We start from the raw sequence: 144,179 nt of genomic DNA on the forward strand, positions 1-144,179 counted from the left end.
TTATTGACATTAGTCGCTACAAAAATTATGACAAATTACCACCTGTGACTTCGTATATATTACGTTTTGTGGATATTCTTAAACGCCGAGTTACTTCACGTCAAACCGCTGTTTCCGCTGACGAAGTAAACAAGGCAGAGACCACGTGGCTTCGAGATGTGCAACGTTATGTATACACAGACTTACTATCCCCGCTGCAAAACACTGAAAATAAACACGGTTCACGTTGTAAACAGTTCAAGTTGTTTCTTGGTGAAGATAAACTTATCCGAGTAGGTGGACGACTACATAATTCGCGATTGGAATACACAACCAAATATTCAATTCTATTTCCAAGTAATACTGCCTTGATTGTCACAGCGGTCCACAATCAACAGCAACGAAGATACATGTCTCCGTGTAAGCGGAGCCGCCTACAGCAAACCACAGTCACTTGGGGGCTGAAAATCAATAAATACTAATTTAAAAAATAAATCATCCGCTATACGTATATAAATAAACAAATTGTGACACATGGCACCTAGTAAATCGACACCCTGTCGGTTTCAAATTTCGATTTCTTACCTTAAAATGTGAAACAAAAATTTTAGAGGGGATCAGGTGTTACGTTAATAACCATTGTTCATAATCTTGGATTTATTCAAAACTGCACAAATCCCGCGTTTTCTGATGATATCCGACGATTTCATGAAGGAAAATGGCCAGCAGCCAGAATCTAGGGGGATTCGCACAGAGTTCTGGGTAAATCAAGGAAATACTTGCTGTTACGGCACGCCTGATTGGTTGAAAATGAGTATGCGCACGAGAACATGTATTGTGCTAGTGTATAGACCCCTTTCAAATACCTTAATGGAGTTTATATACCTACTGACCTACTGAAACAGGAAGTGTTTGAGGGCACTCGACTTATGCAAGGAGTCTATGGATTACCTGTAACGTATGAGTAGTCTTATGGAATGCGTATTGTTAATGTTTGTACCCGAGGTGCACGTACGTGTGAAAACGTTTGCTAAATTTTACTTCCGTACATTCTTTAGTATTGGACCAATCAGGTAGCCTCTTACTTGGTCCTTCACTAGCTGCTCGAAGACGTTCAACTAGTCAATAATGTATGTGATTGACTCAAAATTTACATAAATAGTGATGCCGCTGTAGTGATCGATGTATGGTACTGTGGGTATAATGTCAATACTATACGGCAAGACGAAAAGCTAGTGTGTGTTTTGTTGATACTGTTTTTATCACCACCCGATAGTTGATAAATAGCCTAAAACAACTCTTTTTATCCAGGTGAATTTAGTATGTTATTAATTTTAATATTGTATACAGCAGTAATTGAGTGTACCTTATCCACTTCTGTAATGTTGTTTGATACCAGGGTTGTGAGAATGCTTTTTTTGCAGAGCACTAGTCACAGGATAGTGGGAATGTCTTGTATTACACTCATCTCAGTGTAGTAAGGATGTGTTTTGCTGTGCAATAATCCAAGAGTAGTGAGAATGTGTTTTGCTAAGAACGAATCCTAGGTTAGTGACAATGTCTTGTTTTACATTGGTTCCAGGGTAGTGACAATCTAAGAATATGTTCTCTATGATACTCGTACCATGATAGTGATAATGCGTTTCGCAATAAACTAAACCCAGGGTAGTGAGAAAATGTTCTCCAGTAATGAGAGTGTATTGTATTACACTAGTAAGTACTTGGAAAGTATGAGCAATCTTGTTCAATTAGTGTTATATATGTTTGTATCCATGGTGACGTACATGGGCGTTTGCTTCTTGCTTGGTCACACATTAGCTGTCCGACGACTTGAAACTAGTCAAGAAGGTTTGTGATTGTTAAAGTTCTCACACTTTACATAAATGGTGGGTATAATGTCAATACTATTTAGCAAGAAGAAAGGCTGGTGTGTGTCCATCGTCGAGTACCGCACTTGATACACAGACAACATAGAATGAAGACACCATACAGTAACATATTGTCTGCTCTTATTTGGTTTATTTTTCCGTCTGGTCGGATTTTTATAGCATTGTCGATATTTGGTTAAATAGTCTGAAACAACTCATTTTATCAATATGATTACCATGTTAATATTTTTAAAATTAGTAGCGTTGTTATATATGTTTTATACTTCATTGCAAAATGTTGTGTTGACTAAACACGGGCAAATGCACTTCTTTGATAGTTCCGCTTTAATTAAACGTGTTCATTTACATCAAGTGAGCATGATATATACGTACATATCCGCAGGTAATGCGTGTTGTTGTCAAAAATCACTCCTCGAACGTAAGGCACTAGCTCCATGATAGAGAGAATGATCTACAGAGCACTCGTCTTACGGTCGTGAGAATAAGTTCTGTAATACATTAGTCCCAGGGTAGTGAGAAGGTTTTATGTAAGACATTGCTGCCAGGTAGTACAGTCTGTAGTTCACACAGTAGGCACATCACTAGACATCTGAATCTTAGACCTTTGAATGTACGAATACAATATAAAGTTTGTGTTTTCTAAGGCGTTGAATGTTGCTGAATTGTTTGTCTAGTCTGGTTGGTTGGCGACTTGTTGGCGATAATTGGTCGTTTGTAACCAAAGATAAAATAACGACGTTGCTTGCTGTTCTTGTATTAAAAAGGCAACATTGTCACGCGTTAACATTGTCACAGCAGATTGCAAGCATTCGAATGCTGGTTATGAAAAATTTAAACAATCGACATCAGTGTGTGAGAGCTTCTTTAGCTATTAAATGATTGATGGGAATCACAATGTAACTACACAAATATGCTGATACATCGGGTATGCTATATGTACATATGTGTGACTATGTGCCATGAAGAATCTGGATTGTTCTTGATTATAAACCTTCATCAAATCGAGAAAACCGAGTAGAATAGATTTTGACTAAAAAGGAAATTTACCGGAAGAACCTTTACAAACAGAGAAAATATGATGGCTTTTTTTTGGACACAATATATTGTTTTTGAATTTGAAGCTTTATATTTATAATTTCAATAAGGGACGCTAGCATTGCATTTTTTTCCATTCCGAACACACCCAGCCTGAAAAAGGGTTTGCCTATATGTTGGCAGATACTACTTTCCCTAGCGTTTGCCCCCCCCCCCCCACTCTCTGAGTGTACCACCCCTCTGAGCCAATCAATAGTGATATGACAGGGGCATTATATACTACCTAATGGTTTTTTGTTTTATCGGACTTTGAGTACCAACAAGTCCGAATTATTACGTTCGCATTGTAACAAGTACTGTTATTCTTATTTATCACGGTTTACAAGACTGTACATTCAATTGATTCATCACATTTTGGTATACACTTTTATTAATGTTTTAATTTCTACCCTGGATACTGTTTATAAGTTTATTAATATCTGGCATTACCATGTTGGCAAAATTGCATATTTCACAACTCAGTGTACTAATCACATGTTCGACACACTGTTCTGATTATTTTTGATGGTTATACAACTGTGAGTTGGCGGCATTATTTGACATACGAGTTTTAACTTATTTGTATCTAAATGGTAGCTTAAAAAGAATAATTGAGTAAAACTGTGAGCCGAGTATTAAACATCTAGTGTTCTCATTGATATTCTGTTTTTAAAAGCTTTGGAGGGTCACCTAATTTCTGAATTATGAAATGGGAAAAGTGTTTTGGTTTTATTGGAGAGGACAAATCTCTAACAAATTAAAATGATTTTGATACATGAATCATGATATACAAAACACATTTTCATATTTTCTAACAATAAGATTTATTTTGGTATAACATACACCGAAAACACTTAGACTACATATCAAAAGTCACTAGATGTGCATGTTTTATTTAGTTATTAAGCAAGCTATTAATTGTTAGTCTTGATGTGTGATCACAATGTATAACCTCTCTGTCTGTGGGTAGAATCTTGTAAAGTGCAACGAGACCGAGGGCAAAGTGATGTTTACAAGATTATTTCCATCATTTTCTTCATTATCAGTGACCAACAAAATCTCCAGTTGAAAAATACATATATTGAATATGATAAAACAACTGGAAGGCTACAAGCAAAATGTTGGTGTGTAATGTGTTTTACAATATATATTATTATACACCTGTCACCAAAACGCCATAAGATACAGCGTGCCGCAATTGTTCGGTATTGCACTGGGTATTTTCATCCTACCATATTAGGAATTGCGACTATGGAACGATTACGCGAGTAAGCGTCCTTCAATAATAATAACAAACATGGCTACCCCGTAGTTTGGATTCTGGCGTACCCATGATGTAACCTGGGAGAAAAGGTGTAAAATAATAAGGTTATTACATTACCCTCGTAATAACCTCCTATAATTCAACAGTGATTGTAATTAAATATTTATCTGAAAAGTTGATAGTTCAAGTTTACCAAGAAATTAGACGTCACATAACGACACTCGCGTAATTAAATATTCAAACCCTGTGTTCCAATAACATTACTGTAGTAGACGTGGCAATATACAATGAACATCATCATTGCAAACTCAGCATACACGGTATTCGCGTAGCGAAAGTTCATTTGGAAAATTAGTAACTAAACAATTGGTAACGGCCTCAATGTTCCCACCATTTCCACGCAGCTATTTTGCCAACACAGTCATGAAATTCTTACCATGATCGATGTAATAGCTTTACCAGGAGTCAGTCTCATCGACCCATCGAATATTTGGTTAACTGGCTTGCCTTTTTAACATGCCAGGAACATACATACAAGTTCGACCCAATCTAATGCGCACTACTCGTTCACCCTTCAACCAGCCACTACTTATCAAACTGTTCTATTTGCCTAACAACTCAATACATACAACATGGATTGCAAATATAGCAAAATCATTACATAGATTCAGTTTTATCTTGACAGTAATGGTAGGACAAATAATACAACGGAAATCTACTTCGTATTGACTTGTAATCACTCCATAAGATATCTCACGAACTATATACATCCCAATACCCTTATCGTGTTAACAAATTAAGAATGCAACTTTAAAGCGTTATAGTCGCCGAACTTGACTTGGGACGGGGTGTCATTCCTTACAAAAAATGTTTGGGTGTGTCGTCCTTCTTTAAACAAGGCTGGTCATCATATTTTTACACCAATAATAATGTATTTAGCATCCCCAAGGTTGAAGTAACTGATCGTTTCCTTGGTTGAATGATGACAACTAAAGAAATGATGACTTAAAAGTCACAACTCCTTTGATTCGTTATTTACGTTACATTGCTAGTATTATTATTTTCAGTGAGTGAGTGTACTTCTCAAGTCATAGTTATAAGCATGGGTGGTAAGCATAGTATTATGCAATTATGTGAGCCGGAAATAACCCACAATGACATCAACAAGATCCGGAATAAGCTGCATAAAAGTCTAAATAGTAAAGACAGACGGCGTATTGATCATTGCCACTTGCTGTTAAATGAAAACCGAAACGTGGTTAGTATATCATTTGTCAAAATATTCTTGCTAACAAAAGTTTATGCGATGTCTTTAAATAGTATATATGGGTTAGGCAAAAATTAACAGTAGCTCAGTTGTAGTATACAAGCATGTGAGAGATTTGAATTGTAATATGCAAATATATTATAGATGCAAGAACCAATTTGAATTGTAATATGCTATAGATACTAGAACAGATTTTGATTGTGATATGCAAATATGTTATAGATGCTAGAACCAATTTGAATTGTAATCTAAAAATATGTTATAGATGCTTAAACAAATCTGAATTGTAATATGCAAATATGTTGTAAATCAAGAACCAATTTGAATTGTAATATGCAAACATGATATAGATACTAGAACAAACTTTAATTGTGATATGCGAATATGTTATAAATGTTTGAACGAATTTGAATTGTAATATACAAATATGTTATAGATGCTGGGACCAATATGAATTGTGCCATTCTAATATGTTATAGATGCTCAAAAAATCTGAATTGTAATATGTAAATATATTATAGATATTAGAACCAATTTGAATTGTAATATGCAAATATGTTATTGATGCAAATACAAATCTGCAATTATAATATGCTAATGTGTTAGAGATGCTAGAACCAATATGAATTGTGATATGCAAATATGTTATAGATGCAAGAACCAATTTGGATTATGATATGCAAATATGTTATAGATGCAAGAACCAAATTGAATTGTAATATGCTCATATGTATAGACAATAGAACAGATTTGAATTGTGATGTTATATATGTCAGAACACATTTTAAATGTATAATAACTATAATTTTATTTTGAAAGTCGAAGTGCATTATCGGGTATTTTTCTGCCAATCCCAAATTATACTTTCACCATATTGTATGCGTGTTTTAGGATTGGAGCAACGCAAGTATCACCATAGTCGGAGGAAAGAAAGATATAACGTTTATTGCAGGTTTATTGTATTCCCATATAACTTGTATTATATTTGTCGCATACGACTTGTTTACCACTTCCGTGTGTCTGAGAATGTTCTAGAACCGTTCTGTGTCTGGGTGGAATTTTTAGAAACTGGTTGAATAGGTAATGGAACATTCTAGAAATTTGTAGTAAGTTCCAGACTCATTATGTATGCTGATGTAATGGTCTATTTATAGACAGTGTGGGTATATATAGGGGGGTTGTTCAGCACTGAGATCAGATCGGAGATCTCGTTGAATTGTATTGGAGTTTAAGTATCTAGTTATTGGAGTAGTGGAGTTTTACCGCGTTATTGTACTTGATGTTTGCAGAGTATAATAATACCAGTACCAGTTGAAACCTTATCTGTTGGCTCCATGTTCGTATTTTATCATTGCCGCCAGGGAAGTCTTTTTGTTACTGTTGCCATTTTGGTATTTGAACCATCACACCTGTACTATACCAATTACGGTAATATTACGTTGCGTGTGACAATATTTTTATATCACAATCCCATGGACTGGATCCAGAGTGGGTGCCAATCCAAATTAATTAATTCATTCATTCATTCATAGCTAACATGGTGTTTTACAGGTACAGAACCTACTCCGGAAGCTTCCATTCCTGATCCTTCTCCTACTCTCAAACCTACTCCAAAACCGTCCGCCCCCACGCCTCCTCAACCTGACGAGCTCTGTGACCACATTAAATACATCGACAATCCTCCAATAAGCATGACTCACGTCAATAAACTCATGAAAGAACTCGAAAAAAATAACGAACTAACAGATGATGAGAGAAGATGCTTGCAACACACCATAACTATGCTACAGCGTGAGGTCCGAAACGTAGGAGCATACGTAAGTGGAAATATTGAAACGTGATAGACTATGTCTATCTCCCGTTAAACTACTCAATGTCACTTTTTTATTTTTAACAATTCAACATACTATGTTATAAACATGATTGCTTGCAGCATATCATAACTATGCTAAGGCGTGATGTCAAAGTAGTAGGGGCATACTTAAGTGAAATTATTAAAACTTTCTAACTCAATGTCACTTGTTTCACCGATGTATCGTGTTACAATTATGAAAAAGAAATTGCTCGTGCTCGTAGAGAAACGACGTATAAAATATAGTGAAAATAACGATAAAATTGTCTAATTTAGGACATTTTTTATCTTAAAATTTAGCTTGGTAACATATTGTGAATACAAGTACATATAGTATCTTACAAGGTACAAGTGTTAAAATTGACATTATTTTTAATGATTTTTTGACAACATGTATGAGTAAAAGAAATTCTTATATACGTTGAAAATAAAGCATATTATAAATGCGGATGATCGAATTAAATGTTTGCTCCATCATTATTTCAATCTTCTATCAACCCTTGTCAATGAAACTGGGTACATAGATGCTCTGGAACAATGCATATTCTGGTTTGTTTGAGGTTTAAATCTGTGTATATTAATCACATAATCTGAATAGTGATTAGTTTTTTTTCAGCTTTTCCACCGAAATATCTTGAATTGTCTATTGTACATTAATACAACTTGATGACAAGGATAATTTAAAAGACCTGATTAGTTTTAGTTTGAAATTGAAATTCATGCATAACAATTACCTATTTAGCAAATGTTAAATTTTTTCCATTGTTATTTCAAGAACCAATTTGCAAATATCAATGAAATTTGGCACAATACACCATAGCTAATTATGTTTAATTTAAATCATGCTTACCAATTAACCTAATCTGCATAATGATCATATTTATAGCTTTTCCATTGACATTTCGAGAAGCAATCATTGAAATGCATAAACATAAGTGCCGTGTTTGCAATCTTGGTAAATTGTCTAATGCTTTTCAAATGATCTATAGATGTGATTAAATTAGGTTTCAAACTACCATTTTTAGTTGCTTCACAGATCTCAAATACCGCTAGTCATATTTCAATGAAGCTTCTTAATCCATAAAATTGTTAGGAACTTCAATACTGTGGATCACACTGTTTTTACATTGTGCCACTCAAACAGCCTTATATTAGTCTCAAGTCTTCTTAAATTGTAAATATTGTTAGGAACTTCAATACTGTGGATCACATTGTTTTTACATTGTGCCACTCAAACAGCCTTATATTAGTCTCAAGTCTTCTTAAATTGTAAATATTGTTACGAACTTCAATACTGTGGATCACATTGTTTTTACATTGTGCCACTCAAACAGCCTCAAGTCTTTTTAATTGTAAATATTCTTCATTTTTGCTTATATGTCTTCAATTCTCTCATTACACGGAATGTCTTTCTAAGCTTTTATTTATTCTTATTTATGTTTGCTGGTTTAGGTATTCCGCGACGCCAGAATCACGATATCAACAGATAATGGCCGAGTAATTGTCTTGACAGCTGGAGAGGAAACTAATAAGTATGAAGTGTGCATAGGTGGTAATGGCAATCCTACTGATTCATGTACTGAAGAAGGCTGGACCAAGTATTGCCGGGATGCTTATAACAGTGCCACGTCTGCTGCCAGTAGTGTTCTCTCAGCAGTTCCAGGTTTAAAATCAATTAAATGGAGGTAATATAATCACCAAAGCTATATTACTCCGAAAACTTCTCAAAAATATCGGCGGTATTTCACGTGCAGATTAGACTGACTACCTTGTACATCACACAGTTTACACATAGACACTTGTATTGATATGCAGATTTGCACAAGTACCTTGTACATTACAGTTTATACAAATACACTTTGTATTCATATGCAGATTAGAATGAGTACCTACTACATCACACAGATTATACATAGACACTTGTATTCATATGCAGATTATGAGACTACCTTATACATCACACAGATTACACATGGACACTTGTATTCACATGCAGATTAGAAAGACTACCTTGTACATCACACAGTTTATACATTTACACTATGTATTTATATGCAGATTAGAATGGCTACATTGTACATCACAGTTTATACAAATACACTTTGTATTCATATGCAGATTAAAACGACTACCTCGTGCATCACACAGTGTTACACAAGACACTTTGTATTCATATGAAGATCAGAGAGACTACATTGAACATCACACAGTTTATACATAGACACTTGTATTCATATGCAGATTATGAGACTACCTTCTACATCATACAGATTACACAGACAATTGTATTCATATGCAGATTAGCGAGACTACCTTGTACATCACACAGATTACACATAGACACTTGTATTCATATGCAGATTATGAGACTACCTTGTACATCACTCAGTTTATACATAGACACTTGTATTCATATACAGATCAGAACGACTACCTTGTACATCACACAGTTTATACAAATACATATTGTATTCACATGCAGATTAGAACGACTACCTTGTACATCTTACAGTTGATACATAGAAACTTTTTATTCCTATGCAGATTAGAGAGACTACCTTGTGCATCACATAGTTATACACCAGACACTTTGTATTCATATGAAGATTAGAGAGACTACCTTGAACATTACACAGTTTATACATAGAAACTTTGTATTCATATGCAGATTAGAACGACTACCTTGCACATCATACAGTTTATACATAGACACTTTGTATTCATATGCAGATTAGAACGACTACCTTGCACATCACACAGTTTATACATAGACACTTTGTATTCATATGCAGATTAGAGAGACCACCTTGTACATCACACAGTTTATACAATTACACTTTGTATTCATATGCAGATTAGAATGGCTACCTTGTACATCAGTTTATACATAGACACTTTGTATTCATATGCAGATCCTGACAAGACCGCGCGGTTGGAAATCAAGCAATAAGCTTTGGGTGTAAAAGCGAAAAGCTGGGCGAAATGAGTACCGTAATTACGTAAACTTTGTAGTATTGATATGCAAATCAGATCTTTCATTAAGTGTCAATTAGGATTACTTTCATGCGAGTGTTGTGCTTGTGTTGGTGGTGTTTATAAACAATCACACGTGGCAATGTTTGGAAATAGAAAAAACGTCGAAATAAGCGTTATAAAATGGAGTTTTTGTTTAGAATAAAAGCACAGTCATAGATACTGTCATAACCATCAATAATTTAAAATAAAAAAAAATATTGAAAAAAAACACATTAAACATATGCTAACCCCTTAAAACGAGTACCTTGTACATCATACAGTTTATACATAGACACTTTGTATTCCTATGCAGATTAGAACAAGTACCTTGTACTTCACAGTTTATACAAATGCACTTTGTATTCATATGCAGATTAGAACGAGTACATTGTACATCATACAGTTTATACATAGACACTTTGTATTCCTTTGCAGATTAAAACAACTACCTTGTACATAATTCAGTTTATACATAGACGCTTGTATCCACATGTAGATTAGAACGAGTACATTGTACATCACAGGTTATACAAATGCACTTTGTATTCATATGCAGATTACAACGACTACCTTCTACATCATACAGTTTATACATAGACACTTTGTATTCCTATGCAGATTTGAACGAGTACCTTGTACATCATACTGTGTATACATAGACGCCTGTATTCATATGCAGATTAGAACGACTAACTTCTACATCACACAGTTTATACATAGACTTTTTTCTCAACAGAGGTGAAGGATGCGCTGTAATATGTAGTTTTTTTTCAGTTTGACATTGTACAATTTTGTTTAGATGTGTCAAAAACACCCATTTCCCATAGAAATATACAATTCTTTGTGTGTTTTATCGAATAACATATTTCCTCAAAATAATTAGCATGAATTTCGTAACATAAAATTGTAACTATTTTACTTCAAGTTGTAATTTTGCCATAATCTATTCGAAATTGACGAGTATTGTATATTAATATATTTCCTTTGAAAAATCTAAATATCGCACATACTTTGTGGTTAGACAGGCTATTCATTCATATGATCATTGATATTATTCCGTACATTCCGTTCTGAAACGGGATATATCTTGGCCATTGCATCGACATGAACAATTTAAATAACGATCTACACGGAAAGATATACTGATAGCTGGATAAGTTTAGGTTCACATCCATTTGTTATCATATTCACTTTTGATTTGTGGTATATATTATGTAACGGCGTCCATGTATGAAAATCCATTTTATACATTGTTCGTCACCGTCTTGACATGTGAATTCAATGTTTGTCAAATAATTAGTTCTTGATTAGCTATTCACATATCACTGGCAACTTGCGCAGTTGCCATAATGATTTGCAACATTTTATGTGAAATTATTCTTTTAACAGCATGATTAATGTAATCTACAGTATCATTAAATAACTTGTACTCGTATTGTAATAATAGAATAAATCATACCTATGTGCAGTACAGAATGAATACGCTTTATTAAGCTAATAGTCATTTTTCACCCAACAGGGTTTATTCTAAGGAAGATATTACTAGTTACATTAATCCATATCACAAACCATAAACGGCATACAAATATAACACCGATCAGGCTACACGGTCATCAAAATTACAATTATGCGTGAAGCATACACGTTATAAATATGAGCAGTATATTAAGAACTAGGATTAGAAGTTAATACAACCGGGTAGACCTCATGAGCAGATTGACAGCCGTTATAGCAACCGATTACTAAGCAACTTTCCCTCTACATATGCTATCAAATAGAATGACGGATGAGTCACTTGCACTTGCTGGTTGCAGTTCCGATCAACTTTTGTGTCTGACTTGGTGATGAAACAGTCAGAACGTACTTACTTAGATGAACTAATCTAATTTGCAACGGGGGAACCAGCCCGATAAATGCAAGACTAACCCCATGACCGACCGAGCCAAAAAACAGTCATTGTATCCCCATACTCAGGACTTGCCATCCTCGCGTTTTGGGTCATTAGAGATACCTAATTACAAATTATACACTTTCTCTCTTGGATTATGTGGTGCACTACTGGAGTAAAGGAACTATACGTGGCTTCGCTTCTACAAGAAATCACACTGTTGCTTGGAAAGAATATAAGAATGTTTCCTTTACTCCAGTGACCTTGGGGTATTATTCCGTCCACAAACACGGCAAACACGATTAAATCAGCATTATACTGCAGATGCCATGCACTTATAGCAGGTAAAGTATACATAGGCTGGGTACTCAAACCCTCATTAAACCAGTAGAGTATAGTGTAACACAAATACAAATTCTAGTTGGCGGTAAAAATATATGTAGAATCACAGTCAGCTGGCAATCACGCATCGTTCAAATCGGACAGTTTCGCGAAAGCCGGTCATTCATAACCGGCCCACGAACCTGTGCGTGATCGTGTTAGGAAAACTGTATTTCACTGCAGTTAAATTAGTCAATTTGATTGGGCGCGCCAAGGAGCTGGCGCCACCAATCAGCGTTGCTGTATCAAAAATATGAGGGTCTGGGAGCTTATCAAAGATGGCGGCGTGTAGGCTTTGCGCTGATTCACCAGGAGTCAAGAACGGATGGTCTATATTCGTTGACACGTTTCCAAAATTTCTTATTCCAACGTTGACAATTGTTTGTGGGCAAGTGAATGAAAACTATGGAATGTCTAAATATTGTGACCTTAAATGCGGGGGGGGGGCTTTATGGGGCTACATCGTATTCAGGATCGGGGAGCTTGTCTTTAATACCGGTCTAATAGTCTTTGTCTTTGGTAGCGTGCTTATCTTATAAGTCTCCTCCCTCTCAGCTCGTCCGCTGTCACAGGGTGGGAATCGTTTGGTGAATGTATATCACCACAACTGAGACTGTGCAGAGAAAGAAATATACCAGTAACGATTATAACAAATTAACACAACACAATATATACGGTTTCCTGTACTTTAATAAACAAATAACAGGGATGCTGGTCACTGGAACCAGCAAGGAGGGGAATACACTGTAAAATAAAATAAATTAGAGACTTGATCGATGCTGCAGGGAACACTCCACTCTCCATTGGACAGCAATGTGCAATGCTGCGTTCCTTCGTATCTGGCACACTGTCGAAGCAGCTGCACTACAATTTAAACTCGTGCTCTGTGTCCAGGGAGTATCGGCAACTGCACTGCTATCTGCTGCTACTGGTAGCACTGGTACAACGGGAGTAGTTCAGGCAGTGAGCTTCAGTGGTTCCTGTTGATCAGCAGGGATTACTGCACAGCACGTCTGCATATGTACCCCTGTATAGGGTACAGCTCACTGGAGTCAGGAATCAGCATCACAAAATGTTACAGGATCAAGTCAAGTCACCTTCCTGACTAAAGATTTTCCCTTATGTCTCAACTTAAATACCCTAGCTAATTTATGGCCATGCAAATAATAAAATGTATTATAACGAAATGATTGGTTATCTCGAAATAGCCGACAAATCAGTGTACAGAGGATGCCAATTTTGGTAGTGGAATAAACCACTCTTAATCCAAGCTCTACCAATTTAAAGTAGGAGACTCGGGTCAATGATGTCATATCTATTTTCATTGCCAACAACACTGGGTTCAGCACATTCCAAGGTATTTCACAATCACCATGTCACTGTCTGAGCCATACCATTATGCCACAGGGAGAGACAGGATGTATGTATCTCAAATTCTGCTGACAACACAATCCAGTGACTGTATCAGCAGTCTTAAAAATAAACATGTGCAATGGGTTGTTGCAAAGTATCCAAACATGTGCGCTTTTCATTCACACAGCCAGGGCTCTGTACTTTTAACTTACAATTTATGTCACAATATGTATGCAAACCGTGTGATAGTAAATTGACAAATTAATCGAGACTGATATTAAGGTAGCGAGAAGGGAAATTTTCACTTTTTTCTTGATTTTTCAAAAAATTATAAAACGGTTACTTCAGACCTTGATACATCATCCCAGGTTTACAAAAGATCGAAATTGCAAAATAACGTTGCTTAAATTAGTGTTTTAAAACGCTAGAAGAAAAGACTACAACTGCCGTTTCATGCATATTTGCATAATGTTTATCTTTGGAAGGGTTTAAATGATAACATCGTATCTGTATACTCTGTTGTTGACGATTTTGATATAACGGGTGATAAGCTTTCCATCGCAAACAATGCGTGTTTATCTAACGTCCATTGCCAGCATTATTGTCAGTCGAGACTTCGTCGGAGAAACATGGTCATACAGTCCGGGCATACAGTACTCATTTCGCCCAACCTTCCGCTTTTACATCGACCGCTTATCACTTAATTTCCGACCATGCGGTCTTGTCCGACCGGAAACCGACCGCATTTTAAGCGCGTTTTTTTCGCTAGCTCGCTCATTGAAACACCGACCGCTTACCCAAACACGGATCACTGGCACATGAGTGGTCGAAATGGTGGTTTTGATAGTAAAGTGTGAACATACAACTTGTATTAACTACATGTATTATTAAATTCTGAACGACACCTCAAATCTAATAGTTGTATGATACTTGTATCGTGAAAGCAACTGAACTGTGACCTCTTGTTACATGTTTTGGGTGCTTGTTCTAGATGTACTATTTTTTTATTATTTTAATGACAGTTACGTGAAAAAAACATAGGTAACTCATTTTGACAAGGTAGAGAAACGAGGAAATGTTAATGATTAATTCCAAAAATAACGATACCGAATCCACGTCGGTCCATGTCTGGTAAAATTTTTCATTCAATTTTCAAAAATAAGTCACGATCATTGAATGAGTTCAGTCTATATCGTACCGTAAAAGTGTTCCCACAACAAATATTTTCGACTAAAAACGGCCACATGCCCTGAAACAATCGAACAGAGCTTGACATGCATGAATAATTTTTTGGGCTTAAAAAAACGTGTCAAATTTAGTTATAGTCATAAATATTTGGTGGCCAGTCGATGAACATTTCGTAACTCAGGATTCACACGGAAGTCCTTCAGGGCAAATCATCGACCCTACTCTGGTTTACTTTATTTCCCAACTTGCAGAGAAAACTTATTCGCCGTGGACTCTAATGTATCTAAGCCTAGTATTTTCTTTTTGGACTGAAGTCAAATTCCATCCGTTTGTCAAAATATACCGATGTTTTTCAGCGAATTTTGAAGCCGGTCACAACACAAAAACACTATGTGAATCGACGCCGGAAATTGGATGGTACGACGACCTTTCAATTAGCGTCAAATATGCTTTGTTACAACATCATTGATTGGTTGAAAGTCACATGATCGGAGCACAACCTGGGTCACAGAACCATATGTGTCCGTATTATCAACAGGACCTCGAAAAAGAACCACACCCGCATTTTCAATATTTTTTTAGAGCGGAAGTTGTCAACAAATGTCAAAAAACTCGTGAATTTCGTGGATTCGAATAAAATAAAGCAAGCGCTTGATCAGAATGATTATTAATATTTTCCCCGATGCTCTTCGAATTTTTAGTTTGTTTGTTTTTTATTTCAAGGTAAGAAATGGCTAGTTGAAGTTGCATCGACTTCAAGGCGGTTGTTTCACCGCGAACAACTCCAGCTCTGTTGTAGTTTTGCGATGTAATTAAAATATATATTATAATAATAATAGTACTTGTTAAATTATTTGGGGTCTCAGCCCACAAATTACGGACATGATCCCCATGAATTACGGTAAATGGTCCCGTTTCGGCTGATTGTGTTGATCGACGCCCTTCCTAAACTCAGTATGGAGAAACCAACTGGGATCGACATTCCAAACAAATTATTGGGACACGGTAAACAGACATTTCAAACAATCGAAATTATCAACGAAAAACGAGATTTTTCTAGATATTTACAGACATACTGTCATGAAAAACATATGTAAAATTAACAAATACACAAAGAGGTGTAATATAAGGTTTTATTTTAGGCTTAGAAATATTTCCTTTCACTCAGCCCTTGCATGGAACTGCCATTTAGCTTCATGGTCCTTCAGCTTGTCTTTGCCTCGGGGAAAAACAACAATAATTATACAAAACACATTGCGAAGACTCAACAATCAGGAAAGAAAACCCAGACAACATGTCGTACTTGTGTTGAAATACATTTTGTATTTCCCGTCAGAATATTGTTCAAAATAAAATATTCAGTCCAAGCCAAATCGAGGTCAAAGGGTCAGATTACGTGCATATAATTATAGATAGTTAAAACAAAAAGTATTTGAACTTTTGTCAGCTGTTGAACATTCATAAAAACCAGAAAGACAATTATAAGACAATGTGAACCTCGGAAATTTTTCTATTAATCCTAATTTCAAATGCGCGCGAGCGAGCGGGCGGTGATATTTCGGGGTTTGCGCGGTCAAAAATAAATCGGAAATTGTTCCGTCGAATTCAACAAGCGGTCGCAAAAGCGAGTGAAAAGGGTGATTGGAAAGCGGAAGCGGGTGAGAGGTTGTGCGAAATAAGTACTGTAACTTTGCGCAACTTTCTTTTAAATCGTTTTATTTTCCAAGTCAATTATCCATTTTACTAATACCATTTTTTATAACGCAATGGCGAAGAAAAGAAAGCGTTGATAGACGAGGCAAAGAAAAATCTGCCACTCAGTGTCGCAGTCTGAAATAGCAATTTTTTTCAAACATCGGCCATTTTGTTTCACCATGAAAACCGTTTTATTAGATCTCTTATCAGAGACACTTGAAGGATTAGCCTGTTTGTAAACTGTCAGCGTGTACAGTGGGACAGTAATGTTTGTCAGAGGATTATCCCTCGTTGTGCGTTTGCATAACAATGGAAACCCGAACGTTCCTGGAGTACGGACTCAAATGCCAGCAGTTTTCTTCATTTTCCACGCTCAAGCATGAAATTATTCATTATCCGACACTCTTTATGAGTTCTATGATATCAGAGGTTAATATTTTTGGCCATTTTTAGTGTATATTTATAATAATGCAGCAAATCTACAGTGTTTCATTAACCAAAACTGTTTTTCGCGTTTTTCTCGAGTTGAGGTTTTGACTGAGTACGACTCATTGGGACCGCCGCCAAATGAAGTGCGTTCGGACTAGGACATTCAAACTCGCAGTTATCGTTCAAAAGATAATGATGATGCGAAATATGTCTGGGTTTTTAAAGAAAATGCTTTGTCACAGAATAATAGTCTGTTAAAGGTGCCAAGTATGAAATAATTTGGGGACAAAAAACAAACCTGCATAGAAATCGGAATAATAGGTCTTTTGATTATCGGGAACACATTTCAATGGACTTGATTACGGACAATGCATGACGTAAATTTCACCAGGAAATTCCGCAGTGTGCTCTCGCAATCGCGGACTTAGTCATTTTTACAAGGTTCGCCATTTTTGATGTCAGGTGATAATTATGTAAACAATGACTGTCCAGTTTGTGCGAACTTGTACCTCTATACTTAGTCATTTGAAATATAAAAGCTGAATTACTAAACTGAACGAGACAAAAGACAGAGAATGTTTTAATCGAAAACGTCCCAAAAGCTTCTCGCTACCTTAACATATCAACTTGCCCGATCCAGACTTCGTTACAACAAACACAGCATTCCCCGCAGATATATCACTAAGCATTTTTTTTTTTATTTTTGACGTTCATTTGTATATTCTATCAGGGGGAAATTCTTCTCCACAGGGTTCTCCACACTTGTCAGGAGGGAAACTCGTCTCGTCTCTCTATCTCGTCCCCTTGAGGTACGGGATCGGGAAAGTCGCTTATACTTTACAGTCAAATAAGGCACACACAACGAAATACGTTTCAGCTCTCGTCTTAGTCGGTCTTTCGAGCACTCTACCAGACACAGCGCCCTGGGGAAAAGAGTCCCCAAGACTCTCACAAGGCTGAACCAAGACTCGCCCAAGACTGGACTGCCTCAAGGCTCGCCCCTGGACTGGACTCTCGACTGCCCAGGACTGCACTCTCTCTCTACTGCGTCTATCGTGCTGTGTTCGTCAAGACCAACTCAAACTCTCTTTATTCATTTTCACAACTCTAACCAATTACAAAGCAGTAAAAGACTCTAGGGCGTAACCTTCAATCATAAAGCCAATCACACTAAGTACTGAATACGTCATATCTTTTGATTAATCGTTCACTACATTAATAACTACGGATATAAACTGTCAAAATCGATAGTCAGAATAGCGACGGATATCTGGTAATTAGTTCCAAATCACTGAGCCAAGTTCCGTCCAAAACTTCAAATAGGCCTACACGATGACAGACATAACACAGCAATTCGCTAATAATCAGCTAATTAAGTCGATTAACAGATACGCGAAAACAAATTCATGACAATTCCACCATTTTAATTTTACTTAAATAATGTGTCGTTTCTAGGGTGAGTTCTGATTGGGTGATGCATATGAGCCGAAGTGACTCTTATAATCGTTTGAGGGCGTGTGACACACAGTAAATCGTGGTGAAATCTGCCAAGGGTTAATGTTGAGGTTTTGATCGAATAAATGGTCCTTGGCTGGCAAAGATGGCAATCACGTGATAGTAAAACAAATGCATTCAATTTTACTGGTATTTACTATAGAGGGCAGCCGTATTCACGAACGTATAACGCAAGTCTTGCGTACAGAATGATTAGTTTTTCGACCGGATATACCGGCCAAACGTGTAGCATCTATCATCAATTTCCCGAGGCTATTCTTTCCGAGCGGCTGTGGATAATACCAAACGACAGACTTCATCAAATGTGGTGGAGGTGGAGTGAGATCAAAGTCGCAGTCGGCCTTGCAGGCAGTAGATGGACGGTGTTTTATGGACTCATAATATTGTGATACTGGGTCTCGCCGGCTGTTTCCTGGAGTTGAAAACATCTTCGGAGAAAATTATCGTGCGTTTGCTGTTGTCCTATATTCATACTTTCTCGCGAAATGAGCAACCTCGATATCGCCATATTGTAGTTGCCGGTGATCCTGCCGACTTCTCATGCCGTAATGTTTGCCAAAAAAAAATACATTTTGAAATTAGCACTCTGGGGGTTATGGATTTCTCCTCCTCAGCCGAGATTTTTTCTGATATGTGCTCTTTTATACCCTTTCCTTTACCTTTGAGATGGACTTGTTTTGCTCATATAGCTTAATTACACTTGTGGAAAACTCGATTATTTAGACTTCTGGACTACTTCTTATCGCGAAGATCGCCAGTAATTTCGCCCTTCATTGATTAAAGGCTTGTTGCTTTGACGCCTGTTGGCATTAATGTACTGGAATAATTTGTTCTCTAATTTCTCAAGTCATTGATTCCATGAATGTTGGACCCGCTTCAATTTGCCTACAAAGCAAACAGGTCGGTAGAGGACACAGCATCCCATACTGTATACAATGTACTAAAACATCTTAATTCGTAAGGTTCACCTTATGCTAGGCTTTTAATACGATTTTACCTAAGAAATTATTTTTCAAAAGGTTGCCATGGAGATTTGCGATTGACTTTCTTGCACAGCAACCCCAGGTTGTGAAAATCGGCACGAAGTCTTCAGGCTCGATGACGTTGAACACTGGGGGCGCTCCAGCGCTGTGTATTGAGCCCCTTCCTTTATTACTTGATGATGTCAGATTGCACATCTGGCAGTGGAAACAATTTAATTGTGAAACTTGCGGATGACACGACCGTCGCTAGGTTAACTTGAGGCGCAGATGAACGCGACTACTGACGCCAGGTCGACGAGCTTATTGTGTGGTGTGCTGAGAATAACCTCCAGCTGAATGTGACCAAAACGAAGTAGATAGTCGTCGATTTCCGCTTGAAAAAGACCTCATCTCTTCATTGGCAATTGGCGGCTCGGAGATGGAGCATGTTGACTGCTTCAAGTTCCTCGGCGTCCATGTATACAGCAACTTGACTTGGTCGGCGCATGTCTAGCACTGCATCACGAAGACCCAGCGTCGGCTGTTCTTCCTTCATAGATTGAAAAGTTTTCATTTGCAGACAGTTACGAAGACGGGAGGCTCCTGGACAGTGTGGTGGTGGACGCGTCGCGTATTATTTGGATCAAACTTCCTCCTCTATGCGATGTGTACTGGAAATGCCAGGCCAAGTGAGCTGAACGAATCATCAGTGACACGTCTCATCCTGCGCATCATTTGTTTGAACTTCTACCATTCATCAGGTGCTATTGATCTCTGGCATACACATCGTCCCGGTCAGCCAATGGTTTCTAACCCATAGCCCTCTGATCTCTGGCATCCACATCGTCCCGGTCAGCCAATGGCTCCTAACCCATAGCCCTCTGATCTCTGGCATCCACATCGTCCCGGTCAGCCAATGGTTTCTAACCCATAGCCCTCTGATCTCTGGCATCCACATCGTCCCGGTCAGCCAATGGCTCCTAACCCATAGCCCTCTGATCTCTGGCATCCACATCGTCCCGGTCAGCCAATGGTTTCTAACCCATAGCCCTCTGATCTCTGGCATCCACATCGTCCCGGTCTGCCAATGGCTCTTAACCCATAGCCCTCTGACGCATGATGTTGAATTTGTGTAAGGCCTTGTTTCCATTCATCTCGTGCTATTGATCTCTGGCATCCACATTGTCCCGGTCTGCCAATGGCTCCTAACCCATAGCCCTCTGACGCATGATGTCGAATTTGTGTAAGGCCTTGTTTGTTTGTTAGTAGACTTTGTTTTATCTAGTCAATGATTGTATTTTAGATTGTAATTTAATGTGCAAGGCCAATCCAATTTCTATGTATATTTTTAATATATTAAATAAATAACTAAATAGCCAATAAACTATGATGATGATGATGAAATGATTACCTGCGCCCAGGCACAAACACCCATATTCGGGCAGTTATATATAAAATTAGTGGCAATTATTTTATTATCACGTGTTTTTGTGTGTACAACTACTACAATCATGAATAGTCATTTTGATAATTGTTTCAACAAATAAATACTTTCATACAGGGCACAGTTCAGTCGAGTGTAAAGTGTTTATATAGTGATATGAACAATTTGTGAAAAACGTAACATCATTTCCACAAGAGACAAAGTCAAAAGGTCGATGCCGGGAAAAAAAACGTATTCTTTTATTCTGCGCATGCGTCAGATGGCCATAACATTTACCCACCAGCCTTTGCGTTTTTAGCTCGCGTTGTTATTGTCGCTTGGAACTCAATTTCTGCGCGTGTGCAGGAGACGACCCCTTCACTTTAATGAATATCAATTGTAAAAGTACTGTATTTTTTGTACATACAAGCAAAAAGAATTTCACAATGTCGAAAACGATAGGTCTTTATCGTAGTATTTTCAAATCAAGAACATTAGTTTTAACTAACTTTTGAATAGATCGATATAAAATATTGTTTAATTCAATTGTTGACCCGCACACACTGATAGAACTATAAACCCATTATGGATTATGTTTAATATGATAAAATCATGGTTTTGCGCCATACCTGAAAAGGAGGGGAAATATATGCCGATGTACAATATGATAGACTTGAGAGGTGTGAGAGGCTGTCGGAAAAATAAGATTATTGTTATCCCAATCCACCTGTATCTGACCACTCAGCAAAGCATCCGTTGCGTTGTGTCATCTACTTCATCCCTCACTGGATAGTAGGTTGAGTAATATTCACTGTAGGTTGATCATTAACATTGTTTCCTCTGGGATTCAGTTTCTATTGTAGAATTCACTTCTAGCGGATAAAGTTTGTGAATAGGGCGGTTTGTAATTCCTAAAGTAGTCTGTAAATTTGCCGATCTGGCGAGTCCTTTGTTTCCGAATTTTAACTCGGTGATTTGCGCGATTTTCCATTTATTGCGTTTGTTTACGTCGTCGGACATCATCACTATGTCACCGATTCTGATAACGTTAGTTTTGGTCCCGGTAATTGTCCATTGATGACGTTCACGTGAAGCTGTCAAATATTCGGTGGACCATTGTTACCAAAAGTTAAACATAATTCAAGCCAGATGTCGATAGCGAACTTTCCAGGTATTGTGATCGTAGTTTGGATCGCTTAGCTCATCGTCGTCGATCGATAGATACAGTAGAGCGGTTAGTGTTCTTCCGTGTAGTAAATGTGCTGGAGTTAGCGCGATAGGATCGCATTCAGTCGATGATACATAAGTGATCGGCCTATCATTATGTTTAGCTTCTATTTCCGTGAGTAACTTTCGAAGTTCATCGTACTGTAGAATTACCGAGTGATTTCTTGATCGCGGTTTTAGTCATGCCGATTAGTCTTTCCCAAAACCCGCCGAACCAAGGCGCTCGCTTGTCCGATAGCAATTTAGACAGGAGCGATCTTCGAGCGGCAAATCTGCGAAAAGACATCATGAATGACTTTGTCCGGCACTAATTCCATGTGTACAGCTCTCGTGATTGCACACGTATAACGACTGGCATATACCTTGGTAATCGTATTAAATATTCGTACGTAGAGTGCGCCAGTAAAATCTAAACCAGTTACTTGGAGAGGCGGTACGATATTCACACGATAGTCCGGAAGTGGTGATGTTAGCGGCTTTTGAAATGGTTTCCCGTTGACCTTTTCGCACGTAACACACATGGAAAGGAGAGAATTCACAGCACGTCTTGCGGTATATGTTGTCTTAGCGAAGTGATGACCGCTTGTGAACCTGTGTGTTGTAATCGAGAATGTTCGGTACGCAAGATGAGATCCGTTGTGTAGTGATTCTTGGGTAGCAAGGCCGTAAATTTAGTAGTATATTCCAGGGGTGCGTTATGCAGCCTCCAACCGCAGCGTAGAATTCCCTCATCATCGAGGAAAAGTTTTAATTGTCTGACTAACGGTCCGTATTTCTTGGTGTGACCGCAGAGAGTGTCGACTGTGTCACCAAATTTGATTCGTTGTATAGCAATAATCCAATTGTTCAGAGATTGCGAGTTTTCTCATGCGATAATCGGCCCGATGTTGAGTGTAGCGTCGGCTATTTTGCCGATTTTCACTTTGAGTAATGTTGCGAATCTTTTCGTGCGGTAACACGGAGTAGTTTGTTAAGACAGTTGTATCGTTCTGGTTCAATAGAGTAATTAATTCCCATCAGAATTTCAGAGTCTTGTTGACAAGTCAACAAATTGTTCATTTCGTGGTCAAGACTTCCAGAAACCGTAGAAGTCAGATCGTTGCTATTAGCGACGGGAGATTTTCTCCGAACTAGTGACGTATCAATTCCTTGAAAACGTGATAAATTATCAACAATCACGTGTTGTGGTGGCAGCGTGTAGGACGGTGTAAGGTGTTTTCAAGGATGTCATACTCGTTTTCCTCCATATCTGAATTGCCGTCTTCGTCGCATGTCGACCAATTGTAGCGAGACTAATCAATTTAGACCTTTGCACCATAGTGTGGATTTGACAAGTTCATCTTAGGTTATACATCGTGTGAGTAAATCCGCCGGGTTATACGTAGTAGGGCAATATTTGCACGTCTGTTTAAATGCGTTAATTTCATTGACTCGGTTTCGATTGAAAACAGGTTGCTTTCATCGGGGCAACTTTGGTTTTTGACATCACTATGGAGACTTTACGCAATGATCCCGGGACCCGCCGTAGGCGGCAGTATTTTTATGGGAGGTCAATTTTAGATCACCAGGTCATTACTAAACGCGTAATTAGGACTGAGTCGAGAATCAATTTTGGGTCCCAGAAATCAATCAAAGACGCTTATTTGAATATAATTTGCGCTGCGCTGTCAAGACAAAGTTCAGGTTAATAAAATAAGATTGACGACGTCTTCCCAGGAGAAAAAAGTGAATTATTTGTTGAAAAAAGCGGAGAAAAATTGATACGCAAAAATTATGACGTCGAATCTACACATGCAATGCAGCGTTATGGAAATTGTCTACAGTACACGCATCTTTCGATGACGTAGATTAGTTTGCCAGCGAGCGACAGCGTGACATTGTACTAAAGGTAAGAGCTTTTCCCCTTTCCAACAAATTTTAATATATTCTTATCAATTGCTTTACCTCTAAAACACCATGCTATGATCATTCAGTGTTTTGAACTAAACGACTCAGCGTTTAGCAACGCCGATTTTCAGGATTGTTTGGCACATGATGTCATGAATCAGGGAATCTAATGGCCAAAAATAAATCGCCAAATATTGCATCGTACATAAATGATAACAGCGATTTACTAGGACTATGGCCTGTGAACTCATATTATTTGTGTGATGTGCACATGCAGGGTGCGACTAGTAACAATTACCTAACCAATCGGTTCTTCACGGCCACAGTTGTCAGGATGCATCTCAATAAAATAGAATCTAAAACCAGAATAAGGCCGATATGTGTAAATACTTGGTCTATGCAGTCAGCAATAATGAAATTGCTAGAATGGCATTGGCAAAATGATGACCTCAAATGTAGCCATGTCTAATGGCATGGATACGATTTATAGTCTTTGCCCATTAATGTTATGCTGAGCAGAAAGTCATGCAAGAAATAGCATTTCATTCACCACGTTGGCATGGCTGGCTGTATTCATTCTTACTTTTTCATGACCATTGTTTGGCCCACTACAATTTTCTTGCGATTTGGGCGGATTTTTGACTCATGCAAGAAACAGCAAGAGCTGCAATGTGTACATCAGAGTGCTTTTATCATGCTTGTGTTGTTGCTATTGTAGGTAAATGGCCATAGCGGGAATGTACTGTCATTTATTAGGCAGAAACTGATAGGGGCCAATTCCTTGTGCTCATGTTTACATAAAAATGTACATCAGTGAAAGTTTTGCTGTCGCCAGCTGTCATTCTTGAAATGGAACCACGATCAACAGTTCGTGCCACTTACTTCAACCTTGAACAATGACATGTGTTTTAATTTGTTATTAAGGCCAAATTTCATTTTTATGGAAATGAGTTACCTTTTTTCTAAAATGAACAAAAGTTGATATTAATATCATCATGTATTTTTTTTAAATGATTGTATTTAATATAGACTGAACATGTTGCAAAAAAATAAATCTAAAATAATAAAATCCCTGCCTAATTACCCAAAATTTTTATCCTAATACTGGAAACACCAAATTTGTTTTTCATTGGCCTCATAATGGTTTGAGATCTTTTTTAACATGGTCCACATGAATATTGAGGGATGAACTGGTATTCTGTACAAACAGAATCATGCATTTACATTCTATGTTTCTGGTTTGATGTTGACTCATTTACAACCCTGTCATTGGTAATACCAGGACTTTTCTCCCTATAGCATGTGTGTGGGCTGTCTTATGCAAACCAACAATGTCGTTTTTGTACATGGTCAATTCACTACGGTTATATGTCATTGCCATTGCCATGCGATAAATTCATTACTTCTACGGGTTATATCAGTCTAATGGGATTGATATCATCAATGACATTCCTCAAGACTCTTTATAAAAAATACAATTTTTAAAATTGCATTCAATATCCTACTTATCAGATCATTGTCCGCTAACATTTTCAATTAGTTTACAAAACAAAATTGAAAATGATGGCATAAATTCCGGCGTGGGTGAAACAGAAGAGCCAAACTTAACGCGTAAAAATGTAACGCGTATTTTGACCTCTACGTGGCCAACCAATGGCTGGACACGGATACGTTTGCGGTTGTTGCCAAAGAGCCCCGCGACCATCGCCTGGCGATGCTCTTCCGTTTCACCCCTCCGGAATGTTCTACTTTCACAGCCTAATCGCGGGTTTTTCGAAAAACGTCGAAAATGTTCCTATTTTGGGCGGATTATTGATAGAGAATAATGTCTTTATTACAAAAATGCTGAAAAACCGTGAGTTTTTGCCTTAGTTATTTTTTTATCGGCGAAAAACTGCGAACTCGGCAAATTTGGTTGCACAACTTCCCTCTATCATATACACCCAGCGACACCGATGCCAGCTGACTGTGGTTTTGTAATAGCAGTTTTCAAATGACCAAGTGTTCAAGTGACTTCTAAAGACTGAATGTTTTTTGCAAACTTCGTATATGGGTTATAAACCGACGTTGGCCTCACGTTTATGTCACACTATGGAAACAACCAAAGACATGTTGCTTGTTTTTGAGCGGAGCGGATCGCCAACCAGTCTACCGGCTTGTTTACATATGAGTTATGATACAGATGACGCTGTGAAAGGGTTGAATGATATTATATATAATGCTGCTGATATGTCCCTTAAAACTTGCTCAAATAGGTTAGTCATAAGCAAAGACCAAAGAAAACACAAATGAAAAATGGTTTGATAAACATTGTTATATAATGAAAAAAGAATTTCAGGGAATGAGTAAGTTGTTAGTTAAACACCCAAGGGACCCATATGTTACAGTTAGGTTTTTTTCAGCTAAAAAGGAGTATAAACAATTAATTAAATTTAAAAGAAGATCATATAAGGAAGCACTTCTAAATGAGTTGAACCAGAGTGAAAAGAGAGATACTGCAAAATTTTGGAAGACAATAACAGAATTAAAGACCAGTAGTTCATTACCAACTAACAGTGGTATTAGTAATAATATTAGTGTAGATGCATGGATCAAACATTTCTCAAATCTGAAGTGTGAAAATGACTCATTGGATGCAGATATAAGGAATCTGGAAAATATGGACATTAATGTAGAGTTAAATAAAGAAATTACATCAGATGAAATTACAAAGGCAATTAAACAGCTGAAAAAGAAAAAATCACCAGGCAAAGATAAAATATTAAATGAAATGATTATTTATGGACAAACAGTATTGAATACACCTATCAAGAAACTATTCAATATCATTTTAAATACAGGTAAATTTTCAGATAGTTGGCGAAGTAGCATAATCAAACCAATCTACAAGTCAGGTAATAAGAATAATCCAAGTAATTATAGAGGAATAGCACTGTCAAGTTGTTTGTCAAAACTATTTACATCTGTGATTAATAGTAGACTTCTTATGTTGAACAAATAACATTATAAATCCATGTCAGACTGGTTTCAGGCCAGGTTATAGAACAACAGATAACATGTTCTTTCTTAAAACAATAATTGATAAATATATAAATAATAAGAGCAATACCAATCAAACAAACCAAAATTTTAGAAAAGCTTTCGATAGCATATGGCGTAAAGGGCTCTATTACAAATTATTAAAAAATAAAATTAATGGAAAAATATATAATGTAATTAAAAACATGTATAATGATGTTAAGTATAGCATAAAATTAAACAATGGATTAACAAATAATTTCAAATCACTCAGAGGGGTGAGACAGGGATGTATCATCAGCCCAATGATTTTTAACTTATTCTTAAATGATTTGCCAAGTGAGTTAGATGAGTCATGTAAACCTGTTAAGTTAGATGATTTATCAATTGGTTGTTTAATATATGCAGATGACTTTGTGTTCTTATCTGAAACAGATTCAGGTTTACAAAACTGTTTCAATAAATTATCTCAATACAAGTGGAAAATTATTGAACCATAAGTTTATCTTTCATTAAAAAATGAAGAATTAGATATAGTTAGAAATTATAAATATTTAGGCATAGAATTTAAACGTAGTGGAAATTTTGATTTAGCAAAAGAAAAAATATATAAAAAAGCATTGAAAACTTGTTTCTATATTAAGAAATTAATTACTACATCAACTAATATAAATATACAAACTTGGGGAAACATGTTTGACCATGTAATTCGACCCATTCTGACTTATGGATGTGAGATTTGGGGTTCAGAAAAATACACAGATAGAAGTTACCCAGAAATGCTCAACCTTAAAATGTCTAAAATGTTACTACAAGTTAATCAGACGTCAACAAACTTAGCAGTGCGTGGTGAACTGGGCAGGCAACCAATATCAGTCTTTATAAATAAAATGATGATTAGATATTGGCATAATATTTTCAATACCAAGAAACACATCCCAATAAATGATGCAATCACATGCAATATTAATAATCAGCTAAAATGGGCAAAATCAGTGCAGGAAATAATAGGAAGTGAAATTAATGGATTTTGGAGTAGAGGTAAGAAATATATACAACAAATAAGTAGCCAAATAGAAAAGAATTATATTGAATTATGGAAAAAATAAATAACCTCAAAAAAATCAACATCAGGTGAAAATAACAAATTAAGAACTTATTGTAAATTCAAAAATGAATTAAAAATGGAACAGTATTTAACACAAATTAAGGACCCCCACTATAGAAAAAGTATCTGTAAATTCGGGATAAGTGACCATGGTCTAATGATAGAGAAAGGTAGGCATGTTAGACCAAAAATAAAGTTTGAAGAAAAGGTATGCAAAAAGTGTGATACGGATGCAGTGGAGGATGAATTCCATTTCCTGATAGATTGTCCAAGTCATAAAAATGTAAGATGTAAGCTGTTTGGAAAAATTGCTTATATACATCTATACTTTAATTTAATGAAACCAGATGACAAGTTCATATACATTATGAGCAATGTAGATAAGGAACTTGCGAACTATATTAGAGAATGTGGTGCATTTTAAATATGTATATATTTCATAATTTTATATCTGTATTTATTTAAACTACATATTTATTTCTTCCTTTTTTAATTTTATTTAATTTTTATTTTTTTATTTTAATTATTAGTCTAGCACTTGACTGTATGTTCTCTTCAAACAGAATGATGTCAATAAAGTATTATTATTAAAGTATTATTATTATGAAGTACAATTACATTCCATATAGTCTCTTTGCAACTACTTTATTTCCTCTTCATTCTTAATGGACAGTTGGATTAACATACAATAGCCTAAAAGTAAGGGGGTATATTGTAAATATTGTGAACATCTAACTACTGGTTTTGTACAGTTTATTGTTGCAGCACATATACTTATTGAAAACAATAAGATATAGAATTTTTGGCAATATGACTACCTACAAATTGGTTGTCGGTGGTGATACCTATCATTTGGATTTTCCGTCAACACTTATGCGCTTTTGCACCATGAGTCCTTTCATGCACATCATACCAGATTTAACCATTAATTAATTTACCTCACATATAATGTAAATGTGCACGGTAGTGCTTTCAGCATCCTCTCACCAGTTATTTACAATAAGCCTCAAGATTTAATTATGGAAAGTCCAATAATTTCCAAAGCAGTATCTATTTCAACAATGTTCTTCCTGTTGAACATTCCTCTACTCAACACCTTACTCAAATCATTCATTACAATTATATAATCCTTACCACTTACTAGTTTTTTATTTTCTTCCAGGCGAGATACTTCAACCATCACCTGTATCTTCTATTGGTTAAACTTTTTACTTTATTCCTACTCGAATGTCTTTTGTAAACTTGTTGTTTATTGTTGGTTAAGATAAAAAATAAGAACTGTATTATTTCCTTGTTCATTACAGACGACTATTTTATTCACACTATTTTGACAGGACTGTCTTCCAACTATTCATGCTAGTGATGTCTAATTGGCCAAATTACAATCGAGTGGTGGGTGGGTCACAGTCAAGTAACACAATTGGAACTGTATTGGATTCGCTTAAAATGTGCTACTGTAATGGTTTGTTTTCACAAAAATATTTTATTTGTTCGTTTTAGATTTTTTTCTGATAATTTCTTGTATTGATATCAGAAATGAGGAAATTAAGAACAAGACTACCCTACAGTAGCACGTTTTAAGCGAATCCAATTATCCCGAAATAGTTCCAATTGTGTTAAGTACAAATAAGCCATTCACTGCCAAAGAACAAATAGATTCATTCTTTCCGATCAAGTACTTTAACCTCCCCCTCTTAATTCCAATGACATAACCAAAAGACTTAAGACATCACCTACTTCCTATAACACACAACACCATATTCACATAATTGTTCATGTATACATTGTCACATCAAAATCAATTCCATAAATATACCAATGGCTCAAGCAAATCATTTGCCCATATAGCCTTTTTTGTAATCCATCTAATACTATTATTTGAACACTCGGGAATACACAATCCCAAAGTAGCGTTTATATTGCGCTGGATTATCTTTCTTTAAGTAGACGACAGCGCCGTAAGCTTTCTTGGATGCGTTGGCAAATGTGTGTATTTCGTTTCCTTCATTCGAGTTATTTACTGTTGGAGGTTTGAAGTATTGACGACTGACAGTAAGGGATCGTCCCAATGCAATGTTGATTTCCATATACATGTACCGGAGATAACAATCCCAGTGGGTAGTAGAGTGTAGCAGCTAGACTGACTACTTTGCGTTTAGTAGTAAGCGTTTCAATGGATTTCGTTTCGACGAATCTGAACGACAGTGTGTCAGTGTTCGAGCCCCATTTAATTCCGAGAGTATTTACTTTCGTAATTTCCTTGAGTTTTTTTTGGCGAGTTGGCGAACAGCATCGTTGTTCATGACCACGATCTCAAATTAAAACCGCTCGTTTCCATCAAACGAGTTGAATCGTTATATTGTATGGCTTCGTTTCCAGACTGATATACTGTTATTACAACGTCGATGTAAATATTGTTCTTTAAGGCGTTGGCAGTCGGAAGTTGAGCATTTTCTTCCATCTGAGCTTTGATAACGGGCATTAAGTATGAAAGGACTGTAGACTGCGCCGAATAACACGTAACGTAAATTGATATGTTAATAAAGTCACTTTCAATGTCTGTTGTGTCTGACAGCCAGGGGAATCTTGTATATTTCCGTTCGTGTGGCTGGAATATAATCTGTAAAAACGACTTTTCTATGTCGCTGTTTAAGCAGGGGAGTTGCTACCTGCGCACTTGTCAGATGGCCATAGCGTGTCATTGTTTACAAATAAGTGTCTACCCATGAGCCTTTGCATTTTTAGTTGGCTCTGAAACGCAATAGATCCTTGAGTAGTGGGGGTTCCGTAAGTAAGCAATCATTGAGGCTCGGAGAGTGGTAATCGCGTTTACAGCTGCAATCGTATACCACGCATATAAATGTGAGTCACGTTTTACTAATCTGTGTGGCAAATAGTGTCCAATGTTCGTGTTGTCGTTTGTAACACGTTCATTAAATCCTCGTTTATCTTGGTCGGCGAGGTAGTCGTTATAATTGGCGAGGGTGTGCGAGGGAAGATGACGTTATATATTTCGCGTGTGATTGTTCAAAACTTGATAATTTGTTTTCAAGGTAGCTTCGAAACAAAATGAACGTCTTCCCGGCAAAGACTGTTATCACGGTATTTTCATATGCTTTTTCCTTTGAAAGAGCAGTATCTGTGTGAGTTGAATCATCACGAATGCCAATATTATTACATCTCGTTATACTAGCATTGATTTACTGGGCGAAATCTTCCGTTATGAATGAGCGATTGAATCCTTCGTCAAATAGCGAGGTTGCATAATAAACGTAATTATTATCCGTAGTTGGAACTGGTATTTTCGCAGTTTTTAGTAGAACTGGTCCTTTTAGTTTGTAGCTAGTTCCCACGGAAAAGTTCATGCGTGTGATGTGTTCACCTTTGGGACGCGTAGAAGGTTCCGTGTGTGAGATACGCGTAGCTTGATTTGAACCCCTGGCCCTCGTTTCCGTCCGATGATTTTGACTGTTGGTGCTAGTACGATGGATTGATAAGTGATGCTTTTCACGGCATGTTATACACATGTACTTTGAAGTACAATGTTCAGCTCTGTGTTCACCCAAACAATTGTCAAACTTGTCTCTTCCTACTATTTCAAGTCGACCGTTTACGTTTACGTCGACGGTACTGTCATGAATTAGTTTTTGCGTATCTGTTGACTGACTTAATTAGCTGATTATTAGCGAATTGCTGTGTTATGTCTGTCATCGTTTAGGCCTATTTGAAGTTTTGGACGGAACTTGGCTAGTGATTTGGAACTAATTACCAGATAACCGCCGCTATTCAGACTACTCATTCTGACAGTTTATATTCATAGTTATTAATGTAGTAAACGATTAATCAAAAGATATGACGTATACAGTACTTAGTGTGATTGGCTTTATGATTGAAGGTTACGCCTTAGTGTCTTTTTACTGCTTTGTAATTGGTTAGAGTTTTGAAAATGAATAAAGAGAGTTTGAGTTGGTCTTGGCAAGTACTCCACGATAGACGCAGTCCTGGGCAGTCGAGTCCAGTCCTGGAGAGCCTTGGGGCGAGTGTTGACGCAGTCTAAAAGAGTCTTGGGACAGCCTTGCGATAGTCTTGGGGATTTTTCCCCAGGGCGCTATGTCTTATAGAGTGCTTGATTGACCGACTAAGACAAGAGTTGAAACGTATTCCGTTGTGTGTGTTTTATTTGACTGTAAAGTATAAGTGACTTTCCCGATCCCGCACCTCAAGGGGACGAGATATAGAGACGAGACGAGTTTCCCCCTGACAAGTGTGGAGAACCCAGAGAGAGAATTTTCCCCCTGATAGTACATTCGATCGGGAGAGTGGACCTTGACAAAAAACAGGGTTTGGGTGTATGGCATTAAGACCGGTTTCTCTGCTCTTGAGTGTTCGATCGTGTTCGGAAAAATGTCGGTTGGTGCGGCTCAGAATTATGATCAGTGTTACCAACTTGACATACCTTGATTTCACTAATTGCTGCTAAATCCCAGGTGACGTTTCCCTTTTACGCGTGCGAGAGTCCGTTAAATGACAGTAGCTAGTTTCTGGAGTATCATTGGCATTAGTAGAGCTCCATAGCTATTTTTATCGTTTCCTAGCGCGTTTAATCATCTGACGTGCGATTCCAATGAATAGTAGAATTTCCGTACACTTAAGACGTCGTTTGTCGGAGCGGAGATTTCCCATAGGCTCTTCATATGAGGGTTGATGATGGTTTGGTAGTTTGGTATCGTTCTTGTAGTAGAGCGAGTGCTGCATCGTAGTTAGCATCAGTAAGGTCGAGACCGGCGATTGTTCGTGCGGCTTCATCAGTGAGTGTTGTTCGCAAATAAGTGAATTTCTGGACGTTTAAAAGTCCGGGATTGCTGTAAACAGTTGCTTTGTAGTTATCATAGAAACTCGTCCACTGTAGCACATCTCCGCCGAATTTCGAACCATTTCTCGGGTGGAGACTGGGTGAGATTGAACATTTTGAATCTGTTCGGTTGACGATGTAGTTTCTTGACTTCGGACTGACTCAAACTTTGTGTCACTGATGAAAATTTGTATTTGTGATTTTCGTTTGGACACGTTACTTTCGTATTCCTCCAACTCGTTGAAGGTTTCTTGATCATCATCGTCCGTCTTGTTCAGTAGTTGATTTTCGATATCTAATGTATCTTGTTTTGATGAACGCAAATTTAGCTTTTATATCGTTGAATGCCTTGACCTTGTTGGAAGATTCGCTGTACTCTTCCATTTGAGTTTCTGCGCGAAATCTTCTGTTTAGCTTTGAGTTTAGAAAACAAAGTCCTAACAAATCCTTGTCTCGGTACCAATAATGTGGGAGTGGGTTTTGATCAGATGTTTCAATACTCAAAGACGATGTCAAATAAACACCAATATTTATTGATTTCATATACTAATAAGACAAACTGGTTTTAACAGTAAGATTTGTTGTGTTGTACACAGAACGTTGGGAGCAGACTATCTGCTTACAATTCAAATCTCTCCGTATATATGGGGAAAGTCACGTGACCACGCGACCAATCAGTACGCAATAATACCATGTCAAAGGTCATATAATATGTAAATAATAATAATAACTTTATTACACTAATGAGTTGAATACAGAAGTAAGCAGTATTACACAATGTTGATAAAAAATAAAAAATATTATGAGACAATTATCACAATAAAGTTTAGTTGTAGCATTTACACACACAATTACCAACAAGAAGCAGGAAACACAATGATCGCTTAACTTGAGATTACACGCGACTGAGACAACACACGCCATCTGTCTGGTGTTCATACGTGTTATTTGTAATTTCCCGAGATCAGTAATGTTTGACGAGTACACTTTGATCGTAGACATATATTCCCTAATTTCGACGTTGGCTTGTTCTATAAAGTGTGTTTCGTGTAGTAAGCTGCACAATGGCGTAGATTCAGTTGACATCAGATCGATGCCCTCTACATTGAGATCATTTTATTAGCATTGACATCGCCTACAGATGGCGCTCTTGTTAAATGTTTTTGTGCCACTCGTTTCTGAATTGTTGTCGCGGTTCAGACAAGTGTTATTAAGTATTGTACTGTATGAGAACCTGGTAATAATTATTGTGTTGTTGAAATGTTTTAGTGAACATGGCACCCACTCATGACAAAATAAACAAGTTTGACGTAACGTGAAAATATATTTTTTAAATATAAATATATCAATAAATATTATGTATGCAATATGATCTACGCATTTTACACGAAACAAAAAAAATATCGGGGTGAATTTTATGAATTTCTCTGCTCCATTTATATTTTGAATTTGCAACACTGATATCTTCAATTAGAAACATTTTTTAGCAGCCTTCCTTTATGCGCCATTTGTGGCTCGAGTAAACCATTGACTTGCATGGAAACCTAATAGTATCCCAACGTCTATTTGTATGGTAAATCTTTGGAATATGTTTCAGTTATCAAATATCTTGGTTACGTTGTGTCATCGTCAGGCAGTGATTGTCAAGATATGCAAAGACAGCTAAGGTCAATATATGTAAGGGCGAATATGATTTTGCGTAATTTTGGTCTCTGTTCAGAGTATGTGGAATGTACACTTTTTAGAGCGTTTTTAAACAGTAATTATTGTTTTAATATTTGGTGTAATTATAGTGGTCGGCAGCTAAACAAAATGAAAGTTGCCTATAATAATGCTATACGATTAGTTTTTAAACTTAGATGTACCTCAACTGCTAGTTCTATTTGTGTCAATAGAATTATTTTAAATTTTTCATCTCTACAGAGAAAAGCATTGTACAATTTTAATATGCGGCTTTTTCAAAGTAAGAATGGTATAATTTCCGATTACATTAACTGCGATTCATATTATAAATCAATCTTTTGGCGCCATTACAGACGCCTTTTGTATGTTTAAATGTTTTATTTTAGTATGTTTTTATTTTTGTGTGTACTTTATGGGCTGTGTACCTGAAATAAAGGAATAATAACATACACGTCCGTGACATGAACCCATGATAATTGCCACTGATTTCGCCATCGATATTCAAGACAGTACTTTCTGCCACAAACAAGAAGTTGTGAGAAACACACAACAATTTGTAATTTGTATCACCCGAGAGCATCTCCAGACAAAGTCCATACAAAAATGTGAGCATAAAAAGAAAATTACAAAAAAATACGCACAATTTGGCTTGATGGAAATATAGAAAAATATCACTCACAAGGAGTGCAATACAAATAGGGGCAACGCTATGCGAGGTCAATTTCTAACTGACCTAACTCCACAGCAAAATCTAAAATATAAAATGGTTCATAAAATTGATATAATATGAATATGAATAAATACACATAACTAGCTGTACAACCATTATAATAGAAGCGTTACAATCCAATGTTGTTCAAATATAGTTTATATATTGCCACACTCCCTCCTTCTATCTCGCCATACTTGTGTATCTTGCGTATATTATTCAAAGAACACAAAACGGATATCTGACAAAAAAAATGACAAGTTCATTTCATTGCATAGTAAAACCTGTAGTAGAATAATATATATACTTTATGGAATTCACGAGGTGATGTCGAGTGATTTGAAAAGAGGAGTACATCATGTTCTTCATGTGCTACCCGTCATTTATCATTCTGAATAACAATCTGTTATTGTTTCTGTATAAACCGTGAGGTGTAGATCAGACACGAGACATAGATATTATCTAAGATGATTATACGAAATGTAATAACTCGATAACACTGATTATATATACTAAAATGTATACTGTTATAGCTAGTGTCAAGATGTTCTATGGAATAAAGACGCTAAAATGTATATGATCCGCTCTTGTGTGGATTCTGGCTACCAGATGACCAAACACATAACAGAAATTCAATACTTTTACAGTGTATAAATCAGTGATACAAAAGATTGATGTATAGACCAGTAGATACACGGATGCAAAAGACACAATCAATAAATTATTATTCATAGATATACACAATATAACCATACGTGAAATTATTTAAAGGCCCAGGTATACTATAAATAACCTTCTAAATAATAAGATTATTTCCTTGCAAGTCACGCTGTAGTTAACAATTCCATGTTTTTATTTTCGTAATAATGTAACTTGAATAAATAAAAAATGTAAATCTGTAGACATGGACAAGGTGTAAAATGTAATCAGCTATTTTATTAGTCCGTACTTTGTACAAAGATATTATTGTTTGTAAGCTTATAATGCCTTTTCCAAATTAAATATTGTAATTCGTACTCAATTTCCAATTTTGATTCTTAAACTCAAATTATCAAAAATAAATATTCTAAAAATGTAAAATGTAATTAGGAATTCTCTTCATCTGTAAAGTCTAAAAACCTATTTTCTACTGTAAATGAAATTTTTATTTTCCCTGCAAAAAGGTATAAAATGCTGATTTTGTTTCCTGTAACCTGTACCAGCTATCCCCCTTGCCCAACCCCCATGCTCCTGTAAAGAAGTGATTTCTCGATTTCACAGGTCGATTATGTCGTGCTAAAGTGAATGTATGTGAATATGAATATCACATAAGTGATTGTATTCAGTATTTATGACGATAAATAGTGTAAGAGTTGATATTTTTGCGGATAAATGTCAAAAACACGATTCGGAAAACGGAGCGCCCTACTAAGCTTGAATTATCTGCTGCCAACCAATATCACGTGACATTGCGCCGCTGAAACATATGCGTCATCTTATCTCCACAAACACTTACACAGTTATCATTATCACATAGCGGATTCAACGAAGACAGTAAAAATCGTGTCCATAAATGTTATAAGTCGCCATAAAAAGTACGAGCCTGAAATTCTCTTAGGAATATTTATTTTACCTAAAATTACGACTTTCTTTGTATAACCGCTCTCATGTACATTAGGAAATCTACACTATTAGGCATATAGCAATTTTTGCGTTACAGGTGGTTGTGGTCTGTCTTCTGGTTTTTGCCGCACGCAGTGATGCATGGTCTCAAATTTATTATCTTTACTAGTTTCTTATTGGATGAACGAAGGCAGCGACTGGGTGTGTACACATGAAGTAGATCAAGAATGTAGTTTGGAGCAAGCCCATTCAGAGCTTTGAATGTCAACAGCATAAGTTTGTAGTCAATCCTATAACGAACAGGTAGCCAATGTAACTTCTGTAGAACTGGAGATATGTGATCATATTTTCTAGTGCGGGTGATGATTCTTGCAGCAGTGTTTTGAGCATGTTGAAGAAGATTGATGCTATTCTCCGGCAGTCTAAATAATAATGAATTCCCATAATCAAGCTTAGCAGATAGAGCAGCAGGAATTAATGTCTGTCAGGTGTCATTACTGAGATATTTCCTAATGCGACCGATGCGACGAAGATGGTTGTAGATGGATCTGCAAGTAATCTTGATGTGAGTGTTGAACATATGAGTATTGTCAAAAGTAACTCCCATGTTACGAGCAGATGTGACTGGTGCAAGTGAACTGGTACAAATGCTGATTTTGTCAATTGGATTAGGCAATTTTGTAAACTTAGAGCGAATGAGCAGTACTTCTGTATTAGACTCGTTGAGTTGGAGCTTGTTTTGCGTCATCCAGTGTTTAATATCAAGCGCACAAGCCTCAATTGAGGCTACAGCCGAGATGGAGTCCTTGCGAGTGAAAGCGAGATAGAGCTGGTTGTCATCAGAATACTGGTGAAAGTCTAAGTTGTGTTGACGAATGAGTTTACCAAAGGGAGAAATATAGATGGTAAACAGAATAGGGCCAAGTACAGAGCCTTGTGGTACCCCAAAGTGAAGCTGAGATGGCTCACTATTGACACTTGAAACTGAAACTGATTGACATCGATGTTGAAGATATGATTCAAACCATTGGAGAGCCATATCAGTAACACCAAGTCAGTTAAGCAGAATATTATGATCGATGGTGTCAATTGCAGCTGATAGATCCAGGAGACAGAGTAATGCATAGTTAACAGAGTCGATGAAAGAACAAATGTCTTTATGGTTTTTCAGAAGAGCTGTTTCAGTGCTGTGGCAATATTCGTGAACTGATTGGTTTGCCAGGTTTACGTTCACTATTTGACTATCTTATTAGAGAGAAAAACTAGGATTTTGGAGCGATTTCGCGTGATTTTTAGTCAAGCTTGTCGTGCGTACGCCAGTGCGCCCAGCTACGCCATTTGAGACATTCGATCTGCGATTGCGTAGTTCGTCAACCTAAATAATCTGGGAGTCGTAGGCTTTGCTGTGTGACGGCATCGTTTTGTTTATTTCATATAAATATATCATGATCTGAATGTCATCACACTTTTACATACAAAACAGTGAATTAAAAAAGTAACACATGTCTGAAGATTTCTATACCCTCACATTCTGCAATTTGTTGATCGAAGGTATCTATCTTATAGCTCAACTTAACCTTGTGTCTTATTAATGTCATCTCATTTCGAAAAAGAAAGCACATTCTGAATGCCTCTGTTCCTCGACTTACTTTACTAATCTCAATTCTATTATCCTCCTGTCTAGTTGTCAGATATTTTAACACAACAAATCTCCCAATTTTCATCTGGTCTGCATTCTCCGTGCATTGACCATATGGCGTGTGCATGTGTTCTTCAAACTCGCTTGAATTGGTAAAACACTTCTCGCATTGCTTGCACTGAAATGACTTCAACATTGTATGTGAAAGCATGTGCTGTTTTATATCACCAGACTGAGTATAACACTTATTGCATGTCTCGCTCTGAAATGGCTTTAAACCTGTATGTGTTATCTTGTGTCGTGTTAGATGACCAGACTGAGTGAAACACTTCTTGCATTGCTCACACTGAAATGGCTTCAACCCTGAATGTGTACGCATGTGTTGTTTTAGAATACTAGATTGAGTAAAACACTTCTCGCATTGCTTGCACCGAAATGATCTCAAACCTGTGTGTGTTATCATGTGCCGGTTTAGATCAGAAGACGTAGTAAAACACTTCTCGCATTGCTTGCACTTAAATGGCTTCAACCATGTATGTGTAACCATGTGCCGTTTTAGATTACCAGAGTGAGTAAAACATTTCGCGCATTGCTTGCATTGAAATGGCTTCAACCCTGAATGAGTACGCATATGTTTTTTTAGATTACCAGCTCCGGTAAACCACTTCTCGCATTGCTTGCACTGAAATGGCTTCAACCCTGTATGTGTAAACATGTGCTGTTTTAGATTACGAGAGTGAGTAAAAGACTTCTCGCATTGCTTGCATTGAACTGGTCGCAAACTTGTGTGTGTTATATTGTGATGTGTTAGATGACCAGACTGAGTAAAGCACTTCTTGCATAGCTCACTGAAATGGCTTCAATCCTGTATGTGTACGCATGTGTTGTTTTAGATTACTAGATTGAGTAAAACACTTCTTGCATTGCTTGCACTTATGTGGCTTCAACCCTGTATGTGTAACCATGTGCCGTTTTAGATTACTAGATTGAGTAAAACATTTCTCGCATTGCTTGCACTGAAACTCTTTTTTCTTGAACTGCACATTTTCAGGGTCTATTTTGACTTCATCTCTTCTGTTATTTGATTTTGAATGCATTATTGTCACTTTTTTCATCAAATTTATCAACAGTTGAGGAAGCAGTCTCACTTCTCTGCAAATCTTGAAAAAATGTGAAGTAAATGTAATGAGGCGATCTTCAACACATAGACATCATCTTCCGATTATACCTACAAAACAACAAATCAAATCAGACTCATGTGTATATAATGAAGATATAATGCAATATATCACAGTATATTTACAGTATAAGCAGCCCAGTTAGCTAAAATGCTGAATATCTTACAATAGTATACCATCTTTTTGTGTGTGTCTATAGAACACAGCTGTAACATATTGAATGTATCAACGTATTTTAAATTTCTGGATGAAAAGAACGGCAAAAATCTGGTTAGTATGTTCGAAGATTCTAGTATACTACTGAATGAATATAATGTATCAAAGTAAATGTATGATGTGACATAATTATAGTTTACTGTGTATCTCTACAGAGCCTAACCTACATATAAATGCAAATATATTTTTCAGAGTAAATATATGGTGTGATATCATAGTAGCCTTTAAAGCAAAATTGTATTTGTCTCTACATAGCCTAGCATAATAGCAGCATATAGATACAATGTAATGTATCAAAGTAAATGTATTGTATGATACAAGATTTAGCTAGAATCAAGGTTTCTATGTATCTCTACAGAACCGAAGTTGATACTTACAAGTAGATCCAATGTCGCTCGAATAAATAAAAAAAAAAGTGTGATATAAATTTCTGCATGTAGATGCTTCTTCACAATTGAGTAAATTATACCACACTGACCAAAGGGGATACCACACTGCATAATGAAATCTTCATTCAGTACATAATACACACTGCAAATAAACAAAATATATATCTATGTAAAAATCATAAAAAATATCTTGCTATAAATCAATATATTAGGTATGTAAAATAATAAATGCATGTGTTTGGCTGTGTCATTTGACAACGCATTTGTGATTTGTTATCGACCCCACTTAACTAGTCACGATATACCTGACAGACATGCCGACACTATTATACTTAGCTGAGTTCATAGCTTATTGTTTGTTGCTAAAAAATACAGTGATGTTGTATTATGTATTGATTTGTGTATATAAGGACCAACTCCACTTTCTGTAGATATACAGCATCAATGGCAGAAAATTTGCCTTTCGAAAGGTGTAAAAATACGGGGCAGCCAAAAATCAAGGAAAGCTTAGAAAGAACTCGCATATGCTGAAGGTATTCGAGGCATGAAGAACAAGTGTGGAATACATTTCGTTAAATAGTATGCTCGAATGTCAATGCAAAACTAATGTATTATTGAAATAATTGTATTTTTGAAAAGAAATGGGTAATTATTATGCATAGCATGCAACTCCGAACTAATTAGGTCCGTGTCTTATTCCAGGCCACATATGTATCAAAATTCAATATAATGTAAAGATTAATTCTGTAAAAACCCATACAAACAACAGACACACTGCACACTGCTGAAACTGTAAATACTCCTATTGTTCTCTTTACACATGAGAGTCAAAAACATGTTCTGCTATTATAATTAAAATAGTGAAAATAATAACGTAATACTGTTGATGCAATAGAGAAGACATCCCCGGTCTATGCGACTTCTCAGGACTGTTGGCGCCGAATGATGAGCGGAAGTAGGCCAACCTAAAGGACTGTAGGTCTCATGCCACTAATTAACCAATTTAAATGCCTAGCAAGAACCAATGAAATTTTTTAAATGTTTTTTTTCTCAGGTGCTCCCTGTTTGAGGGCGTAATCACCTGGGTCAGAGGTGAGACCAACATGTGGTCTTTTGTTTACTACTTAGCGGCTGTGTACCTGTGGGTTTATTCTGTGTGTATTTGGATGTTCTAATCTTGGTGTTTTTCCAGTGATTTCTCTTGGTGCAATCCAAATACAGTAGGTGTGTCTTGTTTACCTGAGATTTGCAAGAGTTTGAGCTGGCCAACATGTTAGTTGTTTTCATATGGTTGATTACTGGCATGTTGATTTCCCATTTTTGAGCCATATTTTCAACTTTCCTCGTCATTTTCATATAGCAATCTCGTCATATGTAATATGTTAACATTGTCGTCTATGGAAATTCAATTAGTGGCATGAGCCCTGTACTCACGGCTAGCTCGCGCCTGAGTTCATACGTATTATTTGTAATTTCACGGGATCTGTAACTTCACAAACATGAATGTCTTACGAATTCACTTCAATTGTAGATATATATAACTTACCTCGCTCCGATATTTTCTTGAATTTTGACGTAAGCTCGTCCTGTAAAATCTGCTTCATGCAGTCAATCTCACAACGGCGGTGATCCCGTTGACCTCAAATCAAAGTTCACTACAATGACATCGACTATAGATGGCGCTTGTTAACACAGGTCATCGCGGGTTGATTCTGCATGGGAGTCACCATTCAGACAGGTAAGGTATTGTAATATAGGTATTGTACCCTACTTTCACCTCCACTTGTGTATCGAAAAATCATGGTGATTCATTGTGATGTTGGAATATTATTTGAGTGAAAATAGCAGCATCGCAGGATAAAATAAACGAACGAATTTGACGTAAGGTGGAAACAATTGCAAATATAATCTACGAATGTATGAAACATATTATATGCATTTTACACTAAGCAATAAATACCGAGAGGAATTTTATGGATTACTCTATTTCGTTTATATTATGACTTTGTGTAATATTAAATTGTTCTTCTTGATTTCTTTTCCAAAAAAATTGTTTTTCAACTAAAAGTGAATTCTTTTAATAAGAAATAAAAACAAACAAAAATAAGTCATGACCCTGTTTTTTCCGCGTGTATATAACATTCTCAGCGTGCAAGACACAAAAGTTTAACACGTGCCACCATTATTTGTAATCTTTAATGCCTAACAATACGTCCTTCCGAGAGAAACTGATGCGCTCATCTAGAACAGTTGATAACCAGCATTCTAGTGAGACCCAGAATCTGTGTGTGGAAATGCTATCATAAAAGTAATGGACTGTTGTGTCCCGGGCTGAACAAAAGTTGCATTGATCCCCACTTTAAAAGCATTACATTACATGGAAAAATTCTATGTAAAATTTTATATTGCAAGCACTGTAGTCGAACATCCGTGACACACTCGAACGCAATCGTGTAATAACTTTCCCAGTCTGTATCTACTCGTACCGTACATTTAAAATTTTACTCCATCTCTGTTTCGGAGGTGCCATTTGTTGTAAGAACTGCAGATAAAAGAATTTTGATTTTTTTATAATAATCTCAGGTGTACGTTTCTGTACAACATCATTATCAGCAAAGATTTCCATGAACGAGGAATTGACATTCTCAAAGAGTAAAATTTCATATAATCTGCAAATCTTAATCGGTATTTTTGAATAAAAACATTTGGTCCTAAAAATACACACTCATCATCTAGTAGATCACCAATCGTTTTAATTCGCGCTGTATACTAATGCTGTTAGAACAATGGGCTATTATTGGCTAGGACAATGAATTAGTTAAACTTAGTTAATGGCCGAGTGACGTTTATATCACTGTAATAACTGAAAACTTGGATATAAAATAAAGGCATATCTTTTTTTTAAAATATGATTTATCGTATTTTGCCAACATAAAATCTTTGAACGATATATTCTCAAATAAGCTCGTAGGAAAAAGACACCAGCTGCCTTTACAATACAGCAGTCGGTTGACTCAACTAGCTTTAATCGCCCTTATTTGATATTCAAAATTAGGCATATTAAGCCCACCCTTCTCAATGGATGTGCATACTTTTTTTCTGCTTATTAGTCCCAGTTCGGACGTAGTCCGAAAACGGAGACTTATGTTTTGCCCTGTGTGCGTCCGTGCGTCCGTGCATCCGTGCGTCCGTGATCACCTGTATCTCGAACATGCATGGACCGATTAAGTTCAAACTTCACTCATACATCACACATTATATAGGACATATGCAAATGCATTTTTTTTATGATCCGATTAACTATAGCCGAATAGCGGCCATTTTAAGGCCGAAAATGCATCAAAATCGCACATTTTCACCATTCCGGACCCGGATCTCAGTTATGCATGGACGGATTTTGTTCAAATTTGGTACATACATTAAACATAATAGGACCTTGATGCACGGATTTTTTGGATCGGGTTTGAAATGGCCGACTAGCGGCCATTTTGTTTTAAAGAATTCAGTTCTGGATCCGTATCTGAGACATGCCTGGATTGATCGAGTTCAAACTTCACACACACAAGGTACATCATGTCACAAATATGTATGTGCATTTGTTTCATGATCTCATTAACGATAGCCAAATGGCGGTCGCTTTAAGGTCGAAAATGCATTGAAATCGCACATTTTCACCATTCCGGACCCGGATCTCAGTTATGCATGGACGGATTTTGTTCAAATTTGGTACATACATTAAACATAATAGGACCTTGATGCACGTCATTTTTTTTTGTCGGATCAAGTTCGAAATGGCCGACTGGTGGCCATTTTGTTTTAAAGAATTCCGTTCTGAATCTGTATCCGAGACATGTCTGGATTGATCAAGTTCAAACTTCACACACACACATGGTACATCATGTCACAAATAGATGCATTTGTGCATTTGTTTCATGATCCGCTTAACAATAGCTGAATGATGGCCATTTTAAGGCCGAAAATGCATCAAAATCACGTATTTTTACAATTCCGGAACCGGATCTCAATCATGCATGGATGGATTTTGTTTAGATTTAGTACAATTTGCATTTCGGATCAGACCACTGAAAGTGGTCTGAGATTTCGGTCATGATCTGCTTTGAATGTATATGTCACTCAAATATGAACGGAACGGGGACGTGTCATTGACAATGACTTATTTTATCCCGCTTGCCAGACCAAAGAAAATTATAAATTACTCGGTTTACTTCATTAATAACAGAAATTGGCACAGGCACAACAGAAGCAACATACAATAGCTGTGGAATGGCAAGTTTCTTAATAATAGTTACCTTGCCAACAAGCGATAAACAACGTTGAGACCAGATATTTATAACTGATTTTAACTTTTCGACTTTAGGATTAAAATTCAACATACAGGAAGAATTATCATCTGGTTTAAACCAAATACCTAGAGCATAAATAGATTCATTAGTCCATTATAGTCGAAAAGGTTTCTTCTCTAAATACCTGTGATAACCAAACCACGTAGCTATTGTTTTCCCTCTGTTTAAACGTATACCAGCTCCAAAATAAAATAAAGTTAATACATTCAATATATTCTGAACACTAACTAAATCATGAAGAAAGAATGTTGTATCATCTGCTAGTTGTGAAATCTTTAAAACATTATTAAATAAATTAATACCCTGAATATCATTACACTTCCTAACATAGATAGCTAACAGCTCGACAGAAACAATGAATAAAAGGGCAGAAACCAGACAGCCCTGCCTGACTCCCCTTTGCAAGGGGAAAAATTGAGATGCATGGCCATTGTTCGTAACACAACTGGAGATACCTGTATATAAAATTTTAATACACTTACGGAGCCTATCGCCAAAAATAAAAGCCTGAAGTGATGAACGAATCCCCATCTAATGGAATCGAATGCTTTCTCGAAATCGATAAAAAGCATTATGCCACAGACTTTTTTAAGATTTCCTGAATGAAAAATATCATTAATGAGACGAATATTTTGGCCAATATATCCCCGGATATATCCAGTTTGACCTGGGTCAATAATTCTATCTAAAACCGTGTGAAGTCTATTTGCAATCATAGTCTGTATTAGTTGCCAATTTTTTTTAAATACCTTAAATATTTATCTTTTTTTTGAAGTAAGTGTAATAATTCCTCTATTTTGTTCAATCGATAATTCCCCAGTGCGGAGTGAGTGGAGAAAACTATTATAAACCAGGTCTTTAATGTATTCCCAAAAATGTCTATAAAATTCAGTAGTTAGCCCACCAGTGCCTGGAGATTTGCCAACAGGCAGGGTGTCAAGGGCTTGGGTACACTCTTCCATTGAAATATGTTTATCACAAGATAATTTCTGAGTATCAGTCAATTGAGGAATGCCAGACTGGTTAATAAATCTATCTTCCGAATTGTGAGTAAAATCAGTATCATTGAGGTGCACCTCCTGTTCAGAATAAAGATTTTGGTAAAATTTGCGCTGCTCATCTAGAATAAATTTGGGGTCAGTAATAATAGTATCTGAATTGTCAAAAAGTTTAGTTATTGATTTTAATTTTGCATTCCTTTTCTCAAGCGAAATACAATACTGTTCCATTTTCCTCCCTCCGCCCACTGTGCTCTGGATCTAATCATGGCAACATTTGTATAATGCCGATTTATATCATCCAATTCGCGACGAACAACATCGTGCCTCTCCCTTGCATTCAAATCATATAAAACGGACGGTATTGTTTCCAAATGCTCTAACTCATTATATAACATTCTTTCCTTTTCTCGATATTTACGAGATCTATCAATCGAAAAATAAATACAGAACTGTCTGATGTCACACTTAACAAGATCCCATAATAGACATCTGTTTTCTACATTAACATATTTGTGTTTACTATCATTAATGACACGGATCACAAACTCATGGAAATTATCATTCTGAAGTAGACTGGAGTTAAATTTCCAAAAAACTTTACCTCTAGGATTTTCAATATTATAATGTAAACAGAAAGAAATGAGACTGTGATCTGTTTTAATTGATGGTTTGATACCACAACTAACTACATTATAAATTAGGTTAGGTTAATGAGCCAGTAATCAAGTCTGGATTGAATGAGGGGAGTAGATGTGCGCCACGTATAGCGCCTATTATCAAGATTCAAGATACGCCAAATGTCACATAAATCAAATTCATGCATAACATTCTGAAGTGATTTGGAGGAAGGTGATGTTGTTTCAGGAACCGCCCCTCCAGCTTTGTCGATCTCATGAGATAAATACGTATTGAAATCACCGCCAATAATAACCTGGTTATCGGTATTATCGAGCAGTTTCCTTAATTCTAAGAAAAAGTTAGCTTGTTCAGTTTGTTTATCCTTCGTCGGGCATACACGTTAATGTATAGCGGATTCCATGCATAGTTATGTCAATACAGATGTATCTACCGTGTTTGTCAGATGAATTGTTGCGCAAAATAAAGTCAAAACCATGTGGGAACAAAACGCAAACACCACGTGCTGTAGACAAACCATGTGAAAAAATAATCTCACCTTCCCATTCAGCTTTCCAGACCTGTGACTTTTCAATAGTAGAGTGTGTTTCCTGCAGGAACACAACCCAATCTCCAGTAAAAATGTCTCTTCTCTTGTTCCTGTCGTTTAAATCCCTAACATTTAATGAATATAATGCAAGGCTATCCTGCTTCATTAGCATAACAAAGTAAAGAATTTATCCAGTACCTCACAGCAAAACTACAACGCAACATAAAATTGAAAGCAAAACAAGACCAGACGTACGACATTTACATACTATTCGTACTTACAAAGAAACAGGAAACACAAAACAAAAAATAATGAACTTAGAGTTAAATTAAACTACAGTATCCGACGTCTGGAATATGTCTTATTCGTTGAGTTAAGCCCTGAATAAAGCACCCGAACATCATATCTGACTGGCGAGCTTTCTTTTGATTTTTTCACGTACGAGATGCCAAGAAAAGTCTAAGCTTGCTACCATTTGTTTTCTTTGACACATTTTCTAGCATGATAAAATGTAGTTGAGTTCCGTTTTGTCAAACTTTCGTTGATGTAGACATTTCTTTTAGGTGCGATACCATACGATATTACGCAATTTACTCTGAGTTTTGTATACTTGTAGACAGGTTTAGTACGAGAGAAATTTTGAAATTATCACCGGTTCGCCCATGGATTACCTATCTATCACATGGCATACATCAAAATTCTAAACAATACTTTCGAGTGTATTGCTCCAGTTTGTTGTTCATGTCTTGCAATTCCTCGATATTTTCTTTTAACTGCACAAATTCTCCTCCCATTGCTGTAATTTGATCGTCATGTGATGTAACAATTTCATCCAGAGAATGAATATTTTTTGTAAACTGTTGATTTCTTCTTTTATTTCAGCTTTTGTTTTGTCAAGCTTTTCTATTAACTTTGCATTGTGTGTCTATTGTCATGTCGGCCGCCATGTTTCTGTTATCCACTCCACGTGTTCTTTTCAGTTCAGGACTCACCTTTGTTGTTTCACTACCACTCCTATGACTTCGATATCTTTTTCTTCAAATGTACCTCCTCACACATTTTCCAGTGCTCACCAATCCTTATAGAATATATATAGGAAGTGCAAAACTTAATTAGATGATTACTAGCGAATGGCTGTGTTATGTCTGTCATCATTTCGGCCCATTTGAGGTTCTGGACGGAACTCGACTCAGTGATTTGGAACTAATTACGAGATAACCGTCGCTATTCGGACTACTATTTCTGACAGTTAGTATTCGCAGTTATTAATGTAGTAAACGATTAATCAAAAGATATGACGTGTTAAGTACTTAGTGTGATTGGCTGTATGATTGAAGGTTACGCCCTACAGTCTTTTTACTGCTTTGTAATTGGTTAAGGTTTTGAAAATGAATATAGTTGTTTTAGTTGGTCTTGGCGAGTACACCTCGACAGACGCAGTCCAGACCTGGAGAGTCTTGGGGCGAGTCTTGACGCAGTCTAGAGGCAGTCTTGGGTCAGCCTTGCGATAGTCTTGGGGACTTTTCCCCAGGGCACGTGTGGAGAACCCCTCAGAGAAGAATTTTCCCCTGATAACGTACCAGAACGATTGTGTTACAAAAAGATGTAGAATTTGATATGTCTTAATCTACAATTGATGGAATACAGCTACAAAAGGTAGTATTGTATTGCCAACTCATGACCATGATTTGTAGTACTCTGAAGTTGAGAAGCATCACATACAACCCACGAACACTGAGCCCATACAAGAACGATATCGCAGAACCAACCTAAATATGATTTTAACAGGAATGTAAGATAGTAAAGTTATCCATGAGTACGTAGTCCGTAGACAGCCTTGATAGTATTGGTTCGCATGAAGGATGGAATGGTCTACCTCTGTATAGATTACAGATACACAAACGAACGCACTATTCGTGGTTCATGTGCACTTCCTTGCATAGATGAAAGTTTAGGGAGGAGCCAGATTATTTTCATCCCTCGACTTAAAATCTCATTATAGGCAGAAATTATAGGAATGGCATAAGAGGATATGGAAAAGACAGCTTTTCCAGAGATGCATGGAAAACTTCTTGCATGATTGAAATTTGAATATATGCCTTGTATATTTATTTTTGGCATAACATTTGATAAATATCTGTATTGACTAGCAACTGTATTGAATGTCTCCACGAAAAACGGTTGAAAGTTAAACCAAGCAAGTGTCAGTTTCCTCGACACAATATTTAAAACATGCTGCATGGAATTTAGAACAGCCCGAGGAAAACTAGAGATGCCTGAATAGAAAGAAAAATTGCGCTTGACATTACATCGCAATTTTATAGAGATTTCCATATTAGCGCAAGCATTTTCTGCAATCTTTGTGGTAAAACAACTTTATGCCAAGACGACCTTCAACTGCGCAAACAATTATAAATGTTTTTCCGTAAGTAGAGTCCAAGTTCAACAGACAACATGGCGGCAACTAATGGTAAGCTAATAAACAATGAAGAGCAACGAACTGATACAACACAGCTTGACAGCATTGTGAAAACACTAGCAATGATTACAGCAAAGGTAGACAAGTTAACTACACTAGAAACCAATATTATTGATCTTCAAACTTGTGTGAACTATGTGAGTAATTTCTTTGACGATTTCAAGGAACAAATGACGGCACTGAGGGAAGAGAACAATATTGACAAAAACCAAAGATGAACCGCTGACAAAACTTTGTTTTCAAGGTAGCTATCCTGCAGGTATGCATATTTCACCACTGGATATTGACATTTAACACAAACTTCCACACAGATCAACTCGTCATAATCAAGAACCAGCACCAATTATAATCAAATTCACCAGGCGTGCAATTAAAATGAATTATATGCTTCAAGAAAACAATTAAGAAACAAAACTACCAAAGATATGGCATTACCCGGAAATAACACTTTTTTCATTAATGAAACCCTCACGCCGGCAAATAAACACCTATTTTTTAACTGCACCATTCAAATCATTGGTATTCTAAATATTCATAAGCTCTGTATATTGCAAGCCTGTCTGTTAGTTGTTTACTAAACGAAGAAGCAGAACCCATAGTATTGACAAATATCTAGCTAGACACACTGTCCCATAATTACTCTACAAGGCATGCTAAAGACGACAATTATTATACTTCCAAGGTCAATCTCACATTAAATCAACATACTCTGAAATACGCTTCTACTAAACATTTGAACTCACTTCCCGATCACATAAAAAGTATACAAAATAGACAGTCCTTTAAATGCCACTTAAAAATGTGAATGTCAATATTATGTTTATTTTGTATGTTTTGCTTTAATTTTATCAGGGCATTCACTCACTCAAAAAAAGTACCAACCAGTTTGTTTCTTTGGATATTATAGAAAATATGTAGAGGGTTAGGCCATCATTGCTAGACCTTTAGATGCCCTAATCATGGTATCTCCAATAAAGACCTCTCGTTAAAAAAGAACGTAACGCCACCAGTATTCACATGGGAAAGCGGCATTTGATAACCTAATTGACATGCCCTAGTATTGGCTTATGCAGATTATAGCCAACAATTTGAATTAGAAACAGATTCAAGTTTTACAAGGTTGGGGGAGTTCTGTACAAAGAAGAAAGTAATGAGACATAAATGATTATTTATACAAGTCGGAGACTGACAGCTAATGAGCGAAACTGTCCTGCTCATTCACTTGACAAATATAGGCGGTAAGAACTGAATTCCGTGATTACTTCTATGGCAACAAATTCACTGTTGTAACAGATAATACTTCACTGACTTATGTAGATCGGACTGCACATCTAGATGCTCTAGGACATTGGTGGATGGCAGAGCAGAAGGGAATGTTTTGTCCATGGGCCACTCCTAGATCGACCTTTTCATGGCCACAAATTAGCAGATCAGATGTGAAAGCCATGTGTTGTACACACTACGCTGTATGTATGTAGTATTCAGGCCATTGCAGATAGTTTAGTGAATCCAACAATTATTCTTTTGAAGCTATTCCTACCGACAGTTTGCTTACGGTGAGCTGTATGCCTACAAAGAGCGAAGCCAAGAACTGAAAGCAGGTGTATGCAAATAAGGAAACATTAGGGTCAGAATTGTTGTCAAGAGATGAGTAAATAAACCGAAATTTCCAGACAATTAGCATACATATTGTGGAAAGAAAATATCCACACAGCGGGGATTTTTATCGCTAGGTCAATGATTTGTCTATCGAGTGGATGTTAGACGTTCTCAGACATATCGAGTAAACTTTATATACATGTTATATTGCTTTTGTTATGTGTCATTCATTCTAGACGGAATATGGTTTAATTGTATTGAACCAATGTGCGTCCTGTGATGACGTAAAACTCGCACAGTGAATCCAATGGTTGAATTACCCCCTGTAGAGATATTAGTTTAGCTTGCACATTTGAATTAGTAAGCAGATAGTTCCTACAGTGTCAAGAGTATGTTGGACAATCTTGCAAAAATCCAGATTCAGCTGAAATGTAGTTTCCCTGTTCAGCTAGTTTATGAGACGAAAAACAAAATATTGTGTGTTTTCGGGCATCCGAAACAAAATGCAGCTGTATTTCAAGAATTCCTTAGCAGTGAGATTGGGTGAATCTAAACCTGAACTGTCAGTGAACCTGTGGTGACACCAGTTCTCATTTATCACAAAAACAGCTGAAAAGTGGCATAATATGGCGGCTGATGATATCCAGTATAGTAATTCTATACTGTTAATTGTGATCTGTTAGTTGAACTGTGGTGAATGTGTGACCCACTGTACAAAGAACAGTACAACTATTTTGAATTACGACGATTTGTTACAACTATTGTTACGCCCTTGACTGTTTCCCGTCCCAAGTGTTATGGCGTACCAAGCTATCAGAGGTCGGTAACAAGTAATGGTTACAACATTACAAATATTCAGTCAAAGTCTCATACTGTGTTCCATATTCTCTTGTTACCTGACGTCAGCACTTTCGCTCGTAGACGTTCTATATGTACAAATAACGAGAAATACCAGAACTCAAGTAGGGGGTCTAAACGGACTAAGTGAATAGGCATATTATTATAGACGTATACTACACCCACCATATCATGCATGAACATAGCCATCAATATTTATTGAGGAATTTATTAGCACATTTAAAATCATTAGTTGAGGTCAAGTTTTATTTTTTTCTTTGATATATTTCAGGGATATCCTACTTCAACATATTTATATGAATACGCTAATTCGTATACGTTTGTTTTTACTGACGTAGATTATATTAAAGATTGTGGAGTTGACGTTTCTTTGTGTACCGTCTGGTACGTCAGTTCTCGGTGACGATATATTCATTTTATTTTTATTTATTATTTATTTCGGGACAAATAACAAATCCCATAAGAACACACAAAGTAGAATATTACAAACACACCCGCTTTAGATCAATTCCTGTACAATAGACTCATCTCAGAAACAACATGGTCGGGCGCATAACGGCGCATTTTCAAATGTGGGAATAGAAATCAAATCTCGTTAAATGCGTTGTTGCATGTTACCCTTAATTTATCAATAGATTTATCATCGAATATTCTTAAATTTCATATGTAAGATATTTGCTCTGATATAAAACATTTTGAAGCAGCTGAAATACAACCAATGTAAGTATAAAAAGTACATGTATCTGTCCCGTGTCGAGGAATATATTTAATAACCATATTTAAACTATACAGTGTGTGTAGTCAGTCATTTTTCAAGAGGTTGTTAAAGGGAAAATATCGTCAGAGCGTTTGGACCGACTGTAGTAATGTTCACTGTGAGGTTAAAACTTTTAAAGTTTTCAAGTCATTACCAAGTAAGTTACCAATTTGGCATACACTTACTACATGCACATTGCCTATGCTGATTAGTTTGTTATGCAAATCCATCTGTGTTTATATTAAATGTATTATTTTTTTGTATTTTTAACAAAATGATTTTTTATTTCTTTAGATATCTTGGCACCCATTTGTTTTAGTTGTGGTGAAATTTTCTGCATATCTGTGGTCAGATTTTAATGACATTGAAAACACAAGTACTCTGGAATTATGCACATCCTTGATATTTTTTGTGTACAGAATCCCGTGAATATTAATTTGACAACTTTGTAGAGTAGAACAGACTGGGGAATTAGTTCATTCCAGACTTTGGTGGAACATGTTAAAAATAGCACAGTGTAAACTGCAATTTCTTTCTGGCTGGAATAATATGTGTTCGTACTCAAAATACTCTGTACACAAATGTCTGTTTTAATTAAATTTAACAGCAAATGGGAGCACATACCTCTGCTTACTTTTGACTAAATGTTGTTGTTTTTTGTGTGTGTGTGTTTTTTTCGCAGGTGCAGAGCCAGAATTTGTTCTCAGAAAGCAAAGTCACCGGAACTGCATGTATTACAAAACAATACTATCGCTGCGCGTTTTACAATTGTATAAAGTTTCGCAGGCCTTGTTTATTTACTTTGAGAAGTGCTGTCAACCAAACCATGAATATTCTCTGTACATAGAAGTTCAATTTCACACGATTTGTTAATACTAATATGTGGTAATAAAAACTTATAATATTTTTCTAGATTCTTGCACTTTTAATGTATCATTGTCATATGAGAAGTACTCTTGTCCTTATTAGAGATATTGAAACTAATCCTCGGACACAAACTACATGTAGATCTGTATGTAAAGAACCGGTAAGTAGGGTTATTGTTACAGGTACTGTACACCAAGGATGATTGCAGTTTCGCAGTTCCTCATCTGGTGCTAGTACTTGTATGACAAGCAGTAGCATTACCCTGGTACTGTCAAAAATGTCATAGTTTTTTTTTACTGCAACAGTTCGGTGATTGATAGTGTCCTTGTATTAGAATACAGATGTACAAGAAAGTGTGTCCAAACAGACACAACACAGACTCTTTTCAGATCTGATTTGCATACTTACTTGTCGTTTTACTGTTCTGTTTATATCTGGTTTTCTTGCTGAGAATAATGCTGACCGGGATGGAGTGTGCTATAAACTTGAAAATATCATAGAAATCACGTTTGCCAATGTGTGTCCGTGCCAACAAGTGATTATATTATATGTTGCAACTTTTAAATGACAACAAGCGAAGGCAGTGTCATTCCTGACTTGTTTGATTGAATATATTTTGAATGAACACATCGCGTTATTTATATGTTGTTCAAGTTATTTATTTAGCTCGTCTGAGACAATTATTATTTGTTTACCTCATCCCCTAAAATTGTTTCACATCAATTCTGAACAATTAATAAATAAACTTTAGTACAGCTCATAATGGATAAATTCACTCTGACACAAACCAATATCAGTTTTACATTGTTTTCTGAGGGGAGGGCTATGACATGTCATGTTTTATTTGAACATTGAGATTTTTCCACCAGCTTGAGGCACATGATTTGATAAATGCAGTCTTATAGAATACTCGACTGTCCGTCTAAAGACGAGAGTTAAAACGTATTTCTATTTTTGTCTATTTGACTGTAAAGTTTAAGTGACTTTTCCGATCCTGTACCTCAAGCAAACGTGACATAGAGTCACGACGTTAATTCCCCTATGACCTGTATATATAAGTTGCTCAGCATAATATCACCCACAGTGACGTCAGTGTATATACTCTGCCCATCACAGTACTTCCCCTGCACACATAGTGACGACAGTGAATAGCTGTGTATAGCTCAGTCTAATACCGCCAAGTTGACGCCAGTGTATATACGCTGTTTAGTGCAATATGTTTTTCCATACATAAAGCGACGTCCGTATATAAGCTGCTCAGCACACACCTCCCCCTCCCCATACACAGGGAAGTCAATGCATATACGTTGATCAGCATATCCCACCACACAATGAAGTCAGTATACTAGTATATATTTGCTGAGTATCAAGTGTCTTACAGTGACGTCAGTGAATATACGATGCTCAACGCAATACCCCCCTCCATGAGACAGGAATGTATGTATATATATATATATATATATATATATATATATATATATATATATATATATATATATATATATATATATACGTTGCTCAGTGTAATATCCACATAGTGTGTCAGTGTACATACGTCGTACATCATGACACCCCCTGTCACAGCCACACCTGGTGACGTTGCTCAAACTGCCATTCATTTCTTAAGAGACAAAATGTTATCCCAATCGGAGAGCTACTAACAACGTTTTCCTGTACATGATTCTAGTTATTCACTTTACATATGGGATGTTTCTGTGGAACGGTCCATTCACAACTATTCAATCACGATTAAAAGGTGCTTTATTCTATTTATAATAAAACAAGGGCTCTCGTATCCTCGTCTGGATTTTGATGAAGAAAACAGGAAAAAGATAAAGAAAACAAAACACTTATGAACACTTGAAATATATGAAAATATGCCAAAGCGATTTAAATTGTGGCAGCTTACATTTAAGTAGTCATCATTCGTGTACCTCATTTGAGACCATATGTTGTATATTTTAAATGATATCAATTATGAATAATACAAACATTGTTGGTGTGGAGAGAGATATATCAAATGGAATCAATGAAAAACAACAGACTCTGATTTCTTTCAGTCCAGATTGTTCAAAGTAACACTCCTCGTAAATGTTCTATCGTTATCGATTGTATGATGAAGTGGGGGATATATAAACACATGATTACAATTTAATGTTGAATGGAAACGTACAATATGCTTCATATATACCTTATATCGTATTTATAACAATTTATGGCATGTACAGAGTGCCAATAGAGTAGTGCTATCCAGTATCAGTTCAGCAACATTGCATAAATAACATATTTACTTCAAAGACCAGTTTGACGTGCCCACAGTTACAACATTATCTCGCTGTCTTTGTGACTAACGCATATTAAAGGATGTCTAAAGGTACATGGCTGCTAATTAATATTCATCACTAATTGAAGTACATTAAGATGTGTCAATCAGTATTACTATTCCAAAACACAGATTGGGTGGCATACCTGTATTTGCAGCCCAGTTAAATGGCAATGCATAGTGTTTAGCTGAACGTTATACTTTGGGTAATTTATGAAACACAATATTATTTTGACTGAATTCACAGATTGCTACCACCGAATCAAAAATCCAGATCACATTTTCAAAATGTTATAACCCGAAAACATCAACCAAAGTGATATCCAGATATTTCAAAATAAACTGTATTTCATATGCACACCAATATTTTTTTATAAACATTATATATATATATATCCATATTTTTACATTTTATTTGTTTTTCATCATTGATTAAAAAGAAAGCTGAAAGATATTACGAACTGTGTAGTGTGTTCAACAATTATGTAAGAACAATAACTTTAATACGATTTTACTTGATAAAAATACTGTATTTTTCTGCATAGAAACGAACGAACGTGGTATTCAAGATGATTCGGTTTTACTGATAAAATTTTATAACCAGCAACTGGTGGACATCTGGAAAAACATATAGGCATGTATGGCGACCAGTTTTCCCTGACAGAGTAATCGTTCTTGTCGGGGTGGTTAAGTTGGACCTTCCGCTTTTTTTTCCATTACGAGTAATGCGCCTTCCAGTAATATTACCTTCCAGATTCAGTCGAAATGGATATTATGTCGTATGCTGTTGTTACATATACCTACATAGGGACTGTGTATATTCAATTTCGAAAAATTGTACTTGGTGCAAATTTACCATATTTCATTTTATGTGTCGTTATTAATTGTCGCTTATTTACATTAAACGAGACCATATTGCATTACCCTTACTTAGATGTCTAATCATAATGCGTGATTTAGTATTTAACAAAACATACACATTATCAACATATGTACTTTACGGAAGTGTACATACCATCACTCACTACCCATTGAAGACACCACATACACAATACTCAGTGTTTTGTGTGACCGTAGTACAAGTCATATATCATATTCACAATTGTGTGGGTCATACAATGGACATATCGCATTCATTGTTCCCAAGGATCTATATTAACAGCATTTTATGTTGATACGACAAACTTGCCATTCGTGAGTCGGAAGTGTTGTTACTGAGGCTGAACCATTACTAAGGTATGTTAGATTTGGATTGACTACTGCTTTTACCCTCTTCCTTCGGACGTTGGGTTACCCGATTCATTCGGACGTTGGGTTACCCGATTCCTTCGGACGTTGGGTTACCCGATTCCTTCGGGAAAACTCTTCAGTCATCTCCAAGTAATACGTTTCAATATTAAGAATGCTTTCAGATATTTCTCCCACGGCGTTTAATCTGTTTCCTTTATTTCACAAATTATTTAAAGTTATATCCAATATGGACTGTATGTCTGTAAAGATTTTATTCAAGTTGACTTAAAATGAGTAGTAGATATGTAAGCTACATTTAACATTAGTATTTACCAGGATAAATTATATTTTAATTGAACAAAATATTTCGTTCACGTGTTTATATTCACGTGACTAGCTTTATTGGTATTTTCCATAACTTGATATTAGAGCTTTAAACAAATTATCATTGTTGATGTTAGAAGTTATATTTTAAACCATAACAAATACAATCTTTCAGTTTTTAAAAACGGTCACCATTTAACTAAAACACTCGAATCAATAAAGTTGACATTTGTATATCTGATTCAATGAAGTCGAAAATGCGAGGATTGGTCGCACTACTTTGTTGTCTTTGCCTGCTCACTACGTCGTTCTGTGTACGACATCCTGCAAGAACACTACCGAAAGTCGCAAACCAAGATCACAACCGATATGTTGTACGATTGAAGGTAAATACACATAATTGTCACTTTAACCAATGTTTACACCTCGTATCGTACTTGTTTCAAAACAGAAGGGTCGTCAACTGCGTACGCGCGGGAATTGAGTCCCAGACGACGATAACAACACACGCTAAAAACACAAAAGCTCATGCGCAGGTGACGATTCCTCCTCGCTTTAATTTATCCGATAACCATTGCGTTATAACTACGTAAACATTATCAAAAAGCATAAAGGACGGTGGTTGTCGCGCAGCGTGTGTTTGGATTTTATGTAAACAAATAATGTGTTTTACACGCGTTGTGTACCTCGCCATGAGTCCCATATCGAACAGGACGCGGCGCGCCGACCACCGCCCTTTAAATGATGTTTATTATGACAATCAAATATATTTTATTCGAGACTTAACATTATTCTAGTGTGACTGCAAGCAATAGTAGTACAACGTCTCATTCTTCCTCTTAATTCAGTATTTTAGATCAGCTTGAAAACCACCATCTTCGCGAATCGAACGTATTTTATTGCTGTATTTCTGTTGACTACGTTTCCCACTGTGCACGAATACAGTCGTATTTGATTTGTTGGTTTCAGGAGGGGAAGGACGTACGTCATGTCCATGATACGCTAGCTAGTGAAGCCGAATTGAAAGGACACACATTTAGACGAACCATGGAATCAAGGAAACGGAACACTATGGTGGTAGAAATGGATTTGACGGCTCTTGATATGGTGAGTACAACCAAAGTCTTGGGCAGAGCTACGTCATATAACTGTTTAAGTTGGTTGGACGCGCATCACTGTGCAGTGTGTTTCTATGGGTGCACTACGAGCTGCCGTGGAAGGCCGGTCGCACACAATCAACTACGAGACAATCATGAACAACAAAATTTATATAATCTTTTTACATCGTTCAGAAGCGTGTCAGCAACGAGCTCAAAATACAGTTTTTTGACCGTTGCTGCTGTGGAACGCCAGTCGAAGAGCCTGTCTAAACAAATAAAGTCGAAGAAAAAACAGCACAAACTCAACTTTGAGGTAACCCTGCGCAACCAAATTTAGATATGTTGAGAGTCTCAACAACTATCCCCAAGTACAGTTTTCTAAGAGGTTTCGGCTTTAGTTTTCACTAGAGATTGTTGCCAAGCGATAAAATGCCCGGATGTCAGCCGGAGAATAACTTGAAATACGTACTTGAGTGCAATACTAGTAACACACCAATATACTGAACCTATTTAACACATACCAATATATTCTAGTCTAACATATTCTAAAATAGACCAATCTAATACATACCAATATAGTCTAACCTAACATGTTCTAAAATAGACCAATATTACACATACCATAACAATTAAACCAAATGACGAACACTTTCAATCTCCTTCTTGTTTCCATGGTGAATATACACTGTCATTCATTATCAAATCCTTGTTCAAAAGATATATTGTGAGATTTTGTTTTCAGTTAGTAGATGTTGACCTCTTTTTTAACCTTTCGTAGGTCAAAACACACGACGATGTGGAGGTGGTTGTTAAGGATATCCGTCTGGATCCTCCTCAAGGGAACCCAGATGTTGTAATGACGCCAACAGATGACGTGCCATGGCATCTGGACCGAATAAACCAACGCGCATTACCACTGGATGGAGCTTTTTCCTTCGGAAATAAATGTAAGTTTTAAAATGGTTTATCATTTATGTTCATGACTTAAGTAGATTCCGATGTTGTACCGAAAATCTGTATATCCAAAATGTTGTCAAAAATAATATTTCGCACGATCAGAAAATGTATTTTTGTACCGAAAATCTGTATATCCAAAATTTTGTCAAAAATAATATTTCGCACGATCAGAAAATGTATTTTTGTAAGGTTCCTCCAATCACAATAGAATACATTATTGTAAATATGAATTCATTATCATGTAATCATTTGTTTCTTTAGGTTGCCGTGGTCGCGATGTAAACATATATGTGATAGACAGTGGAATTCGGGATACGCATGTAGATTTCCAAAGAAATGGCGTTAGCAGAGTGGTACATCTCGAGGATATCATTGGAGGAGCGGTAAGAGAGAATTTACACCGGGTGTTATTTCAACTGCTGGACAGGCTTTTCAATCTCATAAATGTATATTAATAGTTTAGAAATATCACCATGTGACGCTACATTTTCAAAACGATTTGAGTTTGTTAGGTTTCACAATACAAATGAAAACGTACTTTTAACGATGTCATTAGATGTGCAATTTTGAGAACCAAATTCGAGTATGATTTATTGTACACTAACTGGCTTTTCACTTTTGAAGCACACTGTATTCATTCGATGAGTAATACAAACTTTTAATAGGCATGAGCGATGATTGCTAGTGTGCGTAATTATACGTAGACTTTCATGGTTTCCTCGAACGGTGATTTGGCATGAGCTTCAACTTTTTAGTTCATGTGAAATCATAATCCAATGTATTCACCAACATACAGTACCGACAAACAGAATTAAAAATGGAATATTCTCACCCTTGTTGCATCTTTAAATGAAAGATACATATATTGTAAACAACCCACAACCCTGTAATAGTTAACTAACGGTCTAAACACGTTGCATTACGTTACGCTGCCATGGTTACGGCAAGCTATATACTTTCTAAGTTCCCAATGATCTGTATATTCGAGACATTGCTCTGTTTTATACACTAGTTTGGTACGTGTCGCTCAGGGGGCGTGAAATAATTTACTTGAATGGGATTTTCAATACATTGCTTGTGTTTGCAGGGATTTGGAACCGACTGCTTGGGCCACGGCACTGCGGTAGCGTCTGTTGCCGCGGGCGGCAGTTACGGCGTTTCAAATCAAGCTTCTCTGTTTGATGTAAGGATATTCAACTGTGTAGATGGCACATACCTAAGTCACCTGGAATATGGTAAATATAATATAAATTGACAAATTACAATTCATCAATGACATGTCACATGAACAATCATAGTGATGACGTTTAGTGCCAAGATATTCGCTTAAGCAATGTCGTCATCAGTTCCTGCGCACCATGTTTATCGCATCGATGGAAAAATATATTTAGTGTCTTACAAGGTACCGTTTGATTGCCTAAAAGTGTTAAACAAGTGACAATATTTTAGTGAATTTTTAACGAGTAAATGTCTTTTCGGTGTGATCTATGGTAACTACTACTCAAATGTTATTTTATGCATATTATTTTACCGAATAATTGAGGACATATTTTGACATAAATATTGCTACTGCTATATGCGCTAAAATGTGCGCACATATATATACATGTAGTAGCATTCTAACTTAAACATTTTTGCGTATGAAAAACACATCCCAGGCCCTTGGCATGTTTGAAGATTAAATCATTCACAATTTCTAGGATAGTTAGCGTTTTAATTCAAGGTAGTCTAGTCGGCTATTTAAATGGTGATCTTTCCTGCCATAAAGTTTGCACTGAGATGGTACGGTAACGTATCGACCTCCGCTACGCATCACACCATAGAACACCGTTCTGCTTTCGTGCATACTTTTTAGTATCCTTGTTATATCCTCATTCACTTTATTTGGGGAGTATATGACTCATTGTCTGGAGTGGTGTGTTTCATTTCAGCAATAACAGCCATATTGGATTCAGGTAGTCCTCCAGGTATTATTGTTATGTCTGTCACAGCTTTTGCGCCAGCATACGACGATGAATATGTACCCTGGATAACCAGTTTCAACGCTTTAGCTACCCAAGCTGTTAATGCCGGCCATATTTTAGTAACAGGTGCAGGCAACGATGCGGACTTTGCAGAATATTATCTTCCAGCGTCAAGTGGGTTTGTAAGTTTCGTGATTGTTATTTATTTACTATTAACATAGATGTATAAAATGGTGGTATATACTAGTCATTCTCCTTCCCAGAGTTCTTTGCAACCACACACCACCATTTTGTGGTGAAACGCTATAACAATTCACGCGTAGTTCCACGATGAGCCACAAAGCCAATCAAATTTTCAAATTCATAAATGTTTCATGTTCATAATCCGTGGCTTTTCTGAAAGCAATGAACTCTGTTTGTCAAGCTTACCGTTCTGTCAACTGCAAGGCATATATGTATATAAACAATTGAAAGCACACGTAGTATTGACGCCTGGTTCGCCCACTGCCACTCGGTCTGTGCTATTGAAAATAACAAGTGAGGTTCTTACTTTGAAAACAACCATAATCTATTATGTTGGTTGGTAGCTTTGAAAGTAGTACCACTGTGATGCATCGGCAAATCAACAACGAACATAACAAAGATCGTGTGGTGGCAGAGATATATTCATATGAAATAGATGAAGATAGTATGCAAATGTGTTATAGGCGAGTTATTATGATATGATCATATACTTCCACAACATACATACATTTCTGCCAATACTAATGCTAATGGGTATGCTGAATTGTTCAAGTTAAGCTCATGTTTTAGAAACCACGCCCTCTATTGCAAAACCACGCTAAAATTGTAATTTACGAGCAACATACTTTTTTGTTTCGTTTAACTTTCTCTTACCCCCTAACTCGATATGTGAAAAGCGTACAGTACTTGTGTTTTGTGTGCTTGATTACGACGATAATTTCGCTCATTTTCGTTTACGCAGTCAAACTTTTCTTATCGTTGACTGCGCTTTGTGACGCTGTTGGGACTACGTTCGATCGTACGAAATGAGTTCGCTTCTCGTAAAATGTTCAACACATACAGTGAAGAACATTGAACTGGAAACGTTAAAAATGCTTTTTAAACGAACATTTTCATAAATCAAAATAGATGTTAGAATTCAAATTGACCAATCAAGAAGTGGTATTGTGACATCACCGTTAGTACTAATTAATATTTAATGAGTTAGAACAAAGTAAGTGACCGGTCAAAGGTGTTATGTCACATAAGGCATGCGCGCCCATGATGATCGAGATTTATAATTTGTAATTAATTATTAACTAAGAGGCACAGTTTTATGCTTCTCACTGTATTACCCGTACATGGTTATGAAAGTTGAGCAGGTGAACATTGATGTACCTTACTAACAATGTCAAAGTGAGCATTGATGACACGTGACAATTTCCAAGCATGTAGTATTGATTTAAGTATAACAATTTCTTTACTTGTATTACAGTATTTACTTGTATTACACTATTTACTTGTATTACAGTATTTACAGTAATAACTGATCAAGAGCACATGGCATAAATTACAATTGTAACAAAGAAAGAAGCATTATAAATTATATGCTTTTCTAAACAATGACTTTTTCGAATGAATTATCGGCTCATTTGGTCACATGACTTGGCATTTGACTATTATAATACAACTGAAGATTTCACATTTCGTTAATATTATTTGGGCCTGGCTGTTGAGGGTATACGAACTAAACTATTTTATCCGATCCTTCTCTGGACGCTAGATTAACCAAAAGTCGATGCAATATGGTCACATTTTCTTGTTCTCAAAAAGCTGCTGCGATATATACAATCAATATTGCGGCTAATTATGGGAAACGTAAATCGTAATATTTCATCAGATGCGTAATTGGCACTTTTCCTCACCACAATTTTGACAAATATGACAACAATATTTAGAAAATGTAACCTCAATTTAAAGACACACGCTGTGATATATTTTAGGTTATTACTGTCGGTGCATCTTCGAAGAAGGACAAAATATGTGGATTTTCTAATATTGGGTACGCTGTGGACTTGTACGCTCCGGGGTATGCTCTACCGTCTGCGTCTCATACCGGTGACACCGAGGTGGTTTTAAGGTCGGGAACCTCCTTCTCAGCACCTTTGGTAGCAGGTATGTTATTATCAATATCAGTGTATTATGTTCAAAGTGACACTTGCGGGATGTCATTGTGTTGTATTACGTAGATTAGATATAATAAATACATTATTGTTTGTACAAGACATCATCATTTCCATCTCATTCCACCATTTCATCCTCGTCTCATAAATTTAAACATCGTTTTAATATTTCAGCCTCGTTCCATAAATTCAAATCTCGTTCCATAAAATTCCAACTCCGTTTCATAGATTTAAACCTCGTTTCATAATTTCAACCTCGTTTCATAAATTTCAAAACCTCGTTCTTTAAATTTCAAAACTACGTTCCTTAAATTTCAACCTCTTACCATAATTTCAAAACCTCGTTTTTTAAACTTCAACCTCGTTTCATAAATTTCAGCCTCCTTCTCATATTGCAGCCTCTTTCCATGAAATACAAAACCTCGTTCCATAAATTTCCAAACCCGTTTCTTAGAATTCAACCTCGTTCCACAATATCTTAAATAATGTAATTATTTGTATTGCAGGCCTGTGTGCTTCTTTGCTGGGTGTTAATGACACATTAAACCATTCCGCTATGCTGGATAAAATTTTAGAAGATGCCACTGATGGCGCACTGATCAACGTAGAAGCATGGACTGAATCGGTTAATCTACTTGCCTATGGCACCCCTCTACTGCATAACTGTTAATATGCATAAACATGAATTAATATGCAAAAACATAAATTAATATGCATAAACGTAAGATAGTATGACAGCCTATAGTTAGATATAGTTGCTTGTACATTTTTAAATATTATGTTTACGATTCCACAAAGTGCGTACAATGTAAACTCGTTCTTGGTGTACAAATGCCATGGTTTGTGGAGCACATTGATGTATGGCTATTGTACTTAATATACTGTTACATTGTACTTGAAATGGTATTGTAGCACAATATACTGAATTGACTCGCTCAACAATTGGAATCAACTTCGGCAATAAAAAAAAAGCTTAGCATGCACATTTTCTGTCTTTTCTTTTCATAATTTCGTATATTCAGTAGTCACCAATAATATAACAATATAATAATTGGAGGTCACAAAGCCCGAACACTATTTACTAGAGTTGATGACAGTTCAGAATCGCAGCGGTGCGTGTTAGTGGGATGTTCATTAGTGAGTCGCATCTTATCATGGTAAGACCTATGATGGTTTTCACAGCTTAGTTCGTCGTTTCGCGAAATGGGTACGTATACTGAGAGCACATTACATTTTTTTGTAGATCACTTTTTATTTTACAAGATTTACTCAGAAAATTAGTAAATCTTCAACGTGCACGAGTTTATCAGATTTTACAATATCATATATATGTCAGGGGTAAATTCTTTTCCTCTGGGTTCTCCACACTTGCCAGGGGGAAAACTCGTCTCGTCTCTCTATCTCGTCCCCTTGAGGTACGGGATCGGGAAAGTCACTTACGCCTTACAGCGCCCTGGGGAAAAAATCCCCAAGACTATCTCAAGGCTGTGCCAAGACTCGCCCAAGACTGGACTGCCTCAAGGCTCGCCCCTGGACTGGACTCTCGACTGCGTCTGTCGTGGAGTATTCGCCAAGACCAACTCAAACTCTCTTTATTCATTTTCAAAACTCTAACCAATTACAAAACAGTAAAAGACTCTAGGGCGTAACCTTCAATCATAAAGCCAATCACACTAAGTACTGAATACGTCATATCTTTTGATTAATCGTTCACTACATTAATAACTATGAATATAAACTGTCAAAATGAGTAGTCTGAATAGCGGCGCTTATCTGGTAATTAGTTCCAAATCACTGAGCCAAGTTCCGTCCAAAACTTCAAATAGGCCTAAACGATGACAGACATAACACAGCAATTCGCTAATAATCAGCTAATTAAGTCGGTTAACAGATACGCAAAAACAAATTCATGACATATACATAGAATCAAAAGACATTATTGGAAGTTGCTTTCTTTCTGATATAGTGAACGGGGATAGAACGAAAGTGCCCTTGTGATACCAATACTCGTATATTTGGACCACACTTACTCAAAGACATATTCACTAACAAGATTCGCTTTATAAAATAGAGGGCGCACTTGTGATCCTAATACTCGCGTCATAGTTGTCCACACTTACTCATAAATTAAAAAACCCAGAATTTATTTATTTTGCAATAAATTGTACTCCAAGGCAATTTAAGGATATTGATCTAAAAAAAGTTGGGGGTCACCAGTTTTTTTTTCGAGAAATTGATGGTTGTATTTCAGTGGAAAATCGCCATTTTGACACTATTATAACACTTTTACCACAGGTTTCTATGGCAGAGATATTATGCAATATCTCAAAATGTAGCCTTGTTAAAGATGGAGTACTTTTGTTGTTCTGAATTATTTAAAAAATCCTGGTTTTAAAAAGTGTCAAAAAATGAAATTTTTCTTTAACATTGTGTTTTATGGAATTGTTCTAAAAATAGCAATTTTCAAGAAATATTAGGACACGTTTCTCAAAAAGCATAACAAATTAATGCTATTTCATTGTACCATGAGCCATTAGCTTCATGATTGTACATAATAAACTAATGAACATTGTCATGCGAGTTATGATCAATTTTGTCAAAAATTATGACCAGGCTTCTACCTTAAAAAAACAGATTCGTTTTGCAACATAGAGGGCGCACTTGTGATCTCGTAGAAGGAGAGAGGACACACTTGTGATCTCGTAGAGGGCACATAGAGCTCGCGCAGAGCCTATAGAAATACATGGTACACTGGTGCGCGTAATACACTTCTCTAGCGGATTTATTGAATCAAATGGTTTATAACATAGCATATATAGCTTAGAATCGTCGACATAAAGTATAACATAAATGTATGAAGAGTAAATATGTCGCCACAAGAGGGCGGTGTACAGTGTAAACAGGATGGGTTCTTTAGCGCACCGATACACAAATTAGATGGCGACAATGTTGACGAGAAAAGAGTCAAAGGAGATATTGAATGATTGATAGGAAATAAACCATTGTATAAATGTGCCAGGTAATTGCAAAACGCAGTCGGTGACAGTGAGTTAGAACGGACTTATCCAAAGAATCGAATGCAGCATGCAGTGGCCAACACAACGTCCTTTTTAAATTGAGTGCGTTTGAATATTGTTAAGAACCTTCATTATTGTAGTTTCTGTGCTGTGATTGGCCCGTTATGCCGACTGCAACTCAGCGAATAATTCGTGTGTTTATAAATAATCACATACATACATAATTTTAAATGTGATTTGAACGGTACCAGAAGTGAAAGGTGCGAGAAACGTATATCGTTTTTATGAAGCTAAATTGATAAGTCAACCAAGGAACAAGGGCCATCGATAGAGGTACCTGACATAAGTTTACACAAACTCGTCGAAGGCGAGTCAAAAAAAGAAATCAATTTATTTCACATCGTTACGACTCTGTCCTAGAAATATAATGCGAAGGTATCGGATAGCTGAAGATGCATGGATCGGCTTGAGCGCTGAATTTACGTTTTTGCATCTAGTTGATGCACCGACAATAAATAGTCCTTTCAAGTCTGACTTTCCAATATGATTGCGATGATTGCGCGGACCTATTACCCTATAGCATCGACATCATTGACGCTTATCTCAGCCCATCTGCTTTCCAGTCACGTGATTTATTACAAGTATTTGCAATGGTGCTATTTTACTTGCAATTGATATAAAATAACACAATAGTTTCCACCACACTATAATTGTACAACTTCTCAGTAACGCACTAATAATAAATTATGTCAACGTCAATAACAAATTATAGTTAGTTATCATAATCGTGTTACCATGGCGATTTATTCAGGCTCAGATGGATGACCGAGCAATTTGAAAAATACTGAAATGAAGTGTTGATACATATTGTCATGGAGATTAATCAGCTAATTGCGAAACAATTGAAATGGTCATGTGACCCCGAAAAAACACATTAGAACGGAGAGTTAACAGCAAAGTCATATTAAAGTGAACGTACGAGGGCTCAAGTGATGCAACATTCATCCAGCAGTCTCTTAGTTGGAAGCACGGTTATTTTAGTAACCGTGGCAGAAGAGAAACAATTTGAAACGTACAGCAACCCACATCCGGGAGCTGAGGCAAACGCGACACAGTGTAACTGAACTCGTCGCTGACGTTGACCATATCGTTAGAAGAACAAAGGTAGGGAAACATGGTGTCTACAATTTAAATTGAGAACTAGCTGCCGTATGCTAACGATCTAGATGAACGTATTGTAATATGTACATTGCATGGTTCCGTTGTGCACGTAATGTCTCATTAGTAGCATTCTGTTTAACACATGTAACATAGCAACATGGACCATCAGCAAATACTTTTTAAGGATAAACCCAACAGATTATCTAGAAATTGCTATACATTTTATTTGGAACAAGTACATTTTAGACACCGAACTTGAGTCTTGAGACATTGAAAATAACTTCAAAGCGTGGCACTCGGTACGAACTCCCCATAATCGAACGCATATTGTTACGTAACTAGTATGCATAATTGGGATATATGTTGTCATTAACTATATACTAACATTTACACAAGGGTGGATTTTAGGGTAAATATTTGTAAGTATACTGGCTTAGACATTGACAGTGTATACAGACACCACGCTATATATGTCATATATTATGTCCCTTATTACTTGATATCCTACATTATAGCTATATCAATGTACAATTTTGAAACAAATACTACTACATGGTAATACTCGAACAAGAACAAGACTTTACGTATGGCATGCAAACATATGTGTGATTGTATGGCTACTGCACTATCACACGGCAATATAGTAACAGTCGTCTCAGATACCGAATACTGAGATAATTTTATACGGTGACCGAAGCACTGTATGTGCTGTTAGTTTCTCACACATAACATGTCTTTTTTTATAGCAAGCTACAAACCAGCACGAATATAAGGTGTTTCAGAATGTGACTTTTACTTGTATTGCTCTATCCCTAGTGTCAATAACCAATTAAGCGTCATAAACGTACTTGGCAAATTTTAGTGCAACATTTCGCCTGTTTTTATGTATTGTTTGGGTAATTTTAGACAAAATTTACATAATTTATCAAAATAAAACAGAAAATATTCTGTTTAAATCTGTGACAAAACTATACTTTGACGCCCGGGCTAATCGAATCGTTTGATTATTACATGTAAATGTCACTAGTGTCACGAATCACAAAATATCAATTTTATTATTGCATATGGTTATTGTAGTCTGAAAATCAACGCAGTATAGTATGTTATATAATTATTATTCATCAGAAATGCAGCCCATTCATTGTATACCACATGTTATAACAAGAGACGTGATTATCTTACAATAACGTATTGCATATGAATCGTACCAGCAATATTGCATCTAAACATGGCTAACCTGTATATCAGATACCAAAGTTTTGAAAAGTGTAATGTAGGAAAATAGTGGGTTATTATCGCTCCGGATGTTGTATGTAAAGGTGACTGACCGTTTTAGATTGGATTATTTCTCAATTCACGAATATGCCAAGGTTGCGAGATTTTAAGGTGACACAGCAGAAAATAGAGTACCGAGTACAGTTCCATGGCAAACCACAGTCTCCATTTATCGGAGTAATTGCTATTTTCATTTCACCGGACTTCACCCACTACTAAAAATCGTGTTCCATTAATAACCTAAATATTAACAAGAATTCTGAATATTGGTTTACAATAAAGCTCAATGTAATTATACAAGAAATAGAATTTGACTGAATTAGGCTTTCTTTACATTTCAATAGCCATATAGCACGTACACTGTGGGAGTTTGTGGTGGTATTCTATGATTATGTCGCCTTCATCATTTCGACAATTTATACGATAAAATATTAACAATTTATTTCATATTAAACGCCGGGAATTCATAACTGAGAAATATGATTTGTCTAAATTTTAGATTCTAGAATTAGATTCAGAATTCGATTTAAATAACTGTCCCAGTCCAATCCAAATCAGTGTAAATATTTGTTTTCTTGTATTTGGGATATCCTTTGGGATATCATTTCATTAAATTGTTATCATTTTAATTACGGTTTTTAAGAATATATAAATGTTTATTTTAAATCAAATGATTTTAGTGTTTATGTTTATGTTTATCGAACCAAGTAAATTTCAGTACGTAGAATGTACACAAGTTATGCCGTTTTTGTCAGAATATATGCAAATGTGATAATAAACGAAACCAGACACAGATGATTCACAATATATTGTAAATTACGTATTTTTAGCTGGAATTAATTTTCAATGTAAAATATAAGAAAATGGTATTTTCGCTGGATTTTGTTTACTGATTCACTGAGCGAGTATATACGTGTAATCTCCCTGTCATCCATTGCATTTATTGTCGTAATCAGGTAATGCATTATGCGTGGTGTAATATGCAAATTTCAATCAATAATTCAATTGTTTATCGTTCATTAAAAATAATGCTTTCTCTTGGTGGCAACAATCTTACTCACTTTATTCTAATGCTGAACAAGCTATACAGGCACGTTCTAATAATTTATATATGCGTGATGATGGTCATAATGCACACATTGTCAATTCTCTTCCTGGTGCAAGCTATGATCGTAAAACACAAGCTAATCACATCACCAGAGAGTCAACTAAACTGTTTCCGTTATTATATACAACATGGAATAAACCAATCAGATATCATTACTACATAACATGTTTTAATTTCTAAAGTTACAAGTCTTACTCTATGTTCAGAAATGAATAGAAATTGAAATCTTGGAAAATATAAATCGAGTAAAAGCTGACAATTGTTGACATTCAATAGTTCTGATTAACAATTGCAAGTTAAAGTAATATGTATGCAAAAGAGTAATTTGCGCTCTCCTCATATGTGTATACATTGTCAATTGCGCCTTTCAGACGCATTCCCAATGCCATTATTGTGACGTCACCTTGTCGCATGGAAACGAATCTTCAAGTACTAGCGGCCAGTTAAATCATTGACTTTGAATGAGCAGTAGGTGATTAGTTTGTATTACTATTTGTTAATGGATACATTGAATGGTTCTAACAATATCGCTATGACTGTGTGTGTGTTACCGACTATATACCAATATCTGCCGACACAGGGATATGACATTTATATCAAGTTTCGATGAATATATGTGAACCCCTTGCTATGGATTCAGAAGAGGGCATGTTTTGAAAGCATAGTATTAGTTCTGATGACGTAACCTGATGTGACGATCTAGCAAGATGCGCTAAATTGGTTTATGAATTTATTTTCACCCAAACTGGGCGTAATCTATTCTATCCATGTTTATACATTTGTTTTTTTATTTACGAAAATTAAATTTATCACAAATGTTTTTAAGTGTATTGAAGGAAAGGTATGATGGAATATGTGAAATACGTGAAAGGCCATTACAATCCTTCTTCCAATCTGTTCATATATTTTGTAAACGAAGAGAGTAAACTGAACGTCACTTGCAAAAGAGTTATTTTAGGAATTACCGATAATTGAATATTTGTAATCAGAAATTTATGAATTTACCAATCAAGTACAAATTAGTCTGTTGTTTTTAATAACAGTGAACCGTGTATTTCTGCTTGTGTGACGTAATTCAATTTAATGTCACTTAAGTCTAGGGCAGCCTAGGATTCTTTATTTTAAACAAATATCTCGATAATTGCCTGCAAACGTAACTAATCTACGACCATAATAGAACTGTGCAGTTTGTGTGAGATAAATCATACTTCGATTACCTTCATTGAGCATGGTTATTGCGTTTTTGCAATAAATCCCCGACAAACACAGAAGATATTAATTGCATCATATTGCGTGTAAAAGCCTCATTAGCTTCTAGCGGAAAACCTATTAGATGTAAACACAACTTAAGCTGTATATGAAAGTACCCGACTTAAAGCATTCATTTCACTACACTAGTCTTCCTACGACAACGGTAGGATATCTTGGTTACTAACTTGCATTCACGTTGTATCTAACACACTATGCATAACTGGCTACTAAGACTACATGTTGCTTGGATGTATGACTACATCGATAACTATGGAGCTTGAAGCGATGTATATATACTAGTCTGGCTTCACATAATGAATAATACAATTTTTTAGACCACATATTAACCCCTAAATATCATTAGAACGACGATGTTATTTGTTGTGAAATGGACACTCGGAATAAGTAAGCATCCCAGTGCATTACAGTTCTGCACCGTTGATATACTGCTTATTTCCATACTATCCATTGGGATAATTATATAGATATACTCAATCGTACATCGCAATGTTATTTTGGTGACTATACTGTCCCTGATATATGTTTGTTTGTTTTTCATTTCAAAAATAAGTGATCTTTGAGACAAACAAAAACAAGATACCAAGACCTTAACAATTTTAATAGAACACCAAATATACATATATGTTTAACACATAATATTAAATAAATAGAATGTTGTTAACGCGGTAAAACACATACAGACTGTTGCAATTGAGATATGACCTTGAAATTGTATAAAACACATAGAAGACGTGATCTGCCATGAGCGGAAACGTTATGTCATATGCTTAACATACAGACGGAAAGACGTCACCCACAATGGGCCATTCCGATAAATCGCGCTCTCTAGTGACGGACCGCTTTGATGACGTCACAATAACGTATATTGGCGAACGCAATGTCGTTCTAATCAACAGTAGTATTTTGTTGGTCAGTCGTTCGTTAACCAAAATCTCTCAAAAACACAGTCTTCATTGATTGACTGTTATAAAGAAAATGGTATTAACGATTTGAACCTCCTTCGTGTTATCATTTATGTAATCGAATCGTTACGTAGCTACAAGGCGTGACGTATTCCCCTAGAACGAGTTTAATATTTATAATCACCAAAAGTCAAAAGTGATTTCCTTAGAATCAACCTCTCATACAACGCATTATGTGTCTGTGTATTTGCTGTTCCATAAGTAAATGTGTCAGCAGAGTATACCCGTTTTAAAACTTTTAACTTTGTTTATAATCGAATCAACGGTTTCATGCAGAAAACCAAAATACCAGAATACTGATATTTTTTTTTGAAAAATATATAAACGTTTCGCCTTACAAAAAACACGATTTATAAAATTTAACAGCATGAGACGTTTATGAAATATCTAATCTGTGAGGCATAAGAACGTATCACGTGACATGGTCAAATCAGCTCAATGTCAATGCCGCCAAATGGAATGTAATGTGTTCCACAAGTGACAACCGTTATACACTACACAAATATGAGTATTAACGTTATTTTACACAATACATCAAGTAATGATATATATACGCGATTAGATTATACATGGAGTAGTAGGTATTTGTAGGGTATTTGCATTCAAGCGTAAACACACTTTGTAAACTGATTACTTTTATCCACAATCCTGTAGCTAAGGAAGCCTAATTCGAACATAAATCACAACGTAAATCACGTTAACTCAAGTTGGTTTATGTTTAGATCACTGTGTTATTAAGATGTTATTAATTCACATATCTGTACACTATTAAAATGATTTTTCGGATATTTCCCTCGCAAGTATATTGTGCGTTAATGTGTTGCTAGGTAACAGCATATTAATAACGATTAGTAAAGATTCAAACCCAATGTCAATGGACTTTTAGTGACAGCAAAGTATATCAACATCCATAGGGTGAAAATCAACGGCATATGTGTTTTATTGTTGTCATGGTAATTACTAATTATTAACTACCGTATATGAGTGTGTATTGTATCGCTATATTGTGTTTATAATGTGCATGTCGATTTCCGTTGCATTGATATTCTAATTAAACTCACTTTAGACGACAAGGTAAAACTTGAAAGCAGGGATATTTACACATAGCACCAACGAATCAAGTACACACAATTACAAAAATGACAATAACATCACAATGTCGAAAAGCCCCAAAATGAAGCAGATTAGCAATGTAGGAGAGTGTGATACGGCTGAATGCTCACTTCTAAATGTACCAATCCGCCAGTTAGAAATATAAGCATATCATACGTTGTTTTCAAAATAGAGTCGTGAACCGCGTCTTGATTTAAATTGTAATTGTGATGTGAAACCTATAACCTATTTGCGATAACCCCCCCCCCTCCGAAAAAACAACAGATTTCATGTTATTCATTTACAATATGCCGGAGTACAATATTTGGACGACAGAGTACCATAATTTGACGATGCACACTCACACGTATAATTTACCATCTAATCACGGAACTATTGCATGTGATGCCGCTTCTGATGTTTAACGAGTTCAAATCATAAAGACGGACTTTGACATGTCCACAATAATCGCATTTCAAATGTGTTTTCATCTATTAAAAACTGTTTTGAAGAATTTATCTTGTTATAATGTGTGAATTTATCGCTGTCATTCGAGTTTAATTCTCGGTGGTTAGGGTGTTTGAAAGTTTGGCAAATTCTTTCCTGAAAAAAAACGATACTAATCTTATTATACATTTAACCTATAAAAGATACGATGTGTTACCCTTCGCCACATGTGAATTTATCAGTAGGCTACAATGTACAACCTTGCAAGGTGGTAGTTTAGTGTCATATAACAAGACAAGTCACAGTACGAATATGAGATAGACACCGCAATGTGTGTACGATGTTGTACAGGTTTATATACTGCACAGCAACTTATGGTCACGTATTTACTGTTTTATTTGTTGTTCATAAGACGTCTAATATACGTGTATGGATGAGTGTACTTCTCATTCTGTCAAATGTATGTACAAATTATTTTCATAGGGAGTCGGTTCTATCAGGGTGGGCATGGTCGCAAGAAAATCACAAATTGTCTTTCATACGAGAATGATTTTGAGCATATGCAATACCACGATCCAGTGTTCTTAGTATGTCCTTGTGTAGTGCGTCGGTATATTCAGTTTTGACATATCTCTGAATTACCGGGCCTATATGACGTACGGTTGCAGACCTGACAGCTCGCACTGATGTGAGAGCCGTAATACATCTCGCGAGACAACACTTACAATACACACCCCAGGCATATCGTGGCACCAGCAATATTACGCTGTATACTGCACTGTCTACAAATCATTACTATATTACGCAATTGTTCTTCTTTTCATTATCTGTAAGGTTTATCCGATATGACTCATCCGGGTCGATAACTTTTGTCAACAAAGGTCGTTCGGGGGCATTTTAAATAATAGCGAAAAGAGTGATTACTGTTCTTTTTGCCACAAAATTTGTGTCTATTGCATCCAGTACGAAATTTTATTTTGAACAGAAATATAATATTCGTCTGAATTTTCTAAATAATTCGTGACAACCACAAATACCCATCTTATACCTCGATAGAATTGTTTCACTATATGTACCCGAACGAAATTTTGCTGATGACACAATTTTTTTACTAGTACTATAGCAATCAAATAGTATATGACTCACAAATTATAATATTTATGGATGTTTTTGTGTGCGACTTTTTTGCATGGAGTTTCTGAGGAAAGACATTGAATACAAATCATATTAGAAAATTCAGATACATATCACGTGATTTTATACGATCTATTTGTAATGGGTATGTAATTGACATACATGTTTAATCACATTCAATAGATCGCAGCGTATGCTAAGTACGACACCCTTTGGAATACATGATTTGAAAACCGAGTGGGAGGCTTTCATTATTCAAAATCAATTAATTATTTTCATATTATCTGGACACTCAGATTTCTATCAGTTAATACTGATGTTGTGAAAGTGACATTATGCAATATATATTTCTGGTTTGATAAATCAACATTATAAACTGTGTTATTAATCATTCTTTTACAAAAAATGAATTTTATGAAGAGAGGAAATCACAAATTAGCTTGATACAAAGTGGGTTTTCAATGCATGAATTAGTGGAACAGAAAAGTGATATAAACTTCTCATGTAATGGATTTGTGAAATAATTCCTTGGTATGTACAACGTACGTAAGAGTTCATATTTAGAACATACATACATCAACACAAAATATATTAAAAACTGAAATATACATGATGTCAGCAATTTCAAATAAGACACATCACGTAGATGCATGTATGTTGTAGCCATGGTTACACTGTATCATTTTCGTATTGTACCTGTAACGTAATTTACCGTAATATAGAGATTACGTATTTAAATACAATACGTTGCAATAACACAAATACAATATTACAATGCTAACAAGCAATAACAGCCAAAAAATAATAAAACTAGCAAATTACATTTATAACTGTTTCAGTGTCAAATAAACTCATTTCAAAAAAACGACCAGCTGCCTCTAATTAAACTATCTTATTTCTATTTTTCTTTTTTTGCTACTTCCTCAGTTCTTCATCTTTATTGTGATTTTCTTTTTTCTGAGTCAATATCCAAATAAGGATACGATTATGCAATAAAGGTGATTATTACATGTATGAATCGAGATAACATTGATTATTGCTCACTCATATAAAATAAACAACGGAACTAAAATTATTGTCCATCGTACAATAAAAATACTTCTTTACCTATTTATAGCACGACATTGAACAGCGACTTTCACAGACTGACTTACAAATAATTAACATATTTTATAATTTCTGAACTGTATCAGTTACTTATATTCTCGTTACAAGAATACAATTATTTCCTATATATGATGATCAAGTATTGCCATCTATAAGTGCACTAGCTCTACCGTTGAGGGCTACATAAGCAGTAACGGTAAACCTACGCAGGAAGTTAAAATAAATAGCCACGGGATAATCCACATGGAATCGATACGTCTCAGCTTGGTGTGAATTCGTGTAATCTAGTTATACATAATTTGGTAAGTTGTTAAGCTTATTTAATATCTAACAATTGTAGCTTAGCGTATTCATCATATTGTGAAATCACTGTTTATAAATGTTCACAGCCGTTAGAAAGTCGTCAACAATGTACGCTGATCATCGAACTGTTGTTTGCAGACTGTGTTCGCTTCCAAGCTTGGCTCTTCGAAATGAACCAAACACACTATGTAGTCATTATGTGTAAGAGAGAGGTCCTGTTAAATCAGTCCTACTGTTTGACAACGACATCCCATATATTGCCTTCTGACTACACATATTTCAAATCATACATTATGAATGTTTAAGAGTAAGTTAATTATTTAAATTCCGAAATTGATTACATAAGTTATAGAATCTATCATTGGTAAATGCTATGGGGTAAAGATGCATGGTATCGGTAGTAAACATTCTACCGTCACCATGACAACACAAACGTATTGAATTTCTAAGATGCTAGCACATAGCAATAAAAACACATCTCAGCATGACTGATACACAAATGAAGAATTATCTTCAGAAGAAAAGAATCTATTTTATCAAACGCATTTCATTGATAATTGTCGTATACAAGCAATATATAGCGTATGAAATTGCAATGTAAGATGCAATGATTTAAGACAATAAAATTATTCACAGATGTGGTTATTTTATTATATGAATTATTTCCATAATTGCCTTTCAGCTATTACATAACCATATTATTAAAAGAAATTTGAAAAAGTTTGAAAACATTTATGCTTGCAACGTTTATTTATATGTATGCATATTTGAAGTTTAAATATATTGACTAGTATATAGCACACCAAATTACATATTAAGTGACCCTGATTCCCTATAGTTATACGCCTAGTGTATCGTTTCGGTAATGTCAACAAGATATTCAATATCACGTGCATTTATTATATCAACTATTGACCAATGTAATTGTACCATACATATTTATTTTAAATTCCACCTAATTTCAAAGATAGTTTTTATGTTACTAGTAATTTGAATTGTAGATAATATATACGTGTATCTTATTCATAGTGGATTATGCGATAACACAAGGCTGTTCAATATCATAAAAATCGGCTCGTGCAATAAGGTGTAACCATGGCTAAGTCGTGTGGTGATGTGCGGTTTGAGCTGAATTCCAATATTTTTGTTAATAATTATATGCTTTATAAGGAAGACCTTATTAAATTATAATTTGTCACTATTAAATATTAGTCTATGGAACATTAGGATTCATATAAATATATGACGTCCGTTGTAGATATGAATACTATTTAAATGACCAGTACAAACAACCAAAAACAATTATAAATATAAATTCAGTTTTAATATTCTTAATAAGTCAATTATGATACCTCTTGATTCTAGTGTTAACAAGGACGGTACAAGTTAATCGGCCTTGTTATGCGTACCTTATCTCTTTGTGCGAACACTGGTATACACTTTAACGCCGTGAGTGACTTTGTTGAACACAGGAGATACCGTGCAAGATGGTTATCTGCCACAGACATGCATCGCCATATTCAATTTCCAATAAGTCAAAGAATTTTTCACCTAAAACCGGTCTCAGTGATCACGATATAGTTGAATAAATACTAAACTTTGCAACAATGCGATAAACTCCAACACCTGAGAAGTCTGTTTGCGTTGACATTTCATGCTTTTCACAGTGGTAAGTCAATAAACTACTGAGCTCGCTGGTGATCAATTCTATCTCAGTATTTCTCGAAATCATTCCACAACTCAGTCGTGATGAAGTAATATGAATATTTCCATGACCGTATTTATATAATTTCCCATTGACCAACGAAGCATTGTTAATATCTAGCAATATCGGTAACTAAACTATATCCTGACTTGAAATATGTATATTCTACAACAAGTACGTCTTTTGTGTTTACAGTCACCAACGCGTTTTTATTTTCTTAACGTTATAATTTCATTGACACGTGTCTGTTGTGTTTGTCTTTTTATGTTCTATTAGAGTGACAGATGTTAGTTATAATGAACTAATAAAGTGAACATCTTCAATGTGTGCATTCCACCACGTTCCTATTCCCCGATGTATTGCTATATTCTGTAGAACCATCACTATTCACGTTTTCTATTAGTATAAACCCTATCAATATGCGGAGATGCGGATAATGTTTTTGTCAACACATGCATACGACTCATACACGGAATATACTATCGTTGGTCTCTGAGAGAATTGCTCAGCGTGTCAATTCATATGGACACACCAGCCTTATTAACTGCCTATATTGTGATTTACGGGTCTAACGAATAGTTTGCATTTACCCGTCATGCTCAGTCACCGAGTTGTTGATTGGATGCGCGTACACAGATTATTTCATGATATCTTCGCGGTGAAACTTCAGCTTCCGAGCATCCAGTGCATCTTGTGGTAATGCTGGTTTCATGTTACTGTTTTATTCTGCAGACGGCGATATGAACAACGTAATTATTATACTCTTAATTGGTAAGTATTGCCGCAGTATTTCATCTATATAACAATAATGAATATAATTAATAACGAAATCAACATCTTTGAGATGAACTGTATTGTTAATATGCGTTAAATACGCGTATGTTATTAACATGATAAAAGATATAAGGTGTCATATAGTTCTAATATTCAACAAATGGAGAACATTTATGACCGTGACGCTTGGGTTATCATGCGTGTATCAATATACAATATTTCTCATTCGAGGAGCAGGTTTCAATGTACCACTCACTTTAATAGTAAAAAACGTTTAGCGACATTGCTAATGCAGACTACTTTGAACTTCCCGGTTCCGCTACGCTCAAATCGGATACAAAATGCAGGAAATATGTATTCTAATGCAAGATTTAGTTTACTACGGGCGACAATATTCAAACTAAACGGCTGAAAATAAGAATTGTTAAGAGCACATAATAACGTTGAGGTTTGATCAGTGGTAATATATGTTTTATATATTTATACTAGACTGGAATGGTCAATTTTGTATAATAGTGTTTCATAAAAGATTTATACATTTACTGTATCCTTTGTAACAGCTTAACAATACGTAAAATAATAAACGATGTCCGTAAGCATGTATATTGTGACTTCATAAAACACAGTAGATTTACTGTTGCATGAATGCTGTATATTCATTAAAACCAATTTTGTTAACGGTGTACGGAATTTACATAATATACCGACGGTGTTTACACGTAGCCGTAAATGAAACGGTATTGGTTTAATAAGTGGCTTATTTCACTTAGTTACAATTGGTTGTATGGGAGGGGTGAAATATGAATACTTTTTCACGTTATGTTTCGTGAAATATAGATCTGTCAACGGTTAACGTATAACCCATGCAGCATAGAATGGTGTACAATACAGCGTAAAATGTAACACACACAGTTACAGTTATATGCTAACATTTAAAAAAGTTGACTATACCAATACCTTAACTGGTACTTGCAATCACGGTGAGCGTTTTTCGTTGACGGTTGGCAATCAATTGGTAATTCGATTGCGTGTGTGTGTGTGTATTTTGATATTACCCAATATGAGTTTCCGTCATTACGTTTTCCCATAATGTACGGTTTGTGATTTCACAGTTTTCTGGGAAATATGTTTGCAATATTCATTTGAAATTGTAAACATGATGACGACCCTAACAATAAACCTATGCCTTTATGAAATCATATAAGGGCGAATCATAGTGATTTTTCTGTTTCCCATTTCAGTGACTGCATGCAGTGCTACGACTGAACGTGAACAAAGTGTATTTAGAATTGTAAGTAACGCTTCATTCATAGCATACTTAGCACACAGCACATCTATGTAAGCACCTATCTTTATATATATGTTTCCTTCCTGTTCAATGCGATATTTTATAATAAATGCATGTTTTGATGTAATACGTTGACAGCAATTTCAAGTCATACTTACTGTTACGGCGTGCAATTCCGTATAATCAGATTCAAGGTTGGTTTTTCAAGGCGTGCCAAATAAAGTGTGTAAATATCAAAAATACATATGGCAATATTCGCATATACAGTATCCATGGTGACACATCTCCATTATATATATCAACATTAAAACACAGCATGGACACTGAAAGAAGTCGTGTTTTACTATAGTAGTAACAAAACACAGACAGACAAATCTTTAAATTCAATTAGTCCGCTTAGAAGGCTGTAGATACCTGTGGTATTGGAACAAACACTCGCCATTATGTCTCAATTCAATTTAAAGTAATATACTAAGATCTAGAGTGATTTACTTTTATACTGAGCGTGATATTTTTGTGTGTGGTTACTTTAATCCAATCTAGCAGTATGTGCACTGTAATAAGCTGGATTAGCCTTAGTACATTAGTCAACCACTATCGTATACTGATACGGTTGCCCCTGTTTTAAAACTTAGGAGCTTTTTACTTTCATGTTGCCATTCAATAAAGGGAATTCTCGCATAAGTAGATTTGCAGACAATTTATGACATCACTCACAATGTATGTTAGTAACATACATAGTGCATATGCATTATATGAATATTGCCAAACACGGAATACGTTTGTGTTTAAAACATGTCCAGTCATATCAATGATTTAATTCAGTTTAACAGTAAACATGTACTAATTATATGGTCGTGATTAGCACATAGCAATTTATTGTATGGTCGCTATTACAAATTGTTTTTAACATGGCTTGGGCCTTCTCGCAATTATCAACGTTTTTAACATGGCTTGGGCCTTCTCGCAATTATCAACGTTTTTAACATGGCTTGGGCCTTCTCGCAATTATCAACGTTTTTAACATGGCTTGGGCCTTCTCGCAATTATCAACGTTTTTAACATGGCTTGGGCCTTCTCGCAATTATCAACGTTTTTAACATGGCTTGGGCCTTCTCGCAATTATCAACGTTTTTAACATGGCTTGGGCCTTCTCGCAATTATCAACGTTTTTAACATGGCTTGGGCCTTCTCGCAATTATCAACGTTTTTAACATGGCTTGGGCCTTCTCGCAATTATCAACGTTTTTAACATGGCTTGGGCCTTCTCGCAATTATCAACGTTTTTAACATGGCTTGGGCCTTCTCGCAATTATCAACGTTTTTAACATGGCTTGGGCCTTCTCGCAATTATCAACGTTTTTAACATGGCTTGGGCCTTCTCGCAATTATCAACGTTTTATGTGTGTGTTATGATCATACTTACATACAATATGCATTTCAGAAACGAGGTACGCGAGGAACGGGACGAAAGAAAGTGTTTCCACCAACGCAACCGCCATTTGATCCAGTTGCAGAGGTAGAAAACAAAGTCCAAGTGAGTGTTAGCTCATTGATCATCAAAAACATTTTATGTATATACAAACTTGATGTATCCTGATTAACCAACTTTGGAATAAAAAATGGAATCGCCACTTTGTCAATAACTTTATTCTATATGTTAATATTAATTGTGACGTCATATAATACAACATGAAGTCATATGTACAATATATATATGCATACTAACAATCTGACAGAATAGTTCATGTGTTACAAACGTTTTTTGTTTGTTTTATAATAGAATCTGTTTGAAGTCATCTCAAAATTAATGGAACCTCAATCGCTAAAGGTACGTTTTGTTACGTTGTATTGCAAGGTGCTGTGTTGTGTTGTATGAAATCTAGTTGTCGATTTCGCAAGGAAGGCAGGTCAACGTCACGTGTCTATGATAATGCATTGGATCGCATATATTGTACAAACTACGGTATTCAGAGTTAATTCTACTACTAGTATATTAAGTTGGAAATACAAATTGCACATGACTTGAATACGTCTAAATAAATATTTTTCAAAATCTTAATAGTTTTGTATGACTTATACCGGTGTGTTGGCGAGACAGTATTGCGACATTTTTATTATGAACCACGTTGTGTCCATCTCTAATTTTGAATTTGTTATGATTCAATGACATTCCCAGACTGAGGAAGACAAGCTCATTGTGGCTAGGGCCGTGGAAGAACATATCACTACACTGTTTGTAGATAACACTGGTGATGCTCATATCCAATCACATTACGGCTATTCAAGTGAGTATATGTGCACGCTGTGTATATACAATTTTTGAATTGTGTACTATACTAACAGCGATTGCCACAGTTTATATGTTACGGTGTATGACGTAAACTTGACGAGATAGTGGAAAACACGTTGACGATTTTAGGTGCACGTGGCATGTAAGTGGATTATGTTAGATAAATGATATTTACTTTTATGCATTTTCATAAAATATACATTTTTAATAAACTTATACTTCTCATGTACACATACTAGACAGGACATCAACACGATTGAAATACACATACTAGGCAGGACATCAACACGATTGAAATACACATACTAGGCAGGACATCAACACGATTGAAATACAATGAATAATAACATCTGCAGTATTCAATCATGTTTACCTCTATTGTTTACGTCAGAAAGATGTACCATATGAGAATATTTTCATAGTGATATCACTTTTATATACACCTGAACAGAAACTCCATATTCCTCAAACGATGTAATATCTTCTACAATTGTAAAGTGTGATCTCGTTCTGTTTGCGTCTAGAAATTTAAACCTTGCTGTTTATAATAGACGATAAAAGAAGTATTTCCTAACATCTTTACATGCAGCGAATATTACCTGTGTTAATTTCAGATAAACATAACCGAAGATATGATGTGGTCAGCTTAAATCTTCAATCCTTAGCCTGATTTTTTTTACTATTTGTTGTTGTTGTTGTTGTTTTTGTTTTTTTTACAAAATCTAAATACTAGTACATTGAGTTTCAGCTGTGGATATAACAGTCATTCAGGTGTTCAACCAAAGTCAGTTATACGCAGAGTTTGGTGACTATTACCCGGTATCTCCAGCTGCAGCGACCACTGCCGTGCCAGGCGAGCTAACTACTGCTACGACACTGGAAGATACCATGACAACGGATGCGCCTCTTCTCAATACTATCGCCGTACCAGAGAGCGTCATTGAAAGCATAATCGGTAAGAGTGAGTTTGACTTATCTTAGACAGTGTGAATTTCAATGATTTGAAACACTGTCTCAACAGATTAGTTCAATCAAGGAAATATAGTTTTAAAATAATAAGCAACAATCGGGGTTTTAAAGTTAATTCAATTTTATAAGCGAACGATTGACAGTATAGTGGCTAAGGCGAAATTTGTTTAATAATTGCTGGAGCTGATTGCCACTGACTTCACCAGAGATGTACCGTCAAATTATCAGCACGCGTGGACTCAAATTACTCTTAATACTTAGGTGTAGTACGCCGTGTTTAGTCATGGTGACACTGAGTACCTCTGAGATATGCCCTATGAATGGGAATTGATTTACTAGATTAAGTGTTAATTTACGACGTGTGACACAGTGTGTTTGTAACCCAAAATACGGATTAATTTTAATCGCTCTCAATATCGAATTGCTTTTATCGTTGACAGGGTCAAAGGTGATATTTTCAGTGATTTATTATGTCAAAGAAGCTTTTTTAGAGAACACGACCGACGTATGGTAAGTGTGTTTTATTATTGAAATTTATTTGATGTAATTATGTAAATTTAGCAGACTGGTAAATCAGGTTTTGTCGACAATAAAGAATACTATGAATTCCACTTCTAGAGCATTACTCAATAATCACACAATTTTGATGTTGTCGTTTTTACAATAATATGTTCAACAATGGCCGAAAGATTATGAGCAGACTTTGCAGATATTAGACAATTGAAAACATAATCAGTGGTGTTATAACGTAAGCACGTTTCTCTTTGAGTAGTATGCTAGTAAGGTCTAACACATGATTTAATAATTTAATGTTGTACGCGTCGTCGCTATGTGACCAATGAACGATTTTAGATATCGGTTCATTTATTGCTGCCGGCGGCGGTCGAGAGACGACATGGATCTGAACTTTAGAAATCGTTGGCAAAATTCTCAGGCAATATTTTTTATTGGACAAATAAACACAAAATCTAAATTATGTTTTGGTTTAATATATTGAGCGAAAACATGCACGTTTAAACACAGGGCCACGCGTGTAAGTCACGTTAAATTAACAACTCGTATTGTCGTTAAACTGAAGTGCGGAAAAAGATGCATCCACGAACCAAAGTCAATTTATAGTTCGGACAAAATATTCACATCTTTTGTCTAAATAGACTATTGTCGGTTTCCTTGAAATGTGCTCATTATAGTCGTACTGACAAAATAATTACACACTTCCTGTCTATTGTGGCCAACATGGTCGTGAACAGGGAAACAGATTGAGTCTCTTGTGCCTTTCATTTATTTCAAAGAAAACGAAAAAAAATGAAGTTCAAAATTGAAGAACAAATAACCATATCATCCGTTCACACACTTTAACCAAACCTCATTAAAGATGTGGTATTATTAGTATGACAGGTGAGAGAGTTCAGCTGCTGTAACACTTCAAAATGTCCAAAACAGTTTCAGAATAGAAATGAAAAAAACGATATGACAACTTTTTAGACATCTCATCCAGGATTGTGTAAGCGACAAGTTGATTGTTTCAATTGATGTACTTTTAATAGATACTAGTGACACGCCACCCGTGACTACGGTTGTTACATTATATCCGTTAAATTATCTAAAAATAGAATGAATAGTGCATTTCCATACCATGCTACATTGGTCACATATACGGATGTACGTTGTGCCACATAAAAGAATCAGTAACTGTCAAGTGGTGCATACTAACGATACACTTGCTATAACCATAAGTGTTGTAATCGCGTGGAAATTGAATCCAGTCTAGGAGATTATCTGTCATATCCTAGCCACGACCTGATTCAGCATAAATGTGACAAGTTTATGGCGTGGAATTCCTTGGTCAAACTGACTGGCAAACTAAGATAACCTAAGCCCATGAAGTGATGGAATGATTGGATTACATTAGATCACTTTCGACTTGTGTCTTTCTGAGATTTACACCAACACTTCTCTGCATTTGATCTGTACATCGATTAAATCCCTGACAACTAATCTGTCTTTCTTGATGTTCATTAAAACTGTGTAAATTTGCCGTAGTGGTAATCGTTTCACGGATGTGACAAACATTAACAAAAAGAAACTGGAAAATTGAAGGCGACAGCTCAACCTGGCTTTTTTCGATTTGCCGTATGGTACAAAATGCGTTGAATGTTTGTTGATTCTGTCTTGGAAACATATTTATAGGTATGCCTATGGATATTTACAGTTTAGTGGACCGCAGCCGTATCAGTGTTTAGTAAAAGATTCCTATATCTATAATCAAACGTGGTGATGTGTTTTATCGTATTTCGTTTAATATCACTGTGCAAGTGTATGATTAGACACGCGTGGCTGCATTCACGACTCATACAGCAACTAATTTAATTGAATCGATCAATGGGGCGAACATGTTTTAAAAGCTACCAGGTTAAATTATATGCCAAACTCTGGAGAGAAAAAATTGTGTTATAAATGTACATTTGGTTGATTGCAACCAAGGAAGTAACGCAGATATATCGTAGCAGTGGTTGCGGCATAGGTGGGCAGAGGGGGCGTCGCCGCTTTAAAATCAAGCTGCTCCCCTTTGTGCCAGCAAAATTTGCCCCTCTAAATGCAGAAAATAGCGTTTCAGAAGGTATAGATTTCACACATTTTAATGGTGAGCATGCTTCTCGGACCCCCCTAGAAAGGTCGCGCCTTGGGCGCGTCGGATGGTGAACAGATCTCGCCCTCCATGCAAAATTTTGTGCCGCCGCCTCTACGTAGGATCGTTGTCTCGCAATATGACTTCCGAACTAGAAATAACAACATTTAATCATACATACGTTATTCCACAAAAACGCTTCTGTCAGATAGTCTCAACTTCACTGTCACGTGGTAATACTGATTATAAAAAAAATGAAAAATTGACTATATTTGAAATGTTCATCAAAATTAAATTAAAACGAGCACAGTGACATATTCTAATGGATTATAAGAACACGAATAAGGAGTAGTGAGTCGGTATGGGCAGTAATAATGCAATGTGTAAATTCACGCGTACACATAAATTCACTCAAATACTCTAGTTGCCTGGTAATCACAGTGAAAGTTGGGCCGATGCAAAACATCTTGATATATGTATTACTCGTGCTATTGTTTATGAGGTACTTACTACCAGTAGTTGCTATCTCGAAATGAAAGTTGTTTTCATAGTCGTCTCTGAAAATAAAAAAATATATATACTCTAAATATCGAATAATGCAATGGAGCTTGTTCGATTTTGACATAACCACATTTACTATATCCCTATACGGCTAGCAACGAAATTATGGCTATAGGAGACGCGTCAGTTCATGGGACACGAATGATAACTTCCATACCTATATCCATTCGTACACGTGCTGATTTCATTACACCTTAACAATGTCAATATTTCGAAATCATAATGTCTGTGTAACTAGCATTAGTACGTGACGTCATAGGGTACATTTTACAAGCACCAATACGCGACATCATACGCATGCAGTAAAATAACTTGTTAAATAATTCTCGTCGTACAAGCCGTTAAGCAGAGAATGCTACCGAATATATTCACCTGTTTTCTTATATATAAAAATTATCTGGAACTATTACATAGTTACGAATACATAGAGGGTAAGGTTTAGTTGCACATCAATTAAGATCGTTACATTGACGCAGAATCGTCTAAAAATTAAATACACGCAGAGTTTCCCGAAAATTCGATGATTTTGGCGTTGTCATTTTGCGTCAAATTTAAAACGCCACTGTGATACACCTCATATATAAACACTGAGAAATGCATTTTTGCGCAAATATTCATCAGGTAGCAGGAATTGAAAAATCATCACGTTTCTATGCTAAGTCCTCCTTAATTAGCTGCGGTTGTAGTCACCTTTTTGAATAGACTAGATAGATACGAGAATAATTACGTATGTATGCCATTGTACAGCATACATATGCGACACAAATTGATGATGTACATGAAAACACGTGTCATTCATGAAGGGTCATGGTAAGTGTCATCCAATTACAATCTGGCTTCATGAAGTCACTATCTCTATATGAAGTAGGGGAAACTACTAAAAAAGCTACGTGTCAAATTTGAAAGCTTTTTTTTGCGGGGTTCTTAATCGTATTCCAACAGAAGAGCCCAATTAATATAGACGTCTATTCGCTACTTAATTACCATAGTGTAGAAATACAATTGATATATGGAAGAGAACGAAACATCAGATAAAAACAAATGCAAAAATTGGCGAATCAGTGTTAGTGAGATGTTCTAAAGCTTAGAGAACGAAATGTTTCGCTGTATAAGTATAAACTGTTTTCTCTTCAATTTGCTAAGAATTATTCTGGATATATTTCACTGTTATGTGTGTTTTTGCACTATATATTGACGAGTTAAAAAAAACTTTAAGAATATTTCTATTTCATTTGATAAGTATGCTGGTCAAACTGCACATTGATGTATACGTTAATATATAATATAGACACAAATGTGACAATATGCATAAATAAATTTGCGCATAAATATTTTTTGTACCAAAATTGGTGCCATACAATCGTCTCATGTGTGTACGTAAGTGAATGAAACGATGAACTATGAATTACAGTTTTGTACAATTTTTTTTTTAAATTCTAAATGGCTTCATTAAAATCGCTTGTATTTCCTGTTGTACGTGTACATTGCTACATCTCACAGAATTGATATTTCAATCGCATTCAGTTCTCGCTGGAGCAACTAATCAAAACTCACAACATAGTTTCTTGACGATCTCTCGTACGGCGCGCTCTAACTGGATGACAATATTGTCAGAATGCATGAACGCAATTCACAGCACAACTTCGTCTGTTGACCAGATGTAGTTAGATACGGTGTATAAACAGCAAGCATATCCACTCCATATTGGGTTGTATTAATGATACGAGACGTCCCACAGTCACAGTTGCCATGTAAACAAATTCGAACATCCCCTTTTTTAATTTGCAATTTATCATTTATTCTATATATGCAAATTTTATGGTTTGTTCATGCTACTCTATGTTAGATTACCGTGTAATTCAAACCATGTTATGCAATACACGTCTAGCTTTATATAAAGACAAGGATTCTGAAAAAATTGTAAAGATCTTTAGCACGATGTTATAGTAGAAAGCGAATACTTGAACTGCTGGATACCAATTTACAGTGAAACTCATTTCATCTGCTAAGTATATCAAATGTCTTAAGTATTGGGATCCAGTCAATTTGATACGGTAATAGCGTGAATCAGTTTTACGTGCACAAAGCAATGTCGCCTGGAATAATTACGAATTGAGTCGACGTCTCATATCAGTAATGTCGTAAATCTTCTGATTATATGTCACTCATAGTGGAGTACATGTTACACATAGTACTACATAAGTTATTTGGATCATAGTTTGTTTATTTCATAACAACTTACAAATCCATTATGTTGCTGTGTGTTTTACTATACCCCCAATTATAAGGATTACAGTATTGTAGGAATTTAATAATAATATATATTAAATACAAATCAAAATCCTTCTTCAGGTGCGTGAACTGGGTCACCCTATCACAACATTTTGAAACAATAATAATTATTTGTTTTCATCCCTAGAGTTTGGTTATTTCAAAATAATTTATACACCCTTTGAATGTATTTTCCCGACCTCAATTCAGTTCAAATATTTTCACATTTTGGCGGCAAATTGTCACTTAATGTCATCACCATGCTGTACCATATAGATAATATATTGCTTTTAGTTGTTAGTCAAAAGGCCTGTCAAATTGTATCAACATTTCATATGGGAAGAAGAAGACTACACAAAATCATTTCGGCGGCACAGGGCAGAACTGGCGCCCGCAGAATTAATAACAGTTTCTATCGTTTGTAAGTGGTACATACAATAGCAAATGACGATGTACTCCATTACACGTTTGCTGTTTTATTCATCTCACTGAATGCTTTCTTTAATGAATAGTTGTGTGAGTGGCGATCATATTTTCAATAAGTTGTCACAAAATACAACTTAAATTTTGTACGGACACGCTAAAATAATATATATTGAGTTATGATATAAACGTATTCCAGTTTCAAAAAATCTCCAAATTATGAATAATTATTTACATTGATGATTATATGCGATATTCGTTGTTGAAATACTGACGTTATATTATCAAATGCAAAACCCTTACACAATGGATATTTGTTCAGTATCATGACGTACTGAATGATTTGCGTAGGATTAGAGTGAGTTATAAAGTATAAACACCTGCAGTGTATTGAGTGACTGACAACACTGCAATCTGAGGTTTATTTATGGTCAACAATAATCTACACTCGTACTATAATAATGGTGAGGGGAAGCGTTGTTTTATTAGCTCTGTTATTAACCTTACTCATGGGTCTACTTAACCTGAGTGCCTATACCCTTGGGTGTAAATATGATTGCAGTATTCTCAGAATTTATTATTTTTACTGCATAATTTGTCTGACTAGTTTTATCAAGTGTTTTTCAGAAGCAATGTGAAGTCGCAAAAACACATACATGAACCTATCCAATATACATATACGTTGGTTTGCTCATATAGTTGTCGCGAAAACTAATTTGAAGTTTCATCGCGTAGCAATTGCCGACACAGTGAAGTGTAATGGAATGTAAATTCTCATTACTTCGCGTGAATGTCATGTCAATTGAGCTTTTCACAAATACTAACCCCAATTATACATAATATCGAGCAATTCAAGTTTGTTGGTAAAAAGATGACACCAATTGGGCTAAGACGATGGGTGGTTACTAAACGCACATATATTTTCTACTGGGAGCAGATGTACAACACTTATTTTATACGTTTAATACATTGATATTGAGCTCATTCAATTCTAAAATTGTAAAATAGAATATTGTAAATATGTAAGTTTCAGACTTACAACGCACTCAGATGATTCACATTGCTCCATGATAAAATAAGACTTTAAAAGTTAAACGGTGTGCCACATGTCGATCTTCAAGTAGGGGGGATACAATGTTTTTTAGTTATCAAGCAGCCAGCACATTTTAAGGCATACATGTGTGACGTTTCTCACGCAGAATATTTGTTTTAAAATAATACAAATACGATGTGGACATGACTGAAGGGTGTTAGCCCCAAAACAATTCCAATCATACATTTGGAATTCTCTCAGCTTACACGTATTACACAGGTAGTTGTTCGTCATTGGCACCTTTGCAAAAATCACTAGTAGGCAAGAGTGTTAAACTGACTAATATACATTTTATTTCACTTAATTGTCGTGAAATCCAAGCCGATATAGCGAAACATTGTCCGATTATAACAGGCGTTTTGAATCAGCTGGCATGTCAATAATTCAGGTCGCATGAAATCGCATGACTTGGACATACAACTCATGTATTGACATTTGGTGTCCCCGGGGCTTGGCCGCAGTCCAGATACATATTATATATTAAATGCTAATATCCGTCAGAGTGAAGACCGAATCACATCACCTTCATTGCCCCGATCATTTAATACAAAACAATAAACTATACATAGTACGTTTTCAATTACTCACACATGCTCAAAAGATATCTACATATTGATGTTCTGAATAAGTTACCCAAAACTTTAAAGATACAGAAAGATTGTTATTATTTGATACTTCATATTGATAACTGCATTGGGCAATGATTTATTATAACCTGAAAACATCTGAGTATTTGTTCGATGAAACAATGACATTCTCTAATACGCATGCGCACTGGTTGTTTTGGTACGTACAATAACAATAACTACACGTGCGTATTAATAGTTTTGAATTTTTATTAAACTAATGTTTTTGCGTATCATGTGAACGCGAGAGTTTTTGCTTCAGGATAAACCATATCCCGATTTAATTTACAGTATCGAACAATATTAAAAACAAATATTTCTTTTTCCTGCATATTGCATGTTTAAATCAGTAATATTACCGTTACGACTTCAAGTAAAATGTTTCACCGTATACATTAACAACATGTCATTGTATATTTCACAGTCATGTAGACGAGAAACCACAGAATGAGCATACGACATTGGTGATGAATTCCGGAGTACTGTCATGTCAGCTTTGGATTGACGGTGTGCATAGATCAATTCCTGTGGAATTCCTACTCCAACATCAACAGGTTGGTTGTGCTGAACTTTCATTTAGTATACGGTAACCTGTTCATATTGTATTGTATACTATAGATTGTGAATTCAAGTTAATCGCCTGGTTATTTATACTCTGCAAACTAAGGTGAAATGCGTTATATTTACATATTCATCGTACCGTACTATATTATTGCCAGACACGCGATGTCATACCATGAAGTCTATAATACCGTATTTGTGGTTAGGCAATCTTGTTGTAAACTCTACACCAAAACACAGTGTGTTCCCATGGATTACCAAGTCTGTGTCAATTTATTCAAAACAGTTAATATTAAAATAGTCATATTTATTTAAAACGTCACGTGTAAGACATTTACAATGTGTGTAATATACATTGTTTACACAAAATTATAACACACACTGAATGGCAACCACAGCGAATAAAATGGCTTGACTCAATATTTGTTAACGATGTATATAAGAGATAAAACAATCTGAATATACAAGATTCCTGTTAGCCAGAGCTATATGTATCATTTCTAAACATATCAAAGAAAACAATAATTTGTAATGATGTTGCTAGTGTATGTGAAACGGTTAGTACAACCACTGGGTTTATCATTAGTGTCCGTTCTCATATATATCACGTGATAACTCTAATTTACAATTGTCTTTACACATTTGTCAGTTGGCATACTTTTGACCCATTGTCTATTTTATGGAGCTATCTGAATTCAAATTGTATTATCTGTTAATATTTTAGGCGACATAACTAATTAATAAAGACCTAAATATCCCCCGCTTTTAATTGTTTTAGTATCCTTTTAAAACTCATCCATTGCATAGTGTATTTACAGTATACTACAATATTCACTCATTGCATAGTGTATTTATAATATACTACTGAAAACCATTTATATGTGTATTTGTATTACAGTCTCTAATTCCAAGATCTGATGAGATGTTCAGTACGGAAAGTACAAGAACAACGGTGATTGAGACAACGCTGACAAAGCAGCAGCCTCTGTGTAGTTTCTATGACTACGACGCAAGGTAAGTCTACTGAAATGACGTGGATTATTCATTACATGTGCTACACATGTATCAAGTATTACATGTTGAACTGTACATGTAAATGGACACTGTGTATGAATGCATTTTCTAGCAAATGGTTTTCAACATTTTTAGACAAATTGGTAGCAAGTAAAAGATACAGTGTAGAACATGTTCAGAAAAGTTTGATTTTACTGCTAGTGTAAACTGGGATATCGCATTTCTAGTTTCATGACTTTCATTGTACCAAGGATACTTGTACACGTGTATTAGAGCGTTGCAATCTGACAGAATATCGGGTTCTGAAACTACTCTGTTTATTAATGTGAAACATAATATCGTCATCTCATTTACAGTAATTCTCGTTAAATGTCGACACAAGTGGAAATCAGCGCAATACCACTGCATGCATCGCTATTGGTTTCACACGCATGTACCGATACTAATATCACTTGAGTGGTTATAACGAAGATTTATTAATTTGTATTGGCTAAACGTTACTAATTTGGCTAATTGTCATGTTTTTTTGTTTTAAAATTAAATTCCACAATCGATCGGTAGTAATAACCGAGTAGCTCCCGAAAATGTCAGCGTACAGTTACACCTCGCTTATCAATGTTACTCGTGGCAAATGATCAACGTTATTCGTATTATACAGCATATATTGTCTGTTCATCTTATTACAGAGTGTGGGAACAATTTGGTTGTAGCGTTGATTACGATGCGTCAAACAATGACCACACCAAGTGTCAATGTAATCACACCACTAATTTTGCCGTCCTTATGCAGATCAAAGAATTCACGGTAAGTGTAACTATAGCCTTATGTGTAATAATTAATTTATTCAATATTCCAAAAATTTGTTACAAAATCCTATGAAATGTTTGAAAGGCAGTGTGACGAAATCAGTGGACATTTTCATTACTTAATATCTAACTTGTGTTATCTAACACTATATGTCTTGTTTGCGAAGGCCATTTGTGTTTGACTCGTATCTATGAGTGATCACTCAGAAAGGCAGACCACATGACAATTTTAACATTGAAAATACTATTGCAAGTTAAGGAGTACTAAATAAAACAATTCCCTTAGTTGAGTAACAATATAGAACCATAAATTCTGAAACAGAATGGTTGCTAAGATACTCAAACTGCTTCAATAAAATATATGCACAATGTCAGGCTCATCTAAATTCACACAAACAGCCGTAGTTATATTTGATGTGCTTGCCTAATGGTCACATAATTAAAAATACGTCTTTCACGTTGTCACTTTCGGTCTATGTTAAAGAGTCAAATACGATAGGCAAATTAACGAAATGTAAAATCAATGCGTTTTGACATGTGTCAGTATTCATTCGTGATGCCATAATAGGTCTTGAAATGGAATTATATGTTGTAATTTAATATTATTTGATGATTATTGCGATTCGGCATGATTAACAAGGGCGCCAGAGACCGTAAATGTGTGCTGTTCACATTATAATACATGTATATCCCCGAATTATAAGATGTTACCTGATTGGCTACTCAACTCGACCATCTAACAGTTAGACCAATCAGAGAGCAGTTTATCTGTCAACATTTTTTGTCGATGTATCAAATTCTGCTTTGATTCAACTACTGGTTTGTAGCTTGTATGCGAAGCGTCTAGGTCCAAATATTACCGTCACTAAAGCTTAATAGAGGGTATGTCAGCTTGGCATGTCCGTTAATTCATGCTAGAGATTACTGTGCATTCTATGCACGACAACAGCTCCTAAAACACGTCTCCTCACCAAATTGAATTAAAGAAGTAACGAGTCGATACAGGTAGTCTTATATCACGGACATGACAGGAAGACTGTGGGGCCATTAATCCAAAATACCAACACGTGCAACATACGGTGATAGGTGATCACGCAGTCCTCGCCAATAATATTTTACGGAGACTTTCGACGTTTAAATCTGGCGAGATTTCACGAGATATGATTCAATCAGAGTTTCCCCTAGGTGATCCAGTGTTGGCAACAATTGCGTTAACAACGGGTTTAGCAACAAACACAACCGAGCATGAAAATAAAAATGAATTCTTCCAGGTATCACTAGAGAGATGCTCGCACTGCACAGACATCCATGCATTGCTATCAATTCTTCCAGGTATCACTAGAGAGATGCTCGCACTGCACAGACATCCATGCATTGCTATCAATTCTTCCAGGTATCACTAGAGAGATGCTCGCACTGCACAGACATCCATGCATTGCTATGAATTCTTCCAGGTATCACTAGAGAGATGCTCGCACTGCACAGACATCCATGCATTGCTATGAATTCTTCCAGGTATCACTAGAGAGATGCTCGCACTGCACAGACATCCATGCATTGCTATCAATTCTTCCAGGTATCACTAGAGAGATGCTCGCACTGCACAGACATCCATGCATTGCTATCAATTCTTCCAGGTATCACTAGAGAGATGCTCGCACTGCACAGACATCCATGCATTGCTATCAATTCTTCCAGGTATCACTAGAGAGATGCTCGCACTGCACAGACATCCATGCATTGTTATCAATTCTTCCAGGTATCACTAGAGAGATGCTCGCACTGCACAGACATCCATGCATTGCTATCAATTCTTCCAGGTATCACTAGAGAGATGCTCGCACTGCACAGACATCCATGCATTGCTATCAATTATTTACACTATATGTACTGGTAGTATACATTTAGTAATGATAAACAGAGATTACAGTTTAATACTTCCACGCTTGATGTCCTGTAACGGACGCGCATGGTCACGCCAATGACAACATATATGACTGCACATGTATCAAGCCGCCATTATAATTCTTAGCCCGATTATTGTGTATGCGTGCGTCGGTGGTGGTGGTGGGGGAGGGGCTGTGTGGTCAACTGTTTTAGCAGTAGTCATCGACGCACACCAGTCGCAAATGCGGAAAATCCATGAATAGATGTCGTCATCAATCAGGAAGACCCTTCAAGAAGTTTTCAAAAGAACAGCGAATTGAAGAAAACAGGCTGAACACAAGTTCACAGAGACATTTTGGGATGAGCTAAAATTCAGAGAGAAATAGTGACAACGACTTGAGTGTTCGGGGTTGCTTTGGTTGCCATGATAACGAATAACAATGGAGAATGAATGGTAACCATCTACGGAAATTAAACTATGTGGTAACTGTCACAGACGAAACAGTGGTATTGAACAATTCATTAGCCTGCTTGCCAGAACACTTTATATGATTCTTTGGTTTGCGAATAATGATTTCTGATTTGTGAAATAATAGATCGATTCATTTGTGAGAGTTATGTACACAAATTTTACATGTAAAATTTCCATCACGTCGAAACTGCAATAGTCAACAATTATCGGCGTGGTGAGGTGGTCAGTGGGAAATGAAAGTGCCGTCGTCGCCGCAAAGCACGTGCTCGTACTTTGTATATACAAACAATGTATTTAAGGCAGTTCGCAATGAATTCAAATGTGTCACTACTGAGCATGTCACTGCACATTTGTGCAATGCATTATGGGAATATCCCATTGTATGTGATGGGAATATAATATCACACTGAAAACTCACTGAGAATGTCATTTTTAAAATATGTGGGATTTATATCAACTATATGACATTTTAATCCCATGGTACCGAGAAAAAATTGAGATACGAAGAAATAATCTCATAATAAAAGTCAGCAAAATTGCAAATTCTGACCCATGTCCATAACATTTCGGGAATTTTGTTTCATGAAAAATTGACACTGACCCAAATGTGTATTTTTTCATATCATAATAATAAAAGTGAAAAGATTATGGCATTTTTTCCTATCGGCTCAAACATTACGTAGAACCATACCGAACAACGTGCAGCTTTCCATGTGAACAGTCTTCGTTGAAATATGCGGTTTCATTTCGGATTAACTCGATTACGCTAATATGTTTTATTTTATTTTGTTATAAGTTATAATGAAAATATGTCTTTCAAACAATGCAAAACTGTAAATTATATGTGCAAACACGGAGGAATATAGTTGATGGTTACGTTATTCATTGCAAGGTGCTAACCCCGAGTGTGTTGCACTCCATAATGCGCAGTTCCACCTTAACAATTCTGTTTTAAAGAATTCTTGACAGACTGATTATTCATTATGCATTCACCCGAAACCATTCACGTTCGTGAGATGCATACGGTAATCTCCTAATATTATTGGTACATTCGTAGACAAATAAATACAGGTACAAGCACTGTCCGCCGCGATTCAATATTCGCCAGCACGCCTGTCTAACGATACATTGTAATTTGGCTGTGTGAGCAAAGCATGGCAGAGTTTATTCACTACAAACATCATAGCAAATATGAGTTGTAATCCAAATGCCATTGTACACATCGGGATTTTACTGGCATTCATAAATTCTGTATTAACTTACATACTTTCCTCATTAGTGATTTTTGAAAACTTCATATTGTAGATAAATTAGGCTATTCAGGGTATGCATGGAAACAGTGTTGCCATTATACAAAGCTATGCACTCATTGTAGCTCAACAATCAGAACTCATTGCTAAATATAGTATACACCGCTGTTCGCACAACAGTGAACGACCATTGCCGTGGATTGACATTTATGAAAACTCATTAACGTTAAATTACTGTTTCACCTATTGTATCACCTTGTATGACAGCGACTTTGAACTTTAGTAGGGACCTTTATGATATCGACGAAACTAATTATTGGTATTAGAATCTAGTAATCTTAGTTTTTCAACGTCTTTATAAAATGTATAAATAAAACTTTTCTCTGTCAACGTCACCCGGTCGTTTATGGTGATATGTCATATATGGTCTGTATTAATCCGCGTAATGACGTCAGCTATGTGCATATATTCTTAGTTACCGATACATGATTGTTTTCATTTGATTCTTATTACAATTTAATTCATGCTTTCTGATAGCTCATACACTATTACACGTGCTATGGTATTGCAATAATACTTGTATATGAGCTAATGGCAACTTTCTAATTAACTTGAATGAAACAAAAAAACAGAGATTTCTGAGTTAAGCAAACAGCGTTGCGGGGGATTGAGGGTAAAACAATATAATATTTATTTGATTATTACTAAGTGAAATTAAAGGGCGTGTGTTCGAATTTCATGAAAATTAACAATGTATTTCACACGCGTTGTGTAAGTTTCTATGAGTCCCATATCGAACAGAACGCGGCACGACGAGCACCACCCTTTAAAGGGGAACCTGCCAAACCTAGGAATTATGGGACACTATTCTTTATGTTGTTTACAATTTTAATCTATATTTTGTTATCATTGTAATTTTATTCCAGAAAGCAAATTTTTTGTAAGATTAGATTTAAATGAAGATGTCCCTTTAACGAAATTAGTAAAACAGTGATTACAGGCCAGTGTTACAAGTAATACAAACTGAGATACGTATTCCATTTTATTTCAAGTACAGATTGTTCGAATTATTTAAAAGGCGAAATAAACTACGACGCACAGTTCTCATGGAAACCGAGAACTTCTGCATGATATATTTGGTAATCGTTTCCTACATAACTAATCAAAAGTATTAGAACATCTCGCTAAAATCATGATTAATTTTGTGTTTTCCTGAAAAGTACTATGATTCCATGTCACGGTAATAAATACCATACACATATAACCACGTGACATAAGCCTGCCAAGTCACTAAACACATCAGCAACTAGCCGAACAACAATTTATGTTTATGGAAACAAAACGACACACAATTAATAACACTTCTTCGCGTTACGTTTCCCTACGTTAAATTATGTATTTCCTGTTATTGAACACAGATATCAGAAACACATGTAAAGGCATTGGAGATCATCACTATGGTTGGATGTAGTATATCGTTATTTGCATTGGTTGGAACTGCAATTATGTTTATATGGCTAGAGTGAGTTCATCTAACATATTTATACACTGTATTGTACATAGTCTGTATCTCACTGTATGCAATTGATTATTTCACTTATGTATACATTGACTTGCGGAATAGGTCATTTCCATGCACTTCGCGATCACGCGTTATGCGTGAGATCGAACGTAACAAAAAGAAAAACAAAGGTCATAGCGTCGTAGCGGCGTCAACATCGCGTGGGATTCGACAAACGCGAAAGTATTTTTACGATATTTCCATGCTTAATAATGTGCTGTCCACATTTGATGATGGTAAATTTTGATGAAGTAAAGGTATTTCAGCGCAATATTCTTCTCTGAAAGTTCGGCATTATCATTGAGCTATACTAGTATATAAAAGTTCAAGTGCATAATCAAATCATTACGTTTTTGCGGCAACGTTTGCCCGCGCGCCTTTCATATGCGAAATCTCGTAGTGAACGCAAAATCACCTACTAATAACAGCAGCCAATCCTGTTCAATTCATAAACATTATCGGCCGATTTGATTCGATATGCTGCTGGCAAATACTATCACGTGACACACAAAATTAGTTTTAAAGGACGATTGTCCCACAGCGGAGACTTTAATTAATGCATTCGATGTAATCATTAAATTACCGGGCACCAGGTTAACACACCCTTCTTGTCATGCTACTATTTGGTATACGGTTAGATTGATGTGCTGTCGGTACGTGTAATACAACTTTTGAATAGGGGTTACAATTTAGGTCGGCGAAGTGTTTTGGTGCGCTTTATTAAAAAAGTAATTACTACAACATTGCGAATTGCATTCACTTTGTTACTAGTAATGGTGAATGATAACCAGCCAGTATTAAAATGGTAGCAGATTCATGTTATTTTCAAAAATGAATCGATTTTTACAGATGTTTATTTTTTTCATTTGCAGTACTCTGAAATATGACCACAATATCATTCACTTTAATTTAATTATCGCGCTTATTATAGCACAGACAGTGTTTTTATCTGGAGTATCAGCCACCAGTAACAAAGTAAGTTAACCATTTACTTAGTATTCATGCAAAATATCTGACGTCACGTGAATATATCGCAGTTTTTAAGTGACGTCATGTGATATGAGTATATCCCAGGTGTGATACGTGACGTAAATATATCGTGATGTTGACGTGATATCTTGTGCACATAACGCTGGTGTTTACAAATATCGCTGGTGCTCGACTCGAATTCGTAGATTCATGTGTAATTTTCTCTCACATTTTCGTAAGCCGTGAAGTATTTATAAATATTGTGACATTAAGATGTTCTGTGACTAAACTGTCTTCATAGAAACGGTTCGCGGAATCCACTCTACTGCCACGGTCGTCACAGAATAACATCTCATTTCTTGTTTACCACTGAATGTCAATGAGTGTGAAATATTGTACGTTATTAATTGACGGATAGATAACCTCGCACCGCAAGAATGATTTTGATAGTGAAGAAAAATCGGTTTCTAGAACATTTGACATATTCTGACACACAGTTTGATGAATTTTTCCATTATTGTATTTGAACTTGTGCAGCTGTAGCTGCGATAGTATTTAATTACAAGCATGTCAAAACGTGAGAAACTAAAGTGGATTACTGCGATATACAATAAACTAAGCCATACTGACCATCTCTTAGTGCAAGGCTGATTGGAATAGGGTAAAAGAACCATGTACTTATACAAGATTGGTGTAATTGATTTATGAACCTCTTAGTTACAAGTGACCGGCGTCGTTTATCAAGAGACACACGTTATCCCCGTACGTCAAAGTATATCCCATTCCCGTAAATTAATCAAGTTCGTGTTCTAACTTAATTAATTGTTCACTGTTTGAAACACGTATATTGCTTTGAGCAACCCCGCTCTTCTAATAATCAGAGTGTCTATATTTCTGTGCACACTTCTCTGAGTAAACAGATCCGTTCATATTCGACAATGTTCAACTTCAAACAATCAAATTGCAGAGTAGTAGAAAGTCATCCAGTATATGCAGGCGTTATGTTATCGCCAACAATGAATCGCAAGTATTAATATTAAACAAGTAACGTTCGATTTACCTGTTAAGTATAGTTTTATTCTTAGAAAGCGGATTCATAAAATATTAGGTAAAATGGAAAATTAGATCTCAGAGTAACAAACGACGTCAGATAATCGAAGTTAGCGATAATTGTTCAATTTAGTTCGTGATTCTGTGTGAAATCTCGTGATATACCATATATACCATATGGTTAATACTAATTGATTAATACCAAAGCCATTTACTTTTACGTATTGAACAAATTTTGTTATAAACAAACATATCCCTGGTTTGATACCCATGGAATTTATTACAGGCTTAGATATAACCTACCGCGACTCATGTTATGCCTGGAATAATTTAACGTGACATAAATTATCGCTTTATTGTTGAATTACTGTTAAGCTGGAATGAATGTCATTGAATGAATGAATGAATGAATGTCATTTTTCATTGAATGGATGAATGAATGAATGAATGAATGGATGGATGAATGAATGAATAAATGAATGAATGAATAAATGAATGAATTAATGAATGAATGAATGAATGAATGAATGAATGAATGAATGAATGAATGAATGAATGAAATAACACTAATCATTCATATATAAAACCTAATTCACATAAAAACCACGGATCATATCAACCCCTATATTTATGCACTATGTAATTTCCAAACAGCGAGTGTTCACTTGGTGCTAATAAAACTCTAATGGAAATGCAATTTTGCGACTACTGCACACAGGGGAGTGAAGAGTCGTTACACAATGCGTATTCACCATATAGCATATTAAGACCTACTGAGACAGACGAAGTATGTACGTAACACCGCTGAAATACGGTTATACTTTCCCCTGTGCTGAACCGTAAAAGATTGGCACTGCCTAATTTAATAAGCTAGTTACCTCATATGTATTGCATCTCGCGAGACATATCCATGTCTAGGCGAGCACGTAGGGTTTGAGGCGAGGCATAATATGCTACGTCAGTACGAGGTGATAGTATATAAAGTATAATTTACTTCACACGTATCTAAGTTTCTCTCACCCAAATAAAAAAAACTTTTGACAAGTGATGCCGTCAATCTATTTGTTTGAATGAAAGGTTAATGGATTTTTCAATTATCTTAATTATTGACTCGCTCAAGTTTGTGACAGCTTGATCCCGGAAGTGACATGACGTGATTGAGTATGCGAGCGTAAACTAAGTAGCTGCTAAGTTATAAGGGTGGATTTATCTTACCCGCCTCAGAAGATGCAATCTGGATACCTCATAATGAAACAAAAATCAACAAAACAATTGTAGTTAATATCCGGGTCAGTAGCAGTTTACGCTGATTAATAAGGTATGTTACTAATTATCATATTGCAGGTAGCATGCATGGTAGTGGCTATTTTACTGCACACATCGTTCTTAGCAGTGTTTATGTGGATGCTAATGGAGGGGGTACATCTATACAGCAAAGTGGTTATTGTATTTGGAACAGAAAGTAGCAAAGTCAAGTTTTATCTTCTGTTTGGTTGGGGCATTCCAGCAGTGATTGTGGCTATATCAGTCGCTATAAATCCAGAAGGATATGGAACACGCACAGGGTGAGTACGGTCTAAGTATTCTGATGTGAACAGTATTTCTCATTCTATAACACCAAATCACTTCCATGACGTAAAAATCACGTAGTGGGCGTAATGAAAGTCGTTCAATTATACGACTCTGTTCTCATAAAAAGATATTTGTATCGACAGATGCCTAGAAATCAAAACATTATTGAGCTCTCAATCGTCTATGCTTACATCCGTTTAATTCATAGCTTTGTCACTAGAGGGCGTGACCTACAAAAAATATACAGTCTTGACTGCATATATAAATTCATCATCTGACGTCATCCGTCAGTTAATTCAGAACAACTGTTCTACATACGCATGTGCCATGTTTATCGTAATTCTAAGAAAGTTTGAGAAAAATGTGGCATGAAAAGTGTCAATGATGACATCTGACCATGTTTCTGATTACAGGTGCTGGCTAGATATGGGCAGTGGCCTTATATGGGCATTCGTGGGACCTGCATTAGCAGTGTTGATGGTACGTAATGATGTACCCGTATGGCGATTACAATTAGTTTAGTGAGCTAATCAGTTCATTATTTGGAGTGTGTTCTACACAAATGCACACAAATACATTGCCTTACTTTCGCCCAAACTCGAACAATTGAACATCCGTTTCTGTCACATCACATGCACGCATCTACTGCAAAAGTCAGCAATCTTATATTTTGTTAGTGCATTATGTCGCGATGACCACCCTGGATGTATACAAGCTGCAGAGTACACATAATCATATTACATTTACATAACATATGTATTTTATGTAATTAATAATATATCACTGCAATTCATTCAGATCAATATCATTATCTTAATGGTTGTCATGCGCATCGTGATCGTCTCTGCGAAGACAGCCTCAGAAAAGAAAGAACATACATATATCAGGTAATAATCTCTACTGATTTCCAAACCGTATGGTAGTTATTATATTGACTAGAGAATTGTTATAAATGTTCGGGACACAGTTGTTTGTCATGATTGTGCATGTATTTTACTCACAACGCAGTTTTAACATATCAACCCAATATTTACTTATCAGGACTGCCGTGAGAAGTGCTTTGTTTTTGCTTCCCATTCTGGGCATCACATGGGTATTTGGTCTGTTTGCTGTGAATGAACACGCTATAGTATTCCAATATCTCTTTGCTGTATTCAACTCTCTTCAGGGACTCTTTGTGTTTCTCTTCCAAGGAATGTTCAATTCAGAGGTACGCATGCGTAAACCGTTTAATTCAGTATCACGTGATATTTTTTTGTCCGAATCGTCACCAAATCCGCCATCTTAGTTCTTAGTTTATCTGTGTTATAATCGCGAAAATTGGTCGTGAAATGATAAATGTAAGACCTGATTTTCAGTAAAATTGTCAAATGTGTTCATACTCGATGCACATTTGTGCTATGAGACGATTGCCAAGCACGTTCAGCATCGCATGATATCACGTTAATTTTTCTCAGTTGTGACACTTTTCCTGTAAGATTTTTGACTTTCCATGATTTTTTTTCGATTTTTTCTCTTGGACCAAAAACAGCTTATTTAACAAGGTTATATTTCTATCATTAATGTATTTCCAGATAAGGCATTCTTTTAAAAGAAAGATGGAGAAACGTGCACTACAAAAAGGAGAAATCATCACTACATCAGGCGCCGTGGTAAGCGAGAATTCGTTGTGTGTTCGTTATAATTGATATATGTCAGCTTCAGATCGTCAGTAATGGTTTGTGTTATGATGCATAATATAATGTATTCTCTCGTTGACAGAATACTCGGACGTATGAGAGATCATCGTCTGGTTATACTGCAAGAACTCGAACTACTTCGGCAGCTTCAAGCTCCGGCGATTCCACCCCGTACAAGAGATGTACTCCAAGTGCCATATCTAGTACGTATACCACTGTTACTTTTTATACTAATAATCACCCGATCAATCATCCGAAAAATCTTTGTCACGTGTCAACGGAGTATCTTTGAAATCATTACAGTGCGATTGGCACGTGACGTATGGGTTTCATATCGATGTAACTCGAGGTATATTGTTAATGAAGTGGAAATCAAACACGACTTGTGTGATATTAACCTCCATAAATACATTCCATGCATCTATAGCGATCGACCCTCAAATAATTGCATTCTCGATTTGACCTGTAGATGGCGATGTTGTGATTGAAGAAGAGACAGACCTCTACCATATAAGTGTTCCTGTCTCCAAAGACACTAACACGATATCCAAGCAAGTCGCTAAGAGTGAATCAACATCAACTGTAAGATTTATTCGTGCTATGTTTGAGTTAAACTCATTTGTTCACTAGTGTGGGTCGTAGCTTACATTTTCTATTATTATTGTTTAAATTAAAAATAAACATTATTAATTTTGTTCACAGGTGGGGCTACCAGGGGCAACCGACGAAGGCCAGGTACTCTATGATATTTGAGCGATATCAGTAACTGTAACGTGCTGTACGTATTCTGTGCTGTTTTGTATTGTGTTCTTCCTCACTAAACATAGCTAAAATTATAATATATGAAGTATTCATTTATATTTTCTCACTGATTTTTTAAATAATTCTCAATAAATAAAATCACCTAATCACCTAAAATATATAATGTTAGAATGGCACCTAAAATATTGCACAGTTTACTTGACGTCACCTAACTGACTGCATAGTTTGTGTGACGTCACCTAATTGACTGCATAGTTTGTGTGACGCCACCTAAATGACTGCATAGTTTGTGTGACGTCACCTAAATGACTGCATAGTTTGTGTGACGTCACCTAAATGACTGCATAGTTTGTGTGACGTCACCTAAATGACTGCATAGTTTGTGTGACGCCACCTAAATGACTGCATAATTTGTGTGACGCCACCTAAATGACTGCATAGTTTGTGTGACGTCACCTAAATGACTGCATAGTTTGTGTGACGTCACCTAAATGACTGCATAGTTTGTGTGACGTCACCTAAATGACTGCATAGTTTGTGTGACGCCACCTAAATGACTGCATAGTTTGCGTGACGTCACCTAAATGACTGCATAGTTTATGTGACGTCACCTAAATGACTGCATACAGTTTGCGTGACGTTACCTAAATGACTGCATAGTTTGTGTGACGTCACCTAAATGACTGCATAGTTTGTGTGATGCCACCTAAATGACTGCATACAGTTTGCGTGACGTTACCTAAATGACTGCATACAGTTTGCATGACGCCACCTAAATGACTGCATACAGTTTGTGTGACGTCACTTAAATGAATGCATACTGTTTGCGTGACGTCACCTAAATGACTGCATACATTTTGCGTGATCTCACCTAAATGACTGCATACAGTTTGCGTGAGGCCATCTAAATGACTGCATAGTTTGCATGACGTCACCTAAATGACTGCATACAGTTTGCGTGACGTCACCTAAATGACTGCATACTTTGCGTGATGCCATCTAAATGACTGCATAGTTTGCGTGAAGTCACCTAAATGACTGCATAGTTTGCATGACGTCACCTAAATGACTGCATACAGTTTGCGTGATGTCACCTAAATGACTGCATACTTTGTGTGATGCCATCTAAATGACTGCATAGTTTGCGTAAAGTCACCTAAATGACTGCATAGTTTGCATGACATCACCTAAATGACTGCATACAGTTTGCGTGACGCCATCTAAATTACTGCATAGTTTGCATGACGTCACCTAAATGACTGCATACAGTTTGCGTGACGTCACCTAAATGACTGCATATAGTTTGTGTGATGTCACCTAAATGACTGCATACAGTTTGCGTGACGTTACCTAAATGACTATATAGTTTGTGTGACGTCACCTAAATGACTGCATACAGTTTGCATGACGTCACCTAAATGACTGCATACAGTTTGCGTGACGTCACCTAAATGACTGCATACAGTTTGCGTGATGTCACCTAAATGACTGCATAGTTTGTGTGACGCCACCTAAATGACTGCATAGTTTGCATGATGTCATCTAAATGACTGCATACAGTTTGCATGACATCACCTAAATGACTGCATACAGTTTGCGTGACGCCATCTAAATGACTGCATAGTTTGTGTGACATCACCTAAATGACTGCATACAGTTTGCGTGATGTCACCTAAATGACTGCATACAGTTTGCATGACGTTACCTAAATGACTGTATAGTTTGTGTGACGTCACCTAAATGACTGCATACAGTTTGCGTGACGTCACCTAAATGACTGCATACAGTTTGCGTGACGTCACCTAAATGACTGCATACAGTTTGCGTGATGTCACCTAAATGACTGCATACAGTTTGCGTGACGCCATCTAAATGACTGCATAGTTTGTGTGACGTCACCTAAATGACTGCATACAGTTTGCGTGATGTTACCTAAATGACTGCATACAGTTTGGGTGACGTCATCTAAATGACTGCATACAGCTTGCGTGATGTCACCTAAATGACTGCATACAGTTTGCGTGACGTCACTTAAATGACTGCATAGTTTGCGTGACGCCACCTAAATGACTGCATAGTGTTTGTGTGACGTCACCTAAATGACTGCATAGTTTGCGTGATGTCACCTAAATGACTGCATACAGTTTGTGTGACGTCACTTAAATGAATGCATACAGTTTATGTGACGTCACCTAAATGACTGCATACAGTTTGCGTGACGTCACCTAAATGGCTGCATAGTTTGTGTGACGCCACCTAAATGACATACATACAGTTTGCATGACGTCACTTAAATGACTGCATAGTTTGCGTGACGCCACCTAAATGACTGCATACTGTTTGTGTGACGTCACCTAAATGACTGCATAGTTTGTGTGACGTCACCTAAATGACTGCATACAGTTTGTGTGACGTCACTTAAATGAATGCATACTGTTTGCGTGATGTCACTTAAATGACTGCATACAGTTTGTGTGACATCACCTAAATGACTGCATAGTTTGCATGACGCCACCTAAATGACTGCATACAGTTTGCGTGACGTCACTTAAATGACTGCATAGTTTGCGTGATGCCAACTAAATGACTGCGTACAGTTTGTGTGACGTCACTTAAATGAATGCATACTGTTTACGTGACGTCACATAAATGAATGCATACTGTTTGCGTGACGCCACCTAAATGACTGCATACAGTTTACGTGATGTCACTTTAATGACTGCATACTGTTTGCGTGACGTCACATAAATGACAACATACAGTTTGTGTGACGTCACCTAAATGACTGCATACAGTTTGCGTGACACCACCTAAATGACTGCATAGTTTGCATGACGCCACCTAAATGAATGCATACTGTTTGCGTGACGTCACATAAATGACAACATACAGTTTGTGTGACGTCACCTAAATGACTGCATACAGTTTGCGTGACACCACCTAAATGACTGCATAGTTTGCATGACGCCACCTAAATGACTGCATACAGTTTGCGTGACGTCACTTAAACGACTGCCCAAAGTTTGTAGAACTATTTTTTCGAATTATACTGAAATTTATAAATATTATTTATTTCAGCGCCAAACGCGGTACCCTAGCAGCAACTGGTAGTGGGTGACTTCAAGATAAATACACTGGCGACATTACTTATAATGTTACATCAGTGTTTACATGCGTAGTTCATTGAACTCATATGAAAGTGATACACTAAATTATTGTATGCATACACGTAACGGTGGAATCTCAATAACAAATAATCTGTCTTGGGGGAAAGTAGAAATTAATATTCAAATGAAAGAAAATATAAAACATTTGTAACCACAGTATAAAATGGTTTCCCCTAAGCAATTTTACTGGATTTAGAATGGACTACCCACTAGCACTATCTACTTAGCTTAGACCACCCATTAGCACTAACTAATTAGATTTGACCCTCACTAGCACTAACTACTCAGATTGTACCACTTACTAGCACCAACTACTCAAATTTGACCATTCACTAACACCAACTACTTAGATTGGGCTCCTCACTAGCACTAACTACGTAGTTTTATACTTTAATGAGTTTTGCCATAAATACAAAAATTTAGAGTGATGTTGATGTTTGGATGAAAATTTATGATTGATTGTTACAAATGTTGCCAGTCGGTTGCTGATATAGCACTAAACATTGTTTTAAACAAATAACGATATCCCAACGCAAATTCATGTATAAATATGTGAATTACATTAGTCACGTACTAATTCTATACCTCACCTTGTGACGTCATATGTTGTACCTTAACAAACAGTAAGAGCGTTTTAACCGAAAATCAACGAATCAATAACAGTATCAATGGTACAGTTTTTTTCTGATATAACATTAGTATTTTTAGAAAATCTTATCAAATAAGATACCTGAATCTCATTATTCGTTCTTAAAATGCCTATTTTACTTTATCCTTCCAAATTTCCTAGTGTATATTACAAGACGAGACGGGACGATACTCCGTCCGTCCATTTATATATGTACAGTTGACTATTTGTATACATATACATGATCTCAATGACAATATGGCCTGGAATGATTGTTCATTTAGTATTTTATTATAACTATTTATTAAAATGTCAATCACACAGAGGGCGCTAATAAGTAAAATCGTACAGCTATATTGATTGTAAAATGTGTAATTACTTTATTAAATTCGATAGATATTTTATTAATCGGTTTCTTATTTAGTCATTATATTATAACATCCCCGTAATGACGTGTAAATATGTAAATTAAATGTATATGATTAGCTAAACGCGATAGGGGCAGTATTATTGCCATTTTTAGGTTTGTTTATCTACCGCAATTATAGAAATTTGAAAACATTAAGTGTGGCACAGTCAGGAGCTTCAATAGACCATTTTCCGTTCACTTCGAGATCCCGCGTTATGCGTCACGGTGAAATCGAACAGGACAAACAAAGGTCATAGTGTCGTAGTGGCGACAAACATCACGTGGGATTCAATGAATACGAAAGTATTTTGGGGAATATTTCCATGCTTAATAATGTGCTGTACACATTTGATGATGGTCAATTTTGATGAAGTAAGGGTATTCAAACGGAATATTTCCTTGTCAAAGATCGGCCTTTCGATGTGAGCTACGAAATCTCTCACGCAACTCACGAGATCTCGCAGTTGAACGGAAAATCACCTATTTTCTACAATGTATATAAATATCAACAACACATGAAATATATGATAGACGTCATTCGAGTTTAGCAGAAATCTCAGCATATTGTCCATTTCATATAAGCAAGTGTTTTGTTTGAAATACACTAAATAAAGAACCTGGTCATATTCCGTCCATTCAGTCATAGTCAGAAATTATGTACGTATTAAAAAAACAGTTTAATATACATATAATATATTCTGTATATAATGTAATGTAAATATTTGATTGAAAATTGTTTTAAAACTACAATGTATTTTATGCACGCATGTATTTGGCAACGACTGTGTAGAGATATTACCAACAATGGCGGTCGCTATGGTTGCTACTTAGGATAATTTGTCATTCCGCACAAGTTGTGTGTCCGTGAATCGAACTTACTCACTATCGTATGCATTTCAATTTTATACGTGTTCTACTGCTCACTTCACTGTTAAAATCACAATAGATAGTTAAATGTATATTTCACATTCATTGAACTTCACCTTGAATTTACCACTATAGCATTTCCGTTCTCTTCAAGTTTAATGAATTTACATTGTATATCTGAGTGTAATAGTTTAGTGACAATGTATTTTTTCTCAACTAATAACGAAATGTATCACTATGTACGTGGTATAGATGAATTTATTATACTTCTCATTATCTCTGAATATCATATGTGGTTTACAGTTTGTGTTCTTGCGTGCGTGTGAAGGGGTCAGTATCTTACAAAAACGGTAACCACAGGCGGTTACTGATTTCTTTCTTGAATACGTAATTTGCTCTGGTAATCTGGCAGAGTAACGCTGTCAGTCACAATACATGGTTACATTAAGTCACGATTGTATTCTCAATACATTATAATCGTGACGTCACTACGTTGTAAACTAAAATCGAGTAAAACCAAAATATCGTAAAATAAAGTATGAACGAAGGCAGTACGGTTAACGACTGCGACCCCGTACTACCTGAGTAAATACCTCGCGGTGTTCTCGGGATAAACTTATTATTTTGCATTTTCCTGTGTGTAGTAACAATTCTTAGAGGTTACAAAGGGCAAACGAGGGTATTTAGTAGTAGATATAAAACCTGTCTGGGTAATTTAGCATATTTGGCGGAGATAACAACCGAGCGTAAGCAACTAGAGTGTGTGTAAACATGACGCACGTTTTGCAAATAAGGAAGACTAATTTGCATAAACATTCACACACAGTCACATATAACAAAGTGACTACTAGTATATATTTTACGTGAACATTCTATTTTGTAAAATGTTATTTATTGTTAAATACTTGGAGATTCGGCAATGTTTTTTAAAGCCAAACTATACTATTCATTATGTACGTACAGCTTTGCAAATTATACAGACCGTTTGAATAAAAATACAAACATTTTAGCACTTTTCAAGGTAATGTCAGTGGTTTTTAATATGTTCCATTTATGGGTCTCATATAAACAAACATGGCGATTTTTACTGTAGCGCACACCAACGAGAACAAACTGAGATGTTACAAAGCTTTAATTAAGTATTTTGTTTTGGTGTTTTGGAGATATTGAAGGAGTCGTCGGCGGTAATTAGTGCAAATGGTGTCCACGGCAAAACTCGTACCCGTGATTTCATAAAAAAAGCGCATTGGATTGTTTATCAACTTGAACACAAATGTCGCACATGCGCGGCGCGATGACTACCGCCCTTCAAGTGACCCTGTCTTCAGAACTGTACATGTGCTTATTTAGGTGGTTCTTACAACGCATATAATTAGTAATATACAAGGCCTATGGTGGTATATAGTGTCTTCTCATCACAGTGTTCTACCACAGACTGTGGTTCTACTAAGAACAACCTACTAGTAATTTAGCTTGCTTGTACATGCGCAGTAGTATTTTTATCAGCTATCAAAGATATTGATTGTCATGTAAATTTCGTGTTGGATGGTGGCAATCCTTTTGTATTATATAACGTCTGATTCAATTATAACTCAATGGCAGAATATAGAAAAAAATAGGATATGAGTTCGACAGTTTGTGGATAGTAGTGAGTTTGTGTTTATTACAACAAGTGCGACTCACATGTGACGAATTCGTCATTATTTTGCAAATATAATATGTGTAATTTGTCGTGTCATAAAATACATATTTATATTATGAATAAAGTCTACGAGTGTGTACAACGTGTTTTAATTTCTCATCTCGCATTTGCAATATAGGACACCTACATACAGCGGAAATCGGTTCATTCACTACGTTCAATTACCCACCATAGACTCCGGTCAGTCAAAATGACTATTTTGAACTGTAGGCATTAATCAGCGATTCTGCCGGTGACGGAGAGATAGAATCCAGGTCAGGGGAAGCCCCATGACCTCAAGATTCTTTTATCCCTTACGTCACGAACCCACGTGACCGAGGCCACATGGCAACGCCATAGGCAGCCGTCTATCACTCTTAATTTCTCTCCGCCTCGGTGGAGATGAAATCTAGCGAGCTTTGCTGGATCGCCTGCTTTTTTTCCTGTCCGGATTTATAGCTTGGGTTGTAGCCGCTGCTCGGCATCCGACATGGTAGCTGGTAGGATAAGTTTTCCTTGTCTTTTTTTACCCTCGTGTCGTTTTCCCCTTTGTGTGCAGTATTTTTCACAGCAAAGAAATCAAAATCCGGCGCCACTACGTAGTCACATGTTGATTTCATGGCGGCACCTTTTACAACTGTAATTCGTTTCCCTCATGCATGTCGTCTTTTATTTTTAATGTATTTAGCAATATATAGATGTAATGACAGCACCAGGGCTCGCTGCCGTTTTCTTTCCGGTCTCCTCGTGTTTCGAGTCGACCGTGCAGTGGTTATATTCAGAATTTACCAGCATAGAACCCGCATCCGAGATACTTTGTCGTAGCTACGTGCGGGTTTCGGGGTTTTTGCGTGAAAGCGTGTTTTTTTCACTGGAGTTCTGAGGCCTGAGATTTTCTTTCAGAGCCATCAAAATCGCTGTGACTGACCGCGTCACAGCAAGGTCGCGCGTCCAGTAAACAAATCGGTTAAAGTGAGTTGCGTGTTTTGCATGAGTGGAAAGTCCTCACGCTCGGCTACCGGTACTTCGTGTACCGGGACGTCGAGTAAGAGGCCCGATGGTGGAGGTGCCGATATTTTTCTCGGTCTCCCCCGCTGATCGGAGGGCATCCTCACAGTCTGTTTTTTTCAGGCGGTGGTTTACCCGATTTTACCGGCTGCAGCGAGGCTGTGCCCCTGGAGGCTTTCCTCCTATGGGGCCCGTTGCGGGTCTTTTTGTGGACCCTTCCTCGCACGGCACCGGGTTTGCCTCCGAGTTGAGGGCTTTGGTCGAAGGACTGTCTGGGCAATTGCGTCCCTGACAGGCCGGGTAGATCAGACGCAGTCGGAGCGAGCTGTCTCCACTGTGTCCCCTCGGTGGGCAAGCAGGAAGAGACACGAAAGCATGTTTGCATTCAAACACGTCTCTTCCGGGAACCCCCATTCCCAGTCACGGCTCTCCCACTATTTTGGGGGGGGTGGCCGAGGCTCAGGCTAATTGCACCGGTCCTTCTCTGGATCCGCGGGCACTGAATGCCAACGGGGTGCTGGCAGCCAAGTCTCCGATCTCGGGGCAGGGCTTTCAGGGCAGGGCACACGTTGACCCCCCACTTTCAGCCAGCTAGGGTTCGTCACGCGGTAACGGTACAACGGTAACGAATTTATCCTTGTGTCCGTTCCCCGCTGTGGGTTTTGACTCCTTTCTTACCGACCCACGGGCGTCCCCAGAGGGAACCGACCCTGTCATGAGACGCACAGTCAAACACGCTCCCTCTCACATATTTTAAGTTAAAGGAGACGCAGTTCGCTCGCGTTGGATACAGCCGGTACTCCGGGCGGTCCCTCAGAGTCTTCCATCTGTATGACTCGGTGAGCCACGCTTTTGGGGTGAGGCGGAGTATCATCGATCCCAGTGATACGATGTATATACCCCCACCCTTGATCCTAAAGCGACCACCTAAGGTTGCTTCACCACTTATGGGATCACGGGCATCGGGATCCAAAGCAACCCCGTCGGCACATCTCTCCCCTGTCCGTCTGAGTGCGGAGTGGGGCGCAGAGCACGCAAACGGTGTTGATGGGCGGCATTGGTCAGCCGCGGAGGATGTAATGCTTAAGGCCCCCGGGTGGGGATAATGTTAGGCAACACTTCCCACTGGACCAAACGCTACCCGGTCGGTGTGTTTCGGGATCAGACCCCATAGCGTGGGATGAGACCAAACCGCCCCCAACTGGATTCCAAGGCTCCTTCCCCAGACCCCGGTACCACGAATTTGGCAAACCGGGCAAAGGGGGATAGCCGCGTTCCATGGGTGTCTTTGCCAATTGAGGACGACCCATCTAGCCCTGAGGGCAGAGTTGCTTGAGCGCATTATTATGCGTGCCCAGCACTCTGGTGACCTTGGAGGCAGAACGCACCAGCCTCCTAGACCAGGCGACATTTTTACTGGTGGGCCACTGCACATCTACGTGCGACACCCCCTAGTGTTGCCTGGCTCGCTTGGCCAGGGCCACTACTGTGCTACGAGTGTTTTCGCCGACAAGCTGTGCCGGGGTACGTACCCACCTCAGTGACACAGACGGGACACCCTCCACCCTCTTTGTTCAGGGAATGGTGGGTACAATCTCGGAGCTTCGGAGTGCAATGAATCAGAGGGTTCAGATCGAATCCGCTAGCCAGTTGGTCCTGCCATGGGCAAGCGGAGGGCACCCCAAGCACAGAAAACACAACGCCCTAGGGCGTCGTCCGCTAGCCAGAGTCAGCCAGGAGGCAAGCGCTTATACCCTTCCATGGGAGGGAAGGGTATTGGCGTGCCCCCAGGGAGGTAAGAGCCAGGTGGTGGCTCCTCACCCTCTCTGGGCGGACGTCTACCCGGCCTCATGGGGAAGGGAGCACCCCCCCTCGCAACTGCCGAACACATGGCCACACATCCCTGTCGTACACAGATTGTGCCGGTGTAGTCCGGTTTGGAGACGGCGGGTGACCGATACCTGGACCTTTCCAGGTGGTGACATCCGTTTACGGCATACTGCTGAAATCTCCATTTCCCCCCGTCAGTGTCTCCCCTGTTGGGCACTGCCCTGGGACTCCCGCAAGGCGGAAGCAATCAGACAGGAAGTAGCAGTTTGCTGGGGAAAGACGCCATACACAGGGTACATCAGCTGGAACTAAGTCCAGGCTTCTACCCAAATGTGTTCGTAGTACCAAATCTACAAGTGGCAGGCGTCCAGTTTTGGACCTAGACAGACTGAATCAGTATGTGCCCCTCGATCGGTTCCACATGGAGACACCATTCAGGGTTCTTCTCTCCATCCACCGTTTTGACTGGCTAGCCCCGCTAGACTTAAGCGGGGCCTACCTGCACGTACCGATGCACCTAGCGAGTTGCCATCTCCTTCGAATCGCCCAGCTGGGCCAAGTATTCGAATTTAGGTGCCCCCCCCCCGTTCGGGTTAGGCACAGCGCCCTACGTGTTCACCAGAGGGATGAAACAGGTAGTGCTGCTGCTTCACCAGATGTCGGTACACCTCAATCCGTACCCAGACTACTGGTTACCAACAACCCGGGCAAGGGGTAATAGCCAAACGCATCAGGCTAACACAGGATTTACTTCACCAGTTGGGCTCGTTAGTAAATCGACAAGTCCCACCTCGAGCCAACGCGCAGTTGGTGTCCCTGGGCATGGAGTTTTGACACAGAGGTAAGCTTGGCTTAGCTATTTCAAGCGTATTGCTTAGCGCTAAGCAGCCTAGCCGAATGCCTAGTCAGCGTTCCCTCGGTGTCCCTTCGTGAACTAATGCGGATCATCGGAATGATGACCTCGGTTCGAAGGGTCGTTCCCCAGGCCGCACTACGCAGCCGCCCGGTATAACGCTTGTTATAACCCCGAGCTCTTCTATGGGAACTAGATAGGCGGGTTTCGATCTCGGACCAAGTGAAGGAAGCCCTGCCCTGGTGGTCGTCACTGACCAACCTCGGGCAGAGGGGCCCCCTTGGACCTGCTCGCCGCAGGTATGACTCTGGTAACAGATGCCTCCCCCAGGGTTGGGGAGCGCATCTATTGGACGAACAAGCCCAAGGATATGGCTCCCGCATAGTTTCAGGACCACCATATATAACTGGCTCGAACTGTGAGCAGTGTACTTAGCACTACCACGCTTTCTACCCGTAGTTCGAGACCACAGAGTCCTGCTCCGCACAGACAACGCAGCGGTGGTCTCCTTCAAGAAGGAGGGGGGACGCTTTCCCCATCGTTGTCAGTCCTAGCGGAGCAAAAACCTCCTTTGGTGCCTGGAATACAATGTGGAGCTAACCGCACACCACCTTCCAGGGGTGAGGAACAGTCTGGCGACGCCCTTTCAGGGCGACTCCGTCTCCAGAACACGGAGTGGCTGATACCCCAGTGGGTAGCCTCCAGGCTGTTTCGGCTGTGGACGGTCCAAGGTTAGACCGTTTGCCGCACCCCGGAACACCAAGCTCCCGACATACGTAACACTCCTGCTGACTCCAGGAGCCTGGGCCAGGGTCGCTTTGCTACCCCGCAGACCCACTTAGTTGTGTACGCTTTTCCTCCCTTCCCGCTAGTCCACCGGGCACCGGAGAAGACTTCGACAGGTGCACACCTGCATATTATCATTGGTCGCACCCAATTGGCCAAACAGGGCCTAGTCTCCACTTCTGTCGGAAACGATAGTCGAAACACCAGCAGTGCTTCCGGACTTACCGGACATGCCGTCCCAACCAGACAGCGCACTACCACGAGCCCAGCGGGTATCACTTACCCGCATAGAGGCTCTCATTAGACCCGCACATACGAAAGCTTTATCTGAGCGGGCTGCCAACGTCCTGGCCAGGGCGAACAGGAATTCCACCAATGCAGCCTACATTTCTAGGCTGCGAGCATACACTGGTTAGTGTAGCGGAAGGGAGATTGATCGATACCATCCCTCTATTGGCCAGGTAGCAGGCTCCTTCGTCCACCTGTTTGACGAAGTGGGTTTGTCCTACGCAGCAATCGTTGGCTACAGGTCGGCCTTGTGCCCCACCATTCAAACGTACGGGAACAAGACTAACCGATTATCCTACTATTAGGAGACTATTTACTGCTTTCCAGACGCTGAGACCCCATGCAAGGGAACTGCCCAACTGGGACTTGTCGGCTGTGTTGTCCGCTCTAAGCAGACCGCCTTTTGAGCCTCTCTGATCAAGCACCACTCAAATTTTTGACGTGGAAAATAGTCTTCCTACTGGCCCTCGCCTCAGGTAGGCGCCGGTCAAAGCTAGGCGCGCACTATCCTTTGCGGACGGTTGTGCCGCTTTTATGGGCGATCAAGTTGTACTAAGACCCGAATCGGGTTCTCGCCAAGAACCAAATCCCAGGACACGATCCTCAACCGATCGTCATCCCCCGGCTGGCAAATATTGTCAGTCCGGAAGATCAGGAGGAGTTGCTTCTCTGCCCGGTCCGAGTGCTGAGTTGCTACGAGAACCGTACCAGGTTTTCTAGACGGGGACCCAAACACATGTTTTTGTGTTACGGCCCTGACAAGCGGGATAAGCCGGTTTCCCCGACTTCCATCCCCAGGTGGATTACTGCGACTGTACTGGAGGTCTATAATACACTATCCTCAACACAGACCTTGCAGAGACACCAAGTACAAGAACATGAGGTCTGTGCGATTGCTAACTCACTAGCGCTAGCGTCAGGTGCCCCCCTCAAACACATTCTGAGGGCAGGCTTCTGGAGAACGCAGAACGTCTTCATCAACTACTACCTAGGAGACACCCAATCTATTGAGCAGGGTCTCTTAAGGTTAGACCCCGTCGTAGCGGGTCAGGCCTTGTTTGCTGACCCAGCCCGAACGACTGCAGGGGCCTCTGTGCATAGGCGATAAGTCAGTCTCTGCATTTTTGCGGGCAGATTGTCTGTTCCACTAGCACTTCCTGGAAGCTCCCAGGTTTCGCTTCTGTCGACCTACGCCCTCATGCGAACTGTTTCGGTCCTACTTCAAGCTTATCACCCCCAAGTTCGGCTTGGGTCTAGCTTTCTCGGGCACACCGAACCCTGTCACCACAGCAGCATTGGCTTCTTGCTTCTGGGACAGCACAGGCAAGGTAAGACACCACCCTTCTTGGGTCTTAACTTAGGTTTTTGGGTTTGTTTTTCATCCCGGACTGGGGGAAAGTCTTTCATCATTCTCCTTTTTTTTTTTTACTCGGAAAAACCCGCCACCTATCGGTGTCTGACTCTGCCTACAGTTCAAAATAGTCATTTTGACTGACCGGAGTCTATGGTGGGTAATTGAACGTAGTGAATTTAGGCGAGGGTTCTTCGAACCCGCCTATTCACATAGACTCCGGGTCCCCCCCAACCTCCCCACTCTTTCCGTCGCGTTGGTCTAAGTCCTCGAGGCGGAGAGAAAGGGTCCAGAGTGATAGACGGCTGCCTATGGCGTTGCCATGTGGCCTCGGTCACGTGGGTTCGTGACGTAAGGGGTAAAAGAATCTTGATGTCATGGGGCTTCCCCTGACCTGGATTCTATCTCTCCGTCACCGGCAGAATCGCTGATTAATGCCTACAGTTCAAAATAGTCATTTTGACTGACCGGAGTCTATGGTGGGTATGAACTATGTGAATAGGCGGGTTCGAAGAACCCTCGCCTAAATTCACTACGTTCAATTACCTAAATTTCGACAGAACAACATGCAACATATGTTGTTTTGCTTGGTGTTTACTGAAGTAATAATCGATTGCTTATTAAAGGTACATCCAGTAGAATATTGAATCGATAAGAATCTATCTTCAAGGGTGGCGCATGTTTAACACTGGGCAGCGACTGATGTAATTCCTTGCATTTAGAGAAATCAACGTCAACTACGTTTATGATAATCATCGTCTACATTGTCTCTGACTTTCTTTGACTCAGTGTGTGCTATGTCTATATCATTATTTATTTTGGCTCATTTACAAACGGCGTCATTATTCAATCGTCGAACTGGACTGATTTTCACTGTAGACCGAAGTTCAATTCAAACTTTATTTGTTGTTTAATAATAATTTTATTAACACTTACACATTCCCCGGAGGGATTGGCAATGGTTACAAAGGTTTAAGAAGGAATAAAAGGTTACAAAACATTAAATAGATAAAATAAAACAAGCTAAGCTAATACATTACAGACAATAGCAAGTATAAAATTATGATACTAGGTCTCAACCTAACACCAGCCGCGTGCTCTAACATTTATGATAGTTAGAATACGAGCGTCCTCAGCCCTACGTGTGTAACATATATAAATTTGGTTGTTCAGGATTATTTCAAAGTTGAGTTTGTGTTGTTTTCTCGAATTTTCACCGGCTCAACCGGCGTTCCACAACAGCGCGCACAGAGCCCATAGAAATACGTGTACAGTGGTGGGCGTCTTAGCAACGTGGAACGTCTTGTGACGTAGGTCCGCCCCGAGGATAACACAACAGCCGTACACTCACATATTACCTCAAGATTACAATACTGCATGTGATTTACGTTTTTGTTTCCTCTCCTGTCAATTTTAGAGACCGTGAATGCACTGTGATTTCCGTATATCTGTAGAAAATACAAAATTTAGGGGCTGCAATACTGGATGCAATGCAAACCGGAAGCTTACGGGTTCAAATTTGTAATTCTAAGTTCAAAAGTCAACTTATTGTCGGTGGTCTGTTTTCGGACCTTGTCACATTAGAAAATAGTCATGAATATTCATAAGTGCTTATGTAGTGTAACTTCATTTACCTGCTTTATACTTAATATATAAACGCCATCATCAGAATAGTTTGCATCGTGTACACGAACCGTGCATTTGAAGGTGGCCGTATGTCGTATCTTTAGTACAGTGACAGTTGGATTGTTAGTCCTCGTATAATATATAGTTAACTGTCAGCTACATCTCTGGCCGGGAAGAAAACTTCTACTGTACAATTTTGCCCATGCAACTATAACGAGCAATTTGACTGGACGATGAATATCTCAAGTATTGCCTGAGAGGGCGCGCTTGAATACGCGCTGCCAAAGTGTAGTGGTGAAGCGATGGCCGAATAAATAGACCTATAGTGAAGACGTGTAAACGTATGCAAACAACGGACACAAAATCGGAAACACGTGTATTCGCAATCTGAACGTGATTTGCCAGTACAAAGTACTACTTTGGACTTATTTTTATTTCAAATTTGTATGACTATGTGCCAGTATTTAGTTGTTTTCATATATTTAACTTGAATTTAATTTATTTCGAGTATAGTAAGTTTTGGTAATTAAGCTAAAAAGTCAGTTACGTGTTAAATAAAAACAACATATATAGTAGAAATAAAATAAAATATATGAATAAAAAAAAAATTGGTCTTAACAAAAACTCGGACAAAGTCAGTGAACGGAAATGACGTTTGTTGTTTGTTGCACACATGGTTTTGATTAACGGTGTTATGACCAATCCTCATTCACTACTTGAAAAGCAAACGTTATTGGGCCAATAAGTCGTGTACACATTGGTGCAATAAGATTATAATGAGGTCAAATATCACAGTCTCTAACTAACATAGTACAGTCAGGTTTGAGTGGTGTCTGTATTAATCGAGCAGAAATCCTTGACATATTTGCTAGCGAATGACTAAACATGGACGAGAAGGTAAGAATATATATTTCAGTAATTACTATCATATGTCAGTAATTCACGCATACACATTATTGTAACACAGTCTGGGGAAACAAATGCGAACATTAATGTAGAATTGGTAGTCAGATGACGCCATAATTAGGACATGTACACCAATACGGATCATCGGCATCTGCCTTCCAGTATAACTATCCGCCCCTTCTTGAAGTCTTAAGACACACATAGTTGAAAACATATAGGCTCTGCCCTGTGTTAAAGGTTTACACGTCTAAGGTTGACAACATACGCGGGTGTTGTCTGCATAAGTAAAAAAACTACACGACATACATATCAGGACGTTGATCTCATGTCATGTCGACCTAGCTGCAAAACATGTACAATCACATTGTAATTTCATACACTGTGTGGATGGAGCGTTTATAGTTTAAAATTTCAATTTAATGACAGCAACAGCTGGACACTGGTAAACACTGCCGTTACTCTAACAGCCAGTTAACAATCACTGGTTGACAACTGCAGCCAAGAAAACGAGTAATTGGCACATATCCCAAAATTATTTTTTAACTCACAGATTATCGATGAAACCGATCTTGATTTTTAAAGGTATAATGTTCACACTTACTGCTTCCAGGTTTATGAAGAGATGAACAGACACGGTACCACGAGAGCGGGCGATGCGTGTGTCCGGTTCTATTCAAGTTCGAAGTTTTATCTGTACTGAAAAAAATTTCAGAGATTGTAACTAAATTCCCTTTCAACCAATTGTTTTCAGTGTCCGCGTAGTACTTTTATTTCATAGATTATAAAACAGTGTGTCCAAATTCATGATGTGTTTAAAACCTACTGTATTGTATCATTGGTTATTACTACCCGCTGTCTCGGTTATCAATTGGTCATGTTTTAGGACTGTTTTGACCATTACATTACTGTAAAATATGTATTCAGTTCATAAACGGTGTCTAATCCGTCAGTAACGCAATGAACAGACGAGCAACACGCGCGTGTAGTAACAATGTGCCCACTTTATCAGTGAAGGCAAACCACAATAAAACCTGTTATTTATTATACTTACAAATATTGTTTACAAGGCATGCACTAACATTTACAGTGTAATTAATGGATATATAACACATAATATTCACTCCTGCCATGTACATTTCTCTGTTGTGTGTTTGCAGCTGTAATGAACTAGATCGAAATTGCGTTGATCCAAAGTAGCACATAAGGGCATTTACACATATGTCATGCCGGGTGGGCCTGGATTGAAAGTAAAAAAAAAAGTAACAAAGCAATCGTGTTCAAAAGCAGAAATCAACATTAAAAATGTAGAAAATATACATTTGGATAAATGTATTATGAGTTTATTAAGGAAACCTATTATTCCCGATTCAGTGAATGTAATGTGTTTGTTTTTTTGTAATTACAGAGAAACATATACAATGTAATAGACATGGGAGGCATGCCCCTAGAAGACACTCCAAAACAAGTAAGTTTACACGTAAATAAGTATATTAAAAACAATGTAACCAAACCAGGACACCTATTGTGTATATGGCTAGTTACGGTGTGTAGTAGTAGAGATATATCAGGGGGAAGTCTTCTCTTCGGGGTTCTCCACACGTGTCAGGGGGGAATCGGGTCTCGTCTCTATATCGAGTCCCCTCGAGGTGCGGGATCGGGGAAGTCACTTAAGCTTTACAGTCAAATAAGACACACACGACGAAATACGTTTCAACTCTCGTCTTAGTCGATCAGTCGAGCACTCTATAAGACACAGCGCCCTGGGGAAAAATCCCCAAGACTATCGCAAGGCTGAACCAAGACTCGCCCAAGACTGTGCTTAGACTCGCCCCAAGGCTCTCCAGGACTGGACTTGTCCTGGTCTACTCGCCAAGACCAACTAAAACTCTCTTTATTCATTTTCAAAACTCTAACCAATTACAAAGCAGTAAAAAGACTCTAGGGCGTAACCTTCAATCATAAAGCCAATCACACTAAGTACTGAATACGTCATATCTTTTGATTAATCGTTCACTACATTAATAACTACGGATACCAACTGTCAGAAATCGTAGTCAGAATAGCGACGGTTATCTCGTAATTAGTTTCAAATCACTGAGTCGAGTTCCGTCCAAAACTTCAAATAGGCCTAAACGATGACAGACATAACACAGCCATTCAGCTAATAATCAGCTAATTAAGTCGGTCAACAGATACGCGAAAACTAATTCATGACAGATAACCCAAATTTGCTTGATTTGGGGAAATTCAAACCGTATTATCTGGAGGACAATGTCTGTTTATTATTTATCACAAACCTTCTCATCAAATATATATCTTATTTCTGTTTTCGTCTGAGGGATTTATCAGTTTTGTGTACGTATGAACGAATGAAATAACGTAGGTTGCTCACGTAATTCATGTTGATACTAGCATTCGCTTGTACGCACGTTCGTGGCTCAGATTATCTATCCCGGATTGGGTTGTGTCCTCAGTGTTACACTTTGCACGTACAGTTTATACGCATCGTACAGTGTTCAACGTGAAGGTAGATTTGAAAGCTCGGTTGGATAGTGTAAACTGCTGATGTGGAATTCAAGCGTCATATTCATTATTAACATTATATATTTCGTATTACTATTTTTACTATCCTCATAGAGATCATTGGTGAGATGGATATTACTCATGGTAAGTATTATTGTGAAGCAATTATGAAATCTTGGATTCGCATTACGTATATATCTGTATGTATGTGGGTTAATATGATAGACCAGACCATACCGTATGGTAAAATACTATTACTCCAACATTCAAGTAAGACGTCCCTCTTCAGTGGGGTAAGCCTAATAATTGATCGTACAGTTTTTTCAGGATTTTTCTATCAAAAAAGCGAAAGAATTTAACAATATCGTGAACGGAAAGTTGTTATCATAGTGTTAAAAGAAGTATCATAGTGTTGTTCAATATTCAAAAAAGTGATGAGATATAAAAGTGTATTTTCTCTTCGATTTGTAGGTCGTATTGCTCTTTGTATTCATTGGTATTGGCATTGGTATTGGATATGCTATAGGCAAGAAATCAGAGCAAAGTGGACCAATCCTAGATGCCACGGATTCACCCAGTATGTTGAATAGTTATTCTGGTATAGGGATAGTTTATCAACAGTACATTCGTTCATACAGACATACAGTATAAAAACCGATATATCCATTTTCAACTCATACCCATAGATCGGTAAACATTTTTATTTGACGATAAATAATACTATATTCTTCATTCCAAGATAAAACAGACATATATAACTGCGAACAGCAACAATCGATAGGCGTAGTAAATGTATATCAGCAGTATATAAATAGATATGTGCTTAATTAGTCAGATCAAATAGCCAATTTAATTCAAATTGCTGTAATTATTTGAACAATATCTGATTAGTAGTAAATGTATTTGTTCAATATATCTCTCTGAATTAGATATTAATATAATTAACGAGGTCACATGATCCAAATCTCTTTATCCATATACAATATGCAGTTAGTAAATGCATATCTGCAGCAAATATGGAAATTAGATATGTGCATAAATAATGAAACCACGTGACCAGGTAATAGACACACTCAGTTGAACATATGCACCCAAGGCATTTACTCTACAATATGACAATCAACTTTACTGGCATTTTCAACATTAATTATATACAAATACACAGTAAAATTATATGATGGATTGAAACCTTTTATTCTCAAAATGTGACGATTATTCTTCTAAGTGCATGCTGATCAAATATCAGTTAGATACATTACACTGTATCAAGCTATAAGAATTTGACTTTACACCCTAATGGTTCAAACCCCAAATAAAATTCACATTATTCACATTATACTATTTGTTCAATCACTTGCTGATTAAGATTTGGCTTACTCATCAATAAACTCCATATTGTGAGTTTTAATTTGAAAAATGGTCAAATATATCTTTACCCATAAACCATTGCTGCAAAGAATGGCGTAATATGATAAATATGGCTGTCAGCAGCGATTGAAATTTTACCCATAAATTATTGCTGCAAAGAATGGTGTGATATAATGATAAATATTGCTGTCAGCAGCGATTGAAATGTACCCATAAACCATTGCTGCGAACCATATCACCTTCTTGTAGAAGTACACCCTAGATCTAACCCACCTGTATGGACCAACTTAGTAAATTTACCTTTGAGATATGCTTGAGAAATGATTTACTAAAAGCAAACTGTTTTACATTAATATGTGAATATATTTCATATCATTCATTATAGGCACAACCTATGATTCATGGTTAGACGCTCCGTGTAATGATGAAGAACAGCCACAATGTCCAACGGGGTACTACTTTTTATTTGTACATAATATTTCACATATGTTATTTAAACCAAAGTAACCAGTATTGTGTAACCAGTATGTACTTTAACAATTTTTGAAATATCAATTGAAGGGCGGTAGTCGTCGCGCTGCGCATGTGCGACATTTGTGTTGATTCTCCCACAATTCAATAGATATCACAATTATGAGGTTTAACTTAGGCGCGTCTTGCACTAATTAACGCCGGTGACACCTTCGATACATTCCAGTCACCTGAAAAATACCTAATTAAATATGGGTAACGTCTTAGTTTGAACTCCTTGATCTGTGCTTGATCTGCCCATGTATTTCGCGCATGCGTGGCGCAACGATTACCGCCCTTCAACCCAATAAATCACACTAATACATTCCTATAAATTACGCCCCCTGGTGATAGAATGATCACGTGACATCAAAATAACGTAAAGGTGAAGATAACATAGTTCAAATATGTGTTTGGTTGTGTAGTATTAATCCTGTAGAATATAGTTAAATCCCATTGAAGCGTTTCGTCACTAGAGGGCACAATTTATGTAAATGGTGTACAACAACACAGTTATACTTTTAATAATGGTCATTTTGTTTGTTTTAAGGTATGAAAAACGTCCCCTGCTGTTATTGTCCTTGGATGGTTTTCGCGCTGACTACTTACTTCGGGGTTTGACACCAAATATCGAAAAATTAGGTAAGTGTTTGAATCAAACAGTATTTTAAAGATCATCCCAGACCGCCGTGTTTTGGGTCCAGCCTCTTTGTCGTTTGTGTGAGACCCAAAATGTGACTAACTTCAAATATTGAAGTAAAATGTCGACAAACACAGCTTTCTAAAGCGCTACGCGGTATACGCAGATAGAATGCGCGATTTTATATTTTGGCGACGTGATAGCGTTGTATCTGGCGGCACTTGCCGTTACGTAAACTCTTGAAGTTTCCTCGAAAATTACTCGAGCGAAAAAGATACACACGCTGGTTGACAGTGAAGCTATCGTGAAATTTCATCAGCTTTGTATGTAGATGACGACATTAATTACATTAACTGGGACTATGATTAGTGACCAGTCAATCAGAGCTGCCAATTTGCCAGTGTGTAGATAAACTGCTCGTATTAACGTATTAAGAGATGATTTGTATTGTACTGTGTTACAGCAAATTGTGGAAGCCATGCACCATTCATGAGGGCGGTGTTCCCGACTGACACGTTTCCGAATCATTACAGTATCGCTACGGTAATTACAACACAACATCTCTTACTTTGACGTAATATACTCTTGTTGGTACCAGCTATACGTCATTCCGGGACGTCATTGTCACCGCCACACTGCTCCGAACACAAAAAAGCAACATTGCCAGCTTAGTTGTCGACCGGTTTGCCATGCCCGCCTGGAGATCGTTACGCGATTTGAAGTTGGGCCAGGACACAATTGATGGTGCGTGTCATAAAGTTCGTAAAAGAGCACATCTCAGTAGCCGAACAGCGCACTCGTAAAAGTAGTTTGAAGTAACAGTTATTATCATGTAACGACATCGAGACGCGCAAAATGAGCTAACGAGTCAGCAACTCAGCTGGCAATGTTGCTGTGTTGGTGTTCGAATCATTATGGAGGTGACAGTATCACTAATGAATTTAATTGTCAGCCTAATTACGTACACGGTATGTGTAAAACATACAATAGTCACACCTTCCAATGTAATTGTTCTTTTCGCATAGGGCCTGTATCCAGAATCTCATGGAATTGTGGCTAATAACATGTACGATCCAAATTTTAGGACGGTATTCAGTATTGGCAACGCAGAGTCCAGAAAATCGAGATGGTGGGGAGGAGAACCGGTAAGTAGAATAGCCACATGAATATAAAGTTTGCATGTATAAAATGTGTTACTGTAGTAAAAACACCTGTTAATGTTATGCAGCAATGTTTGCATGAAATAATCACAACACAGAAGTCTCTTTCACTCACATACTTTGGTTACCATGGCTACGTTACAAAATGTCTGATCTGATTATTAGATTTGGGTTACTGCTGAAAACCAAGGCTTGCGAACGGCAACTTATTTCTGGGTAGGATCAGATGTAGAGATCGCAGGTAACTTAACTCGTACAGTACACTGTGGGTTGTAAAACTGACGCCTGTCATTTACATACACGTAACATACCACAGTATCCTCCCGAATGCTTCCTTACCCAGGGCAAGGACTGACTTCCAAGCCCCGGAATAGAGTGCATCTCATGAACATGTAATGTTTAAAGCAGGAGGCTCGTCACCTGCACACGCGCGGGAATTGAGTCCAAAGCGACGATAACAACACACGCTAAAACGCAAAGGCTCATGGGTAGATGCTTGTTTGTATAATAGTAATAATAATTTATTTCCCTTTGCTTCCTCCGATAGAGGTATGAGAGAACTAAATAATATACATTACATAATACAAACGAAAAAAGCATGTACATGGAAGCGTCACACGAAATAAATTTATAAATTAGAAGAAATGCATAATAAGGCACCAGCCCAAAATTACAAAAAGCAAGTAAATAAATAAACATACATGGCACTGAATCGGTGGTCAGAAATGACCTGGCTGAATTAAAAACCGCTTCATTATATCTTTACAGAATCTAGAAATATTTAACAACTCCGATTCATTAGATGTGTTAAATAGCTGATACATTTTTAAAGTATTAGGTCTAATTCTATGATATGATTTCAAAAATCTCTCCCGTTTTTTACTCAGGGCCAGACACTCAAAGATATAGTGAAATTCATCACCAATTCATTACCTTGGCATAAGGTACAAATTCTATCATGAACGGCCTTATTTTGATAGCGACCTGTGACAATGGGCAAATTGTGGTTCCCACATCTAAATTGACATAATTGAATACGATGTACTGGATCGAGTATCAGAATGTAATCTGACACAGATAATGACTCTTTGATTATTCTATAAGTGGTACACAACCCATTTCCTAGCAGATCGGCATTCCAGTTGTGTGTATACATGTCCGATAATCTAAGTTTTATCGCTTGCTTAAGCCACGTTCTATTTACACTTGATCCAATCTGCCAAAGATTCGACATACCAGCCGTATCCAGAACACCTTTAATTTTTAACATCCAGGCTGATTTGTATATATCTCTGTCATGTAACACTTTTAATAAATTGTAGATTCTATGTGATAATTTGCAAGATTTACTTTGTATAATACTACTCCAAAAATGTATCATTCTAATTTCCACCAACTTACGAAGGGGACATACCCCAAGTTCACCGTATTCCATACAATTTGCAGTATTTTTGTGTACTTTGAGAAGCCGTTTACAAAACTTTAGATAGAAAGATCAGCATGACCCCATATTTCACATCCATACAATAACACCGGAACGATTAAGTGATGAAATAACTCCAGTTGTATGTCGATGGGTAGACATAATTTTTTTGCCTTCATCAGTAAGCTAAACATGGCACATTTGGCCTGGTTTGTCTGTTTACATATTGCTTTCCTGAATTTGTTATTATAATTGAATGTTATGCCAAGATAAATATAATCAAATGTTACTTCAATGGTTTCATTGCCAAACTTAAACGCAGGATACTTTTTAACTCTCCCACGTGATAAAATAACAACCTTCGTTTTATTAGCATTTACAGTTAAATGCCATTCGTTGCAATAAGTATAAACAGCATTTAGCGCAGATTGCAATTCTGTTTCTGATTCAGACAATACAATGGTATCATCAGCATATAATAAAGTGAATAACTTAAGAAATACTTCTATATCCTCATTACTTAAATATGTTTTAATCTCGCTAGCCATATATTTTAGACCATTATAGTGCTTACTGATAAAATACTCGAAATCGTTAAGATAAATAGCAAACAACAGTGGTGAAAGATTTTCACCTTGTCTAAAACCAACATTACAATTAAAGAAATCAGATTTATCGCTTCCGTCAATAACACAAGACTTTGCTTGGTTGTACATATTATAAATAACTGTAATAATTTTACCATTTATATGGTTGGAGATTAGTTTAAACCATAAACTTGTCCTGTCAATCAGATCAAACGCTTTTTTATAATCAATAAAAGCACAGTATACCCTTTTCTTATTATGCAAATATGAATCAATAACCGAGTGTAGGACAAATATATGATCTAGCGTGGAATATCCCGCCCTGAAACCTGCTTGCTCTTCACCCAAGGAACCCACACAATTCAAATAAAATGTCAACCTGTCATTTATAACAGCTGTAAATAATTTGCCTAGACAACTTAGTAGCGCAATGCCTCTGTAGTTGCTAGGGTCACTGGGATCACCTGTGTTCTTGAAAATTGGTTTAATACAGCCCATTGTCCAAAATGTAGGAACGATACCAGTGTCCAAAACTATATTAAACAATTGTACAATCAAGGATGTAATATCATCGCGACTGTTTTTCAGAGATTCATGTATAATTAAATCTACACCTGCTGCTTTATTATTATTTAACTTTTTAATTTGAGTCATAACCTCCTCCACTGTAATGCTAGTATTAATTTCCTCGATATTTGAATGGGTGATCAGTCTGGGATCAAAATTATGGACGTTTTCCTTATTGGTGGACTGTCCCAGATTTTCAAAATGCTGTTTGAATCTATCCATATCAATTATATTATTCTTATCATTAGTCGAAATTGAATTGTTTAAAACAGACCAAATTTTTTCTGGTTTTGATTTCTTCATCGTACGAAGTTTGGCATACGTTTTACGTCTGAATTCCCGTTTACATTTTGCAAGCAATTTTTTGTACCTTTTACTAATTGAGTGAAACACATTCCTGTCATTATCAGATTTTGTTTCTTTAAACACTTTTTTTGCTTTTATATATTTAGATCTTAATTTGTCGCAGTCATTATTAAACCATGGATTACTTCTTCGTTTATAATTAAATTTATTATTGATTCTGATTTTAACGTCTTTCATCATGCCAAGTTGTTTAGCGGGGTTAATGAACATGTGACATATCTGGTTGACGAATTCATCCATTTTAACCTGGTCCAACTGACCCGGATCTATTGCAGTGATGCTAGCATTAATCTCCCTAATTGTATTTTCATCAAAACAATCTTTATATTTCTGGGACAAGTTTGGAATCCACTTGGGACGTACGTGAGTAGCAGTGTTATTACATTTTGTATTGGCTGATATATCGACAATTGGGGTTGCATTGGATACATAGTTTGATTTCAAAGTTAAGCATATAGGACTGTGCTTATCCGATAATAATTTATCAAAGACATCAACATAGAAATTAGTAGCATTTATAAACAACTGAGGTGAGGCAAGTATATAATCTACCAAACTCGAATCAGCACAGGTTAAATTGCCACATCCAAGGTCATCCCCAATACGTCCATTCACAATATGGATATCTAAACTTTTACATAATTCAACAAGTTTATACCCATTGTTATTTGTCGATTTATCACAGCTGTATCTATCAGTACATAAGCCTAGTGACTCCATGTCAAATTTTGTATTACAGATATCACCATTTTCTTCAATGGCTATAACACCAAAGTGATCAGCATTTAAAAAAATCGTCTAACAAACCAGTTCTAGCATTATGATCTCCAACCAATAAAGTCGGCAAATCGTATAAACACTTAATATTAATCAGATCATCTGCGATATTGTATACAATGACACGCTATGGCCATATGACGCATGCGCAGGTGACGACTCCCCCGCTTTAATTACTATTTTTGCACTGAAATTTATGTACGCATAACTACCTTTTGGTCGAAAACAGGCTCATCTAGCAAATAATGAAAATGTGAAATGCTTTTATGCAGAAAAATACAGTATTTTCACCAAGTAAAATTATATTTATGGTTTATACTTGAGTCGTTGACACACTGAATAGTTTCAGCTTTTTTTCAGTCATAAATCAAGACAAATAAAATGCAAAAATATAGAGAATATAATTTTCTTGTCAAAATCAGTTCTCTGGAAATTCAAAAATTCAGTAGCGTACGTGAGCTCGCTTCTGACATTGTAACTGACCCACTTGGGTATCAATCGGAATGCGTTTTTTTACTATGTTGAAAACTCGTTAAAACAAGTGTTTACCTTTATGGTCATAAATCCCATAATATGCGCCACCTCCTCGTTAATATGTCTGCTTTAGTTATTCCCGAGAGCTAGATTTGAAACATTAACGATCACTTATATCAGAAAGTATTATCTACACAAATAAACGATTAACTTCAAAAACTTGTAACAATTCCAACATTATGTATACAGATAAACATTTGGCAGGTCGTAATCTAAGTTTGTATTTCCACAGGTGTACGGCCGACTTACTGGTTTCCATATAACGGGTAAGTCACTTTGCGTTCTCAAATGAATCCCACATAATAAACCAGTGTTTAATAATCAACATAATATACATGTATTCTGGTTTTCGCATGCAAAATATTATTGATGTTTGGGCACAAATGGCAGAAATAACATCTAAGGATTAGACCAGTTGTTATGAATAGTTTACAAAATTATTAAAACTTATGGCTGTCATTTTAATTTACAGCAAACATGAAAAATAAATACGTTTGACGCATTAATTTTACTAGTGGTTTATAACATTTGTTGACGCACCCTACAGTTATCTATGAATCTGTATCTAACCCCGTCAATGATTTGAATAGTGGACGTGTTTGCCAACCGTCATTTCCAATCTTGCTGCATAACTACGCTCTGGAACCATGGTGATAGCAGTGATAACATTCCCATAGTCCTTCCTCCATCGATGTGAATAATTTTTGTTCCTACTGTAGTGACACAAGCTATGAACAGAGAGTTGATATTGTTCTTGGATGGCTGACAATGCAAGAAGAAAAAAGGTGAAAGTGAATGATATAATTATGATACCTTATCATACATCACTGGCAATGACTTTGACATTCCTGTACAAGGCGCGGAATGTAAATTTATTATTTTGTGTATACTAGAAGAAAACGTACTAATAATTCAAAATTACGTACGTATTGGAGGCCGTGGCGTGTGTGTTTTAAAATGACGTGTGCATTTAAAAATGACGTGTGAATTAAAAATGATATGTGTCTTAAAATGACGTGTGTGTTTTACAATTATGTGTATTTAAAAAAACGTGTGTGTGTTTAAAAATGACATGTGTATTTTTAAAATAATGTAATCATTTTAAAACACACACGCCACGGCCTCCAATACGAACGTAATTTCGAATTATTAGTACGTTTTCTTCTAGTATACACAAAATAATAAATTTACATTCCCCGCCTCATATCCTGGACTTTGAGTAGCCCAAAAAAGTATGTGTATTGTACTGTGTCTGTGGCTTTGTTCACTGGCCAGATACAATAGATACAGATGTAGCAACGAGGTAGAAGTTCACTGAGATTAACATAACTTTTCAACACAGTTAAGTGTCCGTGTATGAAATTTATTGTTCATGATATCAATCGTTGTCAAGATAATGTCACCATCACCGAAGTAAACTCTCCTTGCTGTGCTTCACTCCAAATCTTGGATTTGTACTGAATTCAATATGAATGTTTGAAAGTTTTACAAGACACTTTCGATTTCGACTGGCAAAATCACAAGCACCATTGTTTTACATTCCTATAATCCTTTGCGCAGGCTCAAAATGATGCCATCCTTTTAAATAAAAACCTTACATCAGTCATAATTTATAATATAAACACCCCGACTAAACGGAAATTAGTAATCCACGATAACAACTAATAACAACTTCACAAATATGCAATTACGTGATCCGGATATCAAAACTAAAAAAAAGGCGAAATTGTTTCATAAACAAATACATTTTTCTTATAGGCCTAGTTTAATCACTCTTTATTTCGATGAGCCTGACCACGAAGGACATGACACGGGACCGTATTCTGATGAAGTAAGTGTGTCTAGTAATATGTCACAATCAATCCAAGTACACATAGTGATACAAATATTGAATCACATTTTATAACAACAACATAGTTGTCATGGCATTTTTTTGGTTTGTATTCGGCGAATTAAACTTGTTATTAGTACAATATTACCATTCAATGTTAACGGCACTCATTTATTCCGATACCACAGTTAAACGTAGTGCTACAACGTGTTGACAAGACTGTAGGGGACTTGATGGATGGCATTGTTAAGGCAGGTCTGCATAATTGTATGGATGTTATCGTGTTAGCTGATCACGGCATGGCTGAACGTAGTTGCGATAGAGTATTCTTCATGGGTGACGTAAGTACAGGTCAAGGCTAGTCAACTTTTATAGACAAGATCCGTTATTCGTTATAACATAATTAACAACTGATTGAAATATAGACACAATACATAGGCTATAACCAATCAATTATGCATGAATAAGATATTAAATACTAAATATAAAAATAACAATGTGCAGCGCGACGACTACCGCGCTTTAAGAATTACAAATGACTATGAAAGCAACATTAAAATTGCTTGCCTCCTTAAGGAATGGTGGTAATGACCTTAATATTGATGATGCTAGAGCGGTAGATGAAGGTTTCATAAGTACTATGGTCGCTATCACTGGCCCGAGGGTAGCCAATATGTGATAATTACTATTATAAACTGTGTTAACATATACGTTGGATATTTTCTTACAACACCCATTTATGTGCTCATTTTCAGTATATTACGACAAGTGAATACTATTACAGACTCGGTGCAAATGCACGCCTAGAACCCAAATCAAATGGTGAGAGGTAACTTTTATTGTTACTGTAATGCAATAAGTTTATACTGTGATCTGTTGTATTTTATTTCCATGAACTGTACTGTTCTTTTCAGCAAAATTGAAAGATCCACACGATATCGTTGGCGCCATGCAGGTAAGGCTGTAAACCGGGAAAGCACTTCAACACTGACATACCGATGTTATCCATGTATCCTGTAGATCATACTGTGTTCAAATAACATCTGCCACGGCCACATAAATCAGTTCAATGTCACGTAAATTAGTTCAATATCACGTAAATCAGTTCAATGTCACGTAAATCATGCCAATGTCACTTAAATTATGTCAATATTGCGTAAATCATGTTGATGTTACATAAATCATGTTGATGTCACGTAAATTAAGTCAATGTTACATAAATCATGACAATGTTACATAAATCATGTTGATGTTACATAAATCATGTTGATGTTACATAAATCATGTTAATGTCACATAAACCAAGACAATGTCACATAAATCATGACAATATTACATAAATCATGTTGATGTTACATAAATCATGTTGTTACATAAATCATGTTAATGTCACGTAAATTAAGTCAATGTTACATAAATCATGACAATATTACATAAATCATGTCAATGTTACGTAAATCATGTTGATGTTACATAAATCATGTTGATGTTACATAAATCATGTGATGTTAAATAAACCAAGTAAATGTCACATAAACCAAGACAATGTCACATAAATCATGCCAATGTCACATAAATCAGGTCAATATCACATGAATCAAGTCATTGTCATATAAATCATTAATGTCACATAAATCAGGTCAATGTCAATGTCACTTAAATCATGTCACGGTCACGTGAACCATGTCCCTTTTGTTTAGTTCATATTCTGTGTATATCATTTGTTCATTAAACTACTCAAATATATTTCATGTCAGTGTGAAGAGAACCACGTGACTCCTTACGTTAAATGGGAACTCCCTAAGAACTGGCATTACTCCAACAATTTACGAATCGACAACACTGTTATCGTAGCAGACAACGGCTGGACCATATCATCGTGAGTAGCCTTCAAACAGAAGCGTTTCAAGGCAATGTAAAGCACTTTTGTCAACTCTATGCTTGAATTAGAATATCAAGTTAATCAATTTTCCTGATTTAAGTTCAACATATATGAAAGCACCTTACAACAAGTCATTATTATTGACATAGTCCCCGTTATAATTAGACTGAGTTAATATTTGAAGATACATAATGCATAGCGTGTCTTGATACATACCTAGAGCAAAACGATTCTGAACTGTTAAACCTGAAATAAAAACGAACACCAGTCGGTCATTTTGAATAAAATAGTAAAACAAAATTGCATGCATTAGTATAACCCGTGATGAGTAATGATGTCAGCCTAGATATTCCTGAGAAACCATTAATGACACGCTGGAATATTGTACTTCAATTTAGAAACACAATTGTCCACCGTTTAGTCAAAGAATAATGAAACGAAAAACAAATAGAGTTGTACATGTATAATATTAGACCTTACCTTGTTTTTTCTTCCAGCGTAATCAGTCCACGTGACGCATAGCAGGAAAAAAAGTTATGAACTTATAAAAATAAAGACTTTGAATTGGCCGCTAGTCGGCCATTTTGAAACTGATATATCTAAGTGACGTATCATACCAAGTCATGGACGCGGAGAAACGGATAATGAAATGTTTGTGAATAAAGTGCTTTAACTAATTTATTCACACAGAAATAATGACTCAAATTATCAAGAGAGATACTGCTCTGGAGGGACTCATGGATATGATAATAAGGGCGAGAGCATGGGAGTAAGTAAATATAATGTCAATTTGTATTCTAACATCGCTACCTACTGTGACAATGTTTTGGTAACTACAATAGATACTTTCTTGTGCAGGCATTATTCTTAGCTCATGGACCATCGTTCAAGCAACATCAACAGATTGACACTTTCTTGAATATAGAGTTATATAATTTGATGACAGGTATTTATTTATTTATTTATTTATTTATTTATTTATTTATTGATTGATTGATTGATTGATTGATTGATTGATTGATTGATTGATTGATTGATTGATTGATTGATTGATTTATTTATTTATTTATTTATTTATTTATTTATTTATTTATTTATTTATTTATTTATTTATTTATTTATTTATTTATTGTTCAATTTTAAATAACATTCACGACCTTGCACTTGAAATGTGTCAAATATGCATTGCTTAATTTGTCGAAAAAAAACAAATATTTTATGTGATTATATTTAGATATTCTTGACATTGAACCAGCCCCAAACAATGGAACGCCAGGATCGCTTAATCACATACTGAGGAACCCTAAGGTCATAGATGAACCCGACAAAGATGACGCACTTACGCCAATAGAATACAGCTTTCCACAGGGAACTGATTATGATGATAGAATTAATGAAGACACGTCACACTGCACATGCGCATTACAGGTGACTATGAAACAAACCATCATACCAAGGGAGATTTCTCAATACGGCTAGAAATCGTACGCTAGCGTGATATGACTGGTCCATACGCAATATATTTTTATTACTTTATTGTTATTTGTTGTGTTATTCATATTATTATTTTTGTTGCTCATTCATTACGCAGCACCAGCTAAAATTTCTTTCTTTTGAAATGGTAGAATGACACTTCTAAAGTAGCAAATTCCGTTTGTTGTAGTTTCAGCTTCGATTAAATGGTCGATACGCGAGATACCCCCCCCCCCATATTAAAAAGGACTGCACAGATCGACGTATAGAAAAAACACTACATGTTTAACTAGGTGATTGGTAGGAAGATTGAAACGCATCGAAAACGCTAGAGTTAAAGTCGCTGTCTTTAGTCAGTGCACATTGCTCATGGCAAAACTCAAATTTATTTTTGCTACTGTCAAACCGCATTAGGATGTATAAAAAATCACAGTTCTTCAACACAAAACTTGCACATGCGTAGCGCCACGACGACATGAGTCAATGATGCTTCTATCGTTTTTATCATTCATTAGGATGTTAGCAAATCCATCAAGGATTTCGATAAGCAACTGGATTTAACGTCAACTGAAAGTGAGTATTAATATAACCATTACCAGTTGCCAACACTATTATATACAATACTTGGAATATCTCATACGTCATAGTTCGTTGACATTCAATAAAAATGTTTAACTTTGTAATATTTCAGTTGCCAAATCCCTTGCATCCAATGCACCGCTAGGGCGCCCTCTAGTGGACCATGACACGAGTCATTCCGTGATGATTCAGCGAAACTACATCGTAGGATACAATAACGAGTTTAGAATGCCGATGTGGGTTACATATTCGGTGAAGAAAGAGGTGAGAGTCTAAGTTATTAGCGTATATTGACTCATGATTGTGCCATATATTGACAATAACATTATTTGTAGTGTCATATAAGGACAATAACATTTTCACCTTTCAGTTAAACCTTTTCGTATGGTGCTATATATGGGCAATAACAATTCTTTGTAGTTCCATGTATGGGCACTAGCCACTCCCTAAAGTGCCATTTATGGGCAATGTTCATTCTCTATAGTGCCATATATGGGCGATAAACATACCCTGTAGTGCCATATATGGGAGATAACCATACCCTGTAGTGCCATATATGGGCGATAACCATACCCTGTAGTGCCATATATGGGCGATAACCATACCCTGTAGTGCCATATATTGGCGATAACCATACCCTGTAGTGCCATATATGGGCGATAACCATACCCTGTAGTGCCATATATGGGCGATAACCATACCATGTAGTGCCATATATGAGCGATAACCATACCCTGTAGTGCCATATATGGGCGATAACCATACCCTGTAGTACCATATATGGGCGATAACCATACCCTGTAGTGCCATATATGGGCGATAACCATACCATGTAGTGCCATATATGGGAGATAACCATACCCTGTAGTGCCATATATGGGCGATAACCATACCCTGTAGTGCCATATATGGGCGATAACCATACCCTGTAGTGCCATATATGGGAGATAACCATACCCTGTAGTGCCATATATGGGAGATAACGATACCCTGTAGTGCCATATATGGGCGATAACGATACCCTGTAGTGCCATATATATGTGATAAGCATTTCCTGAAATGTCATATATGGAAAATAACCGACCAATACCATTGTCTGTTAAGCCACAACATTTTCGCCATTCCGTATTTTAAAGGAGAAACGTGGAAACGCTGAACCTATTGAAGACTGTACAAGACCGGATGTTCGTATTCCAGATGATAAATCAGCTGACTGTGACGACTACACTATGGCTACTGCTGACAATATAACAATGTCATATTTGTACCAACCAGGTATTGTAATAGTTTAGTTGTAAAATATGTTTTATATAAAGATCTCAAGATAATCGTATACGTGGGTGCATCCTTTAAAGCTAATTCTGCACAAACTGACTGTTGTTTGTTCGTGTATATGCAAGACAACTACAAATGTGTCGAATTCGTTGTATCAACTCGGACAACTCCTGCGCCACCAACGTTAATAATGGCAGCTGAATGAATCGATAATCTGATAATATATTATAGGTTTTTCCGAGGTTTTAGAAGACCAAATGGACGCATTGATATCATCAAATATGGTTCCTCAGTATACAAACTTTGTTACAGGTTAATATTTATACTCATTTTATTTCTCATTTGTTTTTGAAAACAGTTTGAATTGTTATACAACGCAAACTAAAATAGTTTGATACTATCTCCTTTAGTTTTTCTCTTTTTATAAATAAGGCTATATCGAAATTACAGGCACATATACGAACATATAAACCTGAAACACGAGATTCAAAGCTCGCAACTCGGCAAATATCTCTCGTCATTGTAAGCAGACGTGCTTCCCGTTATGACACGATTTACGAAGTCATTTGTGTGCTTATATACATATGTATTATTATAGATATCTGGCTGGCAATGGAGGAAAAGATCAAAGCATGGGCCGACAAATACAACGGTGTCAATGTAATAGCCGGTCCTGTATTTGATTATAATTATGATAGCTTGCAAGATAATTTAGAAATTATAGATGAGAATGGGTAAGTAGAGGGCGCTATTAATGTATTCATTGTAGCATTTCCTCCTTAATTTTATTATGACGTAAATCTCATTATTACAACATATATTACTTCCGTTTATGTAACAATTAATTTTCTGTAATTTCAGAATTAAGTACGGGGCTGTTGTTATGCCCACACACTATTTTGTTGTCGTATTGCGATGTAATGGCACCACGCCGATTGACTCGTGTGCAGACGATTATGATTCGATCTCGTTCATCATCTCACATACAGATGGTATCAAGACTTGCCAGGTAAGATTTTCAGTCTTGGTTCAGTTTGAGACTTTTCCTTGGATCGATTATTCACGTAATCCAATCAGGTGGTCTCATTGGTTCGACCGCCAGCATGAAATATACGTCCCTGGTGTATTTGAATAAGAAAATGAATGTTTTCCGTCTAATTCTAGAAAACTGATCGGTATTTACAAACTCAGCTGGCAAACATCAAAGATGTCGAGGTTATCACCAAATTACGTCTTGTTCCAAATCTACCAATCATTAAATCACTTCATTTGAAGACGAGGTTAACATCGGATCTGTGGGATGATTAGCAGAGAATTTATCATCGTCAATTATTCAAGTCTAAAGATGACGTCATTTTCGCACTTCAGTTGCAAGAGCCATGTAGTTATTTTTGGTATGATGCAAATAATAACAACGCTACGCAGTCATTAATTTTAAGTGCTATAGATTTTCACCTTTCAGTTAAATCAATCTTCAATTTCAGCAATTGAATTGTTTTTTTCCAATCGAAGTTCATGACATTCGACTTGCGTAAGCAACTATTTTTAAGTTGAATTTGATGAGTATTTTATTATTTAATTAAATATCGATGAGCTGTTTTACTTTTGTACTAGTCTGCTGTAGTGTGTATTTTTTCAATTCATATTTAGAAAAATTAAAGACGCCCATAGTCGATGTCTTTTATTTTGATTGTTTCCTTAATGACTGCAAAAGGAAAAGCAATTCAGCTAAGCACATTCTCTTACCATGTCGCACTGAAATTGTTTTTTTTCAAAGCAGTTTGTCAACTTTTTTTGTATACTGTCATATTTTCAAAACTAACTTGGCAGACAACTTTTCCGCCTTCAAAACATTTTTGCAGATAGTTTTCCATCTCCTAAAGCGACTTTTTCATTCTATCCGGCTGCCACGCCTTCCAAAGCAACTTTTCGTATTTTACACACAAATCCTACTCTTGTAAAAACAAGTTTACCAACTTTGCAGACAGGTTTCTTACCATCCAAAGCAACTTTTTTCAGCTTTACAAACGACTTTCCAGCGTTCCGAATTCCAAAGCAACTTTCCAACTTTACAGTTTTCCAATCTCGCAAAAACGATATTCCCAACTTTCTAGAGCCAACTTTACCGCCTGAAAACTATTTTCCTCTTCCAAAATGACCTTCCGTCTTTGCAGACGATTTCTCTCCAGGATTGAAGTCGTACTCAGATTACCAATATATTCACGGTACTCAGAATACCACGTTGTGTAATCCAGTGTTTATTATTATATTCAGGCTAATATGTTGGGCACGTGTTATACAAACCAATATCTGGTATTAACTGGTGCTAAGTATTCATCGAAATACAAGTGCATTTAGTTAAACAATTAGATCCAAGCAAATATTTGTAAGAATACTGTTTGCTTATATTGTTGTAATTGTGTCACTGTTTAGGCCAGACTTTTTTTCCTTGTTTCTCGAGTTGTTTTAAGGCAATTCTTTTGAGGAGAGCGGAAAAAAATTATTTCCTTTTTTTCGTTAGATTTGTGTGATTCTCAAAGAATTGTAAAGTGAGATAATTGATTAGAAGAGAAAAAATGAAATAAAATTTTATTCCATTTATAACTTCGGTACTTTGATCACGATACTCCCACGAAAATGTAACTGCGGCGGGCGGTAAAAAATGAAGATAAAAATAATATTTTTTTAGCAATTTTTTGCGCTTACAAGTCGGCGGGCGCGAGAAATTATGCTGAAATAAAATTTTAATTTTATTTCATTGTTGGTTCCTGTTCATTCGGCGGGTTCACGAAACGAGGGATAATAAAAGTCTGGCCTCACGCAGCAAAATTGGAATAATACGAGGTAAACATGGAATTGCATATACAATACATGCGAGAAGAGTTGGAGTTGTTGCTCCACACTGCAATAAAATAAATGTGTCCGGTGACGGGAGCAGCTTGTTTTGAGCAATCCATTGTTGTCTCTATGGAAACAGAATTACCTAATTGATATCATACTAGCATCTGTAGAGTATATACTAGAATTGTTTTGAAGATGCAATTAAATTAAATTAAATTACCACAATATGTATACTATGAGGTTATTTCGAGGATATCTTAAAGTATGCACGAAGACAGTACAGTGAAAGTATCGACGCGCAGAGGAGGTCGATGCGACGGCGTACAGTCTGAGTGCATACTTTGAGGTATCCTCGTAATAACCTTATTATTATACAAAAACAAGTTCAGAACAGAATCAGCGAACTTCTTTGTGTGGAGTCCGGTCAAACCCTGGTGGCAGCCATGCTTAAGCGCATTATCATTCCATAATAGACCATTTTCCGTACACTGCGAGAATCACGCGTTATGCGTGAAATCGAACGTAAAAACAGGACAAACAAAGGTCATAGCGTCGTAGTCGCGTCAAACATCGCGTGGGATTCGACAAACGCGAAAGTATTTCGGGGACATTTTCATGCTTAATAATGTGCTGTCCACATTTCGATTAAGTGAGGGTATTCGGAAGCAATATTCCTCTGTCGAAGATCGGCCGGTCAATGTAAGCTGCGAAATAAAGAAATTCTAGTTCAAAATCAAATCGTTCGATTTTTGCGGCAGACGTTCGACGCGCGTCTTTCATGCATCTCGCGAGATCTCGCAAAATCACCTATTGGAATTCGCATGTCTTTATATGGTAGGATGAAAATACCTTGTAAAATACCGCAAAATTACGGCGCGCTATAACTTATGATGGCGTTACGGTGACAGATGTATAATACTCGATAGTAGTACATAGTATACGTGAGTGGACATGATATCATTTTGCTATGAACAGGAATATAAAGACGAATTCACTCAAATATGGCTCATATTTTGGAAAGAAATTCATAAACTACAAAAGTAATTTGGTTAGAATGCTGAAAAATGTGTATATAAGTATATTATTTTGTTGATTCTATTAAAATTGATTTTTATATTAACTCGCATACACAAAACGAATATCATGTCAGTAACACACACACCACTGTGTGGCATGCACTCAGGTTAAGACGCAACGTACTCTATGTAGGACAATCTCATTACACAAGGTGTTCACAATTCAACAGTTCCCATAGTTATCTCATATTACCATCTTTCAAATATACAGCAGGTCTTTCTATTGAAATGATATCAGGTACTCAATCTATGTTACCGATGAGGGCGTGCCAGAGTATTGTCATTAATAACGTGAATAATATTTTTGTTTTGACATTAAATTCGAATATTTCCAAATGTATAGATATTTTTATCCATTTTGCATATTTTTAGATTACAAATACATCTATTTACAAGAAGGAGCAATTTCTTTTACCATATACCACATAGCATTATGGGATTATTTTTTGTGCAAATAAAATATGTTAATTTACTAAACCACATATAAATATGGTTGATGTTAGGAAATTACACTAAACAAAATCTACGTATTTTCATCCATTCGTTTATAACCTTCCCTCTGCCATTCTTTTATATCCCGGCTATCCTATCTCATCGCCTGACTTCTTCAATTCTTTCTTTAGCCATCGTCATAATCATATCGCCGTTCTTTCCTTCTTCTTTGCCATCTCTTCGCCGATATCTCTGCTTTATTGTCTCCTTTTGCGCCACATAATTCTCCATTTTCAACAAACACATACGGTTGATAATTATTACATAGATGCAGGTGGAATGGGGTGTTGTTCTACTTTGTATCGTAAACATTCTACGTACTAGTAGTCTATCTGTTTAAAATCAAATCAACGATTTTGATGTACTTTGAAAATCAAATTTCTATTAACATGGAACTTTTCGCACACTGATACAGTCAGAGCACAGTCTTTGTAATAATAAACACAAATTGAGAATTATAACTGAGGAAAAATCTGTTTTAGTTTATAACACACGATAACAATGGATATGACGTAATTTTCAAAATGTCCAAATAGTTTAAGATTCCGTGAATGACCTGTTTATTGTTATATGTAAACAAAATTATAATACCTGCAAGAACGAGGCGTATGCCTTTCTGAATATATTTATCTTCTTACCATGTTTACCGAATATTCAAAATGTAATATAATAAAACTGCAAATTTAGATAAGTTTTAACAATGTTGATAGTATTGACCTTGAACTTGAAGCAATGTTGAACTTGTCAACTTGGCTGACATACATAAAATAAAGACAGCTGCTGAAAACCCATATTAACAACAATTTTATCTACAAACTGCATTCTCTCTTCTGAAGTCATTTTGAAAATAACAGTTTCCCCTCCGACTTTGAATGATGGCGTCTGTCAAATGGAGTATTACGTTATTGCTTACACGTATAATACATATTGTCATAGCGGATTGTCATTGGTGGTGGTGTCCCGAGGATCCAGAAGGGAAGGTCGGTCCCCTATGTAAGTGTTTTACCGAAGTGGTTATTTGATATCATCATACTAGCATTTAACGCTGTTTTCTGTTATCGGCAAGTATTCGCATATTATTCCATGATTATAGTACATTGATACAGTATAGGCCTATAGCGGGTAGCATAAACGTTATGATCGGAACTGTGATACCGACTGAGTACCGATACTACCAGTGAATGTCACACCCGTGTACATTGGGTGAATAAACGAGACCTTGTAAAAATCTAAGTTAAGGTAGAAATGCAGTTTACCTGACAGGTATTTTAATTAGTTAATTAGGAAACAAGGATGACCTCTCATGTCCACAAAACTATATATTTTCGGAAAGCTTACTGTAAGAATTTTAAAATTTTGTTAGTATTTTTTTGTTATGGACACTGTAGTTTGAAATATGCACAAACATGTGCTTTTTTCGTCAAAAATGATTTAAAAAAATAGCTTCTAAACTATGCTTCTGTTGCCTGTCAAAATTGGTTTACAGGTACATCTGTTTACTATGAAAAATATGTCGGCATTGTTAACTTACTCTGCATGTTTGCATGAATTTTAAATAACTAATAAATCGTACAGTCAAGTATGAAATAATAACATCTTAAGATACTTGTGAAACCTGTGAAAATATCTGCTACATGCTTTAATAGACTATCCATTGTTTTCTCGTTGAAAGTGGGATACGGTGCTGATCCTGACATGGTTTCCGTCAGTGGTGTGTCTGCTGGGGCTTACATGTCCATACAAATGCACGTAGCATACTCTGCTAGCATCATGGGATCCGGAAACGTGGCTGGAGGTTGGAATACGTCACTTCCTTATCCACACTGTGTTGTTTATTTTGGTAAAATGTGTAAATCTTTGGAAACAAATTTATAACAGAACGTGTCTCTCGCTAAATATATACAGGACCATACCATTGTTCTGAGG

At 36.8% G+C, this 144,179-nt stretch overlaps 3 protein-coding genes across 4 annotated transcripts; all 3 read left to right on the plus strand.

The window, feature by feature from the left end:
* The first annotated feature begins 57,276 nt into the window (after positions 1–57,276).
* On the plus strand, positions 57,277–64,839 carry LOC100378931 (uncharacterized). The gene is made up of 9 exons (XM_006823546.3): positions 57,277–57,331; positions 57,901–58,035; positions 58,619–58,756; positions 59,528–59,696; positions 59,968–60,089; positions 60,794–60,941; positions 61,638–61,852; positions 63,677–63,848; positions 64,363–64,839. The coding sequence occupies exons 2-9, from the start codon at positions 57,907–57,909 to the stop codon at positions 64,524–64,526; spliced, it is 1,257 nt and encodes a 418-aa protein (XP_006823609.1). The 5' UTR covers positions 57,277–57,331; positions 57,901–57,906; the 3' UTR covers positions 64,527–64,839.
* A 1,884-nt stretch (positions 64,840–66,723) lies between these two features.
* Positions 66,724–108,642, plus strand: LOC144363074 (adhesion G protein-coupled receptor L2-like). The gene is made up of 20 exons (XM_085493297.1): positions 66,724–66,819; positions 81,946–82,038; positions 82,285–82,332; positions 82,681–82,789; positions 83,543–83,749; positions 84,204–84,273; positions 91,791–91,920; positions 92,826–92,941; positions 93,628–93,745; positions 98,775–98,878; positions 99,790–99,892; positions 102,281–102,501; positions 102,922–102,988; positions 103,307–103,395; positions 103,550–103,718; positions 104,083–104,160; positions 104,270–104,390; positions 104,657–104,769; positions 104,890–104,922; positions 108,028–108,642. The coding sequence occupies exons 1-20, from the start codon at positions 66,724–66,726 to the stop codon at positions 108,058–108,060; spliced, it is 2,118 nt and encodes a 705-aa protein (XP_085349423.1). The 3' UTR covers positions 108,061–108,642.
* An 11,542-nt stretch (positions 108,643–120,184) lies between these two features.
* On the plus strand, positions 120,185–139,528 carry LOC102800943 (venom phosphodiesterase-like). Of its 2 annotated transcripts, XM_078014018.2 has the most exons (26): positions 120,185–120,340; positions 121,755–121,814; positions 122,987–123,016; positions 123,344–123,449; positions 124,626–124,692; positions 125,301–125,392; positions 125,854–125,933; positions 126,416–126,535; positions 126,716–126,791; positions 131,037–131,070; positions 131,524–131,589; positions 132,563–132,635; positions 132,824–132,976; positions 133,391–133,457; positions 133,550–133,590; positions 134,393–134,514; positions 135,208–135,286; positions 135,376–135,463; positions 135,752–135,945; positions 136,506–136,563; positions 136,682–136,833; positions 137,706–137,844; positions 138,076–138,156; positions 138,443–138,578; positions 138,706–138,853; positions 139,009–139,528. In XM_078014018.2, exons 1-26 carry the CDS (start codon positions 120,329–120,331, stop codon positions 139,150–139,152), a joined length of 2,418 nt encoding a protein of 805 aa, XP_077870144.1. In that variant the 5' UTR covers positions 120,185–120,328; the 3' UTR covers positions 139,153–139,528. The 2 variants fall into 2 exon arrangements, with proteins under 2 accessions (XP_077870144.1, XP_085349493.1); XM_085493367.1 differs by lacking the exon at positions 126,716–126,791 and having other exon boundaries at positions 126,475–126,535.
* The last annotated feature ends 4,651 nt before the right edge of the window (positions 139,529–144,179 follow it).

The sequence above is a fragment of the Saccoglossus kowalevskii genome, chromosome 18 (genome assembly GCF_978046115.1).
Source record: "Saccoglossus kowalevskii chromosome 18, keSacKowa6.1, whole genome shotgun sequence".
NCBI lineage: Eukaryota > Metazoa > Hemichordata > Enteropneusta > Harrimaniidae > Saccoglossus > Saccoglossus kowalevskii.

Excerpts from the sequence above, each read along its gene's own strand:
- LOC100378931 (XM_006823546.3), top strand. The coding sequence starts at position 57,907 with ATGCGAGGATTGGTCGCACTACTTTGTTGTCTTTGCCTGCTCACTACG. Across the intron at positions 58,036-58,618 it reads GATATGTTGTACGATTGAAG|GAGGGGAAGGACGTACGTCA; the intron begins GTAAATACACAT and ends TGTTGGTTTCAG. Across the intron at positions 61,853-63,676 it reads TTCCAGCGTCAAGTGGGTTT|GTTATTACTGTCGGTGCATC; the intron begins GTAAGTTTCGTG and ends GATATATTTTAG.
- LOC102800943 (XM_078014018.2), top strand. Across the intron at positions 123,450-124,625 it reads AGATGCCACGGATTCACCCA|GCACAACCTATGATTCATGG; the intron begins GTATGTTGAATA and ends CATTCATTATAG. Across the intron at positions 132,977-133,390 it reads GAGTATTCTTCATGGGTGAC|TATATTACGACAAGTGAATA; the intron begins GTAAGTACAGGT and ends GCTCATTTTCAG.
- LOC144363074 (XM_085493297.1), top strand. The coding sequence starts at position 66,724 with ATGTCGCCACAAGAGGGCGGTGTACAGTGTAAACAGGATGGGTTCTTT. Across the intron at positions 99,893-102,280 it reads TATCAGCCACCAGTAACAAA|GTAGCATGCATGGTAGTGGC; the intron begins GTAAGTTAACCA and ends ATCATATTGCAG. Across the intron at positions 104,770-104,889 it reads AGAGTGAATCAACATCAACT|GTGGGGCTACCAGGGGCAAC; the intron begins GTAAGATTTATT and ends TTTTGTTCACAG.